General features: G+C 42.7%; 7 protein-coding genes across 14 annotated transcripts in view; 5 read left to right on the top strand and 2 right to left on the bottom strand.

Annotated features, from left to right (window-relative positions):
- LOC308479543 (vitellogenin-2-like) overlaps positions 1-1,931 on the top strand; it is a gene marked incomplete at its 5' end in the record, with an annotated part of 26,469 nt that extends 24,538 nt beyond the window's left edge. The window contains 3 exons of the mRNA XM_081010247.1: positions 1-136; positions 734-895; positions 1,667-1,931. The exon at positions 1-136 is cut by the window's left edge and continues 15 nt beyond it. Of these exons, the coding sequence (XP_080866373.1) occupies positions 1-136; positions 734-895; positions 1,667-1,779 (411 nt within the window). The 3' untranslated portion in view covers positions 1,780-1,931. The remainder of the gene's footprint in view (positions 137-733; positions 896-1,666) is intronic.
- Positions 1,932-24,680: 22,749 nt separating this feature from the next.
- On the top strand, positions 24,681-58,975 carry LOC308479542 (vitellogenin-2-like; the record flags this gene model as incomplete). The annotated part of the gene is made up of 31 exons (XM_081010246.1): positions 24,681-24,774; positions 29,140-29,160; positions 29,797-29,948; positions 31,363-31,614; positions 34,122-34,283; positions 34,403-34,551; positions 35,551-35,701; positions 35,807-35,964; positions 36,315-36,480; positions 37,795-37,920; positions 38,276-38,494; positions 39,496-39,713; positions 40,729-40,826; positions 42,417-42,538; positions 43,748-43,849; positions 45,522-45,641; positions 45,852-46,023; positions 46,635-46,728; positions 47,349-47,534; positions 48,124-48,256; positions 48,655-48,883; positions 50,119-50,327; positions 50,934-51,146; positions 52,297-52,439; positions 52,701-52,839; positions 54,720-54,855; positions 55,125-55,311; positions 55,904-56,001; positions 56,563-56,657; positions 56,752-56,911; positions 58,432-58,975. The coding sequence occupies 31 exons, from the start codon at positions 24,681-24,683 to the stop codon at positions 58,470-58,472; spliced, it is 4,545 nt and encodes a 1,514-aa protein (XP_080866372.1). The 3' UTR covers positions 58,473-58,975.
- A 1,147-nt stretch (positions 58,976-60,122) lies between these two features.
- LOC308478715 (di-N-acetylchitobiase-like) lies at positions 60,123-68,664 on the top strand. Of its 2 annotated transcripts, none has more exons than XM_081008762.1 (7): positions 60,123-60,365; positions 62,742-62,880; positions 64,694-64,902; positions 65,586-65,757; positions 65,991-66,088; positions 66,559-66,720; positions 68,282-68,664. In XM_081008762.1, exons 1-7 carry the CDS (start codon positions 60,213-60,215, stop codon positions 68,468-68,470), a joined length of 1,122 nt encoding a protein of 373 aa, XP_080864888.1. In that variant the 5' UTR covers positions 60,123-60,212; the 3' UTR covers positions 68,471-68,664. The 2 variants fall into 2 exon arrangements, with proteins under 2 accessions (XP_080864888.1, XP_080864889.1); XM_081008763.1 differs by lacking the exon at positions 60,123-60,365 and adding an exon at positions 60,410-60,479.
- A 4,334-nt stretch (positions 68,665-72,998) lies between these two features.
- LOC308478712 (di-N-acetylchitobiase-like) lies at positions 72,999-82,430 on the top strand. Of its 5 annotated transcripts, none has more exons than XM_081008758.1 (7): positions 73,003-73,204; positions 74,635-74,773; positions 77,018-77,226; positions 79,294-79,354; positions 79,845-79,942; positions 80,289-80,453; positions 81,952-82,430. In XM_081008758.1, the coding sequence occupies exons 1-7, from the start codon at positions 73,031-73,033 to the stop codon at positions 82,138-82,140; spliced, it is 1,035 nt and encodes a 344-aa protein (XP_080864884.1). In that variant the 5' UTR covers positions 73,003-73,030; the 3' UTR covers positions 82,141-82,430. The 5 variants fall into 5 exon arrangements, with proteins under 5 accessions (XP_080864885.1, XP_080864884.1, XP_080864882.1 ...); XM_081008756.1 differs by having other exon boundaries at positions 73,007-73,180; positions 79,183-79,354; XM_081008755.1 differs by having other exon boundaries at positions 73,007-73,204; positions 79,183-79,354.
- A 746-nt stretch (positions 82,431-83,176) lies between these two features.
- SPATA1 (spermatogenesis associated 1) lies at positions 83,177-113,529 on the bottom strand. Of its 3 annotated transcripts, XM_081008670.1 has the most exons (15): positions 112,923-113,529; positions 111,620-111,755; positions 109,585-109,815; positions 106,869-106,975; positions 105,077-105,194; positions 99,539-99,592; positions 99,082-99,424; positions 97,875-98,144; positions 96,345-96,489; positions 95,257-95,317; positions 94,060-94,183; positions 91,719-91,844; positions 90,651-90,829; positions 88,174-88,272; positions 83,177-86,830 (listed from the first exon to the last, which is right to left on the bottom strand). In XM_081008670.1, the coding sequence occupies exons 3-15, from the start codon at positions 109,618-109,620 to the stop codon at positions 86,726-86,728; spliced, it is 1,767 nt and encodes a 588-aa protein (XP_080864796.1). In that variant the 5' UTR covers positions 109,621-109,815; positions 111,620-111,755; positions 112,923-113,529; the 3' UTR covers positions 83,177-86,725. The 3 variants fall into 3 exon arrangements, with proteins under 3 accessions (XP_080864796.1, XP_080864798.1, XP_080864797.1); XM_081008672.1 differs by lacking the exon at positions 112,923-113,529 and having other exon boundaries at positions 97,875-98,084; XM_081008671.1 differs by lacking the exons at positions 111,620-111,755; positions 112,923-113,529 and adding an exon at positions 111,069-111,598.
- Positions 113,530-114,865: 1,336 nt separating this feature from the next.
- On the top strand, positions 114,866-126,190 carry GNG5 (G protein subunit gamma 5). Its single transcript, XM_081008886.1, has 3 exons — positions 114,866-115,530; positions 124,218-124,373; positions 125,968-126,190. Exons 1-2 carry the CDS (start codon positions 115,450-115,452, stop codon positions 124,341-124,343), a joined length of 207 nt encoding a protein of 68 aa, XP_080865012.1. The 5' UTR covers positions 114,866-115,449; the 3' UTR covers positions 124,344-124,373; positions 125,968-126,190.
- Positions 126,191-126,713: 523 nt separating this feature from the next.
- On the bottom strand, positions 126,714-134,136 carry RPF1 (ribosome production factor 1 homolog). Its single transcript, XM_081008785.1, has 9 exons — positions 133,854-134,136; positions 133,172-133,228; positions 131,157-131,237; positions 130,352-130,447; positions 129,579-129,732; positions 129,147-129,229; positions 128,887-129,068; positions 128,679-128,805; positions 126,714-127,512 (listed from the first exon to the last, which is right to left on the bottom strand). The coding sequence occupies exons 1-9, from the start codon at positions 134,061-134,063 to the stop codon at positions 127,471-127,473; spliced, it is 1,032 nt and encodes a 343-aa protein (XP_080864911.1). The 5' UTR covers positions 134,064-134,136; the 3' UTR covers positions 126,714-127,470.
- Positions 134,137-142,993: the final 8,857 nt, after the last annotated feature.

Genomic DNA, 142,993 nt, shown 5'->3' with positions numbered 1-142,993 from the left:
ACTATCGGATATACCTGTGGTCTTTGTGAAGTATATGGTGGAAATGCAGAAAAATTACGAACACCAAGTGGCTACTCAGCTAAAGATCCAGAGAGCTTTGCTCAGTCCTGGCTGGTCCCCGATGAATGTGGTGGAGGTAGGTAGAGTCTGATAGTTTGTTGTAATTATGACTAAGGTAGCTAGGTCTGGGTTTGAAGGGATCATGCAGAATTTAGCCCTTCCTCCATCAGTAAGCTTTGGTGGACTTAACCTGGCTGCAGCAGTGGAGGGCAGCAACAGGCAGTTGGGTCTAGCTGCCATTTTAATTTCCCATAATGCCCCAGAGCAATGCCAGATCCGAGACAATGTGGAAAATGTAAACGTGGCTAAAACCAGCTGCACATCATTGCTCAAAGCAATAGGATAACAACAACAGCAACAATAAATGAGGTAGGCAACTGTGGTGGGGTGTCCACAGCTGCCCAAGGTTGCCAGTCAGATAGTCATCGAAAAGGAATAGAAACTTTCAACCTTTGAATTAAATTGTTCGAATCCCATATACCTGCTAAGCGACAAGCATCAAGATGGTGACTCTATAAATGTTGCTTTTCTTGTTGGGTTATGAAGCCCAGTTCATTGTTTTGTTGGACTTTATCACTGTTAAATATGGAATTATGCTGTAGAACCTCTGGCTTTTTTAGTTGTTTTTTAAAAAAACCAATGTCTTAAAAGGTTTGTGCTTAATCTGTTGCAGCCTGCAAACTGAAACACTCAACTAGGAGACTTGAGAAACCAATCCGGATTGGAGAAGAAGATATGCAATGTATTTCTACTCTGCCCGTGTTGAGCTGTAAGGACAAGTGCAGACCCACCACAACGACTCAGGTGTCTTCCAGCTTCCACTGTCTCTCAGCTGGTAAGTCCATGTAACGTCTACTGGTTTGGACTACACACTAAAATTACACTAGTCATGCTTTAATTTTGCAGAATGGCATTTTGCTACCTTTCTGCATGTCCCCGGGGTTTAAAACATCTTTCCTTTAGAGAAAGAAAGGAGCAGCAAGGAGCCTGATTTTATTGGAGTTCAGAATGCTATAACAGCAAGCCTAGGCTCATAGTTTTTTGCTTCTATGAAAGATTAGGCTTTCGCTTGTAGCGTATTTAAAGCACCTGAAACTCTCTGGCATCAGTAAGCACTGTAAATAAATTTTCTTTTTCTACTTTCATAGATTGCCAGATTGGTGTATAACATATGCTTTTATATTAATAATTGGTTAAACACGGGCTTGCATTAATAAAAGTTTATTCACTATAGTCATAATAATGAAAATTGCTCATCAACGGCATCTCTAAGGAAGTTTACTCAGATATAAGTCCCACGGAGTATATCTAGCATTGTAGCCTGTACTGGAAACATGATTTGAAATGAATTTGCCCCATATGAAGCACATTAGTGAGTGAAACTATACATGGGAGATGCAGGGGAACAATAATGCTCTCTTCCCTCCCAAGAGTTCATTGGCAGTGCCTTTTGAAAATAGCAATGCTAGAGCAAAGGTTTTTTCTTTTGAAAGTTGTGGCTGGGAGACTCCAGCTAAGCCTTCAGGTGTAGGTATAAGAAGCACCATTCGTTTTGCAAAAGTTTAATCCTTTTCACGTTTTTTTACTTCTTTCCTTTTGTTTCTAGGGGCAACCTTGCCAACTGATCTGGTTTCCCTCGCTGCAAAATCAGAAGACCTGGTTTCCTCTGTTGAAGCCCACGTAACATGCAGTTGTGCTGAAGAACAATGTGAAGCATAACTTTCCTACTGAACAGATTAGAAGCCCGTAATACCGTTTACTGTGGGAGGCCAGTATGTTAATTCTAGGCAGCCACACAGACGTTAATTGAAAAAGCACTGCTGAGCCATCTGAAGCCAAGTCATAACCCTGCAGAAGCAAAGGCAATTATGAATGAAATGGATGAGTTTCTAATAAACACTTGCATTCAGAAAAATAAAGTGGTGGTTTCTTCCTTTCGTTAGTTATGCAAAAAGGTGACATGATATGTTTGTAAGCATGAATGAATGATTGGAAATTTGGGTACTGTGACTGTGTTTTAATTTTTTAATAGTAAAGAGGCAGGAGGAAATATTCTTTTCCAATTAATTTTTATTGAATTTCATTTTTTTTTAAAAAAACCAAATTAACATCAAGTTTAATATCAAATTGAATACATAATTTAAAAGTTGACTTCCCACCCTTCTTCCATGGTAGGAAAAGTGTTAAATACATCAAAATAAAAGGATCAATTTCTGTCCCATCAGGAAGCATGGTACAGGACTATACCTTTTTATAAACATTATATGCAACCAAGAATGAAAAATTATCTTATCAGAATTCCTGGGTGTTTGTTTGCTGGAAGTAAGATTAGCACCCAAAACTGTGTGCCAAAATTATCTGTGGGCCTGTAAGCATGTGTAATGATGCAATTACATGTTTTGTATATTTATTCACATAAGAAATATAAATCAAAATTCCCACGACACTTCACAGGTAAACACAGACCATGCTCAAAGCATGGAAAACAGAAATAGTCAAACTATCCCCAACCCCATCCCCACTAATTCCCCTGGAGTACCCCCCATTATTCCACCATGCAACACAAAACCTCCAGATAAAAACCTGGCAAACCAAAAGCTTATATCGCTTAAAAGACTTTTATAAAAATAACAAACCTTTGTCAACACAAGAAATACAAGACAAACTAGAAGACACCCAAATGCCCTGGTTAACACAACACCAACTACATGCCCTCTTAAACAACCCAACAGTAAAATCAGCAGCAACTAGGCCCCTGACAACCTTCGAAAACCTCCTCCTAACAACAAAGGGAAACGGTAAAGGGATGGTTTCTGCAATATACAAAACACTACTGCAAAATCCCACAACCCCCCTAGATGCAATCAAAAAACAATGGGAGAATGACATAGGCCATGAGATTAACCCCACTCAATGGACCAGAATGTGGTCTAAATCCCCCTTTAAATCCATATCAATGAAAAGAAAAGAACTCACTCTGAAACTCACCTACAGGTGGTACCTAACACCCAGGAACCTCACCAAAATGCTGGAGAGGGTGCACCTCCACAGGCACATACCTCCGTGTGTGGTGGGAGTGCCCCCAAATCCAACTATTCTGGACAACAGCCATACGAGAAATATGTAAAATAACTAAGCAAGTATTAGACATCACCCCAGAATTGGCCCTACTAAACATCTTCCAAGACAACAATGCCCATTTACACCACAAAGCACTCATAACCCACCTACTTTCTGCAGCCAGAAACATCATAACCAGACACTGGAGAGACCTGTCAGGAGTAAGCATGGACCAATGGTACCAAATAGCATGGGAAACAGCCCTACTAGAAAAATTAACCAATAAACTGAAACTGACATGGGGACAAACAGAAGAAGACGCCTTTACCCCAGTATGGCTCACATACACAGCCCAACAAGACAATGACAATAATCCACCAACAGCATATAAATCAATATGGCTAACCTGATCCAAAACACACACCCCCACCCTACTCACACACAAAAACAAACAAACAACCACACCCTAGGCCAACCCCAACCTCTTTCACCACCAAAGGAACACAAGTGAACAGCAGAGAACCGGCACGAGTAACGCTGACACCAAACCCTACATACATTAAGCAAATTAGAAACATTGCCACCCAACCCCACCCATCTTCCTCCCCTCCACCCCTTTTCTTCCAAAAGAAAAAAGAAAAAAAGAAATATAAATCAATGCCAACCCTGCCAACCCTACCCTAGAAGCATTCTTATGTTTTTAAGACCACACAATGAACAATAAAAGATGTTCTCCTAATTCCACCAAAATTAAAGCACAGCATTGACATGCTACCCTGAACCAGCTAAAATGAAAAAGTAAAAAAAAAAAAAAAGACTTCTGCTGAGTTCAGTAATATTTACTCATCCCTTCTGAGTGTGGAAAACCTCTTAAATATGAGAAATCAGGTGATACTACTGCAATTATTAAACCAAGCCTCATCACTTGGCACCACATTTACAAAGCACAGGTGTAAGCTTCAAAGCATCTCTAGATGCTGAATGCTGCAATCCTATCCTGACATGGTTTGGACTCAGGTTCCCTTCCAACTCTACAATTCTATGATTCCATGAGTGGAATATGTTCCATTGACCTCAATGAGAATGGAATGGAATGAATGGAATATGTTCCATTGACCTCAATGAGAATGGAATGGAAGGAATGGAATATGTTCCATTGACCTCAATGAGAATGGAATGGAATGAATGGAATATGTTCCATTGACCTCAATGAGACTTACACACACATCTATAAGAACTGTGCTGCATGACACCCATTTGATGGTTTAGAAACCGAGTCAACAAGTTGTTGGCTTGATTGAAGTCAGTGCAGAAAACCACAGTGAAGTCTGCATTCTAGATTTTTAACAGATGACTCTGTTTTTTTTATATATATAATTTTTTATTAATTTTCCAATACAATTGTACATTTCTATCCAAATTTTAACAAATTATTACTTTTTGGACTTCCTTCAGCTTCTCTGACAATCATCCATATTTATCTCATCAATATGCATTCCCTTCATTTGTATTGCCATTTGTCTTCCCTCCCCCTTCTATTTCTCATTAACAATACATCTCCATTTCTTACAGTGCCTCTTGAAACCCCACTAGCATTGTTTGTATATCACATACATTTTTCATTTTTTAAAAAAAAATAACATTTATTACTTTTAAACCTTACAAAAAGGAGAAAAGAAAAGAAAAGAAAAGAAAAGAAAAGCAAAAGCAAAAAAAACAAAAAAATACAGTGCAATATATAATCAATACACAACACAACATTAACATTAACACATTAAACAAAACAAGAGCAAAAACAATTCAAAAAACACACATCATACCATCTCAATATCCTCTTTCATTCCCTTGTTTCATCGACCTCCTCTCACCTCCCTTTTTGTATTTCATTTCTATTAATTATTTCAGCAAATCCTTTCCATCTTTCTCTATTTTCTGTCATGTGATTATCTTAACATATTTTAACCTTATTTTCCATTAATACTATAATACTTATTTATGCTTAATTCCTTAAAACATTTCTACTAAAGCCATATAATTCCCTCCCAACATTTTTCTAACACTCATTAATTTTACATTATTTCCATATATAGATTTTAAACTTTTTCCAATATTCTTCCACCGTCTCTTCTCCCTGGTCTCGGATTCTGCCAGTCATTTCCGTCAATTCCATATAGTCCATCAACCTGGTGATCTTCTGTCCGAGGCTCTTAACTCTTTTCCAAGTCCCTTCTGCAAGTCTTCTTCATATTTATACATGCACTTTACTTTGTCTTCTCCTGATCTTGTTCTTATTTTCCTTCCTTTGATGCTAAAAAGTAGATCTCGGGGAAATTCCCATCTAGCAATGTTTTTATTCCTTCTCGACAAGTCAGCCAAATCTCCATAGTTAAAACTGAAATTCAAAAGATATTTCCAGTCGTATTTCAAAGTTCCTCCAAGTCTGGCGGTCCCCACAACTCCAGTCTCCTCCTGACCCAAGTCCAGGTCCCAAATGTCAATAAATCCCTGCATGAAGGGATCTATCCAACTTTCCTTCTTCAGTCCAAGCGGGGCTCCAATCCTCAAAGTCTGACTTTCTCTAAATTCAGTCTTAAAAGGCATCAACTTATAGTCATCAAATTGCATCTGTAAGGCTGGGGCTCTCTCCCTCTCCACTTGTGCAGCTTTAAGTTCCACAACAACCACTTTCTCCCCCGCCTTCTCCTCAATTTGCCATGTCAAAATAGATCCCTGTATCGATTCCTGAGTAATTTCTGTATTAATATTCACTTTTTGTCCCAAATTAGTCACTTTTTGTTCCAAGTTATCAATTTTTATAGTCCTCGCATCCATCTTCTTATGGAGCTGTTCCAGTGAATCATTAATCTTACATAATGCAACCACTAAGGCTTCTTCTGTCAACATTCTTAACGGTCCAAGGTCAATCCCAGATTCTCACAGTTTTATCTTGCAGGTGGAAATTTCCCCAGCTCAGCTCATGTAACAATTTCAAAAGCTTCCTCTAGGGGGAAACAATTTCTATTTGTATCAAACCTTTTAAGCACAGTTCAAACAATAAAGTTAGTTTCAATTTTCAATTACTTTTACTCCTTTTTAAACGCAGAAGGAGACAATGGAAACAATGTATTTCTCTTTAACTTACTGCCAACAAACGATCTATTCACAGTCAATGAGCATATCCAAAACTTCAGTCTTACTGGCAGCCCGTTTCCAGGTTCAGAGCGGTGGTAATTTAACTTTCTTCACTCTCTCCTGCAGGCTTATGCGATCTAAAATTTTCCCCCTCTTCTCCTGCTTCCAAGGGGGGTTTGATGATTTAGCCGCTGGAAGTTTAATCCTTTATGAAAGGCTTTCCAAGACTTTAGCTTGCGACCTCTTTGCTTCAGTATATATAAGTATATTTTAGTATATTTTAAAGTATATTTTAACATCTTTTTCAATTCATTATAAATCATTTCCCAGAAGTTTTTCACTTTCTTACATTCCCACCACATATGATAAAACGTTCCTTCTTTTTCTTTACATTTCCAACACTTATTACACGTCTTATACATGTTTGCTAGTTTTACCGGTGTAATGTACCATCTATAAAACATTTTCATAACATTTTCCTTCAACACCATACATGCAGTAAATTTTAAATTTTCTTTCCATAATTTTTCCCAATCATCAAATTGAATGTTATACCCAAAATCTTTGGCCCATTGTATCATTACCGATTTAACCTCTTCATCTTTCGTATTCCATTCCAACTGTGCTGGTCCCAGGGGGAGGTTACCGTGGGGCGAGGTCCAAGACCTGAGTCGAGGGTCGGCAGACAGTCCCCCCACGGGCGAAGCAGGGTACAGGGCGAGGAGCAGGGCAAGGACAGGAACTCTTGAGGAACAGGACAGGGTGCTGGCCGAAACAGCTCTTCAACGACGTTGCTCCCGCAACCTGGGACCGGGCTGACTTGCCTTTATCTTCTCTGAGGCCAGGGGCGGTCCCAGCCCCCAGGAGACCCACCTCTCCTGGCCTTAAGGCGAGCACTCCTCCTGGGAGAAACCAGTTCCCTCCGCCTCTCTGCCCTGAGCCTCTGCAGCTCAGGAGAGGCTGGAGGGTTAATGGACCCAGGGGGAGACTCACCTTCCCCTGACAGGGCTGGGAGAGGCGTACCTGTAGGCACTGTGTCTTCAATCACCTCCGGAGCCAGAGAGGATTCACCTGGTGCCTGCTCCTGAGGGTCCGGCACAGGTGCAGGTGCTTCAGATCCAAGGCCCTGCCCCAGTTCAGCCGGCCCTGAAGGCGAGGACTCCTGTGCAGGCTGGGGTTCCTCCGGTTCAGCCTCTGAATCGGATTCCCAGGCCATCACACCAACAATATTTTATACATTTTTGACAAAATTTTACATTCATTATTTATTATATCTGTTTGAAACTTTGAATCTTTTTCTCCATAACCACTTTCTTTTAAATCTTTTTTAAACATTTCATTAACCTGGAAATAATGCAACCAATCATATACATATTCTTTAACTTGTTCGTATGGTTTTAACTTCCATTTCCCCCCTTCTTTGATTACCATTTCACCATACATAATCCAATTACCTCTCATATTTATTTTCTTTACACTCATAATTTCCAACGGAGATAGCCAGTGTGGAACTCTTGGTTCCAAAAGATTTTTATACCTATCCCATATTTGTATTAACGAACTCCTGAAGATGTGGTTCCCAAAACCTTTGTGAATTTTCTTCTTATCACACCATAAATATGTGTGCCACCCAAATCTGTTATCAAAACCTTCAAGATCTAATAATTCCTTATTTTCTAATTTTATCCATTCCTTTAACCAACAAAGGCATGCTGCTTCATAGTATAATTTAAAACTGGCAGGGCGAAGCTTCCTCTTTCTTTCGAATCTGTTAATAGCTTATATTTTATTCTTGGCTTCTTGCCCTGCCAAATATACCTTGAAATTACTCTTTGCCACTCTTTAAAAATCTCAACCCCCTTTTAACAGGTGACTCTGGTTCCCACCAAGATCACATATTTAATTCAGAGATACTCAGCTGCCCCCAAGATACTATTCTCCAGTCTGTGGTCTGGAAGAGGGAGCAGAGTTGTATTTTTCTTCTTCTTTGCCACACAAGCTAACCCATACCCATAGTCAGTCTCCACAATCCATAGACTCCTTCTACAGATAGCGGCATAGTTGTGGAACCCATTTACTCAGGCATAGTTAAGTCATGGTACTGCCCGAAGCTGTAGTCCCAGATTTCCAGGCTTGGGGGTGGGGATTTGACTGACACGTTCTACATTGAAGATCATTATTTCCTAAGACTTGATTAGAGAATGGATAAGGAGAAGAGGACTTGACTCCAAAAAGAGGAAAGGGGGAGGACTACAAGGAATCAGCTAAGAAATACTGCTGCAGCAGGGGGTAGAACTAATCACTTGTGGTTTGTACAGATGCTCAGTGAAAACATGAATAAGAACCTCAGAAGAAACGTGCTGGATCAGACCAGAGGCCTGTCCAACCCAGCATCTTGTTCTGATGGTGGACAAACAGATGCCTATGGGAAACTCATATTTGTAGGAATAGTTCCCTAAGATCAAAATGATCTATAATAGCACAATATCTAGTCCCTATATCATGAAAGTGGAAGTGTGATGTCCTTCCAATGAGGTGAGCAAGCCGTACTGATGCTTATTGCTCTTTGTTTAATGAGAGAACAGATGCAGATGCATCCTAATTTTTTACATCTATCATCTATCAATCTCTCTCTCTCTCATCTATCTATCATCTTTCTCTATATCATCTATCTATCTATCTATCTATCTATCTATCTATCTATCTATCATCTATCTATCTATCTATCTATCTATCTATCTATCATCTATCTATCTATCTATCATCTATCTATCTATCTATCTATCTATCTATCTATCTATCTAGGAGAGTTCAGTTTTAATAGATTTCCATTTTAGCCATTAAAGTAGAAATGGGGGACCTGTTGCCCTCCATGTATTGCTGGTCTCCAGCTCCCAGCAGCCCCATCCAGAACGGTCAACGATGTGGGATGATGGCAGTTGCAAATCAGCAACATCTGGATGGCCACAGGTCCCCATTGCTGCATCACTGGATAGTCTCACTAGGCCAAATTAAAGTGCCAAACCTATTCATCGTGTGTAAAAGATGGAAAGACAAGCTTATTGTTAATAAACAATGTAAATAAAGACCATACAGAGTCAAAACCACCTTTCTTTGTTATTCCTCTTATCAGCCTCTGATGTTGAGATAAGCTCTCCATATGTGCTATACCTGAAAGGTACCCGCATCATTCAGCCTGGACACTGAAGTCCAGCTCCAAGGGCCTTCTGGCAGTTCCCTCACTGTGAGAAGTGAAGTTCCAGGGAACCAGGCAGAGGGCCTTCTTGGTAGTGGCGCTCTCCCTGCGGAACGCCCTCCCAGCAGATGTCAAGGAGATAAATAACTATACAACTTTAAAGGACGTTTGAAGGCAGCCCTGTATAGGGAAGTGTGGCGTTCGTACAGAGCCCCCGGTCATCTCACGGACTATTGACCTGTACACCACTCATCTGCTGCCACCAACCAGGTCCTCCCTGGTAAACACTTAGTCTCAGTCAGGTTCTCAAATTAACAAAGAAGAGTGTAGTTTATTGCAGACACAAACAAACTTTAACTGCATTCCAAACGTTGTTACTCTTCACCTTCTTAGTCTTAGATTATCCTGTCTCTCTCTCTGTCTCTTCTACCTCCCCTCACACAAGAACCCACTGCACTAACTGTCTCTCTATTTCCAACTGCCTGCCAACTGCTTTTCCAACTGCCTTTCCCAACCAATCAACCCACTAAAACCAACCAACTACCCACCAACAACTAACTCAAACCTTGGGCTAAGCCCTTAGGTAGGCTCTGCCTCCGGCTTTCCTACTGGTATACATTTTAACCCTTTCTCTCCCCCTGCACAAACATTTTCAAATGAACGGGCAAACGCCACATCCCTCCCCCCTTAAAGAAGTTTGATCAGGAGAGATAACTGAACAGAGTTACACTCCTGATCAAACTGCATTAAACATTTAAAGCAACTCAGTTATCTACAGGAAAAATTATTAACTGTCCATGGTTAACCTTCATCACCGGGTCTTCTTGATAAAGCATCGGCCACAATGTTCAGGAACCCTTTCACGCTTCTTATGGTGAAACTGAAGTCCTGCAGCAACAGGGCCCACCTCAGCAGTTTGCTATTAGTTCTCATTGTCCTTAGCTAAAGCAAGGGTGAATGATCGGTGCATAGTATAAATTTCCAGCCCCAGATGTATGGTTTTAACTTCTGTAGGGACCAGATGATAGCAAAACATTATTTTTCTATCATGGAAAGGTGTTTCTCTCTGGGTAGCAATTTCTTGCTGACATACGTGATCGGATGCAGGTTGTCTTCCTCTCCTGGTTGACACAGCATGGCTCCGATCCCCGCATTCGACGCATCTGTAAAGATGCTGAACTCTAGGTCGTAGTTTGGTGTGATGAGGACTGGTCCGGTGATCAAGGCATTCTTTAGCGCATCAAATGACTACTGACATGCTGATGTCCACTCCACACTGCTGGGAAGTTTTTGCCTCTGCGCATGAGTCTGAGAATGTTCTGATCAGTTCACATTGAGTTCAGTACCCTGACCTGTTCTTAACGCATTGTTGACCACATCTAAGGAAAGCAATAGTTATGTTCTTTCATGTCATGCAATATCAATCATTAGTAATAGTTTAAGTCTTGATACTCAATCACTAGTTAATAGTTTAATAAGGAGGTTTCACGCCTGTCCAATTCTGTGTTCCCTTTCCCAACCTTTAATCTATTGATGATTAATACCTATATTCAACCTTTGCCTTGTATTCATGTTAACCAATCAGCAACAAGCACATATGTGGTAATGCTGTAATATTCAGTAAAAGGGACTCTCTGAGACATGCTCGGTAGATGCCTCCCATATGACACTTGCCATTCGTCTGTCGTTTATTTCAACCCAACACCACACGCTCTGGTTCTTTCTTACGAGTCAAGTCAGTCAGTGGTGCAGCTAGTTCACTGAACTTAGGGATAAATCGTCAATAATACCCTGCCAAACCTAAAAATGCTCTCACTTTCTTTTTTGATGTAGGAGTAGGCTAGTTCGTAACTGCCTTCACCTTGGTCTCTAAAGTCTTTATTATTCCTCCACCCACCATATGTCCAAAGTACAGTCATACCTCGGGTTAAATGTGCTTCAGGTTGAGCGTTTTCAAGTTATGCTCCACAGCAACCCAGAAGTAACGGAGCATGTTACTTTCGGGTTTCACCGCTTGCGCATGCGCAGACGCTCAAAATGACGTCACGCGCATGCGCAGAAGCGGCAAAACGTGACCCGCGCATGCGCAGACGCATCTTACATTCTACTCAGGATGCGAACGGGGGTCCGGTATGGATCCCATTCGCATCCAGAGGTACCACTGTATTTGATTTCTGAGTCACCAATCTGACATTTAGTAGCCTTAATGGTCAAGCCCGCCTCTTTAATTCTTTGTAGCACTAACTCTAGGTGCTCTTTGTGTTCGGACCAGGTTTGACTAAAATTGCAATATCATCCAGGTAAGCTACTGTAAATTCCCTTAATCCATGCAGGATCTTATCCACTAGCCTTTGAAAGGTCGCTGGTGCATTTTTTTAGCCCGAAGGCCATCACTTTAAACTCATATAATCCTAGGGGACTTCTAAAGGCAGTCTTTTCCTGGTCCCCAGGATACATTTTTACTTGATAATAGCCTTTTGTCAAGTCTAGACAGGTAATGAAATGGCACCTGCCTATGGTTTCAATTAGGTCATCTAAGTGGGGCATTGGATAGGCATCTGCCTTAGTGACATGATTTAACTTTCGATAGTCAACACAAAATCTTATAGAGCCATCAGGTTTGTCTACCAGCACTACCAGTGCTGCCCAGGGACCCTCTGAGAGGGTTATGATCCCTGCCTTCAGCATCTCCTGCACCTCGTTGCAGACTTTATCCATGTATGTCCCAGTTATCTGATAAGGGGTCATTGCAATGGGTTTAGCATCCCCAGTGTCCATGCGATGGACCACTCCCTTTGCTATTCCTGGAACATTACTAAAGACGGCTTTGTATTTTTGTAGGATAGTAGGATACTTCCTACCTCCTCCCACTGTGATTGGGTTAATGAAGGGGCTAGATTCACTTCTTTCTGATTACAACGTTGCTCCCCTCTTCCTTCCTATTGGTATACATTTTAACCCTTTCTCTCCCCTATACAAACATTTTCAAATGAACGGGCAAATGCCACATCAAGTTTTTAATGTCTGATGTTTTTATTATGCTTTTATGTTTTTTGGAAGCCACCCAAAGTGGCTAGGGCAACCCAGTCAGATGAGTGGGGTACAAATAATAAATATTATTATTATCATTATATTTTTAAAGTCCATACATATTGGACCTATGTTTCTGTGGTGGGAGGGCTTTCCCCCCAATTGGAAGCAACTATTTGTCTCACTACTGTCATAAGAAAGAAGACCAATTTTTGATGCTTGACATTTGGATTGATATTGTTTTCCATTGACAGTAGGAGAAAAGGACTTACATGGAATCAGGTACAAGACATTGTCCCATTATGGCAGATGACAGTCAGTGGGGGGAAAAATCAGGTCCAGATATATTTAAGCAATCGATACACCACACATGGAGGATTGTGCCTTTAAGCTTACATCCTCTCCAGCATAAAGGCTAGAGAGTATAGTTAACTTTTTTTTTTTAATGATATTTATTGAAAATTTTAAAATTACAAAAAAAAACAAAGAGAAAAAGAAGGAAAAAACAAGGAAAGAACAAATAGCAATTAAACAATACAAATCGATAAAAGTCAAAGTCAAAAGACAAAAACAAAACACATAACACATCAAAGTCAAAAAGCAAAAATAAGCCAAAAAAAAATTTAAAAACAGATTGTGATGGCCTGGGATTCCGATTCGGAGGATGAAACAGAGGAATCCCAGCCTGCACAGGAGTCCCCGCCTCCAGGGCCGGCTGAACTGGGGCAAGGCCTAGATGCTGAAGAGCCTGCACCTGTGGCAGTGCATCAGGAGCTGGCCCCAGGTGAAGCCCTTCTGGCCCCAGAGGGGCTTGATGACTCAGTGGCCACAGGTGAGCCTCCTCCAGGGCCCAGTAACCCTTCGGCCTCTCCTGATCTGCAGAGGCTTAGGGCAGAGAGGCGAAGGGAACTGGTTGCCCCCAGGAGGAGTGCTCGCCTTAAGGCCAGAGGAGGCGGGGCTCCTGGGGACCGGGACCGCCCCTGGCCTTAGAAGAGGATAAAAGCCCAGTCAGCCCGGCCCCAGGTTGCGGGAGCAACGTCGTTGTTGGCTTCGGACCTTCCTGTGTTCCTGATCCCTGCTCGGCCTCCTGTTCCTGACTATCCGGTACTCCTGTTCCCTGCTCGGCTTCCTGTTCCTGACTATCCGGTACTCCTGTTCCCTGCTCGGCCTCCTGTTCCCGACCATCCGGTGTTCCTGTTCCCTGCACAGCCTCCTGTTCCAGCGTTCCTGTTCCCCGCCCGGCTCTCTGCCTCGGACCTTGCCCCTCTTCGTGTGGACTCTGCTACACCCAAGGTACCTTACCCCCGGGACCAGCACAGTTTGCTCCCGCCACACCCGCACTTCCCCTTCGTAGGGGTGCGTTCGGGAAGAGCCAGAGGCCATGGCTGAACAGGCGGCTGCACTGGTGGCTTTGGCCCAGGAGAACCAGGCCTTGACTCACACCGTGCAGCAGCTCAGCGACGCGGTTGTGGCACTTCAGCAACGCTTGGAAGCCCTACCGGCTCCTGGGGCCGACGCCCCGGCTCCGGGCAAGTACCCAGTGGCTTTGCCTGAGAAATTTGATGGAGCCCCGGCCAGCTTTCCCATGTTCCTGGCCCAGGCCAAGCTGTATATTCAGGGGCGAGCCCGGAACTTTCCTGACGACCGCACCAAGGTGCACTTTTTGATTAGTTTGTTAAAGGACCAGGCGGCCAAGTGGGCGTTGCCGCTACTCAGGCAAGACTCCCCCTTGCTGGCAGACTATACGGGGTTTTGCAATCGTTTGGAGGCCGCGTTCGGCAACCCCCAGAAAGAGAGTCAAGCCAACCGGGCGATTCGGCGTTTGAAACAGGGCAAGTCCACGGTGGCCACATATACCACGGAGTTTCGGCTGTTGGCACAGGACTTGACCTGGAATGACTCGGCACTGCGGGACCAGTATCTCGAAGGGCTTTCGGACGAGGTACTGGACCAGTTGGCCACAATGGAACGCCCCACCATGCTGGACACTCTCATTCAACGGAGTCTACAAATAGACGACCGGTTGGAGGATCGTCGTCAGGCCCGGGGTCGCCGACACTTCCAGTTCACGGCACCAGCTTTTTCCGGCAGCCCCACGGTCACAACTGATTTAACGGAGGAGCCTATGCAGCTCGGGGCAGTGCGGCCACGCCTTTCCCCCGCAGAGAAGGCGCGGCGTCGGGAGGGAAATCTCTGTCTTTACTGTGGCGGAAGTGGACACTTCGCTCTGTCCTGCCCTGAGAAACGCCAGCCGCAGGGAAACCGCCAACCCCAGTAGCTGATGGCCCTAGCTACCGGGGGTCCCAAACCGTACAGAATGGGCCCGCACCAATGGACTTGCAACATCTTATGGTTTCGGTACGTTTATACCCTCCAGGTGGGCCCTGGATCCTCACCCATGCTTTGGTAGATTCAGGGGCAACCCGCTCCTATATGGACGCTGCTTTTGCCGCCCATCATCAGGTGCCACTTCAGAACAAGCCAGTACCGGTCCAGGTGGAAGCGATTGACGGACGACTTCTGCGTTCAGGTGCCGTTACTCAGGAGACCCAGCCCCTGGTCCTGTGTCTCCAGCAGCACCGGGAGTTGCGAACTTTGGACATTGCCTCTATGCCCCGCTTCCCCCTGGTGCTCGGGATGGACTGGCTGGAAGCCCACAACGTTCAGATTGACTGGGTCAAACGGACCGTGCACTTCCCAGACCCATGTTCCCATGCTCAATCCGGAACGCTGGCGGCCGCGCCCTCAGAGGAGGCAGCACCCACGCTCCCAGCCGTGTACCAGGACTACCAGGACGTGTTCGAGGAACGGGGGGCAGACCAGCTGCCGCCACATCGGCCTTTTGACTGCGGCATAGACCTCCAACCCGGAGCGCCTTTACCAGTGAGTCGCTTATATTCCCTAACAGAGCCAGAGCGCGAGGCTTTGCAGGACTTCTTGCGCAAGAACCTGGAGCGTGGGTTCATTAGGCCTTCCACCTCGCCTACCGCGGCACCAGTGCTTTTCGTTAAGAAGAAATGTGGGGAACTCCGCCCTTGCCATGATTACCGAGCCCTGAACAAAGTTACCGTCCCAGACCGGTACCCCTTGCCCCTTATCTCGGAGCTGCTGGAGCGGGTGCAAGGGGCACAGGTGTTCACCAAGCTGGACCTCCGGGGGGCCTACAACTTGATTCGGATCCGAGCCGGGGATGAGTGGAAGACAGCGTTTGGGACCCGGTACGGGCAGTTCGAATATTTGGTTATGCCTTTCGGTTTGTGCAACGCGCCTGCTGTGTTTCAACGCTACATCAACCACGTGTTTCAGGACTTGTTAGACAAGTACGTGGTGGTGTATTTGGATGACATACTGATTTACTCCCGTGACCCGGCTTGCCATGAGGGACATGTCCGGACCGTGCTGCAGCGCTTGCGTGAGCACCGTTTGTACGCAAAGCTCAGCAAGTGCGAGTTCCATCAGCGGACTGTGGACTTCCTTGGTCACCGGCTCTCTCCAGATGGGGTGCAAATGGACCCGGGGAAGGTGACAGCGGTTCAAGAATGGGCGGCACCCCGGAACCGCAAGGACCTGCAGCGTTTCCTGGGGTTCGCCAATTACTACCGGACCTTCATCGCTGATTATGCTCATCGCACCACCCCGTTGACCCGGCTACTGCGCCCAAAGACGCCGTTTTCCTGGGACAAGGAGGCAGAGGAGGCGTTTCAGGGGTTGAAGGCCTGTTTCCAGAGGGCACCAATCTTACAACATCCCGACCCCTCTCGACCCTTTGTGGTGGAGACCGACGCTTCCAGTACGGCTCTCGGTGCCGTCTTGTCTCAACAGATTGGTCCTGAAGCGCCACTCTTACCCTGTGCCTTCTATTCTCGCCAGCTCCTACCAGCGGAGCGTAACTATACTGTGTGGGAGCGGGAACTACTGGCCATCAAGGTAGCCTTTGAGGTCTGGCGCCACCATCTTGAGGGGGCACGACATCCGGTGGAGGTGAGAACCGACCACCGGAACCTGGAGTACCTCCAGACCACCCGCAAGCTGAACCAAAGACAGATCCGGTGGGCGTTGTTCTTTTCCCGGTTCCAGTTCCGGATCCGCTACATCCCTAGCTCTCAGAATCAGAAGGCGGATGCCCTGTCCCGGAAACCTGAAGACAACACAGACACGGTACAGCAAGCAGAACCCACCACGATCCTACCTCCGGCTGCATTCCTGGCCACCCAGGAGGCGCAGCCACTGCAGGTTCGGGTGCGGGAACAGCAGCGGGTCGACGCTTGGGCCCAGGAACGACTCCGGGAGCTGGCTGAAGGGTCCAGCCCACAGTATCCGGGGCTGGTCCTGCATCAGGGCCTTCTGCTGCACCACGGTCGTCTGTACATCCCGCCAGGGCCACTACGGCTGGAGGTTCTCCGGATGGCCCATGATGCCCCAGCAGCGGGGCACTTTGGACGGTATCGGACCACCCATCTGGTCAGTCGAGAGTTTTGGTGGCCCCGCCTGAAGGCTGACGTGGCTCGCTACGTTGCTGGTTGTGATGTCTGCCGGCGCGCCAAGGGACCTACCGGGCGACCCCCCGGCCTACTTCAGCCATTGCCAGTTCCACCGCGCCCTTGGCACACGGTTTCGTTGGACTTTGTAGTGGACTTACCCTCGTCTCGTGGCTGTACCTGCCTTCTGGTTTTCTCCGACCATTTCACCAAGATGGTGCACTGCGCTCCCTGTCCATCTGTACCCACAGCCAAGGAAACTGCTCAGCTGTACCTTCAGCATGTCTTCCGCCTGCATGGCCTACCTGAGCGCGTGGTGTCCGACCGGGGCGTTCAGTTCACATCCCGGTTCTGGCGAGCACTACACCAGACCCTCGGGACGGAGGTCTGCCTCTCGTCAGCCTACCACCCACAGACCGATGGCCAGACGGAACGGGCGAACGCGGTGCTGGAGCAGTACCTCCGGTGTTACTGCACCTACCAGCAGGATGACTGGGTCGACCACCTGGCATTGGCGGAGTTCGCCTACAATAACGCGGTGAATGCGTCCACCCAGCAGACCCCGTTCCAGGCCAGTTATGGTTATCATCCACGGCTGTTTCCAGAGGTGCTGCCGGCATCCGCGGTCCCGGCGGTGACGGAGTGGCTTCAAGAGCTCCAGTCCCAGCAACAGCTTTTGGTGGAGCAACTGCACCAGGCCAAGGAAGCGTACAAAGCCCAGGCCGACCGCCACCGCCAGGTGGGGCCGGAACTTCGCGTCGGTGACCTGGTTTGGCTCTCCACTCGCCATCTCCACCCCTCTCGACCTTCGCGGAAGTTGGACGCCCGCTTCACCGGCCCGTTCCCTATCGTAGACCAAATCTCTCCTGTGGCATTCCGTCTCCGGTTACCCGCAACCCTGAAGGTTCACCCGGTCTTCCACAGGTCCCTTTTGAGTCCGGTGGCCCCACCCGACGAGTTCCACCCGAACCGTCCCTGACCGCAGCCAGTGTTGGTTCGGGGAGAGCCTGAGTACGAGGTGGAACGCATCCTGGACTCCCGATACCGCAGGGGAAAGCTGCAGTATCTCATTGACTGGAAGGGGTACGGACCGGAGGACCGTTCCTGGGAACCAGCGGCCAATGTCCACGCACCTGCCTGCCTCCGAGAGTTCCATGCGACGTACCCCGGCAAGCCGGGTCCGGACCCTCGGTTGAGGGGGGGGCTGGGAGGGGGGATGGTGTGATGGCCTGGGATTCCGATTCGGAGGATGAAACAGAGGAATCCCAGCCTGCACAGGAGTCCCCGCCTCCAGGGCCGGCTGAACTGGGGCAAGGCCTAGATGCTGAAGAGCCTGCACCTGTGGCAGTGCATCAGGAGCTGGCCCCAGGTGAAGCCCTTCTGGCCCCAGAGGGGCTTGATGACTCAGTGGCCACAGGTGAGCCTCCTCCAGGGCCCAGTAACCCTTCGGCCTCTCCTGATCTGCAGAGGCTTAGGGCAGAGAGGCGAAGGGAACTGGTTGCCCCCAGGAGGAGTGCTCGCCTTAAGGCCAGAGGAGGCGGGGCTCCTGGGGACCGGGACCGCCCCTGGCCTTAGAAGAGGATAAAAGCCCAGTCAGCCCGGCCCCAGGTTGCGGGAGCAACGTCGTTGTTGGCTTCGGACCTTCCTGTGTTCCTGATCCCTGCTCGGCCTCCTGTTCCTGACTATCCGGTACTCCTGTTCCCTGCTCGGCTTCCTGTTCCTGACTATCCGGTACTCCTGTTCCCTGCTCGGCCTCCTGTTCCCGACCATCCGGTGTTCCTGTTCCCTGCACAGCCTCCTGTTCCAGCGTTCCTGTTCCCCGCCCGGCTCTCTGCCTCGGACCTTGCCCCTCTTCGTGTGGACTCTGCTACACCCAAGGTACCTTACCCCCGGGACCAGCACACAGATCCAGTATTCCCAAATCCTTAACTGTCATTACCTTATTTCATCGACCTCCTCACACCTCCCTTTTTTGTATTCTAGTTGTTGATTATCACAGCAAATCCTTTCCATTTTTCATAATATTCTGTCATTAAATTACCTTAATCTATTTTAACCTTATCTTACCATAAAAACCCTAAAACTTAAAACTTAAATCTTATTTATACCAATTTCTCATAACCATAGCATATTCTTACATAATTCTTTTTAACATTTCTGCTAAAGCCAAATAATTTCATTCCAACATTTTTCTAATACTCATTAATTTTACAAAACATTCCTAAGTAAAATTTTTAAAACTTTCTTCCAATCTTCATCCAACGTCTCTTCCTCCTGGTCTCGGGTTTTGTCAGTCCTTTCTATCCCATCCATCTAGTTCATTAACCTGGTAACCTTATGTCCGAGGCCCTTAAGTCTCTTCCATGTCCCTTCCGCAGATCTTCTTCATATTTATACCTGTACTTTACTTTGTCTTCTGCTCCTTTCACTCGTGGAGACTCCAGCTTGACAATATTTTTGTCCCTTCTCGACAGATCAGCCCCTTTTCCATAGTCAACACTGAACTCCATGTGGTATTTAAAAGCATGTTTCAAAGTCCCTCCAAAGTTGAGGATCCCCACAACTCCAAACTCCTCCCGGCCCAAAGCCAGACTTGAAAAGTCAAAACATCCCTGGATAGGGGGGTCTATCCAGCCCCCCATCTCCAAGCCAAGCAAGACTCTATCTCTCCAAATCTGGCTTTTTCCAGGTTCATTCGTCAGATCCAACAACTCATGTTCCTGCTGGGCCACAGTTCCCTCCATCTCTGCCTCCCGAGGTCCAGCCACAACCTCCTCCCTCATCTGATCTGTCAGAGCACACTCCTGGATTAATTCCTGAGTGGGTTCTATATAGATACCCACTACCTGTTCAAAATTTCTGATCGCAACAGTCATCAAATCCATCTTCTCATGTAACTGTTCCAATAAAGCACTTGTCTTGCAGAAAGCACGCACCAGAGCCTCTGAGTACATTCTTGTGCATGGTCAAAGTCTAATCCCACGATCTTAATCTATTGCAGCTGCAAAGCTCCCCAGTTCAGATTTAATAACAGTTTCACAAGCTCCCTCTAGGGGAAAAGCTTCTATTTGTATCCATCTCTCTCTCTTTTTTTTTTATAGCAGATCTAACAACAAAGTTTCCTTTTTCAGATATTTTGTCAATATTTTGTTCCTTTTAGATGCGAAGGGGAACAATGGAGTCACTATGTTTCTCTTCTTTTAACTGTCTGTCAAAAACGTTTGTCTATAGTCAATGAACTTCCCGAGGACGTCTGTCCTGACACCCCGCTCCCAGGTTCAAGACGGTGGAAAATTACTTTTCTTTACACTCTCTTCTGCAGGTTTAAACAGTCCAGAAAAAAATCCCCCCTCTTCTCCTGCTTCCAAGGGGGTTCAGTAATTTTAGATGATGAAAATTGATCCTTTACAGACGATTTTCTTAACTCTAGCTTGCCGTGTCTTTGCTTTAATCTATCTACAAAAAGCAGAAGGCTGACTTCCTGTTTAGACCTTCCCGCTTCAGTGCCAAATTAGAAGAAATTTCTTAATCCAATTTTCCGTTCTACTCACGGGTCGTTGTTTAGAGTCCAATTGTCCACAGGAAAAAGTCAGCGCTCTCCGGCAACAGCCATGTGGCTTCACTCCGTGAAAGAAGCAGTCGATTCAAGGCACCGCGCCGCTCACCCCACGTCGCTCCGGATCCCCGAAACCGGGTCTCCCTGCGAGTGGGGGGGGCGCAAAAGGTGCCAGCCGAATCCCACGTCCACAGGCTTCTCCCGCCTGTGGTTTTTAATGGGTCTCCGCCTCGCCGTGGCTGTTCAGACCCTTTTTTCCACGGAGCGGATTCCTCCCGATCGGAGGAAATCCGCCATTGCCAGAGGCGCCAACCCGGAAGTCCCGAGAGTATAGTTAACTCTTGAGGAAGTTGTGGAAACTGAGGATCGCCACTTTCCCACAGTTCCCTAAGTCTCCTCCTCTGGTTTCTTCCCAAGCAATCTGAGGCTCCATCATTTTGCCTGTCATTGCTCTGCCCTTTTCATACCTCTTCTGGTTCTGGGAGACTGGAGGAGAGGGGAGCTGGCTGCAGCAGGGACATCTTGGCTATCTCTGCAGCCTGCTTAATCCCTGCCTCTTAGCTCCTCTCCAGCCTCTACTTCTGCCTCTTCCTGCTCACTAAAGTCCTATCACCACTTCAGCTTCCAACACCTCCTCCTCCCAGTCTGCTCCCTCTTCTCCCTCTGACCACTCATTGTCATCCCACCCTAGTTCTGAACAGGGGCGAAGGAAGGCGCCGTGACACCTGGGGCGGGCGTCACTACATAAGGTGCATGTGTGGCGTTGCTACATACGACGCATGCGCCATACGTAGTGACGCCGCACATGCGCTGTATAGCGGTTTGCCGCAGGTGCCGCTCCAGCACCATACAGACGGTGCCAGGATCCCTCCAGAGCTGCTACAGCCGCAAATGGAGGATCCTCCAAAGGCGGGTTCGGCGGCGCGATGGCTGCCCGTGCCCCTGTGAGCCCCTGCGGGGTGACTTCTTGTCACCCCTGCAGACATGGAACCCGGGGCATACAGCTCCCCACACCCCTGGCTCTGAGTCTTCTTCACTTGGGGGTTCCCCAGCTGGTACCTCCCAACACTACTCTGTCAGACCATGACAGTTAAGTAGCAAACGTCCTGCTGTCATGGATGAGCCAATGATAAGGCAGGGTGTTGGGCTTCCTCAGCAGCACAAGTAGCATCTTGATAGCAGCAGTCTAGTAAAACATCTCTCCCCCCTTCATTGGTAACTTTAAAAAAATATTATGAAGTGCTTTGAGCACAATTTCCTTTTGGGTGGAAAAGCAGGATACAAATTAAATGACCAGCCCCTGAACACGTGAACCGACTGCTGGAACAGCAGTGTGTTTGATGTGACATGAACATACAGCTGGGATAGCTCAGTCAGTAGAGCATGAGACTTTTAATCTCAGGGTTATGAGTTCAAGTCCCATGTTGGGCAAAGGATTCCTGCATCGCAGGGAGTTGGACTAGATGATGCTCGTGGTCCCTTCCAGCTCTACAGTTCTATTATTTCTGTTGATCTGTGGTGGTCATTCAAAGCAGCAAGACACCACATAAAACTGCCAGCATGAAGGAATAAGCAAGGCAGCCCCAGTACATGACGGAATCCTGGGAAGTGGCCAAAGTAAACAGATTGAAGGCTAAACTGAAAGTTCTTTGTGGAGAACTTTGGGTCCAAATTGTGTGTATGTGTGTGTCAAAAAAACACACATCAAAGTTGTTGCCTCAGCGCACCTCCATCCCAACTGCTGCTTGTTTCACATTAGGAAGCATTCTTCTGCCACCAGTGGTGCTCCCCCTGGTGGATGACAGACACAGTTTGTGTTTCGCATGGAAAGCTGCTGTGTACCAAGTCAGACCATGGGTCCATCTACTGTAGCTTACTATTGTCTACACTGGTTTCTAATGTTGCATTATTTTGGGAGGTCATAAAGCTACCAAAAGGGATGCGGGTGGCACTGTGGGTTAAACCACAGAGCCTAGGACCTGCCGATCAGAAGGTTGGCAGTTCGAATCCCCGCGACAGGGTGAGCTCCCGTTGCTCAGTCCCTGCTCTTGCCAACCTAGCAGTTCGAAAGCACGTCAAAGTGCAAGTAGATAAATAGGTACCGCTCCAGCGGGAAGGTAAACGGTGTTTCCGTGTGCTACTCTGGTTTGCCAGAAGCAGCTTAGTCATGCTGGCCACATGACCCAGAAACTGTACGCCGGCTCCCTCGGCCAGTAAAGCGAGATGAGCGCCGCAACCCCAGTTGGCCACAACTGGACCTAATGGTCAGGGGTCCCTTTACCTTTACCTAAAGCTACCAATACTTCTGTGAAATATCAGAATGGGGGTATAAAATCAACACACCAAATAAGGATGCGTGCAGACAAGGATGCGTACAGATACATCGTTGACGTATCAGAATATTCAATCCAGTTCACACTGAAAGGCGAACCTGCCTAATTTGCACTTTCCATAACAATACAAGGACCGAAACACTGTTGGATGAAATGGACAAGAAGGAAGAGGTTAATTTCCTTCATAAGTGTAAATCATCCCATGTATGAGATAAGTCAACAGGCCAAAGGTCAGCCAAGACAGCTGCTATGGCGATGGCACAGTGCCATCTATCTAAGTGACTGAGAGAGACCAGCTCATTAGTCAGTCAGTGAGTCTGTCTGTGTGCCAGGGTCAGTCTTGAGAAGTGAGTCGGAGTCTGTGTAACATCTAGTAAAAGATGCATAGTAAAAGATCCATCGCATCCTGGTCACTGTCTCTTCGAGCTCTTGCCGTCGGGACGGAGATACAGGACGATGAACACAAGAACGAGCCGTCTTAAGAACAGCTTCTTCTCCAGAGCGATCTCGGCCCTGAATGGGAAGCCCGGACTTTGAAAGTCATCTAATCTCCCTTGCTGTATTATACTGTATTGATTAATTAGAGTTTTTATGGAGCAGTCAAGTAATTTCGTTGTCCCCGAAGGGGGCAATGACAATAAAGATATTATTATTATTATTATTATTATTATTATTATTATTATTATTATCTAGAATTGCTGGAACAACAAAGATACTTTTTGTTTGTATATATCTGTATCTATATCTGCAAAGTCTACCAGCTGTATGTATATATCAGCATCCGGAACTGTATTACTGAAGCCTAATATTCTACAGCAGTAAACTATTTTGGATCTTAAGCTGCCTCTGTGTGGTGACTGGAACTAGAGACAATTCCACTGCGTGGGTATCTCACCTCAGATCCCCAATGAACGCACCCACCCTTTGATGTCTGCAATTCTCTGAATTTTGCATTGCTGCTTTTTCAGCCAAGTCATGTTAACAAAAACACATATATTAGGGTAGTGTGTGCATAAAAATGCATATATAATGAAAAATTGCATACAAATTTGCATTATATAAGGGGAAACTGCTCTGCAAAAAAAGGGAGACGTATTTAAGGCAAAATCTCATAAAAACATGTGTAGAAATGCTGGTGAACTTTGATGATGCTTTTACAAAATCACCAACTGGTGTGGAAATGTGGAGAACTGAATTTAAGATTGGGAAAATGAGAAATCGAGGAAAACTAAAACTGACAGGGGAATGTGGAATTTCAAAGGATAGTTGTGTTTTAGTTTGCATATTGTTTTGCAGAGTGTGAACTAGGTAATCCACCTTTCCGTGGGGATGGAATTGGCTATCTGACGTTTAGAAGACATCTGAAGGCAGCCCTGTTTAGGGAAGTTTTTAATGACTGATGTTTTAATGTACTCCTAATCTTTTGTTGGAAGCTGTCCAGAGTGGCTGGGGAAACCCAGCCAGATGGGCGAGGTATGTATGTATGTATGTATGCATGCATGTATAAATAAATAAATCTCCCTCATCCCTAACTGAATTGCAGGTGTGGGCTCCACAAGTGATCTTCACATATGTTTTAGGCTGCAGTCCACACATTCACCATGAGTGAAGGGACTTTACAGAGCACTACATTATCTGCAGTCCTGCTAGGACAGAAGGAGAGTTTGTAAGAACACTGCTGGGCCAGATCAGGCACCCAACGACAGTACGACGAGTTAAACTAAAAAGGAGCGCACTTCGGCTGTGAGACCAAATTGTCCCAGGACAGCCGCGTCTCAATATGCAGCTTTCCCACCCCTACTGTTCACTCCGTTGCTCTGTCTCGAGAAAGGGCAATGTGTGTTGTGTACATCCTGGGTGGGAAACCTGCAAACCTCCAGGTGGTCTTGGACACTCATTCCTTACCTGTGGCTGTGATGGCTGCGGTTGGTAGGAACTAAAGTTCAATGACATTGGTTGAGCCATAGATGCACAACCCCCGCTTGAGTATGTTCACAAACAGGCCTTTAAAAAACAGTATTTTATTTAGAACTATCGGAAGGCATGGCTATATGATAGGTTATGACATACCCCTCAACTGTCCTGATTTGAGCTGGAATTACAAAAGCTATCCCAGCTTCTGATTGGCTCCTGGGATGTTGGCCCATTTTGGCTCCCGCAAGAGTATGGCCCCAAAAGATGCCCCTTTTGGGGGCACACACTCTCACAAGTCACCTGGTTTGCTCAAGAGTGCGGCCCCCAAACCATGCACCCCAACTTTCCTCTGAGGCATGTTGAGGGGTATGTTGTGAACATCAGAATAAAAATGAATGTATTGCCTAGAATGTTGTTTCTGTTTCAAACATTGCAAATTTTGGACAAAATGGACTGTTTCAAGAAGTGGCAGAGAGATATCTCTAGATTTGTCTGGCAGGGCAAGAAGCCTAGAATAAAATTTAAAATACTAACAGATGTAAAGGAAAGAGGTGGATTTGCCCTGCCAGACCTTAAACTTTATTATGAATCAGCAGCTTTTTGCTGGTTGAAAGAATGGCTACTTCTGGAAAACGCAGACATTTTGGATTTAGAAGGTTTTAATAATGTATTTGGATGGCATGCATACTTGTGGTATGATAAGGTCAAAGCACATAAAGCATTTAAAAACCATATTGTCAGGAAAGCATTGTTTAATGTTTGGATAAGATATAAGGACCTACTGGAAAATAAAACCCCAAGGTGGCTGTCACCGATGGAAGCGAAGGCTCAGAAAAAGCTCAATATGGAGGTCAAATGGCCGAAATATTGGGAAATTTTGGAACAAGAGGGAGATAGACTGAAATTGCAGAGTTTTGAGAAATTAAAAAACAAAGTGCGAGACTGGCTTCATTATTATCAGATAATGGAGGCATACAATTTGGACAAGAAAATTGGCTTCCAGGTGGAAAAATCAAAATTAGAAACAGAACTGTTAGAACCCAAAACTAAGATTTTGTCAAAGATGTATAACTTGCTGTTGAAATGGAATACACAGGATGAAACGGTGAAATCTGCTATGATTAAATGGGCACAAGATGTTGGACATAACATAATGATGGCTGACTGGGAACAGTTATGGACCACAGGTATGAAGTTCACGGCATGTAATGCCTTAAGAGAGAATATTATGAAAATGATATACAGGTGGTACATGACACCAGTCAAGCTTGCAAAAATCTATCATTTGCCCGACAATAAATGTTGGAAATGTAAAGAAACTGAAGGTACATTCTTTCACCTTTGGTGGACGTGCCCAAGGATTAAGGCTTTCTGGGAGATGATTTATAATGAAATGAAAAGGGTATTTAAATATATCTTTCTGAAGAAACCAGAGGCCTTTCTCCTGGGCATGGTCGGCCAAATGGTGCCAAAGAAGGACAGAACTTTCTTTATGTATGCTACAACAGCAGCAAGAATACTTATTGCAAAGTATTGGAAGACACAAGATCTACCCACTCTGGAAGAATGGCAGATGAAGGTGATGGACTACATGGAATTGGCAGAAATGACTGGCAGAATCCGAGACCAGGGTGAAGAGTCGGTGGAAGAAGATTGGAAGAAATTTAAAGACTACTTACAGAAATATTGTAAAATTAATGAATGTTAGAATGATGTCAGAATGAAATTAAGTGGTTCTAGCAGCAATGTCATAAAGGTGTATGAAAAAATGGCTGGTTAATAGGTGAGAATCTAAAGCTATAATATATTAAGTTAAAGGACTAAGACAAAAACAAAGAGGGAAAGGAATTGCTGAATTAACCAATTGAACTGGAATTAAAAAAGGGAGGTGAGAGGAGGTCAGGGAAGCAAGGAAATGAAATGTAAGCTACGGAAGGATTAATTTGTTTTTAAGTGTTTTTTCTAAAAAAAATTCCTATACTTTGTATTTTGTATGTTTTTTCTCTCCCCCCCCTATATTTTCCCTTGTCAACCACACCTGCAGTGGCAACGCAACAGAATCTTGGGGCACTTTTCAACAAGACTCCAACAGCTGTACCAGGGCTGGGGGACCTCAGGTCTGGTGGCCAACAGCAGTCCTCCTGGCCACTCAGCCCAACCCATGGGATTCCCCTCAAGCCACATTCATTTCCCCAGACAAAACCTTCACAGTTCCAGCTCTGCACCTACCTTGAGTTCTTTTACTTGGCTGGAATGTGTTCGTGAAGTATAATAATTCCTCTTGCATGCCTAACAAGAGAGAGGAAGAGAAGGGTGTGTGGTGTGAGAAACTTTGAACTTTTGCATGGCTGGAATGTAGATAAGAGGCATATCAGCTACTCTGCCTACTTTTGCCCCTGACCATGCCCACTATGGGCAGTAGTGGCCCCTGGAAGGATTGCCTCTGAGATCCCCTATTTCCAAAGAAGCTACAGGAATGGATGGGAAAAAAGACCCTCCAAGCTTAGCTGTTGCTGATGTTGCTGCTGCAACGTAGCAGGACGTGAAGGATCTTGACAAGCTGGAACATGTGCAGAGGAGGGTGACCAAGATTATCAAGGGTCTGGAAACCACGACCTATGAGGAACAGTTGAGGGAGTTAGGTATTTTTAGCCTGGAGAAAAGGAGACTGAGAGGAGATATGACAGCCATCTTCAAATATCTAAAAGGCTGTCACATGGAGGATGGAGCAAGTTTGTTTACTCCTGCTCTGGAGGCTAGGACCCAAACCAATGGATTCAAGTTACAAGAATGTTGATTCCAACTAAACATCAGAAAGAACTTTCTGACGGTAAGAGCAGTTCCACAGTGGAGGCTGTAGATTCTCCTTCATTAGAGGTTTTTAAGCAGAGCTTGGATGGCTGTAGTTGAGATTCCTACATTGCAAGGCACTGGAAAAGATGACACTCAGGGTCCCTTCCAACTCTTTAATTTTATGAGGCAGTATACCAATGAAGCCATGCACGTAAGCCGGGCTGTCTTTCAGATAGTTTTATATGATTGCTGATGTCTCTGTCCTGCAGTTGAAAGAACACAGATAAGAGCTTGGGCCATGTGTGTCAGGTCAAAATGACCTTGCCAACCTTATGTCTAAATACAAATGTTTCAAAACCTTCCAGCTCATCATGGCCATCCACGATTCTCCTTCTGGAGTAAACATTTCTATATATATATTCTTAAATAATCATGTATCCTAAGTTTGCCATTTTTTTAAAAAAGAAATTAAATCTCCATCATATATAATCTTAGCAAATTCAGGAAGCTGAGCCATGACAGCGATGCAGCTAAAATTGAGAAATAAGAGAAGGTATCAACGTGTGGGCGGAAGGGTTGGTCCCAAAGTTTGCAGAAGTACAGATAAAAACATATTTAGGAAAGACAGAAAAGGCCTAAGGGGAAAGGAGGAGGAAACATCCCAAAATAGCCCAGTAAGAATTCTCCAAATTTTGCACTGCACTTCACCAACCCAGTAATGAGTACAAAAATTCATATACTGGGGGAATGTGAGCATAAAAATCTATATATTAGTGAGATTTTACACACACACACACACACACACACACACACACACACACACATCATGAAGGGGATCTGCTTGCAATAAATGGGTACAAAAATGTTTACTATGAGAAATTTGCACAAAAATGCTGATTTTTCATGAAGATAGAAAATGCTGCAGAAATATGGAGGACTGAATTTAAGTTTGGAAAAACGAGAAACCGACAGCACCAAAATTGAAAGATCTGCCCTGCCTTACTGGTGGAATGAATGGGAGAACAACCTTTAGTATGCCAAAAGTAACCATAGCTGGCCGGCTGGCTCAGATCATGAGCAGCTGCACTTCACAATTCCATTGAAGTTGCCCCTGTTTCCTGCCCTCCTCCACCCTGCGCTTGCATCGCAGCAGTGAATAGTTTGAGGGGCCGCATCAATATTTTTCATTCTCTTTATAAAGCAAAAAAAGCCAATATGGTTGCCAACAGAATGTTTGAGCAACTTGAGTAACCAAGTTGATAACTCAATAACTCCTCCCCCAGCACCAGATGCCTGTTAATCATTCTTTGTGTATAAAAGCTGGTGTTGTTCCCTGACATTTTCATTCACCTTGAACATGAGGGGGGTCGTTTTTGTGCTGCTCATCACTCTTGTGGGTAAGCTCCCTACTCCCTCTGCCACTAGGTAGGGATGGGGATCTCTAGGGGGGGCAAGGTGGAATTGGAAGTCGCACTTCTCCCTATCCCAAGTGAAATCTCTTTCTATCATCTATCTACCATAGATTATCTATCCATCATATTAAATTACAATTCTTTCCACTTACAAATGTATTTATTCTCCACACAGGGAGCCAGAAAAATGATATCGGTAAGTCAAGTTCTCATTATTAACATGCTATCTTTTTGGTAGTTATTGGCTAAAGCGTAGAGAGGTTCTCTGTGGATTTGTGTTACAGTACTTTACATTTTGCCATTTCCCCCCCTCAAATGGCACAAGACAGCACAAGGGACCATGTAAGGGTTGTTTTCATTTTTGTGGCATGGAGGGGGAGCGAGAAGGATAAATTTCTGGGAGGGTCAAGATTCACAGCACTAGTTATAGGCCTGCTCTTAGATACTGTATGTCCAAGCTGTATAGCCTATTAGTTACTAGTGTGTAAGCCTATTGAACTCAGAAGGACAGACTTCCAGGTAAACATGTATAGGACTGAATTGTGCAAGGATTTTTTTGCATTCAGCTGTATTTAGGAATCACAGAAATTGTTATTTACATGTAAATCTGCTTTTGAGAGACAATTAACCTTTTGGTTTCAAGCTGAATTCAGCATCCTGACATATACTAGAAATATTATAATTCATTCACATATTTTGCATAGTTTATTTTGTATAATTTATAGTACTTTGGGAATGTGCTCAATTCCCAAGCATCACAGATATTACTGTTACTGTTGTGTTCTTATTTGTGTAGGTACTCAGAATTATCTCTCCCCCTCCTTTTTAACAGAACCTGGTTTTAGCAATCTCAAATCCTACCTTTACAACTATACTGGACTCATTCAGATTGGATTGGAAGATGGGGATTTAGAAAAATCTGTCTTAAAACTGTCTTGCCAAGTAAAGATCAGCAGAGTATCCCAGGAAGACCACATTCTTAAGGTAGATTATGATAACAATTTTTAATTTTAGTGACTAAACTTACCTCTCAAGCTCTTTCTTTCTTCACCTGGAATCGTGTGGCTTTGGTTGGCTGGCATCCATCTGTCTCAGGGAGTGTGCTTTCAGGGGTGAAGTTACACCATACCATTGGAGAGTTACAGAGCCTGCTGTGGCTGTAGAAACTGATACAGGAGAGACTGGTTTTTTAGATAGCTGGTTTGATAGGAGACCATTTGATAGGAGACCATTTGATAGGAGTGGAGAAGGGGTGGGCAGCTTAAGCATGGAAGCAAGTGTCTAGAATCTCATGAGAGGCAGGCGGAAACAGGTTGAAGGGCCCCACCCAAAGCTCTTTTCTTAGAACAAAAATGCCATTGATGCTTTTGTTATGCGTATTGGTATGCAAGGTGATATCAACACTTAAGGCTATTGATTTCAGTGGTTCCACTCTGAAGATGACTAACATTAGATATCACCCAATACTTTTTGGTTAACTTTTTCAGCCAAAATATACAGATGTTATCAATACATTTTCATCCGTGAGGGAACTGAAGGAGAATGGCTTATTACAACTCGCACAGAAACAAAACATGGCTGGACTAATGAGGTCCATTTATTCAGAATAGCTCAGAAAGACATAAGCATCAGTGTAGCTACGTGGGATCTTCTAGGAGATTTCTGCTAAGCTAGTGAAAAAGATGTGGACCAGCCAACCAATGTCGGCACCTCCTAAAGAATTAGATGGCAAACTTGAAGACAAATACAGAAGTTTGGTAGCTTAACACAATTTTTTATACTGGGGTGGACAGTTGAGTTGTACATCTGGGAAACTGATAAAAGGGGGGGAAAGTGGACATGACAGTAACCTCATCAAATGCTTTAGAAATGTAGGAGCTGTTTGTCATTCTGATAGGCCTTGTAAAATTGAACAGAGCTTGTGAGGGTAAGCCTCCATTAAGAGAGGGGGTGGAATGAGCAACCAGAAACAGATAAGGGGGACGGTGTATGAAAGGCAGCAGAAGAGAATAAGTTGCAAGGTTAACCAAAATGGAGGACTCTTGTACCAGAGCACAATGAAGTGTTTGCCAGCATACAACAATTTCCAGCATTGTGTCATAACACAAGGAACAGCGCTGAGGTCATGATGAACCCTACTCAGCATACTATTCTGGTCCCAACTAGAAGGAAGAAATAAGGTTACTTATTACATAGTTAATATGTAATATGTAATAACTACTTAATACATAGTTACTTGAGAGTAAGGGCCCACTCAGGAGATACATGTTCTCAGTTTTGGTGCCACATTCAAATTTAGGTAAATCTTTCTCTCCTCCTTATATGACTCTTCTGTTGCTTGCATGTAAATATTTTAATTTGGCTCAAATCTTCACTCTTCTGCTGCTTTTGCCCCTAGGTCCTTTCTCCACAGGTGGAAGAATACAATGGAATATGGCCCAGAGATCCAACCTTCAAAACACCCACTCTCACTCAGAAGCTGGATCTATGTTTTCCTGAACCATTTAAGTTTGAATACAGAAGAGGTTGCATCGGAAATATTTATGCCCTTAAAAATGTCTCAATCGAGTGCATAAATATAATAAGGGGCATCCTGAACTTGCTGCAGATATCTGTAAATGAGATGGAGAGTGTGTACGAGTTGCAAGAGGTATGGGATTTATTTTTTGGTCTTTTCAGATTCTAAAATGACTCATTTTAAGAACAAACATTAGCGTATTAGAATCATGTGTTGTTGTTTTTACATGGGAACTTTCTGAAAGTGTCCCCCAGGGCTTATTCCTGTGAACCACTTAATTGCTTTCTAATCACTTGATTACTTAGCAATTAATGACTTGCATCTGAACAAAAGTGAGCTAACTCCATTATGAGCATTGTGTCCAAAATTATGAGTGGTGCTTCAAAAGTTCTTTCTGTCGTGTTTGATTTATCGTGCCTTATTAATACATTAAATGTGATGCTGTAATGATCTAGTGATGAACATGAATCAGAATGCAGAACTATAGGGTTGGAAGAGATGTAAAGGACATCCTGCCAAACTTCCTAGGCCAGCCTTCCTTTGTCTGGTATAATTCAGGTGTTTTGGAGAACTGCCGTTAGCTGCAACCAGCATGGCCAGTGATCAGGGATGATGGGAGTTGTAGTCCAAAATATCTGGAGGGCACCAGGTTAGGGAAGACTGTCCCAGACAATGTCCTTAACCAACATCCCTTTTGCAATGACCGCTCTCCGCTTAAAACGGGGGGCGTCCTTTGCGTGGACGCGCGCAGCCCCTAGATCTGGAGCGGCTCCAACAGCATAGGCTTGGTTTGCCTTCCCTCAGGTGGAATACCTGGAGGTCTCCGCCTACCTCAGTCAGTTGTCCAATCCCACCTGGGGGAAGCGTTGCCAAGGAGACCAGGCCAGGTAGGGGAGGGATTACCTGCCCACACAATAGAGGGAGGATCTTACCTGGGAATCCTCACTTGGCTCCAGAGCTTCTCCCACCCTACCCACCCTCAGTAAATGTCTTATTTACAGGTTAACTTTTCTTCACAGGTTTTGCAGGTTAACTTTTCTTCACAGGTATGCGGGTGCTGCTACGTTAAGGTCACTGTTAAAGGGCCTGAAAGGAATTTCCCTGCATTGGCAGGTTTCGCATTTCCCGTAGCAAAACGTCACAACTTTGGCGGTATCAGGCCTTGGGCGGAATCCTTTAGTCCATCTTCCTCTTTGCGGCGGCGATACCAGGGTTCCCCGTTAAAAGGGTTTATGAAGGGAGGCTTTGACCGTAGGCCGAAAGGTCGTTATTGCTCTCCCCTGCGGCGGCGGCGTAACGGGGGCGGCTATCTCTGCTTGAACATATGTTCTCCAGAGCCGGCCCATTCCCCCCCACACACACTGGATAACCCTGATGCTCCCTAGGTCCCCGGCTGGGGACTGGGGAGGGAGAACGCCCAATGCCTGAGCCAAGGTCTACCCACATTTGAAATTTAATAAAGTTGTGGCCAATTTAATCCCATAGCACGTTGTCATGAGTCGTTATTCCACATGACGGGGGGACCGCGCGGGATCTGGGGACTCCGCCTGTCCACGCAATCTGCCGTGCCAACTAAATTAGAGAGTGCCAAAAGTAATGTGCTACTCCACACATTTTCTAAATCAAGGAACTTCATTGTCTGAGTAGTGCAAAAATATCTGTGTAGCTTATGATGTGAGATTATTGCATTACATGCAAGTTTGATCAAGAAGCTACTACACACCTCAGGTTTCTAGCTATATGTTGTTTAGTTGTCTTAGTCGTGTTCGACTCTCCATGACCTCATGAACCAGAGTGTGCCTTGGAAACTCTCACTTCTCAAAGCTTCTCCTTTTTCATGTCCATGGAGTTTTCTTGGCAAAATACTGGAGTGGTTTGCCAGTTCCTTCTCCAGGTGGATCACATTTAGTCTACACTCTTGGCTATGACCTGTCCGTCTTGGGTGGCTCTGCACAGTATAGCTCATAGCTTCTTGGAGATATTCAAGCCCCTTCACCATGACAAGGCAGTGATCCATGAAGGGATTCCAGCTATATAGAAGCAGTGAAATAAACATATATGTAGTGATCACATATGATGAGTGGCTTTCACATTGACCAATGAACTTTCAGACCTTGAAAATGAAAGCAAAATCTTCCTAGTGAGTTACATCTGGGGGTGGGGGAGAATTCAACATACTGGTAGGTTTGTCGCATAAATTATGCCTTGTCCACAATGATCTCATTGCAGATAAATTGATTTCAAATGAAAACTTTCTCCAGATTAGGATCAATATCACTTTCCCCAAGTTGCACCCATCTCTGGTACCTCAAGAGAACCAAGGGTGAAGAAGAACATCAAAAATGAAATAAATTCCTTCCCACTCAGCCTATCTAAATATCTATTGCCCTGCATTGCCCATGCTTACCTATTCCCATCCTGAAAGCATATGACTTTACTCACTTCACTCTGATGAGCTTAGTGTGCCTTGTTCATTCCTAATTTCTCCTTTTAACAAACTGTAACCTGAATTATGTGGGTTAATAGGAAGTGAGGGAGACGGTTATGTAGGGCACTGCATTGCTATGGTGCACAAGACTTTCCGATCTTCCTAGGACCTAAGATTTTGTGATTTCATTGTTGTCCATTGCTCTTTGCAGGATGGAGTTGGAGGAACTTGCCTCACCAAGTACATTGTCCAGGAGGACAAGGCCAATAATGTAAGCACCATTTCCCGAACCAAAGACCTCAGCAACTGCACAAACAAAGTTGTGAAGAACATTGGAATGGCCTATGTCCGGCCTTGTCCTACATGTCCTTTGGTAAGGAGCCTTAACAGCAGCCATTGATGAAAATATTCACAACGGAGGTTGCTTCAAATAGTATAAACCAAGTTAATTTTAAAAGAACTTGATATAAGCAGTTTATTTGTCCTTCTTAGAACATCACAAACACAAGAGGGGCTGTGGCCTTCAACTACCGACTAAAATACATGGATACCGGAGCCCTGATCACACACGTTGACTCCTGGCAGGTGTATACTATCTCCCCATTCAATGAAGTTGGTAGTACTGCTGTTATGGACACAAGGTATGTCTGACATGGCGGTACAATCAGAGCAAGGGACAAGCATGTCACCAGAATTGTGGATTGGTTTGCACATGCATGCACATCACTCTATTGGCACATGATTAGGCTGTGTTTGCTGACTGGTAGCTGAGAATGGGAAACCCTTCAAAAGCGTTGTGTCTAAGGTGATGTCAGGGAAGATGCAAGTGTTTGGAGTGTTTGATCTGTGATGGCTGCAGCATCACATGAAAATATCACTTCATTCTGTGGTCAACAAGTGACGACAACATTAAAGATATGGCAGCTCTCCAAATGGTTAGCTGATTTTCTCTTGAAGTGAGAGAACTCTCAAGGTCAAGGACAGCCTATCTCCGTATAAACCGTCCCAGACTCTGAGTTTATCATTCCTTTCTGCGTGTGGCTCCTCCATGTGAGGTCCAGAGGGTGATACCATGAGAATGGGCCTTTTCTGCAGTGGCTCCCCATTTGTGGCCTGCTCACCATCATTATATATTTTTAGGTGCCAGGCAAAAACATTCCTCTTCAACCAGGCCTTGGGCTGATTAATATTTATATCCTTTTAATTGTGTTTGTGGAAAAGAGGGATTATTGTTTTGCTGTTTTGGTTAAATTATTTACTTGTGTTTTACCTTGTATTTTATTCTGTGAACCGTCCTGAGATCTTTTGATGAAGGGCAGTAATATATATAATCAGTGTTTGATGCAATGCTGGATGAAGAATGCTGCCTTGAAGCAGCTCTTATAGGGTTTGAAACAAGAGTCTGAACCCAGGACTTTCTTCATGTGAAGCATGAGATCTACCATTGAGCTGCATGTACAGGTTGTAGAATCCTAAACTGACCAATGCTTTGAGCCCTCAGACTGGGCACCATGGTGATGCTGAACACGGGCTTCTCTCAGTCAAAGTGAATGCATTTCCTGTCTGTCAGAATCTATAGACTTCAACCTTAATCCTTCTTCTCAGCGTTAATACATTAATTTATTTCTTACCCCATCCAGACAAAACTTGACTTTGATCGAAACGACAACCAACCAAGACAAAATGCCAGGGAACTTGCTGCAAAACTACGGAAATATTCATTATCAGTTTCCAGAAGACCTTCCCCAGATGGCTCTGCACCTAATAAAGACCGATAACCCTGAGCCACGGGTGAGACGTTTCGCAACAGAAAATGAACGGAAGGCCTAGAAAATTATTCTAAATAGTCAAGAAGGGAATATAACCAGTGCCTTTCGCCCTCTGTTTACCTTATAGATGGTGAAAATGCTGGAGTGGCTAATTCAGGAGAGCCAGCTACAACTCCATCCAGAAACGCCAGCCAAGTTCTTAGAACTTATTGAACTTTCCCGAGCAGCCACCTCTGAAGATCTTGAATCTCTCTGGAAACAATTTGCAGATAGACAGCTATATAGGTATTTGATGCTGTTAATGTGCAACCCGTGTTTTTAGTTGGCACGGCCAGCTCTAGGTGTGAGTGGGGCCTCAGTGTAGTGCCCTCTAGTGGGTCCCTTCCTCTGTGCACTGGTAGTTCTTACTTGACTCGAATGGGTGGTTGGAGGTCATCATGGGTGCTCTCTGCAATTTTAAGCAACTGAAATGGTGGCTTACTAGTCAGCAGAGTGCTGAAAAAAGAGGGGACCAAGGCAGCCATCAAAAGTGGGCTCCGTGGGGCACTGGACGTTGTCCAAGGATGCCAGGTGATTATGCTGATCCTACCAGTCAGGGGAAACAGAAGATGACGATCTCTCACCTTGCTTTACAGGCGCTGGCTCTTGAGTGCAGTTGCTGTAGCAGGAACCACCAATACGTTTACGTTCCTGAAGCAAAGAATTCAAGAAGAGTCTCTCAATTCCTTGGAGTCTGCTCTCAGTCTTACTTTGGCCTTCCATTTAACAAAAACCAGTAGCCTTACCTTAAAAGCGGCAGCAGTAAGTATACTGTTTAATGTTACCCACTTCCCTAAGCAGTAGGGAGCTTCAGAGCAGCATTTTAGTCTCAGTTTTTCTTCTGCCTTCAGTGAAAAAGATCACAAGAGTACAAAGCTTCCTTTTCTTTTGAATAAATGATATGCAATCAGTTTTAATCAGTTTGTAATCTCTCCACTTTTTCGAGGTGGTTAAAGCGTTTGAATAATCTTGAGCCTCAGATATTGAGATTTACCTCAGAATTAATATGCTCAGCAGCCCTAAACAAATTACTGAAAATAATGACATTGTTTCAATGCTGTGTGTAATCCTTTTGTTCCCATATAGCTAGTGTTTCTTCACAGTATCATTTTCTAGCTTGCTTTTTGCACTTGCTGTCCTTATTTGCTGGCACTACCATTTGATACAATTGGTAGTGGCGTTGACCCAGATGATTTTGTTTATGGGGTCCATGATGTCATCATGGTGGTGTGACGTCATTGGTTGTTATGCCCCATGTGATCTTGCTTCAAGTTGCATAGGGAAACAAGAGCAAATCAGTGAAGGCAAGCAGAAGATGTAAAGTGGTGCTGAAATGGACAGCGTCAAAGCAATATATGTTTTCGTTGGGTGTCAGAATAGGGTGTGCTTTTGACATTCTCAGGAATAAATATGTAATGGGACCAGAAGTTGAGATTTAAACTATTGCACAAGGCCCGTCTGTGTAGTAAGGCTTATAGATAGCAAGATGATTGGTTTTATCATCATCATCATCATCATTACCTGTCCTTCATCCTTCAGTCAAAGTTACAACAATTAAAAAAACTAAATTAAAAATTATTTTAGAAGCTTACAATTACAAAAAAAAAAAAAGCAATCAGAAGAAATAAGGTGGTTCTGAAAACACACATCTCAGGTGTCAATGGCCAGGGTAAAGGAGGTGTGTCTTCAGCATTTGCCCAAAACATTTCCTGGTTGCACCTCTATGGAGAGAGAATTTCAAAACTTAGGAGCTGCCACAGAAAATGTCCTCTCCCAGGTCACCACTATCTAAGCTACTGAGGGCTGTAGAACTACTTACAGCAGGGCATCTGTAGGGAAGGAGGTGGTGCTTCAGGTGATTTGGGGGTCTGAGAAAATTGTAGGAAGGGCTGAAAAATCTTTATAGTGGGTCATTATTTTTGGTTTCAAGCTGTAGTTCTCTGTACCGGAGTTATTAGTGTAATAATTTATGTAAGCCTCCTTGAGCTCTGGGGAAAGTGGCTCAGATATATTTCAAACAAACCAATGGTTCCAGCAAATATCCACATTACATTGTCTTTGTTTTGGCTTCTGCAGGATCTGATTACCTCTCCTGGAGTTCAGAAATCCTCAGCGCTTCGCATCGTCGTTGACTTAGGATATGGTGCCATGGTAAACAGGCACTGCACTGACTTCCACCCCTGCCCTGCTGAAATTCTTCAGGTAACAAAGCAGTGTTTACATTTCCTAAAAGTGTGCAAAAACCTGCCTGCAGATTGGTGCCTTGGGTTGTGGGAATTTGATTGGGACTCAGTTATTCCCTGACTTTCGCACATCCTAAACGTCCCAAAGCAGCTCTCATCTACAAATGCACATGTGCATTCTGAGAGAAAATGTGTTTAAAAATATATATATTTTCTAATAGGGATTCAAGTTGTGAGTTTTGTGTGGATGAACTGCTAGTTGTTTTGCTGTTCTTGAGTTCCTGTGCATTCCACATAGGCAAACATCACCCCTGAGCTTCCTAGGAAAGATCAGCAACTGAACGATTAACACGAGACCCTTGTTCTGTTTCCAGCCTCTCCATGATCTTGCAGCTGGTGCAATCAGCGAAGGACACGAGGAAGACATGGTGCTGGCCTTGAAGGCCATGGGCAACGCAGGAGAACCAGCCAGCATTAATTACATCAAGAAGTTCTTGCCAGGGTTTTCATCAACTGCTGATGCTTTGCCAGAGAATGTCCAGACCGAGGCAGTACTAGCCTTGAGGAAAATAGCAAGGAAGCAAGCCCCAGAAGTAAGCAAAGTCATTCTTAACCAAATAAATGGGACGCAGAGCAAATGTCAGGTGTAATCTAAGATAGGGGCCAGGAAGCATGCACATTAACGTAGGGCACTGAACCGGGGTTATCAGCAAATGGATGCCGTGCAGTGCAAATTATTTTGCTAAAAGTGTATTTGCTTAGCAAAGGATCCTCCCAAGGGCACATGAGAGGCGTTCACTGGGATGGTTATGTGGCCTTCTGAGAGACCCTTTCCTACCCTCTCTCACAGAAAGGTAACATGGCGGCAAGCAGGAAGTGCAGTGCCTTGCAAAAAGGCATTTAACTGCTTGTGTCACAGGTGAACTTTTAATCTCTGAATTGCATCCGAAGTGTCAAATCATGGGCTGCTACAACAGTACCAATTTCTGCAAAACACTGCAGCTCAGATGTAGGAGGGTCCTATAACTGACTATTATAGATATATGCAGTGTTCTTTTCTTTTAAAAATGTTTAGGGATACTCTCATTTTGACTCAAGAAAAGCATTGTTTTATAGTTCAAATCAGGGGGGGGGGGAATACAGTAAATGGACAAAAGTACAAAGATTCACAAAATGTTTAGGGGTATGCGTCCCCCTGTGTCCCCCCAAGAAGAAACCCGCTAGATATATGTGTGTCTATTCTCCAAAGTTTGCAAAGCAGTTCTCCAGCCAAGTCATGTGTACAAAAATGTTTATTCTGGGGATAAAGTGTGCATAAAAATGCATAAATTCATGAAAATCACATGCAAAAATGCATTCTTTTAGGGAAAATTGCTCTGCAAAACTTGTATATTAGGCAAAATGCCACACAAACATGCATATTAGGAGAAATTTGCACTAAAATGCTGGTGGATTTTCACAACATGATGTGGAAATTGTGGAGATTGGAAAAACATGAAATTGACAAATTCGCCCATTTCTAGTCATAAGGCAGCTTTCTATATTGGTACATAAATTATCGTTTAACTTGTGGCATTGTCCTTTTTCTCTCCAGGTGCGGGAAATTCTCTTTCAGATCTTTGCAAACAACTCTCTTCCTTCTAAAGTCCGGATGGTGGCCTGTGTTGTTTTCTTTGAAACCAAACCAGCTGTCCCTCTAGTGACAGCTTTGGCCAATGTCGTGCAAAGGGAGAGAAATCTGCAGGTTGCCAGCTTTGCCTATTCACACATGAAGGTCTTGGCCATGGGCAAGATTCCACAGCTCTATGACCTGTAAGTAGAAGGAGAACTACAAACAAGGGAGCCTAGTAAACCAGCACAGCACCAAGAGTTTACTGGAGCTCCATTGGCGTGGTTGCAAAAGCCCCGTGCAAGCAATTGGTTCACACCTCTGGCTGTTTGGAAGGGAAGGGTCTTTCAGAAAGAGAGAGAGAAATAGGGTCGGAGAGAGACGATTGGTGGTCATTCACTTTTTTTTTTACTCTGGTCCCACCACCAGCATGCAGCCCCCCAAATGTTACCCCCCAAGGGAAAGCGGCCTTCAACAGAAATAAGGTTCTATATCCTTAACCGACACAGTCAGCCCACCCTATGTGGTTGGATCCTGAATTGATTTCCCACCTGCACAGCATCCGCTCACGAAAAAGTAGGCCAGGGAGTCGCACTGGACGCATAGCCAAGAAAGGCACCTTCTCAAAGTCTGGTGAGCACTTGCCCAGCTTTGGGAAGGAGGCATGGGGGTTCAGACAGGGCCCTAGAGCCCTCCTTCCTCCTTCCCAAAGATGGGCAAGCACTTACTGGCCTTTGGGAAAGAAGTGAGAGTGCTCTAGGACCCTGCCAGAACCTCACACGTCCTTCCCAAAGCCTGGCTTAGGCCAGCGCCACAAGGTCTGGGGGGAGGGAGTCATGTGGCTTTGCACAGGGCAGCATGTGACCAAGGTCCGCCCCTGAGCAGGCCCCATGTGAGTGGGAGAACCTTTAAACTCCACTGGGGTCTTTAAAAACAAACAAAAAACAACAACGTGAAAGATTTTGATTTCCCTCTTGATAATAAGTAAACATCTTCCTGAAAGTTGCTAAGTCTATTGAAGTGTCTTAAATACAGTGCTTTTTTCTGGAGGGACGCAGGGGTATGCGTACCCCTAGACATTTTGTGAATCTAAGTTTGGCTTCATTGAAGGGCAATATTTCAATATGAGTAGGAAAATGAGAGTACCCCTAAACATTTTTCAAGAAAAAAAGCACTGCTTAAATAGGATGATGATATTGTTCCACTGCTGTCCCTTAGGTCTGCAGCTTGCAGAGTTGCCATCATGCTGCTCTCTCCCAGACTAGAGAAGCTGAGCATTCGCTACAGCAGCGTCATCCACATCGATGGCTTCTACCGTAAGTAACTGGTTCAGCTGCATGATTTCTTTTTTTCCTTTTTTCCTTTTAAACTTGTCCTGCGAGATGTTGCTGCTGTACGAAGCTCCACCGTTATATTTCAAGAGATTATGGCTGAATCATCCCATGCTGTGGTTTGGTAATATATTAAACGAGGAACCTATGATGAAGGGAGACTAATGTTCCAAGTTCCCATGTCAATGTCACAGACTTTAGATGGTAAAGTGTGAGGGATCTTTTGACTTCACACCAGCACTCATTCCTCAAACAGGTTTCCTTCCCATCGTATAATCCAGCACAAACTCCTTATCTTTACCTACAAAACCCTTCTGTAAAGCCGCTCCCCTTCCCAGGGGGGGCGGGGATGCAGGCGGGCCACATGCACTCCCTGCGTCAGGGGTGTGTGGCCTAGCCTCCCGCGTCACTGGAGGACCCAGCTGCGTCACAGTCCCTGTCCAACCTATCTGGTCAACCAGGGGGCATGGCTTACGCTATTTAAACTGCCGCGTGGCTGGGGGGCTCTTCCTTCTTGCCTCCTCCTGTGTTGGATCTCCCACCCTCCCACCCTAGTTTCATGCGTTTGCCTTTGGCCTTGCTATGGACCACGGTTGGTTGCCTGTTTAGGGGGCCAGGTAGGAATTTTCCCATTTGGCAAATTGGCACCAGCCATGTGTTTTTCACCTGCCTCGTAGCAATCGTCACAACTTTGTAAGATTTGGCGGTTAGGCATTGGTAAAAAGTGGTTTATGGGAGGGGAGGTAGTGTCCTTCATCTGCCCCTCCTCTTGAAGGGTATTCCGTTAAAGGGATCCAGGGGTGTGGATCCTGTCCAAAGCCCGGGTATGGGCTAGGGCCATGCCATGACCCCATCAGTGACCCTAGAGGAGCTCGCAGTTGATGTACATCAACAGGGCACCCCCTACTGGTGGTTAACCCTTATGAGACTACCTGCATGGTGGGCAGGAGTCAGATATAGTCAGTTCAGTTCCAATGCCTAAGCCAATACTGCTCACATCTGTAACCAATAAAATTGTGGCCTTAATTATCCCATTAACCCAAAATATTGGTGTCCGTGTGTTTTATTTTCCAAGAGGTGGGGGAGGGCCCAGGGCCTTGCCATGCAATATATCTCCCCGTACCAGGGGCGCCATCTATGTGGGGCCATGGGGGCCATTTTCAAGAAGGGGGCTAAGCCCCCACAAAATTCTGTAGCTATCCTCAAAAGGGACGAGTATGCTTGGGATGCGGCAGGGCAAAACGTCTTCACATCTAAAGCCCTAAACAACTTGGGAGCAGGATGTATAAGGGATCACTTGATTCCCTATATCCCTGCCTGGGAACTGCACTCCTTGGATGAGGCACTGCTGAGAGCACCATACGTACTGGGAGAGACCCCTACCTAAAACCCTGGAGAGCTGCTGCCAATCAGTGTAGACAGAACTGAGCGAAATGGACCAATAGTCTGTCTCGCTATGATTCCACTTGCTGTGTAATTTGCAAGTGAGTATATCGAATTGCATCCGTCTGTGTGAAACAAATCCTACAACTAGCAGCAAACAGTTTTTATTTATTTTGTAAATTCCTATCATAGGAAATTACAGAGCTGGTGCAATTGGAAGAGTCTACCTAATGAATAGTCCGAAGACACTGTTTCCATCAGTCCTTGCAAAGATGAGAGGCTACTACGCCACTTCAGCAATGGATATTGCAGAGGTAAGTACATACCAATGGAAAATGGTATGTAATTCCTTCTTCTAAAGCTATGGTTTTAGAGGAAAATGTTAGCTTTTTCATTAGATCCAACATTATTATTATTATTATTTGAAGGCATGCAGCTTAAAATTAAGGGCTCTGTTTTGTCAATGGTGCTGGGAATTGGAGCTCTCCAAGGCATTTTCCAACCACACACAGCACCCTTAACAAACTACAGTTCCCAGGCTAGGGGGAGGGGAGCCATGACTGCCAAAGTGGTGTAAGAGTACTTTAAATGTATGGTACAGATGTGATGGTAGTCCAGCTACATCAGGAGTGATCTAAGCTATAATGCTCAGGGCCAAATATGCTTTGTTTCTGTTGCATGCTAATATTCCTCTTGTCCCTAGCAACCTGCCATGTTGCTTGCCAGGGGCAAGAATGGTAGTTTATCATAAACAAAGGAACACTGCCGAGGAAAATACTGTGTGTGAAGTAGGGAGGGAAGGATTTATCAATTCCAGTTCTCTCAGTATCTGATTTTTTAAAATCTTATATTCAGTTTTCCACATTTAGCAGCAATTTGCAGATTATTGTTTTTTTTTAAAAAAAAACCTCATGGAAATTCACCAGCATTTTAGTGTGAATTTCTCCTAACAAACAGCTTTTTGTATGCAGTGTACACATTTTTGGAACGATTTCCCCTAATACAATGCATTTTTGTGTTATGCTCACTGATATCTCATTTTTTATTCATACTTTCCGCTAACATGTGCATTTCTGTAAGCATTGTTAGGTTGGAAAACTGCGCTGCAAAATTCATATCTGCACGAATTTCCAAAGATAGCTGTGTTTCGGTTCTCATTTGTTTTGAAAAGTGCAACTTTGATAGATTCAGCTTTAAATATGAACTGGATTGAATTTTTCCTCCACCCCTTGTTTGAAGGTTCCAACATCACTGGTTTCTTCCTATCTGGACTTCCTCTTATTCCAAATAGTCATTTCAGTTGGTGTTTCAATGCTTCAGTGTAGGGAAGGTATTGAAAAGAAGTTACCTGAGATGAAATCGTACTGTCAGTGGAATTCCTCCAATATCTTCTCTGCTCTGTTTAGTTTCCTCCAGGCCTTTTCTTTACAAAGATTTACTAAACAACCTTTCTTCATTTTCTGTTCTTCAGTGATTCCGTGATTCATATTTTTGCGCATATAAAGCTTATTTACTTTACATAGGTTCGTTTAGACCTGGAAGGCCTTGCCGATATCTTCAAAACACAAGATATTCCATTTGCTGAGTCTTCAATGTACAAAAAAATTAGGGCGCTTGGGAAACTGGTACGTGTGTGCCTTTTTGTTGTTGTTAGTTTGAATCGCAGTACATTTTTAATTGGAAGTGTGGCCTGCCACTTCATTTGCTTTTTTAGCCTAACTTCATCCCCACTGAAGGGGGTTACTACTGCCCTGATGGATCAAGCCAATGGTCCATCCATTCCAGCATCCTGTTGTCACAGTTGTCATCCAGATGCCAGTGGGAAACCTGTAAACTGGACCTGAGCACAACAACACCCTGTCCACTTGCATTTCCCCAGCAACTGATAGAGCCATACTGCCTTTGGCAGTGGCCATAGAACATAGCCATTGAGGCTAGTAGCCGCTGCATTTTGCATGCATGGATATACATGTTTCTGGATGGTGCCGCAAACCACTCTTCCTCCGACCAAACCTGATAAGTAGCTGAAAGGACAACAATCCCCCATCTAGCCTGAACCCTCCTAAGAGAAGTCAAAAGCTTATTCCCAGAGCCAAACACTGCATACCATGTGTATCTTGGCTTGATCTCCACTACCCCATGTTCTCACCATTTGTTGCCAAAATATCCCATTTATCATCCTTTTCAGTTGTTTGTTTCAAGAAGTTTCAGAGAACATTTGTAGCAAATAATAGGTGTTTAGCTAGCATAGGAACACAAAAAGAGCACTGCTGGGTCAGCCCAAAGTTCCACCAAGTCCTGCATTCTGTTATCACAGTGGCCAACCAAATGCCTATGTCAAACTTGTGAGCAGGACCTGAGTACACAACATCCCCCCACAACATTCTCCCCAGCAAATGGTATATATAGAGGCATGCCGCCTCAGCCAGTGAAAACAGAACATAGTCATCGTGACTAGTAGCCATGGACAACTTTTTCCTCTGTGAATTCGTCTAATCCTCTTGTAAAGCCGTCCAAGTTGATGGCCATCGCTACTGCTTCTGGGAGTGAATCCCACCATTTAACTATACCTCCTGTGAAGAGTACAATTCAAGTCTCCCATTTTAGAGGAGTTGCAAACAACACATTTTCAGACTTTCCCATGGTGGGTTGACAGTACGTCTTAACAATGAGAGTCAGTTAATCAATCAATCAATCAATCAATCAATCAATCGGTGACAACCATGTGCATGCACACACAATCTGTAGATCTCCTCCTATATAAATAAAATGCAAGGGTGTCGTCACGCTGTGATTCGTGCGACCATCTATTGGAGACTACGCCAACTTTGGTGTGATAGCAGACAGGGAGATGAGCGAGCAGCATGGGTGGCAGGTGGCTAGGCAAGCTGTTTAATGGAGGGGGACAGGTGCTTCACAGAGTGGTATGGTTCAGTCACCCCAAAGTTGGAGGTGTCTATAAATACATTGTTGCATCCAGGCACGCAGAAGGCATTATAGGTCAATGATAAACTCCTGCCAGGCAAAATAAATAAAGGAGGGTGTGGAGCAGGGGCAGTGAGGGGTATGGATCAAAGAAGGGTTATGGCCTGGAGAGAGTCCCAAAGACCATATATAGAGAGGCCCAGAGGTCCCTAGGCTTGCAGTTGTCTACCCCTTGTCCAAAGAAAACCAAATGAGTATGTTTCAATTAGCAACTATATAATTTCTGCAATAATTAAAGGTAAACTGACACTATGTGAAACCCGACATGACTATAAGCAACCTCAAAAAAACCAATTATTTCTCTCTTGCCAGCTAAAGGGATGGAAGGAACTCCCTTCAGAAAAGCCTCAGTTGTTCAGCTCTCTGAAATTATTTAGTCATGATATTGCCTTTGTTCTGGTTGACAAAGAACTCATTGGAAAGGCTGTGAAGGTACGTCAAGTATAGTGTATTTTAAAATGGGGTTTCAGAGTTTTTAGGGGTTTTTGAATGTTTTATGTAGTTTTTCAATTTCATTGTTCTGTATGTGACAATGACAATAAAGATATCGTATATATCAACTTTTGTCAGTCTGGAAGGGTGTGGAAATACTCTCCATCTCCAATTGCTGATTAACACACTTACATCTTTAATTTTGCTTAGCTTGTGACCCAACCAGCAGAGATGCTGACCACCCTGTTCCAAAATGGCATAACAGGCAGATGGACCCAGCCCATACTGGCAGGAGAACTTCGACACATTGTACCTACCTGTGTAGGCCTCCCACTGGAACTTGGCTTATATAGCGCCAGCATGGCAGATGTTTCAGCAAAGGGTGAGCACTGGTACAGCCCCATACCACCTTAGCTTTGTTAGTGATCATTGGGGATGGTGGAGAGATTCAGTTCAGCTTGCATGAACCTATCTAATTTTCACTCTCAGAAACAGTATGTGAAGCGGAAAACAGCTATCCTTCAAAAAATTGCACTTCTCCTGATTTTGCGGTGTACTTCCCCATCCAGAAAATGTGTACACAGATGTGCATATTAGAGGAAAGTGTGCCTAAAAATGCACATATTCATGAAAATAACATGCAAAATGCTATGTTAGCAAAATATGTATATGGGAATTTGCTTGCAGAAAAGCACATCCTGGGAAAATATGCACTAAAATGCCAACAACTTTTTGTGATTACACACACACACACACACACACACACACACTCATACTCATGCAAACTGATGCAGTAACATAGTGAGCTGCTGGAAAATTAGAAACTTCAGAGAAACCAATATTGACAGATTCACCCATCCCTAGAACTTAGTGAATTGCTTATACATTTGTGAAAATGAAAATATGCTAGCTGATAACAGTAAATCCATGTCTTAAGTTCCTTTTTCACTTCATGCTTTTGACATTTAATCACTCTTTTTTTACTTCCTGCAGTCGATGGGAAGATATTTCCTTCATTGACTAATGACTCTGGAGCAGAACAGTTGCTTAAAGCCAGCCTGCTTCTTAGTGCTGATGTTAACTCAAGGTAGGCATGATTGCTGATATGAAATTCGGATTGCTTAATTTTCTGATGAATGGTGAAATTAGGAAGGAATTGTTTACATAGTCCAAACTGGGGTTTGGTAGTCCCTTGGCTTTCTATCTTCTGTTCCAAAGATGGGAGATATGAGTCACACTATTGCAAGTTTTTCAAGTGGAGCCACCTGGCACCTGGGAATGTCAGATTGCAGGTGTAGCGGACAGCACTATACCTTTATCAAAGAAGAATATTGCTTTGTGCTTCCATTACCTCAGTCTGTGAGAAATTACAGAGGCAGTGCTTAACCAGGTTTGGCTTCCATTCAAAGGAAAGGTGACAAAAGACTTTAAAAAAATTCTTTAATATCTGAGTTTATTTGTAACTATACAAGTCCACTCCACCAAGAAAGAAAGTCCCCTACCACTAAAATTCATAATCTGCATGATCTAACAAAAATATTGACACGGCTCCTATGTTTGAATCACTAATAGTCCCTTGTGGTTATATTTACTGACAGATTCTCATTCTGTATGTTGCATATTAAATGAGATTCTAAATGTGTGTACAGTGAGTGTGAGGGAATAGTTTACATTATTATCTAAGTTGGTATTTCCATCTTTTTTCAGCGTATCAACGCATCTGGTAGGAGTGATGGCAATCAACACACCACATTTCCAATCTGGTCTTGAATTCCACGCTAAATTCCATGCAAACATGCCGGTTAAATTTGATGCCAAGATAGACATGAAAGAGGAAATATTTAAGTTTGAAATGACCCCAGTCCAGACGCAGACAGAATTATTGGCTGTGAGGTACAGTAGCTATAACTTAATTGTGGCAAATAGCAGTGAATTGTGCTGTTGCAAAAATTATAAATATATGTTGGTTTCTTAATGCAGTAATACTTCTGGACATATACAGGGTTGCTTTTTCTTTTTAATTTGTCATGTTTGCAGTGGTTTCTAAACATGTATTTACCTTTACAGGCAATTTCTATTACCGGTATTTGGTGGCCCTGATCTTGCAGTCCTTACCAAGGCAATAAAGTAGATGAGAATTTTGCCTAAGTAAGGACTTCAGGGTCAGCCTCAATAGACACTAAAGTGGCTACTACAGATCAAAATGCAATTCTCACTACAGTGGAATTCCAAGAGCAACAAAGGATGTGCAACACAACGATGTCTGGAGTGTGCTTTGGAAAGGTTGGCCAACTCTCTCCACCAGCAGATTCCTGAATCACACGCCTCATTTGTGTCTCAGTTGTTCTCAGTATCACCTCTGCCATTCATTCAAGTCATGACAAACATGAGAATGGCTGGACTGAGAATTACAGCGACCTTATATTATGTATATTTGGTTTATTTCACTTACATATTGAGTGTTTTACACCTGTGCTTTCAGGACTAAATTTTATGCTGTGTCAAGGAATGCGGATGAACCAAATTCACCTTTGATGACCCCGGTTCCACCAGAGCTGATTGGATTTGATGTTCTAGAACAATGCTTTGGATCATCAAAAGTTAGGACCAAAAGGGTAATGGATAGTACATTGCAAATATACACACAGCAGATGATCCAGGTCCTGCTGCTGATTCCAGTTTATTTATAAATTTCCATACTTATCCAATATGCTCAATTAAAGAATCAAAATATTTGTTTATCCACTGAAATATTGTGAAGTAAATATATACCGTTTCAGTAATTCACAATTGTAGCCTATCTATATAATAAAACTTCACCGGATCTACTTTGTGGAAACGCGTTGGGGCACCCAGTTTACCTATCTATGCATATCCAGGCATTAAGCTTTAACTAATCTGGTGAAGTAAATACAGTTTCATATAAGGGGGGGCGGGGGGAATTGCCTCAGAATTTATTTACTACTTTTTTCCCTGTCCAATATTTTATCGGTTGTTGCTCTTTTTAACGCAGCAAAGAAGTGTCTTTGATATTGCATCACGGGCATTCATTTATGGCTTGAAAGAAGAGTTTCACCACAGTCAAAGAAATGCAATGTGTTCACCCAGCTCATATATCAAACTATCTAGCTTAGGATATCAAACATGTCTCACCATGAAAGAGTGCAGCACTGCGTTCTTCAAAGATGCATACCTACACAAGTATTTTGGGCAATGCGAAGTCAGACTAGCTGTGAAACCAGGTACAGTTTCTATTAGAAATTTATCATTACTAATCAAACTTGAATACGCACACTAATTTTGTGGTTCTCAACCCTTATACTGAATTGTAAACAATTCCTATACAATAATACTTTGCCTTTCTTGGGGGTCTCCCTCCATACTCTGCAGAAGCCCCATCCCATCACCTCATGGCAGTCAATTCTTTGCAAAAAGGAGAGCACCAAACATTTGATTAGAAAAATACTTTCATAAATGCAGTTTCTCCTTATCATTGATGAATAAAGTGCTGAGGAATTATCTGTCATCTTAAAAGTGAACAAGAAGCCCCACTAAAAGGGGGAAATCTCGCCAGCTTTGATTTGTTTGGGCAGTGTGCACCCTATGAATCAATGGGAAATATTTCCAGGCAAATGTGTTTAGGTCTGGAGAAAGGTTCCATTGCAGTTTCCATGCGGTAGGTCAATGGGTTCATTAACAGTAATCTACACCCACAATAGGACGCGGGTGGCGCTGTGGGTAAAACGTCAGTGCCTAGGACTTGCCGGTCGTATGGTCGGCGGTTCGAATCCCTGCGGCGGGGTGAGCTCCCGTTGTTCGGTCCCAGCTCCTGCCCACCTAGCAGTTCGAAAGCACCCCTAAGTGCAAGTAGATAAATAGGTACCGCTTTATAGCGGGAAGGCAAACGGCGTTTCCGTGCGCTGCGCTGGTGCAGGCTCGCCAGAGCAGCTTCGTCACGCTGGCCACGTGACCCGGAAGTGTCTTCGGACAGCGCTGGCTCCCGGCCTCTTAAGCGAGATGAGCACGCAACCCCAGAGTCGGTCACGACTGGCCTGTACAGGCAGGGGTACCTTTACCTTTACCTTACACACACAATGCTCACTAGTGTCAACTTTGAAGAGCCCTTGGGCAAGATGCTCTCCATTGGTCCTTCTCTCCACGAATGGACCCATCTCCATCACTGCTATCCATTTGCTTGCCCTCCTTCTCTGGGCCCAGTGCAGTTATTCAGAAGAAGGGGAGAATCTATTGACTCTGGTCATTCTTTGCATGTCTGGAGGGAGGAACAAGCAGCAGCTGCATGTTAGGAGGAGGAGTAAGGCCTGGAAGCTCTGGAGGGCAGCAGTCGTCCGGCACCCTGCACAGTTGTGGGCCAGTAATGTCAGCGCTTGACACCCTACCTGATGCTCCCCACAACTGATGGTTGTCTACCTTTCAATAGTTATTGTTCTAACTCATGCACGGGTTTTTTCGACAGAAGCGGCTAGAACCAAAATACAGCTGGAGGTTCAAGCAGACTCTAAATCGCATTCAAACACAATCCACCTGAGGCACGCCGAGGAAGATGAAGATAATGCAGATAATGAATCCTCTTCTTATGAAGACCAAAAGGCTAAGAGAAAGAAGTGGAAGACTAAAGTGAAGAAAGAGGACGCTAAAACCAAGAAGAGTAAAGGAACCGAACTGGTTTGTATGGCTTGAAATGAAAATGAAACAAAGGTGTGTGGAGGAGGGAGGGAATGAATGGAAAGAGGTGGTTGGGTGAGACTCGCAGAGGGAAAGCACCCAGTCTTACAACTAAGTGCTGGGCCGCTCATCCATATTCATAACTTGCATGTGAAAATGGGCTATCACAATGAATGGGGAAACTTTCAGCACCTATTCTGTAGTCTGCTCAGTTGTAGCTAGGCTATATAGTTCATATATGTGAAAGTTAAAATCGCTGCATTATTAAATACACTTACTAGTTAGTGTACTAAAGCTTTCATAGATTATGAACCTATTTCAAAATGTTTTTGGCTTATTAACTAATATTCAGCCTACTGCTTAATACTGCTTTGTTTTTCAGCCCTTGTGCTGATAAAATTAGGACCTTTTAAATGATATAACCTCATTAAATATCTGATCTTGCACAATAGAATTTCATTGGAAATGTTTTGTAAAACAGCATATTATACCAGGAAGATGTATTTAAATTCCAGTGTGCTGTTCAGTTTTGCTTGAACTGTGCAATAATGTTTGTGGTAATGTTTCTGAAGTAATCCCCCCCCCCCCATTTACTTCTGACTTTAGCCCAAATTCTTGAGACACAATAAAGCATCGGTGCTGGTTGCTGATCTCCGTGCTATCCAGAATGAGAAGAAGGTCACCATATTTCACCTTGAGCTCCACGATGAGTTACACACTTCCAGGCCTACAGTACAAGTCTTTGTGTCAGACTTAAAAGAATCCAAAAGACCCAAGCTCTGTGCTGGTATTTCCATTCTTGATCCTCAGAAGGCTGAGGTAAGAAACAACTATATAACCAAAAATACTGTATTTCCCCAACCAAGTCGTTCAGCAACAATTACAATATTTATCAGTAGTAGTGGGGCAGAGCTGCAGAACCACCTTACTCCTGGCACCAGTGTATCTGCTGTTTATGTGGACAGGGCTGGGGAGAGGTGGTGGCAAAGTCAGGGCCATGGAGTGTAGTAGTAGTAGTAGTAATAATTATTAATAATTTATCATTTATACCCCACCCATCTGGCTGGGTTTCCCCAGCCACTCTGGGCGGCTCCCAGCAGAATATTAATAATAATAATAATAATAATAATAATAATGAGATAAAAGATGAAACATTAAAAACTTCCCTAAACAGGTGTCAAAGGTTGATTGGTGGGTGCTAGAAGAGATAAGAGTCAGATTTATAGGATTTATTAGTTTCATTCTCCTATTTACACAGAGCTCTCAGAGCACATCTGCATCATTCGGTGTCACTTGCAGAGACTGCCTGTTCCTTTCATTTTCTCCAGCATAACCACTTCCGGAGCCCTCTCCCTTTCCTTCCTCTGTGACGTGAAGAGCTAGGCCCCGGAAATTGCTCCCCCCTCCCTGATTCATTGCTTTCTGACAACCCTTCGTCACCCTCCACCTCCGAGGAAGTGCAACTACTAACGATCGGAGGCTTATCTCTATATTTCCCCATCCTTTCCCCCTTCTCACCCCCCCCCCATTCCCTGACAACAGGGCTGCCACAGGCGTAAAGGAGTCAAAGCAAGAAAGAAGTTTATTTCAGTTGTGGCCTGCTTCTTAACAGATTTTCTTGGGTTGCCATTTTGCTGGTCGCTTTTATTTCAGGCAGTTGTTTGGAAGTTCTGCCTGAAAAGATTCATTGCAAATGGTGGCAGAAATGCCATCTCAGTTGTTGCCTTGAGCTGCAATGGATGGAAAGTGTTACCTGACTTTCAGAGGCCACTATGGTATTTGGTTAAAAAATGCTTTTTTAAAAAAAAAGAAAGAAAAAAAAGACTGTAACCTAGAACTGCATTTCCCAGTAATGGTTAAGGAAACAGAAGAGTGCAGTGATATGAAAAATCAGTGTAGTAACTGCAGCGATGTAGCTACTTTAATTTTTATATCAGAGGCATAAAATCCACTACCTATTTCTTCCCAGGGTTATCTAAAATGGGGCTGGGATTGCCGAGACTACAATATTGCAACAAAGGTTGAATATGGATGGTTTGCTGGTTATCCAGCTGTGCAAATCAAGGTGGATTGGTTCAGAGTTCCTCCAAGACTAGAAGCTGCTGCAAGTGGGTGAGAATTAAGTAATTCAGAACTTCAAATATATGTTTAAATCTATATGTGGAAATCAATCTGAGCTACATCTGCAGAGAACTACCAGCAAGGGATGCCATTATGTGTGTGTTTCTTGCCCCAACAAAATGAGTTAGATTAAAAACATTAGTACTCTTCCTCTTCTCCTTCCAGTGAAGGTTGTTTCTAGTCTGAAACGGACAGAATTTTAAGGCATTCTACCAAATGTGGATTTAATCCTTTCACTCCTTTTCCCTTTAGGCTATCCACATTTGTTCCTGATATGGCCTGTAGGCTTGGATTGTCCCAAAGAGAACAGAAGAATCCTTCACAGCAGACTTCTGTAGTCGTGGCTCTCACATCTCCGAGAAGCTGTGCTTTTGTTCTGAAGCTACATAATGTAAATTATTTGCTTTGGGGTTTTCACATTCCTTAATAATCTTAACGCAGCAATCCAAAGTGTACGTGTGGGGATGGGGGGCGGGGAGTGAAGATCTGTCGTGGAACTGCCATGGCATCCGGAACCCTGTGAGCTCACAATGGCCAGGGCAGGAGGTGAGGGGTGGCTTTTGTATGGTTGTTCCTGGCAAATCTTTGCCGTTCTGAATCCCACCACCCTAAAACAATTGTTTAAATAGTCATTTATATCGCTCCAATTAATAAATGACAGATCAGCAAATAAAGCCAAGCTTCCCACAGAGGGAGTCATGGAATCATGCTGCTCTCAAGATAAATTCCTCCACAAATCTGCAGATGGAAAGAAGGCTGCATGTGCCAACCGCTCATATTGTACCATAGGAAAGAAGGAACTAATGCGATAAGACTGTGCAAATGAAGCAAATGTGTTTATTTTCCGTTAATCTGTTCCATTTTCCAAAGAGCGTGTAAGGCTTTGTCAAGAACTAAGCAAATGAAAAGAGGAAATCAAATACAGATGAAGGCTAAAATCCTATACTCGCTTACTTGGGAGAAAGTCCCCTTGAACCGAATAAGACATACTTCTGAGTCAGCATGCCTAGGATTGGGCTATATGCTTGGCACTAGGGCTGAGCCAAAACCAAGCAGGAGGTGACTTTCATTAGCCAGTGTCTCAATGGTAGAGCATCTGCTTTGCATTCAGAAGGCCCCAATTTCAATCTCTGGCACCTCCAGGCAGGGTGAAAAGTATCATCTTTCACCACCCAAATGTCATTTTTGTTCAGCCCTAGTTCTCTAACAGATATATATATAAAGATATATAGATATATATGTATAAAGGTAAAGGGGACCCTGACCATTAGGTCCAGTCGTGACCAACTCTGGGGTTGCATGCTCATCTCGCCTTGTAGGCCGACGGAGCCAGCGTTTGTCCGCAGACAGCTTCCGGGTCATGTGGCCAGCATGACTAAGCCACTTCTGGCGAACCAGAGCAGCACACAGAAACGCCGTTTACCTTCCCGCCAGAGTGATACCTATTTGTCTACTTGCACATGACATGCTTTTGAACTGCTAGGTTGGCAGGAGCAGGGACCGAGCAATGGGAGCTCACCCCGTCACGGGGATTCGAACCGCCGACCTTCTGATTGGCAAGTCCCAGGCTCTGTGGTTTAACCCACAGTGCCACCCGCGTCCCAATATATATATAGGATGTGGGAATTTAGCAGGTGAAACATTCGCCATTGCTGCACCTGGTCTTAGTGTCTGGTGTTTTTGGGCAGCTGCTGAGGACCCAACACACTGACACAACTCACCATGGACATCTGCCTTGGAGCCCTTAAGAAACAAAACCCATTTCCAGATGGGCACTTTAGCCACCACCAGGCAGCTGGGTCTAGCTGCTATTTAAATTTCTTACCATGCCCTGGAGTGTTGTGGCATTCTGGGAAATTTAAATGGTGGCTGGATCCAACTGCTCAGAGTGCTGCTGCCGACCCCTGTCACCAGATAGAGCCACCATGAAGCACCAGCAGAGGAGAGGACCTTTCAGAGAGCAGTTAGCCCAGAGGTCTCTCAAACCTGGAACAGACACTGCCCATTAACTGAGTGCAATTGTTTTACTTAACATATTTCCAGTATGACTTTCTAACCATTTCTACCACCTGTGTTGCTTCCCCTTGCAATAGAAATATTATGCAGGGCCTTTCTTTCAGCCAGAACTCACTGGAACTCTGTTGCGGCACCTCTCAGGTGGGCGCCATTGCCATTATAAGACAACAAGGGAGGCGTTGGTGGTGAATTCCGGCACATCATTTTCTCGAAAAATAGCACTGATATTATGTATACATCTTACCTTTTTTTTAGGTCACACTTTATGACCCAAACATCTGGCTACCACTTCCACTCCCTGTAGCCCAACATGCAGAAGATTTAGCAAAGCAGTCCCACGCCTGGAGTTTCATCTCTAATCTGCCATCCTCATTTGTGGAAAATCTGAAAGGTTAGTAGGTTAGCCAGCGTCGTTTTGCTCTCCTGGTTCCAGCAAAAGTTGGTTTACACCAGGGCTACAAACCACAAATCCTGGAAGCATCTTATCAGGTGGTTGAGAGATCTGATTTGGTCCTCAGCACACCTTCCAAACTCCATGCCAGTTACTGAATCACTTTCTGGGTTGAAAACTCAGTAATAAAATATGCCAGAAGAATATCTCTTATCAGAATATTATTTCTAACCATTTGAAGATGCTTACTGATAGTGTTTGCTTTTTAGGTCGTTGTTCAGTATCACAAGATACTATCACAACTTTCAACAATGTTAGCTTTCGCTATATAATGCCTGCAAACTGCTACCATGTCTTGGTCCATGACTGTAGCCCGGAACTGAAATTCCTGGTGAGGACAATGAAAGCAGAACAGTCAACTGATCTGATAATGGCCCGTATCGACTTTGTCAATCTGTAAGTAAAGCATTATAAGTTAGGGTTGCCATATTTCAGAAAGTGAAAATCTGGACAAAAAAATTGTTGACCTATTTATTTATTTTAGGGGGAAAGGTTGTTTAGCTTTTTTGCAAAACCACCAGAAATTTTTTGTCCCCCGTCTACTTATAAGAAAATAGGCAAGAAGACCCACTTACGACATGGGTTGCCATACATCCAGGTTTCCCTAGACATTTAGAATGGACATAACAAATTCCGCCCGGACACCAATTTAGGGATCAAAATCCTGGCAATGTCCAGTATTTTCCAGACATATGGCTGCCCTACAAAAGTCAACCTGATCAAACTATGAGAAGCCAAATAGTTAATGAATATTGGTAATATGACTAGTAGAAAGACTAGTTATACTGGTAATCACACTAGATTGATACACTTTCCCCAACAAATATTTGAATTTGTCATACAAAATATTCTTAACCACCAGTGATTGATAACAAAGTAGAATGTTCATTGGTCCAATGTGAACAAGTTGTCAAACAAGGTATGCACTTGGTATGTATGAGATAAATGCATCATTGCCTTAATTAAACCAGATTTTTTCTGTTTAAAGGGAGGTTGACATGTATTCTTCAAATGGACTTGCAAAGCTGAGGATTAACGGTACTGAATTTCCACCAGAGAATCTCCCATTCACTTTCAATTTTAAAGGTAGCATACCTTTTCTGACTTCTCCTGAATTGCCTGACTCACTTGAACTATCTATAGCAAATTGTAAAGGGGCTTATGTATGCCAGTGGTTAGCAACTGAAAGGATGACCTTAGAGTCATGTACTAGGGCTTACCACTACCACAGCTAAACTATCACATGCCCACACAATCTGGCACCAATTTTTCATCTGTCCCTCCCATTGGCAACTTGGAGGAGAGCAGATGGTTTCTCTCAAGGAGCCAGACTGGGCCCCTACTTTGGCAGGTGTTGATCTCCAATATCTATGGTCTGGTATATATCTGGTTTTTCCTTTGGGACCAGTTGATCGTGGAATTAGGCCTAAACATTATTTTATTTATTCCGGTAACCTTTTATATTGCAAACACAGTATAGAGTAATTCTTACTTGCTGGGTAGCTTTCACATAAGCAGCAGCAAGATTTTAGCTCCACATATCTGATGCTTTAATTGAAACAGAGAGAAATCAGTAATGGTGACAATTTGTACTGAGATGTTACACCAGAGTTTTTAGGGGGAAGTAATTCTGTTTTCTGGTTACAGGTGATATCCTTATCACTCGTGAGAAGAATGGCTTATCACTAAAAGCTCCAGAAGTTGGCATTGAAAATCTCTTCTATGATGGACGCACGCTTATGGTATACTTTTATTTGCTATCCTACCAATGTCTTGGATTTTTACAAACACATATGCAGCCAGAAGTGCATTGACTTTTACCATGTTCCTATGCAGATTCAAGTACCTTTATCAATGATTGGGAAAACCTGTGGAATGTGTGGAAGATACGATGCTGAATATGAACAGGAATATAAGATGCCCAGTGGATATGAAGCCAAAAATGCTGTGAGCTTTGCTCAGTCTTGGATTCTTCCATCAGAATCCTGTACCAAAGGTTAGGCAATTATCTATTAATATGTGAATATCTTGGCACTGATGCACATATTTTCTTCTTCACAACCTTTTAACAGAATACAGTTCGGGGGGGGGGCACCAAAAAGGGAACCAGAAATTTCCATGACTGTAACTAATTTCCAAATCATGGTTCCATCCACCCCTTCACAACATTTTTGGGAACTCAGGATGACCACTTTACTAATCACCAAAGCCAACATGTGCTTTTAAAGATATATAGCAGCAGCAGAAAAATATGAACAACCTTCAACTCTGGGAAGTATGTGTCTTCTAAAACACAATTGCATACTTCACACATTATGGCTTTCTCTCATGCATTGCATTGATGTAGTCAGGTAGTTGGGCTTCCCATTGCAGAACACTGGTTGAGTCCCACTCTTTAGTATAGCTCATAATCCCTGCTCAATTTAAGCAGACACCTTTCCCCATTCTGTCTTCATGTCAGGCTGCAACACATTTTGCACAAACAAAACAGAATAACCCACCCACACAGGCAAGTTATCAATTTCCCATGTTTTCATAATTTATTTTGTAATGCGAGATTTCCAGCTGCAGTTTGGAAGCTTTAGCAAAGGTTTCTGAAAACAGTCCAGGCTATAATTTAGATATAGTTTAAACTCCATGTATTTTCTCAGTGCGGCTTGCCTAAATGTTCACATACAAATGTTTCAAGATATGAGAAAGCAACTTGCAGCTGAACATGACATCTTGACATAGCATAAGTATGTGAAGCAGTATTTTAATCCTTATTCCATGCGGAGGGAGAAATAGTATCCATCAATATTACCCAGAATATGTCGCCTTTAAGATACAGTTTGCTTGGGCTTTAGTTTGACTACCTTATTTCATGAGCCTGTGAGGACTGACATGATTCTATTCCTGGGAGTCTCAGTAATATACTTGTAACAGGTTGCACCCTTTCCTGTTCCAGATGTTTGGAGGGGATAGGTAAAAGTCTGTAGCTACTGTTGATTAGTCCTGGGCAGGTAAGCTCCTCATTCCCCTTACATGAGAGGACTAAGGAAATAGGAAGAGGCACCTGGGTCAGGACTAAGGATGAGAGGATAGATTTCTTCAAGAACCATTTTTTTCTTCCCAGTTAAATGAATATATATATATATATATGGGTTTGAAAGTGGAAATAAATAAGTAAATAAAAACCACCCTCTCACACTAAAGCATATTAAAACAGAGAGCTATGTATTACAGTACAGAATGCAGTCCACTGGAGTTGATCAAGTGAAGTCTCACTGAAGTTATTTTGCTCTTGAAATGATGCCCAGAAATTTATCGTTCATTACTTTGGCTGCAAGCTATGTCCATTGTACTCCAGTTTGTTGTCGATCCAGTGATAAATCTTTGAGAGAAATCTTTATCAGTGTTCTGCTCAATAAGTAGAGTTCTAAATGCATAGTCTTTTTAAAGAGTCACACGGTGAAACTGAATTAACAGGAAAAGTTTCAAATAGCAAAACTGTATCACATCCCATTTTTGTTCCAGAATCTGCTACCATTCCACGGGGAAGAGCAAATAGGTATTGACCGGAAGCTCAAGGATATCAAAATTGTAACTGAGATTCAGGCAGCATGTTCCTGTGAATACCTGCAATGCACAGCTTGATGTTATTTGGCAGAAGATTAGAGCTTCAAATGGTTTCCATTCCAAGGCCAATATATTTAATGGACAGAGCAATGGAATTATTTCAAACAGGAAAAGTAGCATCGCTTTCTCCTTTCTACCATAATACTATCAGTATTTCTACCATAATACTATCAGTAATTTTCAATAATAATTTTTTAAAAATCTATTTGTGTTAAATCATTTAATAAAACATCATGATTCCAAGAGCATAGCTGCACTTGTTCTGTGTCTTTTGAAATACCATGTTGCATCGAGTCCAGATTCCATGACACACATTCACAAAACACACCCTCAGTATTGGCTCTTGCAACCGATACCAGAAATAAGTAGCCAGGCGTTACTGCAGAGCAATTTCAGAATTGGGAGCAAGGTGACTTGGCTTTTAGGCATCCGAATGATGCTTTTTTAAAAATAAAAAAAAAACAAAGTCTGGGATCTCTATGACAGTGGTTCCCAAAGTGGGTGGTACCACCTCCTGGGGGCCGGTGGGATTCCCTAGGGGGCTGCTGGAGGTGTAAATAGCAACCAAACTTTGAAAAGCCGCTATCACTGGATCATGCTCAGCAATTTCAATTATTCAAACTGAACAGTTTAAAACAAATTCTCAATAAACGTAGGCAATCGTTACTGCCTCAAATTTTATGGTGCTGCTATCTTCCTTAGCTGGTTGTGCAACCTGCCATTCCGAGTAACAGTTTTTATAGGGTTGGTGGGTACCAGGGATGAGTCTATGTTTGACGTTTTATGTTTTTATATGGGCTGGAAGCCACCCCAATTGGCTGGGGAAACCCAGAGGGTGGCATCACGAGAACGGACCTCCTCTGCAGTGGCTCCCCGTCTGTGGAATGCTCTCCCCAGGGAAGTTCACCTGGCACCTTCATTGTGCACCTTTGGGTGCCAGGCAAAAACGTTCCTTTTTAACCAGACCATTGGTTGATCTGATTTACATCCTATGCTCTTTTAAAATGTGTTTTTTTTCTGTGGAGGGGGGGGGGGCTATTGGGTTGCTGTTTTTATTTTTTATTAGGCATCTTTGTGGCTTTGCATCTTGATTTTATTCTGTGAACCACCCTGAGGCCCCCGGGTATAAGATAGTATATAAATTCAATCCATCGATAAATTGTGGTTTTGTTTATTTATTTTGTTCTGTGAACCGCCCATGAGACCTCTGGGTATAGGTCGGTATATAAATGCAATAAATAATTATTATTTTTATGGAGCCAAGGAGTTGTGGTGCGACCACCCCCCTCAAAGTTTGGGAAAGTTTACACAGTGAATACAGAGCGCAGAGGATCAGGTACTGCTGTCTTTAAAGTGTCCAAATTAGGCAGCTCCTGAGGGATTTATTATTTTATTATTTGTATTATAATTCCACTTGAGTTTTGTCTCTGAACTGTTAAGGCACAGCCAATCCCTGAGGGTGAAACATGGCGGCTGACGCTAAGGGGCGCTCATCGAACCGTTCCCTCAGCGTCTCCCCCTCCATTTATGGGCGGAGTCAGCTTCCCACCTTGCCCCACGCCAGCCCTCAACCAGGGATTATATATTCTCGAAGAGGCAGAGGCGAAAAGGAGCAGCAGCCGCGGCGCGCACGCACTCACGCACGCAGCACGCCCAGCTTAAGCACCTGATACGAAGACATGCAGGGGTTGCTAAACGGCGCCTGCGCGCGCCTCCCGGCCGCGCTCCTCCTCCTCCTCCTCCTCATCTCCCACCTGCGGCTGAGCTCCGGCGCGTGCCCGTGCGAGGACCCCGCGCTCTGCAACCCCATCTCCGGAGCCAGGGACTTCGAGGTGCGCAGGCGCCAAACAACCTCTTAGGCGTGGGGAGGGGGAGAGAGGAGAGGAGGGCGCGGTTGCTTGGTGAGAGCACGTGACGCTCCTCTCAGCCAATCCTCGACGGTGTTGGTGAGGGTGGGGAGAGAGATCGGGAGGTGGTGGTAACTTGGAAGGTTGTTCCTGTCAGGGGGGGTGAGGAAGCCTCGCCAGACGTTGCTGAACTACAAACTCCCGTCCCATCCCCAGCAAGCATAGCCAATGGCTAGGGACGACGGGAGGTGGTTGTTCAGCAACACCTGGACCACGGTTTCCCCGAACTTGGGTCCCCAGCTGGTTTTGGACTACAGTTCCCATCATCCCTCACCAATGGTCCTGCTAGCTAGGGTTGATGGGAGTTGTAGTCCAAAAAAAACCCAAACAGCTGGAGATGCAACTTCAAGAAACACTGATCTGGAAGGCTGAAGCTTCCATACATATCCTGCAGTGCTTGCTAAGTCCGCCATGCCCTCTCCATAGGCAGAGATTCAGCAACTGCAAGTTTTCTGCACCACATAGAAAGCTTCACCTGTTGGGTTTCTGCTTTTCATGCAGTTGCTAAAGGCACTGGTGTCCTCTCAAGGAAGGCACAAAACCTGAATATTCTTTGGGGGCTTATATGTAACTCTGGGCTTCCCCTTGTTGAAAGCTGATTGGCACTGCCCTCTGTGGCCAAAACACTAGGAGAATGAGTTAAAACGGAGGCTATGTAGTGGGGAAAAGAGAATCGAAGGAAACAACAGTTTCCTGTTGTGGCTCTAGCCATGTGAAAGTCAAGAGTTTCCTACACACAATTTCTTTATGTAGGTAAGCAGGAGGCATTATCAGAGCTCAAGGACACATCCCACCTACGCAAAAGCAGCAGTGGAAGGCATGAAGTAGGTCTAGCGAGGAGAGAATATATATCCTAGAGAGAAAGCCTGGCTTGGGCAAAGGACTGAGGGCCAGATAGAAAGATATTGAGGGTCACATTTAGCTCCTGGGCCTAAGGTTCGTTATCTCTGCTGTGCATAATATATAGCCATCATGGCTGGTGGCAATGGATAGCCTTATCCTTCATGAATTTGTCTCATCTCCCATTTTAAGCTGTCCAAGGTGCAATCTACTCACATATTTTTAAAATGCTGTGAAAATGCTTTTTAAAAAAACGTTTTGAAAAATACATTGAATTTGGCATAGCTCACTGTCACCACCTAGTGTCACATCTTTATATTGCACTTTACAACACATTTAAAACATTTTATTTTCAGCTGTATAAGCTGAGTCCCAAGTTGCAATGCAGAGATTGCAATCTTGTGCATAATTAAACCTGTTTGGATCCATAGATTTCAAGGGGCTTAGGTGTATCTTGTCCTCCGCTGAACTGTATACAGGACTGTTTTATTTATTTTTCATTTGAACATCCTCTGTTTTTACCACAACACTGCTGAACCGTAATAGTCCCTTTTACTGAGAAAATTTGTCTGAGGCAGATATGTATCTGAGGAAATGAAACCAATGTGCCCTGCCCCTTCAGGCTTGCTTCTAATTGTTAAAATGCTCAAATTAGATGGGAAGTGCATCTCACCTACTTATCTGAAAGTTAACTCCCAAATGTATTGTCTCCTGCTTCCCAGGGATAATTGGTTGAGCCCTGGAAAATCCTCACCAACTTATATTACAAGATATTCTGTGGGTTGCTGCCTAGAAGTGGTTTAATTAATGATACCCATCTTTGTGCTTCACATTAGTCAGTAAACCTTGAATTTTAGCTAATCTCTTTAAAGATAATACTTATTTGAAAGGATAAATGTTTATCATGAGATCCCATAATTTAGCGAACTATCTTATTTGATCCATACAAAGATTGTCTCTTTAGAGCCATCGTTTTTTGACAATCTACTTCATGAATTAGGAACACTACTAGCATTTGACTATGAGAGCCTATTGTGGGAGCTACACTGATGACCTATGAGGGCTTTCGTGTTTTTTTCTGGTCCTTATCTCTTTGTGTTGCACCTGCCTTTAGAGTTTTAAGGCACTGGGTGCAAACTATTTTATTTACCTGTACATTTAATGGTGTTCAGTAGGTTTAGCTGAGTTGTGTCGCTGCTGTTGCCACTGGCTTTTAATTTTTGATTATCACGTAACTTAAGTGTTGGTGGGCTTAAATACAGACGATTTTTGTGCTTATAGTGTTGTAAGCCACCTTGAGGATTTCTGTTGAACAATTGATAGAACTATACTGAATAAGTAATAACCAATTGAACAAATAAATGATTTAAATGCCACCAATAACAACAGCACATCTGGCTGTTGTAGGGGGAGAGAGAGATTTTTACTATTTTTCTTTTTCTTTTTGCTATGCCTCTGCAGGTCTTTATATTTGACATTGGTGGGCAGGCCTGGAAATTTTATGACTGGTCACATATTACTACAGTGGCGATTTTCGGAAAATACGACCCTGAGCTTATGTGTTACGCCCATTCAAGAGGAGCCAGAGTTGTTTTAAAAGGTACGTTCTGCAGAGAACATTTTGGTGTATCGTCAGCATCTTGTATGCGTTTTCTCATACGTAATCTTCACTGAGTTACTCCTGTTAAGTGTGCACAGGAGCGCAACCTTAATAATTATATGAGAATATTGTGATTGTGTGAAAGTAAGCTTGCACTGTCAACTTGCACCACCAGTCTCAGGACACACTAGCAATCTCCATTATGTTAAGCTGCTTCAAGCACAAAGGGATGATGGACCGATCAGTTTGTCTTTGGGGGAACTCTCTTTTGAAATTTGCTGGCTTTAGATTCATGCATACTAAGAAGTGTAAAGCATGCATGATTCTCCTCCCATCATCCCTAGTTCTAGACTCATTTACACAGAAGATAAAGTACCGATTGTTTCAGGAGAACTTCTATGTAAGCTCTGTTAAATGGTTGTGTAATTGATCATGAGACTTCATGTAATATCCTGTACTGTTGTCATACTGTGGACAGCCAAGGATAAAAGGGGATGTAACTGCTTGAGCACATGCTGCCAGGCAAGAACACAAATGTGTCGCTCCAGAAAACCATGGTCTGGATGTAAAGTCTGGAAGCTATGGTGTTTCTATTTACATTTAACGTGCTTTTTTTAAACACACACCCACACACCAAAGAACAGTGTTGCATTTATTTTGAGAAAGAAGCACACTTGCATATCTTCAAACTGGTAGCATACTCCCAATCTAGATCAGGGTCCCATACAGATCTCCTGCCACGAAATCTCCTGTGGCTGCTATTTGTCGCCAGCACCAGAGGTGCTGTTTACTGCAAATAGCATCTTCAGAGGCACATGCCAGCCAGGAGACTAGGGACCCATACAACTGCTTTTCCTTCAAAATAAAAGTGGTAGCATTAAGCGCACTTAAAAAAAAAAAAATGTGCTGGATGTAACATGTAGTTTATGTAACATGTAGCTTACTCCTTGGGCCCCACTACATAGTGTAAATTGTTAGTGTAAGCTCTGGCACACATTGGGGTTAACTAGATCAAGTAATTGGGAACAGGCCAGGATCACAAAAGATGGAGGATACAACTCAGTTTTATTCAGCAGTAAATCAACAAGCCAATCCAGTGGTGTCAGCAACAGTATACAGTGGTACCTCGGGTTAAGAACTTAATTCGTTCTGGAGGTCCGTTCTTAACCTGAAACTGTTCTTAACCTGAGGTACCACTTTAGCTAACGGGGCCTCCCACTGCCGCCACGCGATGTCCGTTCTCATCCTGAAGCAAAGTTCTTAACCCGAGGTAATATTTCTGGGTTAACGGAGTCTGTAACCTGAAGCGTGTGTAACCCAAGGTACCACTGTAATAAGTTTAGCACAACAATATACATGCGTTCACAAAAGTTCAGCAATATATCTTGTGACTAGATTTAGTTCTTAAGCAACTTCTGAAGAAGTTTCTAAATGCTTTTTTAATTTCTTGTTTCGCTTTCTCCTTTCCTTTATGAACATTGGTGTTCAGGCCCTCTCTTCTTGCTAATATCCATAGCCCACTGCTAATCACATAATCCACTTCAGCAGATGTTCACACAATCCCTGATCTGCTGATGAAGGCTTTTTGCCCCAGGATGTGTACAAAGAGCTCTGGGTGGATAGATTGGGATAGTTATGAAGTAAGGGATTAGGGCTCCAATCCTAAACATAGCCTATCACAAAGTAAGCCCCCTTGAGTTAAGTGGAATATACTGCTATATATTGAGTGATATTTAATATCACGGTAGTCTAAAAAGTTTCTTGTCCCTTCTAGCAATTCAAGCCTGGCACTTAATCACATTTTCTTATTTAGGAGACATATCTGTGAAGTCAATTGTTGACCCTGCTGTCAGAGCAGCCTGGATAAAACAAAAAGTGGATCTGGCCAAAAGACAGCATCTGGATGGAATCAATATAGACATTGAACAGGAGGTTGCAAAGTCTTCACCTGAATACTATGCGTTAACAGATTTGGTTAAAGAAACAACAGAAGCTTTTCACAGAGAAATTCCAGGATCACAGGTAAAAAAATAAAGCAGAGATTACTCTTACACAAATATGAATTCAATTCCGCATCAGCCAAATTCCATTGATTCATCTCAGTGCATGACATTAAACACTCTTTTTTTTGACACCATTTACTGTTGTGAGCACAAATTTTGGTATTGGATATTGATAGCAGGCACAGCTATTCCATTAAGTGTCAGCCCAGCAACAAAAAAATAGTAATAGGCCAGGAATAATAATAATAATAATAATAATAATAATAATAAAAATAATAAAAATAAAATAAATTAAATTAAATAAATTAAATAAATAATTTTATTATTTATATCCCACCCATCTGGCTGGTTTGCCCCAGCCACTCTGGACAGTTTCCAACACATATAAAAACATAATAAAATATCAAACATTAATGATAACAATCTGATCCAATATAAAACGTCACAATAACTTTTAAATAAACAAATTTAGGATCTTATACCTTGTTGCTAAGTATACACAGATGATGCTGTGGTTGTGTCTCCAAACATTCCAAGAAATTAACATGAGTCAGTTAGGGCCTTAATTTTGATAGGTTCACCCTGAGTAAAGCGAAGTTGAAGAACACACTATATGCAGTCTTGAAATGAATTGCAAATTGTGTATAATGTACTAAGAATATCCATTCAGAGATAGATGTGTGTTTTTATTTCCCCCCACAGGTGACTTTTGATGTAGCCTGGTCTCCAGATTGCATAGACAAACGATGTTACAACTACACCGGGATTGCAGAGTCTTGTGATTTCGTATTTGTTATGTCTTACGATGAACAGAGTCAGGTGTGGTCAGAATGCATAGCTAGAGCCAATGCTCCATATAACCACACCATAATGGGTAAGAACCAAATATATAATATTTCCAAAAATGTTGAAGCCATGGAAATTTGTTCCCACTGCCCGCCCCCCTGGGAAGAAAACAAGTAAAAAAAAAAATGGGGGAGAGGGGGTTGAAAAACGGAGATCTGAGGCAGGCGAGAGGATTTAAGAATTGTAACATTTGATATATGATTGTCCTAGTTGAATTTCAGATGGTTGGATATAATATAATTTTTTTTGTTATTTAATTAGAATATGAAAAATACATTCACATGGGCATTAATCCAAAGAAGATTGTGATGGGTGTTCCATGGTACGGGTATGATTATACCTGTCTAGGCTTAATTAAGGTAAGAGAAAGATAGCTGATTTATTATATTTATTATTTAAAACAACTGCTATTTATTATTTAAAATGATTACAGAGATACATAATATATAACATTATAACTTTCATATTACAATAACATAAATAAATTATACGGATATATGTTTTCCTTAGAATCATTATTCAAAACGATAGCAATGCCAAATGTTCTTTATAAAAACCTGCTTATTTGCATGTTATTTTCTCATCTAATACAAGTTCTGATAATGTTACAATGTCCCAAATATTTTCAAACCCATTTTGAGACTGGAGATGCAGTGCTCTCTGTCTAAGCTTTTGCAATACTTATTTTTTACAGTAAAGTAGCCAATAAGGTAATAGCTAACATCTATGTTTTGTTCACTGTTGTCTCTGAAGTTTAATTCAGGGGCATGGATTATAGACTGTTCCCTTTTTTTAACACATCTGTGTAACAGAAGTTGCTTTTGTTTAGGCCCATGTTTGTTCAATCGCAAAAGTTCCTTTCCGAGGGGCTCCATGCAGTGACGCAGCAGGACGTCAGCGCCCATATAAAGTAATCATGGATCTGGTAAACAGTTCTATTTCTGGGATCCTGTGGGATGAGGAACAGGAAGCCCCATATTTAGAATACAAGGTGAGTTGTTAAAAGACTTGCTTCCTGAAATGTATTTCTTTTATAAGAATATAAATTGTACAAGTACACCAGAATCAGATAGTAGGTGTGTTGATCCATTAAGGAAAAAAACCCCAGTGTCACAAAGTGATGAACATGCTTTTGAGTTTGCCGGAACTCTTCAGGGAGCAACGTGCTGAACAAATTAAAAGCTGGGGTGGGAGTGAGTTGGAGAAAGAGAAAAAGTAGGTGATGGTTGTTTTGTCCCTCATATCTATGATTAAGATAGAGAGAGTAGCAGGCATCATGAAGACATAGCTGGAATAGCCACATTTGAATGCAAGACAGATTACAAGATGCATTTTAAAAAATTCCTCTCCCTGGCCACTTCACCCCACAAACTCTCCACTTGGATGTGCATGGATATACAAAACGAAACTTGGGCGAACTTGTTATGTATTGAAGTTCTCACCCTGGCCACCAGGAGTATTGTGTAGATAGTTTTCACTCAGGTCCACGTCAGTTGTTTTAGGCGGGAAACCCTGGGTTGTTGTTGCTACAATGTTGATAGCCGGCTGCCTATAAAAGCAGGCTGGCTGAGCTGTTTGCTGTTCAGTTCAGTTCTGTTCTGGCCTGTGAATAAACAAGAGCTGTTTGAAGAAATCGCTGCGTCGTCTGCTATGTCTACCCACTATTTAACAGAAGTTATCATGGTTTTCATCTTCTAAAGATGGGGGCGGAGCCCATATAGTAAAAAAAATAAAACAACAGGACATATGTTGCCTAGAAAACGAAATATAACAGGGGAGGCACCAAGCGGATCTCTGTTGGAAGGAGTTTTATAATTGAGGCATAACTGGAGAAATGTTCCTCTAATTGCTCACCACCCATCTAAAGTGAAAGCAGTTGCCTCTAATGATGATTTCAGCTGCTGGGCAAACACTGCTGGAAAGATGCAGTCTTTCAGGGACCCTGATCTCAGACCATTTATGACTTTTTAAAATTGTGCCCAGAAGCAAACTTGGATCTAGTGAAGCTCTTTAAGTATAGGGGTGAAAATGCTAATACCAACCAGCATCTCTCAACAACCTAGTTGCTGTATTCTGCACCAACTGGTTTCTGATTTTTTTCTAAAAGCAGAAGCTATAACGTGTTGCGTTAATCAAGCATGGATATTCCTGATGAAATGGGTACCTGTCATGTCTTGGCTGAAGGCTTCATATATGGGAAAAGTAGACTTGCAGACTTTGCAAATAATTATTGGAAACATAAACAGTAAGCAGACATATTATTAACCAGTACTCTGTGTAACATGTTGTCAATAACCAATCATTTTATATAGCGTTTAAAATTTACAACGGGCTTCCTCTTGCTTTGCCTCACGGTAACACTTTGAGGCATGTGCCCATTAGCTCCATTTTTCAAAGGCCGAGAGAAGTTGTTTTGTCTGAGTATATGCAAAGGAGCATTTGGCAGAGACTTGAGTTTGGCTCTCTTGTAGCCAAGTGCAAAAACCTCTCATCATCAAGCTTACTTTGCAGGAGGCATATTAACACATTCTCTTTGTTTCACTGTTTTGTAGGATGAACATGGCGTTTTTCATCAAGTGTGGTTTGACAATCCCAGGAGCATTTCTCTGAAGGCAGCCTATGTGAAAAAACTTGGCTTAAGGGGTATTGGCATGTGGAACGCGGATTGCCTTAACTACTCAGGTGGCTCCTTAGCACAAGAGCAAACAGCAGCAATGTGGGCAGCCTTGATACCAAAGTGACTAAAGCAGAGTGTTTAGTTTGCCTGTTAGGTGTCATTATTTTCAATTTTAATGCATTTTTACATACAGATATAATTAGTTTTAATTATCTGGTTTTTATTTTTTCAATTCTAATACATCTTTATCAACAAATAAAATTAAATACCTGCTTTATATTTTGTTCAGCATTAATAAATAATGTTTTAAGTACCTTATATCACATGTGTTTCTTTTATCCTATAACTGATTGATTATTTAGCAAAACCTTTCGATAGTACCATGGGCGCTAGGAAGAGCCCATAGAATGGGGGAAGAAGCAAAAAGCGAGGGGAATATCCCTAACATTTCTAACCTCCCTTCCCCTGTAAAGGCCCATCCTTTTCAACCCATCATGTGTTCCTCTGTTCTCCACCCTCAGGACAGCATTTCTCATTCTCAAGACACCTCTGGTCTATGCAAACACATAATCTAATTCCAATGTACCCATCACTTTCTGACTAAAACAGGGGACCAGCAGTGCCCTATAACAAGAGCCAACCTGAGCCCATGGCAGGAAAAAAAAATCAATACAGCAAGAAAAACAAATATCACACAAATTTCCTTTGCTCACCAACACTCCAACTGCCTGGCCTGATTTCACCACTAAGAGATGACCCAGACAAGGTCAAAAGGCAGAGCACCCTCACTCTTGTGACACAATACACAAGCTGGCCTCAGGACAACCTCTCCCTGACCAGCCACTTCAGAAAGCACCCTGGGGGGTGCAGTTTCTACATGGGCTCAACATGCCACCACCAGCTCCTCCTTCCAACAGCCGTCTCAAGAAGTAGGATAGCATGACATTAAAGTCACTCTTCAAGGAGATGTGCTGTCGCTGCTCTACTTTCTTTTTCAGTTAGATCTCGAAAACTTCGCTCCCCAAAGCAAAGATGGTAGTCCAAAGACTCCTATAATCCTGGCGATCATTCGGCAGCTCGTGCATTCATTCTATGCGTATGCCGCTTTCCCACAAAAACAAGGCTGCTCAAAGCGGCTAAGGGCAAAGAGAAACGATACATTTCAACACCAAACAATACAAAAAGCATTTCCTAGTAACGGCAGCAAAGCAACACAATAGCAAATATAATAAAAAAGCAGCATTCCAGAACTCTACGTATAACAAGATTACATAAACAATTATTCCAGCATCCAATAACAAAAATAAAGGCGCTTTATAATTTCACATTGGTCCTAGAAACATCCTTCACATGAAGTTGCTCATGGTCCTGCAAGGCTTCCAAGGACAAGTGGGGGACAGTTGGAAACACCACTCCTATGGGCTTAAGTTACCCATTTTATTTATAGGCATACACAGAACTAACTCAATGCACAAACATATTGGGACGTAACAAAGTACACTGTGCCCTTTTCTCAATGTACCATTTTTACTCAAGAGAATATACTGTGCACAATCAACTCTGACTAAAGTATTCTGACTAGTGTTCCTTTTCATAGCTGCAGGAAGAACTTCTCTCTTTTGAAAATACGTACCCTAAGAAAGCAAAGGACAGAAAACTGTTGGTCAGTGTAAATAAAATGCAAGGGGAAGATGCACATAAAACCATGAGCCATATCCTGAGCTGCCAACATTGAGAGAACTGCCAGATCAATGATTTGACATGGGAGAGGGGCAAGAGACAGTTCTGGTTAATAATCGACTACCCATGTTCACAGCTTAGGTCAAGGTGCATAGCTGATAACGTTGATAATGCTTAGCTTTATTCATCACACGGGGACTGGCCTTATAGATGTAAGGCCTTTACCTATACAAATTATATTAACTCTGGAAAACCAGCCGAGTTTTATTTGACCTTTTGTGTAACATTTCAGTTTCTTTTTATCAGCTAAGCTGAAGAACAAATCAAGGAATTGCTTAGGAAGATAAGGTGGTGTATTCAGGGCCGGATTTAGGTTTGATGAGGCCCTAAGCTACTGAAGGTAATGGGGCCCTTTATATGTCCAGCTGTCCTTTGTCAACAACAAATTGTCGCTGTTTTTTGTGTTGAATATATGCTATACAGTATGGTCATTTATGGACCTATGAGGTATCAAAAGCCATTTGCACATAACAAAATATGTATTTTATTAAAGTAATTGATATAGAAATGAGCAAGCAGGGCCCATTACTTACATCATAGGAGCAGGCAGGGCCCATTACTTACATCATAGGAGCCTACACAACACAAAACACTGTTGCTGTTTGTAGGTTTTATTTTTATTTTTTTATCTTATATTTTGGAAATGTACATCCAGGTTTTTTCCTTTAATTTTTTTGGGGGGCCCCCAAGAGAGTGGGGCCCTAAGCTATAGCTTGTTTAGCTTATACGTAAATCCGGCACTGGGGGTATTACACCGAGCCACTTGGACCATTGCTCCATCTAGCAATAGCCCTCCAGATGTTTAGAGAGAAGCATTTCCCAATCCTGGAGATAGGATCGGATCTGGGACCCTTTGACGCAGGGCCAGTGTACTACAGAATGAACAGCCCTTCCCCAAGGATATTTACATCTTACCAGAGGGGGTAGTCTACTGCAGCAAAAACAATGAAAAGTCTTACGACACCTTAAAGCAGCGGTGAGGGGACCTCTGGCCCAGGGTCAAAATACAGCCCTCCAGGCTTATCTAGTTCCCCTTGGGGCTTCATAATATGGACAGACGGGATGTCAGTCCCTATCTACATGTAACTTTATAACTTGTTGATAAGGTAGATATATATCTCAGCTTTGCTATCATCAACAGTGGAAATGGCCATCTGTCCAGAGGGAAAAAATGTTTGAGAGTAAGATACTCTACTGAACGGAACAAAATATGGGCCACGGGTCTTAAAAACCATGAAACAAGTTACCTGAGCCCAAGGGGGCTTTTGTCACACAGTTCTCCTTAATAACAATAATTTTCTACCCGTTGCGACATTTAATAAAACACTATATTTCAAGAACAGATTGACTGCAACATAGCCACACCTTATTTTGTATTTTGTTTTATGAAATAGTATATTACATTTCCACAGTGGAGGCAGATACGTTTTTTAAAATAATTTTTTTGGCTAGCGCTGGCTCTTCAAACTTGCACGCCAAGGAGCAGGCAGAATCGATGCTTTGCGGCTGCAAAATTAAGGACTTGAGTCTCACTTTCAATCTTAGATGTCAAATGCTTCCTTAACGAAAGGTAAAAAGGAAATGGATGAGGGGTGGGGTTTCTGTTGGTTGATGTATTTAGGGATACCAAATACAGAGGGCTAGGAGGTGCAGCTCTCTCAAACCTTGCGAAATTAGGCTGCTTCCTCTTTGTTGAAAAAGTCCCCCCTTCACTAATACTGTAAAATTCTGCCTTCCTCCTTCTGCCAAAATCCCCCTCAGTCTGCAGACACTGGCAGGGGCAGCTGACTGAGGGAAATGGTGACCAACTCCATCTACAAACCCAGTCTGAGGCACTGACTGGCACTAGGGGGAGCCCACAGACTTAAGGTGGCCATCACTGAGTAACCCCAGGTTGCACACCCCTTTTTCTGGACACCCCCTGGCCTAGAACTTCCTTCCCTGTTCAGAATCAGCCAAGGAAGTGTTCCCACAGCGACAGATCCGATAGCCATGTGCAAGGCCTAGTCCCCAGTTGGACCAGGAATTTTGATCTGAGGGCTCAAGGGCAACAGCACATAGTGTCTCGATTCGATAGGGCTGGGCTTTGGGTTAGAAAAGGAACCAGCGGAGCAATGTTACTAAATTTACTGTTGCTGAAAATTTAGGCTGCAATCCTGGGCCCGCTTAACTCACGGAACATAGTACTGTTTGCTAGGACCGAGCCACACAGCGTGTTTTCTGTGGGGTGATTTTTTTTGCTGAAATCCCATTCAAACCAGCTGCAGACTGAAAGTGACCAGTTGGTGCATTTCCAAGCAGCGTTTACCAGTCCTGAATATTGTGCAAAAGGATGGCTAGTCTAGGGTCGCCACCTTTCCCTTATAATAAAGGGACCTGCTGACCAGGGAAGCGGTGGGTACTAGGCGGCCGTGTGGGTCCTTGTTGGTTTTACGTGCTTCCTTGACCCTGTTCCTTTATAGAGGGGTTGAATGGGTATTGCAGGCATAGTCTATAGATACCAATGAAACCCCCTCCCCTCCCCCCCCAAAACACTTCATGACTATATAAGTGTTTTAAAAGTGTGCTGCAGATGAAAACTCAAACTCCCTTGCAAGAAACGGTCAACAGCCCCAAATTCTCTTTCAGCCTGATCCTTTGAAAATAGAAATAAGTCCCGACTAGTTCAGCTGAATATAGTATGCAGAGGATCGGAGCCTTAAAATGGTGGCTGTTTTTAAATTATTTAAATAAATCTGATGGAAAATATTGTCTAAAGGACTATGGAATTATCACTCTTATCCTTTGGAAGTCTACGTTGACTTTCTGGCACCTGAGACAGAATGATTTGACTTGTCCCACTTCCCGTAGGATGAAAATGAGGAGGGGGGAGGGGAGTTCTGTACACACCAACAAAGAATCTTGATTCCGGTGGGGGGAGGGGTTGTGGAAGTGAGATTGTGGCATGGGGAGGTTGCTAGGCGGTAGAGACACACACCTGCTGGCCGCCCTTCTCCTCCGCCTGTGGTTGGGCTCAGGCACGTGCCCCTGCGAAAACCCGGTGCTCTGCAATCCCATCTCTGAAAGCAGAGAGTTCGAGGTGCGCAGGAACAAGGTCCCTTATGGGAACCATGTGGGGGTAAAATTTATTATTGTTGTTATTTTGCAATGAATAGGATTAAAGGGCACATCGGCCAATACCTAACAACAAAATGGATAAATCTAACAGACGGTTGCAAAGTCACCTCCTGCCCTAGCCACCTGTTTTAAGGCTCCCCTACTACTCGGCCTGCTGTGTTTTCTTCCTCAAAGGGTAGCTCTGATTTTATTGAGCAGGGGAGGAAGGAGCTCTGGCAGAGGGGCTTCCAGGGAATATAGGACACTCTCCTCTCTGAAGGCAGCCAGCTCAAAGAGTGCCTTAAGGTCTCACCACCACTCCATTCTCGATTTCCAGGCCTGCACCCACTCCCTCCATCCAGTGGTGTATCGTGGGTTGCCAGTGCATGGGGCCCGCATGGGAGGGAGGGAAACGGTTGGAATACGCATGCATACATTCAACAGCCTAACGGTATCCACGTCATCCAGGAGATTGCAGCCACAGAGAAAGAGGAGTCATTCTGTTGTCTGGAGAGGTTACACCCTGGTTCGCATGGAGAAGCCATTTTCAAAAGAGCCCAGCGACAGAAGCATGCAGCTGTATTGAGACAGCACCGGATGTTGAAATTTTGCGTCCCCTAACAATTTTGTGCCCGGGGCAACTCCCATACCACACCAATACCTCCATCTGTTCAGAAAGGAAGGAAGGCAAGCTTTCCTCAGATGAGGTGGAAGGGGAAGAGGAGAAGGGAGACATTGTGAGATCTCTTGAGTTACTTTCCCTTAACAAGTTATGTTTTTCCCTTCCTGTTCTGTTGTTTATTTTTTGACTTACTTGCTTAAGCACGAATTGAACTGGTGAGGGGCGTGCCCTGCCCACCAGATGTACCCTCTAAAATTTTTCATTCCCTGCCATTGGGGGGGGGGGAGGTAACATTCCACACAGACTCCCCTTCCTCCCTACAGAGAAGGAACTTATCGTGGTAAATACCAACTTTTGCACCTCCATATCAGGAGAAGCATCCTCTGTTATCCCCCCCCCCCGACACGTAACAAAGACACAGAAGCACAAACATAGAAATCCTTTCCTGGGATGTCGAGTGACGATGCCTCTAGGACTCAGGAGGGCTTATGTGTAAGTTGGTGTTTCCCCTTGTACAAAACTGGGTGACAGTGCATTCTGTATCAAAACACTAGAAAAAGAGTTGCCTATTAGTAGGAGACGTGGGTGCAGAGTAGCTACCAAAGGAGACAAATTGAACATATATTTTTGGGCGGCAGTGTACTGCTGGATCCACGATTTGTTGGGCACCCTACTTTTTATGAATTCACAACACAACACTTTATTGGTCAACTGCGAGAGTGTGCTTGGCATTTGAGACATTAAACAAATAGAGCTGGTGAAGAGAGTTAACATCTCCAGCTGTTAAGGGGGAGAAAGAGAGAGCTATCTACTTTGCTATGCTTCTGCAGGTCTTTGTATTTGATGTCGGCGGGAAAACTTGGAAGCTCTATGACTGGTCGCAAATTACGACAGTGGCGACTTTTGGAAAATATGACCCTGAGCTCATGTGCTATGCTCATTCGAAAGGATCCAGAGTAGTTTTAAAAGGTATCTTCTGAGCAGGGTAATAAGAACATTTTTGCGCAGACTTGGAATGGATGCTTTCTGAAGTATATGTCTCTTGTCGGTCAATGAAGTTTACTTCCATTAAGTGCACGTGTGACGGCAAACCTTAATATGACCCTATATGAGAATCACATAACAACTGTGATTCTCATCACAGTTTCTCTGTAGTGTGTGAAAGTGAGTTGTTCCACCAGCTGGTACTACCCGAGAGGCCTAGAACTGGCTAATAATCTCCAGTCTACGTTAAGATGCCTCTGCTATAAAAGAAAGAAAATAGTCTGCATTGCATTGCTTTTGGGGAATCTCTCTTTTGAAGGTTCACAGCTTTAGATGCATGTAGAATCTGCTGCGTTCTTTGCTCACCCACCTAAACAAGTTCCACTGATTTCATAGACGTTCTTCAGGTAGCCTTTCCCAGGAATGCTGTTCAACTGCCGCCACCCATCTTGGTGTGGAAATCCCCAAAGGCATATGGCAAAACATCCTCTCCCTGATTCAACAAAATCAGCTTGTGTATTCAGCCACTGTAGCAGCAGATACACATCTGGCATTAGCTTTGCCCAAGGCATGATGGAGAGCAGCAATGGCTTGAAAAAGATAGACATAACCAGTGGCGTAGCGTGGGGGGTGCAGGGGGGGCCGGCCGCACCGGGCGCAACATCTGGGGGGGGTGAGCTCGCACTCGCAGCTCTCTGCCCCTACCTGGCTCACGGGTTAGGGGACGCAAATTACTTGCCTTGCTGACAACCCACGCTACGCCACTGGACATAACATTTTACAAGGACAGGAAGGAACACCACAGACAGAATAATTGTCACACACAGGAGGAATAAGGATGTAGTTTGAATGCTTCACCTTTAGTTTTATAAACTCTTTAAATGTGTGAAGACGAATGGATATAATTAATATTGCAGTTGTTGTATAAGGGATTTTTTTTGACTGAAAGGTAATTGAGATGAATAAGATTTTGGAACACAGAAACAAAGCAAGTCATCAAACCATCAATTCTAGCATGCGGGAGGCCACCTAAATTATATAAATTATATAATGATTGGGATTAGTAATTGCAGTGGCGTAGCGTGGGGGGTGCCAGGGGTGCCGGCCGCACCGGGCGCAACATTTGGGGGGGGGCGCGTTTGGCCGGCCCTCCTGGAGGAAGCAGGAACCCCACTGTCCTCGGACCTCCTCCGAAGGCTGGCGGTGGGGCGGAGAGACCTCCTCCCCGCGCCAGCCTTCGGAAGGCTGCTCCGAAGCCTGGCGGTCGGGCGGAGAGACCTTCTCCCCGCGCCAGCCTTCGGATGGCTGTCCTGAAGACTTGTGGTGGGAGCAGTGGCGTAGCGTGGGGGGTGCAGGGGGGCCTGCTGCACCTGGCGCAACATCTGGAGGGGGTGCGGAAGAGACTCGAGTGCTAAAATCCACGGGTTAGGGGGCGCAAATTACTTGCCTTGCCCCGGGTTAGGGGGCGCAAATTACTTGCCTTGCCCCGGGTGCTGAGAACCCACGCTACGCCACTGAGTAATTGTATTATAATTTGGCATTGTTATAATGAGACTATCATTGGATAGCTGTAATTGAAAACTAATAAAAATTATTGTAAAAAAAAATACACACCTAGCAATCCATCTGCATCTGTATCACAAATTGACTTTATTGAGTTGGTTGTATGCAGCTGTGGCCTGTGCACCCCCATCTGGGGCCACTAACTATTGCGATTGACTAATTGCCCTTCATTAGAGCTATAACAAGACGAATGTGTTTACTTTATTTCCAACCATTTTAAAAAACTTATCTCCCCCCCTCCCCGCCGCCGCCAAAAGGAGATTCAAAGTCTATAGGTATAGACAGTAATGAAATAAGTGGTTCAAACTCTAATCCTAAAGTCATGGGGTAGACTTCTGAGTAAACATATTTAAGAGGTTGGTGGTATTTTTATATACAGGGAACAACCATTTTACACATGTTCAAAGCTCATGCAACCATGCGCCATTTTCAGAGCTGGAAGAGGGTGTGATGGGAGTTCATGTCCCGCTGATGTGTGCAATGACCCAGAATGCAGCTGTTTATATAAACATCTCATCTAGTGAAATTTGTATTTACATTTGTATTAATTTGGTGAAAAATTGTTTTTTTAAAAAAATTGGAAAATCAATAAAAACAATAGGCCAAATATATATATATCATCTAGTGATGCAAAACTTTGACAACTAATTGCCATTTGTTCTTTAGGAGACATATCTCTGAAGAAAATTGTTAACCCTGCTGCCAGGACAGCCTGGATAAACCATCAGGTGGCCCTGGCCAAAAGGCAGTACATGGATGGAATCAATATAGACATTGAGCAACAGGTTAAAAAGTATTCGGCCAAATATTATGCATTGACAGCTTTGGTTGAAGAAATGACAGAAGCATTTCACAAAGAAATTCCAGGATCACAGGTAAAAATAAAGCAGATTCCTCTTACAGGTTGTTTACATATCACATGATGAAGTGTGTCACTCCAATGGATGGGATTCAAGGCTCCTGCGCATTTCCCATTGTGAGCAAAAATATAAGTGTAGAACTCTAAAACTATGAAGAACTGCAAAATTCTACAGTACAAATTCTACAAACACCTTCCATATCTCCTCAAAGTCATTTCTCCTGCATATTCCCCATCTTACATGTTAATTTATCATTAATAGCTATATCCCACACCTCTTTATACCATTCTTCCATTTTATATTCTGCTTACCCCTTCCACTTCCTAGCTATAATAATTCATGCAGCTGCCAATAAATTTGTGAGCAAGTCCTTCATATTCTCTTCTTATGTTCCTATAGTAGCAGATGATGATGATGGTTAGCATTTCAATTTATTACTCTCTCTTCTTCACTATAAGGTATTTTAAATTGTTGTAACCCATCCTGGGATCTTAATAATAGTAAAAACAATTTAAAACTAATTACAGTCCCAAGAATAGTCTGGGTCTTAAAAATACGTTTCCCCCCACAGGTTCACTGTTTGTAAAAAACAAATACAGTGGTACCTAAGGTTACAGACGCTTCAGGTTACAGATGCTTCAGGTTGCAGACTCTGCTAACCCAGAAATAGTACCTCGGGTTAAGAACTTTGCTTAGGATAAGAACAGAAATCGCGCATCGGCGGTGTGGTGGCAGCAGCGGGAGGCCCCATTAGCTAAAGTGGTACCTCAGGTTAAGAACAGTTTCAGGTTAAGAACGGACCTCCAGAATGAATTAAGTTCTTAACCTGAGGTACTACTATAACCTAAAACCAACTAACCAACTCTTTATCAACTTAAGCCACAATCCCATCTGAGAGCACTGTTGCGTTCTTTTAGTGTATCTGTGCCAGCTTTTTGGCCTTCTGTGAACACCTATTCTGTAACGGATAGCCAGAGCTTTTTTTCCTTTTAAAAAAAATGTTTAGGGGTACTCTCATTTTCCTACTCATATTGAAATACTGCCCCTCAGTGAGGCCAAACTTAGATTCACAAAATGTTTAGGGGTATGCATACCCCTGCGTACCCCCCAGAAAGAAGCACTGAATTCACAACATATATGTGTTCAGCTAGGCTGTGGGAAAACCCAAATATATGCAAAGTGTGAAGAGCTGGCTGCTCAAATTGTGGGTGGCTGCACTAATGGAGAAAATTGGCAAGCTAGTCTTGAAATTTAGGCTGGAATCCCACACTTATCTGGGTGTGTGCCCCATTGAATACAGTAGGACATACACCTGAGGAAACATGTATAGAATTCAGCTCTAATGACACTCCCTTGTTATAATTTGGAAAAAATAATGGGCATATATATATATATATATATATGGTTCTGATAATGCTGCAGTTGAGGTGGAAACATTTTTTCGATTGTAATTTTTAATGCAATGTTATTGGACAGGGGTCAACAAACTTTTTGAGCAGGGGGCCGGTCCACTGTCCCTCAGACCTTGTGGGGGGCCAGACTATATTTGGCGGAGGGATGAACGGATTCCTATGCCCCACAACTAACCCAGTGATGCATTTTAAATAAAAGCACACATTCTACTCATGTAAAAACACCAGGCAGGCCCCACAAATAACCCAGAGATGCATTTTAAATAAAAGCATACATTCTACTCATGTAAAAACACCAGGTAGGCCCCACAAATAACCCAGAGATGCATTTTAAATAAAAGGACACATTCTACTCATGTAAAAACACACTGATTCCCGGACTGTCTGCAGGCCAGATTTAGAAGGTGATTGGGCTGGATCTGGCCCCCGGGCCTTAGTTTGCCTACCCATATTATAGGGTATGCTTGTGTGTGTGTGTTGTTACTGCAATAACATTGACAATTGTTTCTACAAATAATGCCTGTTTAGTGACAAATGTGCAGTTCTCTTTCCTCCCCAGGTAACTTTTGATGTACCCTGGTGTCCAGAATGCATATACAAAAGAGTATACAACTATACTGGGATAGCTAATTCCTGTGATTTCGTGTTTGTGATGTCTTATGATGAACAGAGTCAGATGTGGTCACGTTGCATACTAGGAGCTAACGCTCCATACAACCAAACCTTAGCTGGTAAGAGTTAGCCTCAGTTTATGGACTATGAAAATCCACTGGACATTGGCAGTAGGCTTAGCAACCCTAAGAACCTTAATTAGAATAAATTATGTAAATTGTGGAACTTCGAATAAATCTGTATATTGCTTGGAAGCGATACATTAAAACCATGTTTGAGAGAGTTGCGATGCTCATCTTTAAGCAGCTACAGTAGTAGAAATCCCAGTTGTGGATCTTGGTTCTAAAGGAAATGTAGCCACCTTAAAATCTGTCAACATCTGTTCTCATATTAAGGTGCCTTCTTGATAAGAGTAAGACATAAATCACATGGAAAATGGAATCACACAGCACTCTTCAAAGGCTGCATGTGAAAAAGACTTGGAGGGCTAGTCGTATCTTGAATGTTTCTCAACAGCTTTTGATTTGTTAATGCTACAAACGTAGCTGCAGGCGTGGAAGTAAGAATAAAAAAGCAGGCAGGTAAATGTTAAATTTTATATTAAATTAGGCTATGACAATTATATTCGCATCGGCATTAATCCCAAAAAGCTTGTGATGGGTGTTCCATGGTATGGCTATGATTATACCTGCCAAGGTTTATCTAAGGTAAGAGAAAGACTGCTAATTTCTAACTATGTTTTGCTCACTGTGGTTTATAAAGTTTGTTTTTGTGGGCACGGATTCTACACTGCTTCAAAACTGTTGTAACAGCCTGCGTTTTACCTCCGCCCAATTTTATAAATTTGCACACCGTGGTTGGTGCGTGGTGTACTTAAGCAGAATTTTGTTAAGAAAATGGAGAGCTTGTTAAACAGGAGATATCTTATTTCTGAGAGATTTTAATGGGGTAGTAGACTCTTGTGTGGAGGATGAATTAAAATATATGCACATGATCTACATAGCGCTTTTTGTGCTTTAGTACATTTGCATGACACAAGTTGTGTTTCTTCAGGACCATGTTTGTTCCGTTGCAAAAATCCCCTTCCGAGGGGCTCCATGCAGTGATCCTGTGGGACACCAAGTGCCCTACAAAGCAATAATGAAGCAGATAGTTCCCAGATCACTGTCTGGGATCCTGTGGGATAAGGAACAGAAAGCTCCATATGTGGAATACAAGGCAAGTTGTAAAAAAATCCTTTATATGTTTTTTTTTTAAAAAAACCATTTATTTATTATTCTATATATAAAAAAGAAAGTTACAGCAGTGCATCTGTTCATTCAGGATTTAATCCCTCCTGGCAAGAAGCCACCTCGTACATTCCTAGTTCCAACACACAAAATTCTGGTAATCTCATGGTGGTCTATCAGCTTTCTGTAATAATTGGAGAAGAGAGAAAATGATAAATGCACAACAGCAATAATTTAACCAAAGGAGGAGGAAAGGTGGACGGAAAGTAATCTGTTTATTTTTTTATTTAATTTTTATTGGAATTTTATTTACAACATAACACAAACCCCCAATACACAAATCCACCCTTATTAAACATGAACTTAACATACAGTGAGTATAACATTCAACAATACAAACAACCACATAAAAGGCTTCCTTTATCCTGTATCTGGCCTCTTTATTTACTTCTTATAAACTGTTTCCTTTATGAATAATTATTAAGATTTTCCTAATTATATAAATATCCACAAAGTCTCCTGAAGACATTAATAGAAACAAATCCAGGTATGTATTTTAGGGCACTGTTTTGTGAAGTATTCTCTGCATTTCCCCCATGCTTTTTGAAACTCTTGTCTAGTGTGATCTCTAACTGCCTCTGTTAATCTAGCCAGTTCAATATACTCTAACAGTTTAACTTGCCATTCCTTTTTTTGTTGGCACAGTTTCTTTCCCCCCAGTTTTTAGCAATTATTTCTTTAAAATTTCTCTTTTAGCTAGTTGCATCAGTCCCTGTAACCAAGTCTGTATTGAAGGGGCTTAGCTTCCCAGTAGCACCATATTGATTTTACTTTTACTGTCAAGCAAGTTTAATAATAATGATAATGATAGTTCCTATTTATACCTCGCCCGTCTGGCTGGGTTTCCCCAGGCGGATTGCAGCATATCTAAAAAACATAATAAAGAACACATATCAAGCATTTGAAACCTCCCAATACAGGGCTGCCTTCAGATGTCTTCTAAAAGTTGTGTGATACTTTATCTCCTTGACATCTGAAGGAAGGACGTTCCACAGGGCGGGCGCCACTGCTGAGAAGACCTTCTGCCTGGTTCCCTGTAACATCACTTCTCACAGTGAGGGAACCGCCAGAACGACAGAAGAAAACTTGCCTACTCTTTCCCATCAGCTTTCTGCAGAATAATTTGCAGAAGATACCAGATCTATTTAACTGGCCAGTGTGTGTATAGTCCTAGTTCAGGCTTCCTCAACCTCGGCCCTCCAGATGTTTTAAGACTACAATTCCCAGCATCCCTGACCACAGGTTCTGCTAGCTAGGGATCATGGGCATTGTAGGCCAAAAGCATCTGGAGGGCCGAGGCTCAGGAAGCCTGCCCCAGTTCCTTGGATTTTTCCTATGCTCATGAATACCTAAAGCTGTGAGGCTGTGTTTGGAAAGAACACAGGGAAAGCACGTTAACATCTTTTCTTCGTTTGACACATTTGCAGGACCCATGGGGCGCTTTCCACCAAGTGTGGTTTGACGATCCCAGGAGCATTTCTCTGAAGGCAGCCTACGTGAAAAAACGCGGCTTACGAGGCATTGGCATGTGGCATGCGGATTGTCTCAGCTACTCTGGAGACTCGGCAGCACAAGGGCAGACAGCAGCAATGTGGGAGGCCTTGAAACCAAAGTGACTTTATGAAAATGTGGGATAAAATTTGGACAGCTGTGAATGGCTACTTTCCTTTGTGGGCATAGACTGCAAAGAGGGGAGAATCCTTTGAAATGTACCTCACCTTTCCCTCACTACAGTAAAAAGGCATACTGTGTACTATTGTACCAATGGATTCTTACTGTCATTTATTTATTTCTGTATAAGAAGGGGGGAAATGTTACAGCAATGACCCTGTGTATGTTACCTTGAGTTCCCTGGAAGAAAGGCAACATAAAAATGTAATAAATGAGTCACCAATCGAAAACCTTCTATAGCTGCCGTTGGACCTCATTACTTGACTTAAAACATGCATGCTATGAATGTTAGGCAGTATTTGGGAATATGCTGCTGCAGTTAAAACGAGCATCACGCTGCGCAAATGAAAGCCATGCACAATTTCTCATACACAAACTGAAAAATGAACAGTCCATCATTTGGATGGGGAGAAAAAATATTGCATTGCTGAATTATTTGTGGTTTCCATAGCCTAGTTCAATATGAGTAATTCAGTAGGACAGTTTGGTTGTGTCTTCAGGCCTTCACTTTTAAAAACTATATAACAAAACATTGTTAATAGTTGTATCATGTTTAGGCTTGTTTTTATGAGATCAGTTGAAGAGTTTTTTTTTTTAAAAGTTCTAAACTTCTTTCCAAAAAATAATTTAATACATTCATTTAAAATTATCTTTAAAACCATTCATACAATGTAACATTATTTTTGTCATGCACCATTTTAGTATTGAAAGAGGAAGCCTGTTGATGCCTAAATATATGTAACACACACACATGTTGCTATTATCTGCAGTGAAAGATACTATCTATAGTCCTGCGTACAGGACTGTAGCCTGAGTAGCATTTGGGAGTCTGTTCAGAAGTGCCCTGGGTGGGTGAAATGGGAAGCAAAATTTTCCATTGGGCTAGCGCAAGCCTCTTGCACGAGCCTAAATAGCTTGCTCAGTCCTGGCACTAATCTACTTTAATCAATCACCTGGTCAAGGAAGTGAGAAAGTCAGATGGTCGGCACTGAGACTTTTATTCTCTGCCGTCCCTTCGAAGTTGACTGGCTGTCAAGTGACGATGCCACCCATTTATTTAGAATATTTGTGCACAGATCACGACATACACGGGTGTTTAACTTGCATAGTACACACACACACACACAGAGAGAGAGAGAGAGAGAGAGAGAGAGAGAGAGAGAGAGAGAGATTGTAATAAAACTTCGAAGTGGTTTACAAGGAATATTAACTCAGTAAAGAAATAGTTAAAATAATTGAAAATCCTCCAAACTTTGTTCCGCAGATATGTACATTGCTAACAAGCAATGGCATACCTCTTCATCCCATTCTTCGTGTGAAAGCATGGCAGCCATTTTGGGTGCTGCAATCTCACCCGAATAACTCTGGTCTCTTAGGTACATCTCTGATGGCTAGTAACACCTGTGTGCCATTTTTGACGTTTAGCAGCTTTATTTTGCATTGCTCTGCATCACTTTTTTAAAAAATATTTTGTGGGTCCCCCCACTTTGCTAAAAGATTTGAAAACGGTGCATTTCTTTTGCCCAGTGATGGACAACAGATCTCCCCTGTTTAAACAGAGAGGCAAAAAACATGAACCTTTGCCTCCTGCAGGAAGACTGCTCCCTCCATGTAAACAAAGCTGATGTCACCAAGGATTCAAAACACATTTGAACCAGGGCAGAACTCGCTGGAATTCTGTTGTGGCACCTCTCAGGTGGGTGCCATTGCCATTCTAAGAGAACAAGGGAGAGGTTCGTGGTGAGTTCCGGCACCTTTTTTTCTAGAAAAATAGCACTGATTTGAACCAGGAATGAATTGGCAACTTCTGTTTTCTTAATTAAAAGCAAACAAATCTGGCATCTAAAATTAAGCACGAAGTGAAATAGAGTGAGTCCCTATCCATCCTAAAAAGGATTTAAAGCAGGCATGTCCAAAGTCTGTTTCAGGGGCCCCCATGGCAGTACATGTCCTTGGGTAAAAGGCCCCCAAAAAGCTCAGCAACTTCAATCCCAAAAAAAGCTCAACAATTTTGGTCGGTCCTCATGTATGTTCAGTTCATCAAATCTGGCCCTCTTTGAAAAAAGTTTGTGCACCCCGATAAAGGTTTTTCTGAATAATACTAGTGCTAGGGATTGCTCAATCTATGCAGAGTTCCTCTTTCCAAAAGCGTTGCAGGATTTTAATATCCTCTTTCATATATCATATCGTCTATTACTCATAGTAATTAGCACTTCCTTGTCAGCTTTCCAGCTGTTACCATGTTAATGCCTCCTATTTGGCTCCTTGACTAGACGTATGACACGGTTTTCAGGCAGGAAGAGCTCACGGGCAGGGCTTGCCGAAATTTACCACAGATGAGGCATTTACATTCCAGAAACTCATTCTCTGAGGATGATAACAGGTCTAAGATCTGATCGGAATATGGTGGCTGATGGATTTACTTTGATGCGTTTACCTTTTTTAACCAAATCAATTTTTGTTAAAAGTAAATCCATCAGCTGTCATTATTTAGATGCATTGTGATCTTGTGAAGGGCAAGTTGTTTCTCAACTTCTACAGAAAGAACGGAAGCTTGTTTACAAGATGAACCAACACCAGTGTGGGGCCTAAGGCGTAAGGTTTAGATAGATCTCCATTATCTGCTTCGTGCATCGTTCACCCATCTAAGCTCCCCACTAAGCCACCAAGAGACTTCAACTAGACACGAGCAAATGTAAACCCAATAGCAGTCTTCTACTACATTGTTGATCTTGCTAAGAATGAAAACCTTGGGGCTTGATAGTGGAAAGCAAGAAGGTATGTAACAGCTTACTCAGAAGCAGATACCTTTCTTTTACACCAAAATTGCAACTGCGTAGGAGGAAAAAGGAGTCAAAAGTGGTTTCCATAAATGAGAATGAATATAGTAATAATACTAGATACTGGTTACTTCCTCCTATCTCACTCTACATGGAAGCAAGACTAGGGCTGTGTAATTGCTATATATTTGAAGCCCGTTCCTTCCTTTGAAGAATTCTGGACACTAGTTTTACCCCTCACAGTTTCAACCTGCCCCCCCCAAAAAAAAACCATTAACAAACTACAGTACTCAGAATTCTTTGGAAAAAAAGGATGTGGCTTAAAGTGTAGCGTGTCTACAGCCCTATTTAGATGCAACTTGCAACTTACAAGTGTGTTTAAGGTTGTGTTTAAGTTTATAACCAGTTTTTGATTTTCAAAACACTTAGATCTGAAATAAATACAAAAAGTGGAGAAGTTTACTCATAGGGTTTTTTTGGTCTTTTGTGTTTAGATTTCTTATAAATGTTGGTTTCCCCCAATCCGTAGCAGATAACTGTCCACACACACTGTGGCACATGCAGAACCAGCTCTACTTAACAGGCAACGTGCAGAGTCTGGCCAAAGCTTCAGACAGCATCCTAATCACCAGAGGATGGTGGGAAAAGCTCAGGAGTCAACCCAGGTGGCTCTTTGCCATTAAGAAGAAGGCAACTACCAGAGGGGCAATGGTTTTGGAGTCAGGCTTCCTCTGTCTCTGAAGGGTGCCATTGCAATACACACTAGAAGGATTTTCCACCTCCCCCTATGAGGAAAGGTTCCTGCATTGGGGACTTTTCAGTTTAGAGTAAAAGCAAGTAAGAGGTGACATGGCAGACGTTTATAAAATTATGTGTGGAATGGAGAAAATGGATAGAGGAAAGCTTCCCCCCCCCCCCACTTTCTCATAACACAAGAATTCATGGACATCAATGAAGCTGGATGTGGGAAGATTCAGGTGATATGGAGGTACTTCTTCAAGCAACTGCATGTTTGAACTATGGAGCTTGCTCCCACAGAAGACAGTGCTGGCCACCTACTCGGATGGCTTTAAAAGAGGATGAGATAAACTCATGGCTCAACAAATCAACAGCTACTAGCCGTGATGGCTATGGGCCAATTCCTGACTGAACTTCCTGCTTGCGATGCAGCCAGCTTTTATGCCTTGGAAGTGGACCCGACTGAACACTGGCTCTGTCAGGTCCGTCGCTGAAACAACCCCCGGCCAACTAGAGCCATGACTGACCTGTTTAAATGTCCATTTCCGGCAGGTAATCCCATTAGCTCCCGCGGCCGGCTGAGGCCGACTGTGGCATCAGCTGGTTGTGAGGGCAGGTCCACCTCACCCACCTACCCCAGCTATCTAGTGACCAGGCTGCTATTGCTACCATCACCTGGAAAATAGGTATGTGGTCTTTCTGTTGTGAAGACAGGATGTTAGATGGGTCATATCCCTGATCCAGTGGGCTCTTCCTATGTTCCTCCTTCCAACTGACATTTTGTCCCTGCACATGGATATCCGTCACTGGAATGAGGTGATAATGCCATTTTAACGCCAGCAGTAGAATTATTACAGATCAGTGTCATGATGAATTACTGTTGTTCAACATTCATTTTCAACACATACAACATCTCTCCTATAGCTCCTATAACAAATTTAAAGCTGGAAGAAATAGGTTCTGGGAGTAGCTATACAAATATGCAGAGAAGAATCTCACGAACAGGAGCCAGCTAATAGACTTGTCCTTCAGGGTGGAGTCTTAAAGAAGACTGAACTTTCTTGTGGGCCAGTTCTGCCTTCAGTGCTCGCAAATCAGAAGCTGCCTGCTTCCTCATCTAGAAAAAAATATTCCAAGATTGCAAAAAGAAGAATTAAATTAGAACCTTCGTATTATTTTATAGATACAGTTCAACCTTTATGTGGATTAATAACCATTTCCTTGTTCTTTCATCTTTCAAGCCCAATAAGTTAAAGGATGAACCATTTTGGTTTGTTTCTGGCATATTAAGGTCACTAGTAATGGCAAACCCTCGTGTATAAATTACATCATATTTCCATTAATGAGAGTGGGAAATGAGGTGAAGAAATACCGCAGATTGTACTGCAGATCTCAAAGTGGTGTGTTTTTGTTCCTGTGATTTTTCTGACACACGCCATCTTGGTACTCCATGTTGGCAGGTACAATGTTTAAAGCATAGATGCTAAACATGTTTGGATCCCAGTCACATTTTGAATTTTGAAAAAGTGGTACAGGCACAGCGGATGTGAGAAAACATCATGTTCTGTCCCACCCTGTGTCAGTTGCATGCAGAACTGTTTTCTGTTCCACTGCAATTCATCTTCTGCCGAAATCTACGCTATTTGTCTTGCTGTCCGCTGCAGCAAATTTATTTGTGTATCCTATCGCAATTATGCTGCCCGTATGCTATTCCACCCATCATTTCAGTGCAAATGAAAGGCAAGACGAGTGGTTTGTTCATCAGTTACATGCCCTTTGCCAACTGAAAACAGCAACCACCACAGTGGACACCAGTTGTATTTGCTGGTTCCAGACATGGAACGAACAAGTAAAAAGCTATATTGCTTTTCTATGTGGTGTAGGACATTCCCTGGTGCAGCATCACAGACTTTCAGGTCCCTATTCAAAGAACAAGGGTTGCATATTTGCTTTTTGAAAAATAGCCTCTCCTTCCTCCTTAGTGGAGTAGTGGCTGCTTACAGAAACACCACTGCTATGGAAGCAAAGTTAAAGTTCAATGTTTTGGTGAACCAGATCTCAAATATGACCATGTGCTTAACTCCGGGGTGAACACCCTTTAGTCCTCAGCTCCATAGTGCAATGAACTCAGAATACGCCTACGGAACAAAAGCAACTGAAAAGCAAGAGAAGTTATTTCCTTTGACCTCCAGCTCTCCAGTCTTAAGCTACTGAAGAGCCAAGTGTGGTGTAGTGGGTGATGTGTTTGACTATGACTGGGGAGGTCCAGGTTTGATTCCTCACTTAACTATGAAGCTCTCAAGAAGCTATGAAGCTTCTGAAAGCAAAAGTGTGACTTAAATGATTTTTTTTAAAAAAAAAGAAAAACACTAAAGAGTATGCTTGAGATAAAAATCTAAATATAATGTTTACATTCTTCACTTGGATATAAAACGAACTAGGCAAGTTAGTGTGTAATACCTTAATTTCTATGACAAGCTTCATTTTTGCATTATCAACCTTTCTCCTTAGTTGTTCAATTTCGTGCTGCAAAGTGGTGATCTGGATTATTGTATTATTCTAGAAGAAACAAAGAAAGGTTTCATACAGATCAGAGTTAACATACATCCTGCACTTATTAATATCACTGTCTGTGCAAATCGTCCAAATCTGCATCTCTCCTTAAAATTATATGATTTAGTCCCTAAGCTCCTGTTGTATCACCTTCCTCCCAGAAACATACATAGTGCAGAACATCAGGGCTATGTCTCATACAGTTACTCAAATGGTGAACTGATTGGTCACATGGCAGGTGAAGCCATGGCCTCACTGTATTAACATAAAATAATGCAATTCTGCATGTGAATTTACTTCCATGCTTAGTTGGTACACACCTGGTAGACCTTGCTATAGCTGCCCTAGACTGACCCAAGCCCAAAATAAATTTGTCCTTCCCTTCTCCCCATGAGACTTCTATCTATTAAAAGGCACAGGTGAATTTCAAAGAGAGAGTGAGTTCATGTGCAGATATGGGTGCTTCCAACGTGAGTTATCTTCCTGTCTCGCCACACCTCTTTACTGTGAGAGGGCGTGTGCTGGACTCCATTTTGGGGATTGGGGTAGACAAGAGGCTATGTTCTGGAATCAAGGGATCCAGTTTTGTCTAATATTTCTCCGGCAAATGAAGGAAAATGGGCAAGGAATCTTGTGGTTTGTATTTTGATTGTACTGCCAGTTTTAGACCCTCCCATCTCCCCTTTTGATATCACATAGTTTTGAGTTTGAATGTGTGACTATATAATAAAATTGAGTATTAATTTCTCCTTACAGCTATTATTTCAGGCAATTATTGCATCTATCTATCTATTGGATGGCTTTCCCTCACCCAAATAGAAGAGACAATTGTCATAGATGTCACCTGGCCTCACAGCTTTGTAAAGGAAAATGGCAGCACCATCGCCACAAAGGAAAACTAACACAACAAGTGGTAGCTGAAATGGTTGAAAATGAAGATAGAATGCTGTGAGAAACTAAATGAGGAAGTTCCCGGTGCTACAATCCGAGCAGTAGTGAAAATGGTCAAGAATGTGTTTCCTTTACCCACTCAGAGTGTGCTCAAATAATCACATCTTTCTCTACCAGAACGAGCAGGAAAGAACACCAGCTCCTTGACTAACATTCTAGAAAGTTCCAGAGTTGCTCCGTGCAAATGCAGAACTCAGTTGTGGGAATGAACAGAGCTGGCAAAGATGTTGTCTTAACGCATGATCGAAACCAGGAATGGAGAACCTGTGGCATTCCAGATGTTGTATTCCGATTCCCATCATCCCTGACCACTGGCAATGATGGCCGAGGCTGGTAGGAGTCCAACAGCATCTGGCAGATCACAGGCACACTGTCACTGCTGTAAACAGAAGCTGATCTGAAGTGGGGGGGAATCATTCATGCCTTATAACTGGGATATATAACTGGAATAAATCTTGGTTAAAAGGAAGATAACTTGAAAGATGTAAACAGGAGGAAGTTTGCTACATGAGAAAAGGCTGAGACACAAGCAAATCCTTTGGTTCTCAGAGTAATTAGCAGAACTGTGTTGATATCTCAAGGGCATGATTCATATGGGAAGGATTTAATTAACTTAAAACTGTATTCTCATGAGTTTCATTGTCGAGCCAGCGAGAAAGCTATTTTACACACACAAAACAATTTAATTACATATCGGAGTTGAATCAGGCAAGCAGTGTGTTATGCCAATTCAAATTGAGGGGGAAAGAGCCTGCAGAGAAATTTCCATCTTTCCTGTTTGTAAGCTATGATTTTTGGCAAGGCCACATTGTTACAATGCTATGTATTAATTTACATTTCATCTAGTTTGAGGGACTTCTCTCTCTCTCTCTCTCTATTGCCATTATAGTATTTGTCTTCTAGTGCAGGTCACTATCAATTTCCATTATTTTCACATTCTAAACACAATGCCTTGATACAGAAAAGCTTGCATGGGCAACCTGTGGTCCTTCTGAAGTTGTTGGACTTCCATCAACCCCAGCTGGCATGGTCAATGGTCAAGGATGAAGGCAGAGAGCTGTAGTATGACAACATCTGAAAATCCACAGCTTGCCCATCCCTGTAGCAAAGGACTGACTACCCAGGTAAGTGTATGTTTAGGATCATGGCTTGAAAGTTAATCTGCATGGATATAATTTTCCTGTGCAAAAGAAAAACAGTCTGATACAAATATTCCTGATGAGCGTGTTCCGTTAAGGAATTGAGCCTTTGAGATATAAAAAGTAGCTCAAATTAAATTATAGAGGCAGGGATTATGTCAGATTAGTGAAGGAAATTATTAAACTCTCTTCTAGGGTTATTATAAAATCTGAAGAATACTTATCTGTCTAAATGGCATGAAGGAGCTTAGATTTTATGGAAAGGGGAGCTAAAGACTGAACAAACAGCATTACCTTTGAATTAGCAACTTGTGTCAAATTATTTCGTTTTTTCCTTATATCCCTAGCTTCTAGCTGCATCAACAATTTCTGGTAGTGAAGCTCTAAATCTTCCCGCAGTTTATTTGAAACTTCCTCCAAGGAAGCTGTGACTTTTTTAGCTTCAAAATATTTCTTTTTCCAGGAATCACGAGCTGTACAGGGAAACCAGAGCACAGATCAAAATGATATTCTCAATGGCGCAAGTCTATTCAGGTTTTCAGACCCTGTTCAGTTCAGTGAGGCTTAGTCCTAGGAGAATACAGGATTGTAACTTAAGAATCAGAATAGTAAGCAATATTGTCTGTTCAAACATAAACCAAAAATATTAAGAGTTGAAAACATTGTATAAATTTTAACATGCTAGGTCAAGTGCCACGGCTTTCATACAGTACTTAAAAGAGAATAGCTGGACTCTAGCATGTGGAAACCCAAACTCTTGAATGTGTGGTTTGCAGGAAGGTATGAGGCTTTGCTTTAACAAAGGTAAAGAAGGGGTATAAACTGAGAGACATCTAAGAAATGGTCCAATTCTGATGGAAACCAGGCTGCTAGATGACACACTGCCATGGAGGGGGGAGTAAAAGCAAACCCACCTCCAACAAAGATGCTATCTTCTAGATTTTCTAGCTCCTCAGTCCTCCACCACCTCCACTCAAGCAGAAATAAAGTTATTCTTCCTTCACCTTCTTTATTCCCTTGATCTGTCAAAACCCACTAAACCGCACCCGCGACCAGCCAAAAGCTACCTTGGTTTTTATATACATAAAGCAGCTACCCTTTGTCAGTGTATCTCTGGGGGTTCCCTTTTTCCAAGACACTGCTTTTGTGACTCCCAAGACAATGGAGGCCAACGCAAAAGCTGCTTGTTCAACTAAGTACAACTTTTAAAAAGCAGAAGGTGGGGTGGAGGGGGGAGACTTCGCCGTTCGTTTTTTTTCTGGCAACTGGCCTAAAACGAAACAAAACAAAAACTAAGGAGAGAGGTGGGTGTGGGTGTGTCGATAACAACCTCACCAGATATCTCAGCCTAATAACACATACCCTGGTATCTCCTGAGTTTGTTCTGTTCCAGTAAGCTCCTCGCTTTTTTAACCAGCTCTTCTCTAGCCCTCTCCAGGTGCTTTCGTTCTGCCTTGATGTGTTGCAGCTGGCTGATCAACTCACTACCTGAGGAAAAGAAACCTCAAGATTAGTATACTTGTGCTGGTTAAAAAATGCGGAAAGCCCAGGATAAATAAATCTGACACAGGAGTGCCTCCGAGAAGAAAAGAAGCCCAGGTCTACAGAAAGATCTGCAGTATTTTAGGGGTCTTTGGTGTGGCAAATTGGAGCATCAGATCCCCGCCTGCCTCCCAAGATCCAGGCACACAGCCCACACTAACATTCTGCCTGTATCTGGCTGTACGAGATGCTAGTGCACAAAACTCCACACCGTATGAAACAAATCTTTCTCTGTGACTTTTCCCTTCACGTACCTCAGACATACCATCTGAAGGTGTCACTGCAACAATTCCTCTTGAGGGGTGGGAAGGGAATTTTAAAACTTGCTAACACATATTGTGTTGCCCAGGCTTTCCCCGATCAATATATTTCCGCCAGGACGGTAATGTTTTAATGCTTGTAGTTTTGCATAGAGATTTTGAATATTCAGCATTTTAGAAATGCTTTTAAATAAACAAAACAATGCCTAAACGCCTAGAGATTAATGAGACCAGGCATGTCTACTGGGAACCTGCCACTGCATAGCTCCTATCAAAAGCAGAAACCGTGCAACATATGGGCAATTACAAAAAGTCTGCACTACTACAGAGAGGTGTTGTGGCTGGAGTTGGACTAGGACCAAGGAAACCAGGGTTCAAATCACCTCTCAGCCACAAAGTTTACTGGGTGGCCTTAGGCCAATCATGACCTCTCAGGGTAACCTACCTACATCAGAGGATTGTTGTGAGGTTGAAATGAGGAAGGGGAGAACCATGTATTTACATGGCTGAGCTCCTTGGACAAATGGTGCTCTATATACCATATTTTTCCGTGTATAACACCCCCCCCCCATGTATAAGACGTCCCCTGTTTTGGGGGACTCCAACTTGAAAAAATGGGGGAGCGGGGAGATTGTATCCGTGTATAAGATGACCCACAATCCTGAACATAATTTTTAAATAAAAAACCCTAGTCTTATACATGGAAAAGTACGGTACATATACTGTATGTGAAATAACAAATATAAGTTCTATGGGGATTGTGCTAATTGTATAACAAAACACTTAGTCTGTGATGTGACACAGGCGGCTGGATTAATTTTAATGATGTAAAAACTGAATTAAGCCAAATTATCCTCCCTCAGGGGCACTCGGTCAAAGGAAAGGCAAGCACCGGGGTTGGGATTAGTGTCTTTGGAACATGCCAGCAATGACAAGTGACTCCTTAGAGGCTCCCCGACAACGGTGTTTGCTTAGACAATGCATGCACTGGGGTCACTTACGTTTAAGCAAACTCTGCCTCCTACTTTGTAAGAGAGCCAGGAAAAGCCTGCTGCTGTTAAGTTATGCCATTTTTAACTACCGAGTTGTTGCACACCCTCAAAAATGAGAGTGGTGAGAGGGGTCCTAGCACATACTTTGTACTTGGTTTCCTTGGAATGAAGGTCCCTAGAGAATTGTCGTTTTTGTGTATGTGTTATAAGGTTTATCTACACACACGTACAAGCAGAGCATGAGATTCAAGGCTTTTCCTGCTTTTCCCATTTGGTTTCCAGAGGCTTTGATTTCTGTCAAGTCATATTAACACTATACGTTTAAAGAACATGGCTTCCCCCCAAAGAATGCTGGGACACATAGTTTACCCCTCACAGAGCTTCAGTTCCCAGCACTCTTAACTATGAATGTAAGACAGTGATTTCAGTCCTGACCTAGCTTTGTCGCAATCCGTTTCCATTCTGCTGCAGTTTGGCTTCTGCTAAAACAGACATTTGTTCATCTCACTATCCACTATGACTGAAACTAATTACATAATTAATTCCAGTACGTTTCAGTGCAAGAGAAACAGCAAAAACAATGCGGAAAACAGTGTATCTTTTATGTGACGCTTATGGACTGAAAAGCAGCAGCAAAAACTGCTCGCATTCGCTTGTGAGATTTCCGTGCCTGATCTCAGATGAACCTGTGAATTAGGAGTGACTTCTGCTGTTGTTTCCATTTCCAGCAGAATTCTTTGACATCCCTACCATTAACTATGGTGCCCAGGAACCTTCGGGGAAAGGTGTGCTTTCAATGTACAGTGTGGATGTGTAGGTCTCTTGCTGTCAATCTTTGTTCCCTTTCACAGTCAGGCATTGTGGGGGAAGACTTTAACCCCATAAGATCTCTTAGAACAATTTGCTCACCCTCTGTTGGAAAGATTCTGCTGGGAGCTTCAGCTCTGTTTACAGACAGAGCCAGAAGAGGTGGAGTAGGAGGCGAAATATACTGGCTCAGATGTGCAAAGTCATTTAGGTTATTTTCATCAGTCTAGGGACCAAATGAAAAAGCATGTCAGCGTTTGCTGCTTTCCCTACAGTACATGAAACTGGAGATTCTATTTGTATCAGTCTTAAAAGGAAGGCTAACTCAAGTGCCCTTTTAGTAGAAAACAATAGTTACCTTCAGGGAACCCTGTCCGCAACCTGTCTGTCTAGGAATCCATATACCTCTGCCACCGACCTCTGAACATTGCAGAGTATCGAGGGAATATTTCATGGCACACATCTGGCCCATGTGTTCAGATAGACAAGCAAGCTGAACTTCAGCACTGCCCCAGATAGTGGGGTAGGAGAGCTGAAAATAATGCCAATATATTTCACATCTGCCAATCCATGAGCTGCTTTGGTTTCAGATAGCACATGCGTACACGAGTCTAAAAGCCAGGGCCACAAAGTTTCATATCCCTCTAGCAGCTATGGTGGCTCGGTCACCAGGAGTAATGTATTTAGTGTCACCTTTACCTGGAAGTGTATACTAACCAAACTAAACCTCCTAGGATTATTTTTTAAAATACAACCCAAAAATGCATTATATTGGGGTAGATTATTTGCAAAAATATGTACATTAGCCAAAACAGGATATTTCACCCTCAAATGTTTAAGGATTTTCATGAGGATTTATGTCCCCAAAAATGTGAATTGCTGCAGAAACGTGGAGAAGTGAATTTAAGATTTAAAAAATGAAAAACTGAGAGAACCAAAATTTACATAGCCTTCCGTTCCTATTTCCAACTAAATATGCATAGACTTGGTCTACTTCTTGGTACTTTGGTACTGAATATATCTCTGTGTATGTGTACATATACATACATATACAAACATTATAAACCCACATGCAGCTCCAATTGCTTGTAGCGTATGTGCTACTTCAAATGTATGGCAAAAGCACTTGTTTCATGAGCATTTGTCCAAGAGTGGGTAAAAGTTATTCTGCTTCAACAACGAAATCTTATTGCAATCAACAATCCAAAAGAAAAGAAAAACGACCTCAAGTTACTGAAACGACTGCAACCAATTTCAACTACCTTATTTATTTATTTTGCTAGACATTTGGAAACATACCTGGCTATCTTGCACGCTACCGGTGTCAGCAACAGACTTGGCAATTCCAGGATGCTGCTGGCTAAAAATGAAATTAAAGCACAGTGCAATTACATTAGAAACAATAAATAATTCCAGGGTGCTGTTGGCTAAAGATGAGATCCAAGTGCTGTGTAGTAATTACATTAGAAACAAACCACCTTAATTAAATTTGTTTAAAAGGCTGGTGGGATCTAGCAAATATAGAGTGCTGGGGTGGCAGATTACCAATCTGAAAACGGGGTGCTGAAATTAGGGTGCGGCAGCTTGCTGGTAGCCAACTGGACCGGTAGCAAACATTCCATGGAAGCGATAACCTCACACACAGGAAATGAGTTGAAGAGAACAGGTTCACAGGTTTAATTATATTTGTCTGAAAACTAATTAAAGTGTTTGCTTTTTTCCCCATTATCCAACATGTTGGGAGCCCTTAATGCAACTTTAATGAAGAGCAGCTAATACTGTCAACATGACAGCTTGTTTATTTCAAGTGTTTTTAGCCTTTATCACAAAGATACCATATTTTTCACTCCATAAGGCGCACCAGACCATAAGGCGCACCTAGTTTTTAGAGGGGAAAATCAAGAAAAAAATATGATTTTCCCCCTCCAGCCCCAAAGAGCAGCGGACAGGCTGTGCGCAGCCCGTCCACTTCTCCCACAGCTTCTTGGGGCTGCCAGGGAAGTCCGGGTCCCATCCCCCCCGCAGCCCCAAAGAGCAAAGAAGCCAAGGCAGCGAGCAGGTTGCGCGCGGCTATGGCAGAAGCCTCATCTCCCGCAAAAGCCCACAGGAGCCGCGCACCCTTTAAGGAGCGTGCGGCTCCTGCAGGCTTTTCTACGAGGAGGAAGAAGGGACTGACTGGCCGTGTCAGTCCCTTCTCCCTCCTGCGGAAAAGCCCGCAAGAGCCTTGCGGAGCTTGTGTGCAGCTCTTTGGGGCTTTTCCTGCCTGCCTCCCCCCTGCATTCGCTCCATAAGATGCACACACATTTCCCCTGACTTTTTAGGAGGGAAAGATTGTGCCTTACGGAGCGAAAAATACGGTATATTAAGAAATTTCTCTGTTTCGTTACCTCCTCATTCTGTGTGAATAGTCCATGTCTCTCTCCTCCAAAGATTCTGGGATTCCAGAATCCCCTGTGGTGTGTCTTCCCATTCCAATACCTGTCAGGTTGCCTTCATTTTCTGTATTTGCATCCAGCGCAATAGGAGCTCCTTCTACATCAGAGGTCGGGGGGGAAATTGTTTAGCTGTCTTTAATGGTGTGTTTTAATGTTGTAACCTGCCCTGGGATGTTAGGGTGTAGGGCGGGTAATAAATAATACCCTATATTAAATAATATTTCTGTTTCTATATACGTGTTTTTACTTCTGCCATCCAGCACCAGAAGCAATGGCTTGGCGAAAAAATGAGTGTGTACAGATTCTGGGCATATCCGCCTGAAGCAAAAATGGAAATTATCAATGCAAAGTCAAGAACGCCAGTTGGCTCACAGGAAGGATATAGAAGGAAGACCCTGAGATGAAAGAAAATCTAAGGGCAACTGCCAGTGTGTTTTAATAAAAACGTGTCCAGCCCTATTACACGGGAGATTGTAAAATGTAGAAATGGGAGGCAATCTGGACAAAAGTGCGTATTAGCCAACGGGCACAATACATTTCCCCTTTCTTAAACTGCTGTAGTTTGCAATGTCCAACCATTTCAAGTTTCTATTTTTTTCATCAAGGTTAGGATTGGTGTCACTCCTGGCTTCTAATTAGGCCTGATGCAAGCAAGCGGATCTTATCACCTAAAGAACCACCAATGTTTACTACCGAAAAGCTGTCCTCGTGTGGCTTCTGGACCAGTTCCACAGATCACTGAGCTTCATTAAATAGTTTAATGCAAATTACTGTATTTTTCCGTGTATAACACAAACCTGTGTATAAGACGCCCCTGTTTTGGGGACTCCAAATTCAGAAAATGGGGGAAGATTGCCAAGAGTTGTTAAGGGTTTTTTTGGGGGGGGGTGCCAAATATTGCTCAGCTGCCTGATTGACACTACCAATCCCACGCGTCGCCAGAGCCACCAATCATCTATCCACTCGCCACTAATCACCTGCCCAATTGCCACAGCAACAGCCAATCAATAACAGCCCTTGCCGCAGCCACCAATCACACGCCCAATCGCCGCTGACAATCTCCTGCTCGCGGCTGCTACCAATTGCCCGTCCCCCCTCTGCACTATCCGTGTATAAGATGACCCCAAATGTTTAACATTATTTTCTAATAAAAAAAACCTCGTTTTATACATGGAAAAATACGGTTAAGTGCATTATTATTAAATGCTTTCATGCAAACCAAAGAGTTGGGATTCAGATTGGCTATTCCGTAAATGGAAGGCCTCCTTCTGTTGATGGAAAGCTCTCAGATCCCGGGGAAGCTCCCCAAGTAGAGGAAGGTGGGAGGCAATCTTTACTTATGCCTCTGCCTCTGCCCCTTGGAATCCTCCCCTCCCCGAATCTCCAGAGCAGCTTTTTCAGATAGATTTATTTTTAAAAAAACAATGCTAATGCAAAATACAAATAAACTTTAAACGTAGTGCTTAGTGGAGGAATGTATACCTTTTATCTTCTGTGTGATGTGATTGACTTGAGTCTGGTTGTTTCCCTCTTGCTCTCGGTTCTGATTGATACGCAAAGGTGCAACAGAATCTTTGTATTTCTTGACCTTTCTAGGAGTATTTTGCTGTCGAGCTTGGCTGAAAGGCTTTCGCTGAGGAATTTTCACTGATGTGGATTTTCTTACAGAGTTTTGTCTTGCAGAAATTTTATCTTGGAATGTATAGGGAGATTTAATGGATTCCTTTAGCTCTCTGTTAAAACTAATTTCTCCTGGAGGCGGTACATAATTATATATTAGGCTATATATACTTATGAGAGTTGTGTTAAGTTGTAGATTTATCATATATTATTATAAATAATCATATTTAACTATAATAGTCATGTTAACGTAAGTAACATGAACTGCTTTATGCACATTTTGAACTTTTTTTCCGTAAGCCACTTTAAGTTTATTTTATTTCTAAGAAGGCTGGGTATAAATTTTTAAAGAAATATATACCCAAGTAAATAAAAGGGGTTTTTTTTGGTAACAAGTGATATTGTTGGAACCTTTGTTAAATTAAAAAAGCAAATGTTACATATGCCACAGTCTAGGTAGGACCAAAATACAATTAAAGATCAGGAACTCATATTGCAAACAAGTCATTCTGATTTGATTTCCTCCCCACCCCTGAAACCTTAATTTTGAACGAAACCAGTCCGGACATATGATTAATTGAACAAGGGAATGGCAGTGTGACAAATGAAGTTTCAGGGAAGAAACACCTGATGGGACCCAAACTCTAGCTAAACTGTTAACACCAAAAAGGCACAAAACCAAATTAGTAGATGGGAATCCTACTGCTAGCATCATCAATACAGACAATGAAATAATGGCCAGGTTAAAGATGCTTAATCTCCCTCTCAAATAAGGTATGGTGGGGCAGGGGGAGAGATCATTTGCCCTCTCCTGACACAACAGGCTCCAAGCCTCGATTGTGGAGAAAGAAATTAAAACCATGCTTTCCTCCTCATGTTGAAAACTCCTCATGGATTCAAACAAGGTATAACTTGTCTGATCGTAATATGAAGTACAGCTCTTGCTGGAGGTGAAATAATTGAAAACTATTTTTTAAAAAAATCAGAGGAAAAGAAATATTTCTGCTGTCCTTGCAATTTGACCTGCACTTGGTTGTTATAGCAATTAAGCAGCCTTGATATATCTCACCTTCCCTTCTTTGTGAATTATATTTCTCTTTAATCCTTTCGTTCTGTTCTTGCTTAGAGATCTGTGTTGCAGGGAGATCTTGAGCACTTCCTTTTTCAGTTTCGTCCCATCCTATTAAATTATTTTTATCCTGAGTTGGGCTGAGATGATGTTTCAAGGAAGTCTCCAAAACGTTGGGGTTCTGACCAGCTTCATGATCTGGAGCTGATACGTCAGGTGGTCTATGATATGATGTATATGCACGTATATAGTCTGCATTACTGTGATGTCTTTCTGGAGTTGACGATGAAGATGAATAAATACTTTCTACTCCAGGCAACAAATAAAGTTCTGGATGAAATGCCTGAAATATACAGCAAGTTAATCTGAAATAAATAATATATTTTTAAAGTATAATATATTTTTAAAGCAAAGTAGCTTTGCTTTTACACGAAAAGTGATGTAACAATATACATACATAGGGAGGAGCAAACGATTTGAGCTTCAGTTCTGTTTCTTGCTTTGCTTTTACCTTGGAAGGTAACAACAGAAACGACGTTATCAAAACAGGATAGTGCCATATCATTCAATTTGTATAGCATCTTACATTCCTGAAAGCCAGAATATAACATTTTTTTTAAAATGCTATACTCAAACTTTTGTGAATAATGGAAAACACAGAATATTTATCTTGGGAATTCTAGTAGATTATAAAAGAATTTATAAGCCTCTGTAAATAAAAAATGGCATAACTATTTTTTATTTACAAAGGCTTATAAATTCTTTTTCACTTCAACAGTTTTATTTTTATTGTTTTATTGCATCCATCTGTTTTTAGCTAATTTCTAATAATTTTTTTATAAGTGTTAGATTCAGAGATGCCGTTCTGCAATCGGCTTGTTCCATTTCTGGAAGGGAATGCGATTCAGGGGAAGTGTATGAACCATCTTAGATCACTGCTCCCTTAGGATTACTCCATTAATCAACCTATAAATCAATTAATTAAATCTCATTAATCACTTAAGGTTTCTTCAGTTGTGTGAATGCCTTAGAAGTAACATAGAAAATGCTGCTATAAATTTCGCTGCCTTTGTTATTATTCTGAATTTATATGATCAGAGGTTTATCAAAAGTATAATGGTTCCAGTCTTCAGAAAGTCACACTCATCAGTGTTAATGGGGAGGCACAAAAAGAGTTTTAGAAGCAAGTTTTGGCACTTTTGAATCTGGATTTAAAAAAGGGAAAGAGCGCCAAGAGCACTTGGAGTTTATAGATAAGCTGACTAAAACAGAAATATATTTAGGGTGCAATTTTTCTTTTGAGAGCTAATAGAGAATTGGTGGTTTTGCTTTAGAAGTCTGTCTTTATTACTTTCTCCTTATAAATAATAAACTGTTATAAAATCTCTCATTCTTGTGCTACCTCTGGACTTCTCACAGGGGAGTTGGAAGTACATAACAATGTAAAAAGATGCTTGTTTAAAACCACACCAGATTTTTACCGTGAGGGGTTGCGGTTCATTAAAATAAAAGCATGTTGCTTAATTTGAATGTCATTTAACTTTAATGGCTACAAAAAACAAGGCTGCTGATTCCCCTAAAATAAAAGCAACATGTCTTTACAGAGTTCAAGTATCTCTTCTCTTATTAGAAAGAAGTATCTCTGGGAAGAGATTAAGGCGCTGTTGGGCAACGGTAGAACTGGGAAATTCAGCAAATGTTTGTTCACATGCGTATAATTACATATAATTGCTCTGACCGCTCAAATATTATAAAACAACTTCAACCTTTCCTATCAAGTAAATCAAAAGGGTGTTTTATACCATTTGTACAAGGGCTTTTTGAAACGTACAAAAAAGTGGGGAAAGACCAAAACAATATACATGGTGATTTGCGTGGACAGGCGGAGTCCCCAGATCCCGAGCGGTCCCCCCCGTCATGTGTAATAATGACTCAAGACAACGTGCTATGGGATTAAATTGGCCACAACTTTATTAAATTTCAAATGTGGGTAGACCTTGGCTCAGGCATTGGGCGTTCTCCCTCCCCAGTCCCCAGCCGGGGACCTAGGGAGCTTCAGGGTTATCCAGTGTGTGTGGGGGGGATGGGCCGGCTCTGGAGAACATATGTTCAAGCAGAGATAGCCGCCCCCGTTACGCCACTGCCGCAGGGGAGAGCAATGACGACCTTTCAGCGTACGGTCAAAGCCTCCCTTCAGAAACCCCTTTAACGGGGAACCCTGGTATCGCCGCCGCAAAGAGGAAGATGGACTAAAGGATTCCGCCCAAGGCCTGATACCGCCAAAGTTGTGACGTTTTGCTACGGGAAAGGCGAAACCTGCCAATGCAGGGAAATTCCTTCCCGGCCCTTTAACAGCGACCTTAACGTAGCAGCGCCCACATACCTGTGAAGAAAAGTTAACCTGCAAAACCTATGAAGAAAATTTAACCTGCAAAGGAAGACATTAACTGAGGGTGGGTAGGGTGGATGAAGCTCTGGAGCCAAGTGAGGATTCCCAGGTAAGATCCTCCCTCTATTGTGTGGGCAGGTAATCCCTCCCCCTACCTGGCCTGGTCTCCTTGGCAACGCTTCCCCCAGGTGGGATTGGACAACTGACTGAGGTAGGCGGGGACCTCCAGGTATCCCACCTGAGGGAAGGCAAAGCCAAGCCTATGCTGATGGGGCCGCTCCAGATCCAGGGCTGCGCGCGTCCGCGCAAAGGGCGCCCCCCGTTTTAAGCGGGGAGCGGTCATTGCTAAAGATATAGCATGGGCTCCTTACAAACTGTAGTTTGTAAATTGGGAGCAGGGCTTGAGAATATGCACTCCCTGCTCCCCACACCTTGCTAGAATCCCTCACTGCATCTTCTTGTTGGTCTTAATCATGGTTTGATTATAATGCCTGCAGTGAAACTAACCAATTCTGATATTGATCTGAATTTGAAACCAAGGGTTGAAGCAGGTTTGGAAATTTTGGTTAAGATGGAACTAGGTTAGTGTTAGCCTTGGTTAACATCACAGCAGATGTAACACTACAATATGAAAAGACGGCTGGCAAGTGAAGGAGGACTTGCACTGAAGGAGTCAGGAGGAAGGGAATGAAGTACATGTTCCTGAGGCCGGCTCCCAGTCAGCAAACCATAGTTTTCAGAAACACAGTGACCCGTATCCAAAGAAAATGGTTCATATTTCTTACAGAAATCAATGGGACAAGTAGGTCATGACTAGCTTATATTCCAGCTATTTCACTTGGACAACGTATGAATCGCTTTCTCTTGATAAAACCTAGTGCCTTCATCACGTTTGTTGGGAATACAATGGTACCTCGGGTTACATACACTTCAGGTTACATACACTTCAGGTTACACACTCCACTAACCCAGAAATAGTGTTTCAGGTTAAGAACTTTCCTTCAGGATAAGAACAGAAATTGGGCTCCGGCGGCGCGGCAGCAGCAGGAGGCCCCATTAGCTAAAGTGGTGCTTCAGGTTAAGAACAGTTTCAGGTTAAGAACGGACCTCCGGAACAAATTAAGTACTTAACCCGAGGTACCACTGTACCAAAGACTGGGGGAGGGGTAACTTTTGTAGTTATTTAAATATTATGACACTAAGCTTTTCTTTGTCCTTAGCAGAGCAGTTAAAACTTGATTTGATTCTGTAAATACAACAGAGAGATTTGCAGTAAAGAGAAATATGTTTGGACAAGACAAGAGCTTGTCAGCTCTTCCCAGGGAGTCTGTGACAACCATCTAGAGTAGGCTTTCCAAGCTACGCACTCTGCACACAGGCAGATTGTGCACTTGAAAGAACCATCTCATTTTCTTCATGGTTGCGTCTTTTATTAGTCTTGGCTTGGAAAAGAATTGGGGCAGTAAAAAAAAAGGGAAAGGAAAACAAATTCCAAACCTCTTTGTCAGAAAGGCTTCCAGCAGCTCAAAGGGAAATAAATGATTAAAACTTGCAATTAGACCATTAATTTTCCTTGGAATTACTACTCTCCGCTATGTCAGCTATTAAGATCAAAACATTAAGAGTGCTTTTAAAATTGCCGAGCGTTTTTACATGGGAGGTCTATCTCATTGCATTCGTGGGAATTTACGTTGTTAAAGGTGAAATGAAAGTGAAAGCGAGAGGCATTTCTGCAGAGAACAAAGATGGTGGACAATGTAGGTTCAAAGTTTGCTTTGTAGGCCGGTTAACAGCAGGACTCTCTTAAAGAACCTAACACCCGTAAGGTTCCACTCAAGTAAGTTACACTCAGGGTGCTGCAATACAACCTATTTAATAAGCAGTCATTAGGATTTGATTGCAGATGTCGCCAGCTACTTTTTGAGTGTTCGTCCTGATTTGCTCTTGGGGAGATTACGCAGGTGTTGCATCAACCAAGCATTATCTCACACTTTCCAGTGCATTTTCCTATTATTTCCTTATCACAAAAAGAAACAATGTTTTGGCAAAGCAGGTTTGCTTTGCAAGAGCTCCAAATTGGCTCTAACTGCATAACCTGATGTCTAGGGGGCTTAGTTTGGTCAGAATCGAGTACTCACTTTCAGGGTTAACGCTAAATACATTACTTCTGCTAAATGAGCCACCATCGCTGCTAGAAGGCCATGAAAATTTGTGTCCCAGGCTTTTGGGATTCATCTACCAATGCATTATCTGAAACCAAAGGGGTGCATTGGTTGCCAGGTGTGTGTTTTTTTTTAAAGCTCTCCTACCCCACTAGATCAAACCTCTCCATTCTGAAGGAAATCAGCCCTGAGTGCTCACTGGAAGGACAGATCCTGAAGCTGAGGCTCCAATACTTTGGCCACATCATGAGAAGAGAAGACTCCCTGGAAAAGACCCTGATGTTGGGAAAGATTGAGGGCACAAGGAGAAGGGGACAACAGAGGACGAGATTGGTTGGACAGTGTTCTCGAAGCTACCAGCATAAGTTTGACCAAACTGCGGGAGGCAGTGGAAGACAGGAGTGCCTGCGTGCTCTGGTCCATGGGGTCACGAAGAGTCGGACACGAATGAACGACTAAACAACAACAACCCCACTATTGTTATATTTAAGGTTGTAGGTTCAAGCCCCATGTTTGGCAAAAGATTTCTGCATTGGTTGGACTAGTATCAGAGGTAGGCAACCTTATCCAAGGATGGGCTGGTAGACGCTCTGTCCGTCAGAGGATGGGCTGGAGCGTGTGCACACACAAGCTCTTCCGGGTTGGAGGAGCGTCTGTGCACATGCGCACACGCTATTTCCGGCGCTCCTTCAACCTGGAAGTGTGCCGGAAATAGCGTGTGTGCATGCGCATGGGCGCTTCTCCATCCCGCACACATGCACACGTGCTATTTCCAGCGCACATCCGGGTCAGAGAAGCGCCTGTGCGCAGGTGCCATCAACCCAGAAGTCGGTCCCTGCACCAGGCCGGTAAGAGCAGGCAGCGGGGGGCAGCAGGGGTCACCATGGGCCGGTTAGACAAGCCTCGTGGGCTGCTACCGGCCCATAGGCCTTAGGTTGCCGATCCCTGGACTAGATGTTCCTCATGGTCCCATCCAACTCTATGGTTCATATTCTCACAAGCTCCCTGCTTGTAAGTGGCAGTTATGGCAGTTACAGAATTTTAGAAATGTAAGCCATGATCAAAATTGCACGTGACAGGAGAGACCCATATAATGTGGATTTCCCCAAATATTCACCTCCTCACGACTTCAAATTAAACTTGTGGCGTATAGTGTAAGGGCAGCCATGCAGAAAGATAAAGCCAAAACCCCTTTTGGCATCTTCAGCCCATGAGCAAGGAAGCCTACTGGACTGTGACCAAAAAATGCATAATTAAAAAAATAATAATCTTGGTTTTATAACTCTTTATTTTGAAACGGTAGCTGCCAGGGAGGGGAAAAAAATAAATCACATTTTCCCCCTGACTGCCACTACATGAACATGAAATGTTAAATGGGAACATTTGAAAATAAGCATACAGCTCTTCTCGATAACCCACTCACAGAAACACAGAAGAAACTTACCACTGCAAGTTTCTTCCCTATACATTTTAGGAAGATATACTTATCTACAACTGCATCTTCACCCAGGTAGTCTCCAAGCTGCTCTCTTAATGTTCTCAATGTCATATAAGGTGGCACCCTAGAATACCAGATTACATTACTGCAGAGACATGATTGATATATTTGTTTTGGAAGCGGGTGTATAAAGGAAATGTACATTAATTACATGCCACAAAGATCTAATTTTACCTCCCAAAGCTCACACTGATGACTTAATCCTTGAACATTAACTTTTAGAGCCCTCTGGTACCAAGGTGGGTTTTCTTGTGCACAAACAATGAAACATTTATTTTGTGATAACAAATAGAATCTCCAAGGTGCCAGAAATCTCTTTATTCACATGATTCATCCATGTCAAGCTCTGTTAAAACCGTAGCCGAAACTTCTAATTTCATGCGTAAGATCTTAGTTAGCAAGACCGACGTTCTAAGCAGTTTCTCAGATAATTAAGGCAGGGATTTTCTTCATTATAAGATAGCATTGTATTGTAATTCATAATGCTAGGAATGAATAACACTAATAGGACATTAATAGTTTCTGTGATCTATAGATAAGTAACTATTAAAATTCCCTATGATCTTGGAAATGTAACTAGGTGGGTACAAGTTTCTGAACTTAGTAAGGCGATTAACCTGAAGATAATAAGACTCTTGCCTAATTTAGAGTTGTCGACATTTTCTACAGTGATTGCCAACATCCTTTCCCACCAATATGTCTGGTATTGAAGGAGTGCACTTTACACAGAAGAACACTAAACACTTCTGCACAATAGACCTGAACAACCATTACTTATTTCCAGTAAAATCTAGGAATTGTAGTCAGGGATGGAAGAGAAATCTGACTCGGTACTCATTTAAAGCCAAATCTATCAAATTGGCTCTTTCTGAAACAATGCAAACCAAAATGCAGCTGTCCTTCAAAATTCATACTTATCTGAATATTGCAATCCAGTTCTTCACTCAGTGTTTACAAAAATGTATAGGAGAGTTGCTTGTCTTGTTTGAACTTGAACTCTAGTTTCTAAAACCTTAATGATAAAACTTTCCAATACGATGAATATAACACACATTTTATCATAATATCCTATGTGGCATGCTGAAATCAGGAGCAAAGGACCAGGCTGAAGGGACTCTGTCCCTTCCTGTTACTTGTCCAGCCCAAACCCCGTCTTCCCAGAAGCTCATTTCTCATTAATGAGAGATAAGATACAAGATACCCAAATCTTTTCCCCTCAGGGAGAAAAGCAGCTTGAGGGTGGTTTTCAGAGGACAAATGATTGAAAAACCCCTCCCCTCCCCTTGAGTAATTTGGCTGCTTTCCATTTTACTAAAGAATTGATGGAAGAATCATGGAAGCTTCCCAACATACGACATTTGGCTTGTAGAAAACAAGAAGAAGAAGAAGAAGAAGAAGAAGAAGAAGAAGAAGAAGAAGAAGAGTTTGGATTTGATATCCCGCCTTTCACTCCCCTTCAGGAGTCTCAAAGCGGCTAACAATCTCCTTTCCCTTTCTCCCCCACAACAAACACTCTGTGAGGTGAGTGGGGCTGAGAGACTTCAAAGAAGTGTGACTAGCCCAAGGTCACCCAGCAGCTGCATGTGGAGGAGCGGAGACATGAACCTGGTTCCCCAGATTACGTGACTACCGCTCTTAACCACTACACCACACTGGCTATACAGCTTATATAATGGATAAATTGCTACTAGAACTGCTACACTCAAAGGCAGACCCAGCGTTTATTATTCCAACTCACCTTATAAATCCCGCCGAAAAAAATTTGCTGGCAACATCTACTGGAACTGTATTCAACTTGAAATTCCACACATCTTCCGGAACGTAAAAAACGTGAAGCTCTAAAAGCTAAATGCATTAAAATAAATATTATTATTTTTTAAAAAATCTTATAAGCGATTAGTATGGACAAACTAAATATGAAAAGGGGCAACCCAAACCCACAATCCACAATTCTCGAGGGGCTTTAGATGGGGTGGAGGTTTGGACTGACATGAGATATCTTTGATTTCTTATACACACAAGTCCTGTAACAGGAGGGAACTATTAATGGTGTTTGTTTGTTTGTTTGTTTGTTTGTTTAGTCAAACACTATGTCTGCTGGGATGATAGAAACTCTGACATGGTAACAAGACACAATGAAATTGAATACTACTGTTAAAGGTTTGGCTATCAGATTTCTGCAACTGGCCTGCTTGGCACTTAATGCTAATCTAAGGTTGTTGGGGCAGTGGAATGTACTGTTGGAATGTTTAAGCTGCATGCTTCCACATGTATGCTGAACGCTTCCACACTGCTCAGGGAATTGGGGCAAGCTTAACACATTGTGGTGATCAAAAGTGGCTTCAGGTAGGATGAAGCTGTGCTAGTTTCACTCTTGAACTGAGACAAGAGCTTCCCCTTCCCCAATATCTAGCACTGTTATCCATGTTTGACTGACTACTAAGTAAAGGTAAAGGTAAAGGGACCCCTGACCATTAGGTCCAGTTGCCGACGACTCTGGGGTTGCGGCGCTCATCTCGCTTTATTGGCCGAGGGAGCCAGCGTACAGCTTCCGGGTCATGTGGCCAGCATGACTAAGCCGCTTCTGGCAAACCAGAGCAGCACACGGAAACGCCGTTTACCTTCCCGCTAGAGTGGTACCTATTTATCTACTTGCACTTTGTGCTTTCGAACTGCTAGGTTGGCAGGAGCAGGGACCGAGCAACGGGAGCTCACCCCGTCGTGGGGATTCGAACCGCCAACCTTCTGATCGGCAAGCCCTTGGCTCTGTGGTTTAGACCACAATGCCACCCACGTCCCTTGACTACTAAGTAACAGCACTCAAAAAAGAAAAGTAATGTCATCTCGGAACCAGTGTTGGAAACTCCCGTTGTTCTAGGCACATTTTGCGACAGGGAATTTCATTGGAGTGAGTAGTTTCTGAGATCTGGGCGCAGCCTAAGATTTCAGATTAAAACTGCAGAGTAGAAGTAGGATGTTTTTCTGCCTCCCCACTTCAAGCTACTCTTCAAAGACTGGAGCAGAGACCCTCTTAATAATATTAGGGGGGGAGGGGGAGCATGGAAAGGACTAGACCTTGTGGAAAATGAACATAATGTTTTAGCCACAGTTCATTTATTTTCAGCTTTGTATTCTTGTTATAAAAAAGTCTGCCTAGAGACATTCAGTTGTTGCACCCATAACCTAGGTTTAAGGTGCCGTTTAGCTCCTAGCTTTCACATCTCTGTTTCTAACACAGCTCAGAACATAAAAGAGCTGTGTCACATCATTGGGTAAAAATGGCAACACAGTCATTTAAATTTATGGAAGCTGAATGGAGAGCTATGCCTCATATAATCTAAAAGTGCCAAGGGATAATTACATTACCAGTTTAAAATACTGTTTGAGCATTCTGGAATATATGGGTTGTGGAGACATTTTTATAAAAGGAGTTAAGGCAATATATATTGATCAATCAGCAAAATTGCAAGTAAATACTGACTGAGAATTGTAAAATAACTAAAGGAACCAGACAAGGCTGCCCACTGTCACATTTATTGTTTATAACAGTTTTAGAAGTGCAAATAAAAAGATGTAATCAAGAAATTAAAGGAATAAGGATGGTGCAGAGACAATATTAAAAGACAATAAATTAAAAGCTTTTGCAGGTGCAATCCTTTCAAAATGTGTCATTTCTTTTCTAGGTTAAACCGATTAGGCCAGAATCTGCTTTCGATCTGGTCAGTCTAGATTTTATTTTCACAACTCAGTGGATTTGCGGGGAGGTTTGTTTTAATTAGAAATTAGGAAAGCAGAGTAATTAGCGAAACAGGGCTTTGTTAGCCCTGCTCCTCCCTCCATTAGATCTGTACAGTTAAGCTATTAGCGACATGATAGCAGGGAGGAGGTGCTCCCTTTGCTGTATTAAGGTAGCCTAACACTCCTTTGCTTTGAACTTCTTATTTTAAAAAGTATCAACTGTTGCTAATAGCATTTCAGGTCTATTAGTCACAGAACATGAACACTGAGCACTCATGTATGTAACTAGCAGCTGTCGCAACCTTCTAAACTGAAGCACCACGTAGGGTAATATGACCCCGAGCTTAAATATAAAAAGTGTAGCAGACAAGAGAGAATGCTGAGGAGACTTCAGTTACCACCGGCGCTGTTCCTGATGGAGATGAACTCCCACTGGCAACAAAGGAAAACCTTTACTAAATCACACCCAATGCCTATATGTATTTAATCCCCATAAAGCAAATTTAAAACATTATTTGGGTAATGTTTAAAACCAACCCACTTGTAAACACCTTTCACAGGTGGTGAGATTTGATCACACAAAAATGAAGATAATAAAGGGCTTTGTTTATAGGAAAAAGCAATTTATATACGTTGCTGTTACCTCATCAATCTACAGCAGAAAATGTACACTTAAGATTGGATAGACATGCTTTCTAAGTTCCATTATTTCTCACCTCTGATGTGGGAGGTCTGATATGGCTGGATGGCATAGTTCCTGTTTAGCCTCGTTCACAGCGAATTCCGGATCATTTTTTTTAAAAATTGCACAAACATAATTTAACAGAGAATATTGGTCTCTCGGAGGTAACATTCCACTCATTTCGTATGTATTTCCATGTCAAAAACATTGCTGCATTTAAAAATGAGACTACTTAGGAGGACAGAAGACTTTGTTTCTAGCTAATCTGAAAACAAAATGAAAGGATTCAAACGTTGGCTAACATCATGCTTTGATGTGAACACTCCTTCTATACAAGTAAATATCACCTTAGTAACCCAGTGAATTGCACAACCAGGGCCATGTAACTGAGATTTATTTCAGTAATCAAAGGTCTGCTCTACGCACATTGTGTTTACATGGGGATAATTGCCATGTAGAATAAAAACAATAACATGAATGCCATCGGTTGGACAATGCAGTTTATGCTGTAAAAAGGCACTGGCCAGATAATCCTAACTGTAACTACACTCAGAAATATGAAGAATTAGTACCTGAATCTGCTTGCCCCTTTCCTCACTCATAACAACAACACAATTATCCTATACTTGGCAGTAACCAAAATGGAACTTATGTCTAAAAACATGCATAACTAGAAGGAATGAGCAACACTCACACATAAACAGAGCTTGGGAAACACAGTAGGCACCACTGATATTGACTTAGGTGTTTTGTAGATCATATTGTCAAGATGTGTAGTTTTATGATCTTTGGGGAACTAGGGCTGAGCCTGAGGATCATACAAATGATGAGCACTTGAAGCCGGTTGATCTGTAATATTCAGACCCCTTTGGGGAGTTGAAGGATTATGCATGTCAAACAGAGAATGAGGATCATATGAAACACATTGTCGTGGTGCTCAGTGCATGTCCTGCAGGCAGCCCAGTAGACGAAGGCCATCCTCGCAGGGGTCAACCCCTATATTATTATTATTATTAGTAGTAGTAGTAGTAGTAGTAGTACTCAATTTATTATCCACCCTTCACCAGCAGGTCCCAGGGCATCGTCTAACAATTAAAAATTCCACATTAAAAACAATTAAAACAAATGAGCATTGCGGGAATAGGATGGGTTCTGAAAACATTTATCTCAGGTGTTAGGGTAAAGGTTAGAGTAAAGATGTGAGTCTTCAGCATACACCAGAAACTATCTAATGAAGGTGTCCGATGCAACTCTTTGGGAATTCTACAACCTAGGAGCTGCCAGAGAATATCATTGCCCAGGCTACCATCTCCAGAACCTCTGAGGGTGATGGAACTACCAACTACTACTCTGGTCAGTCTTAACACCCAAGAGGCTCTGTAGGGAAGTAGAAAGTTCATAGGGAATACTTGGCAACTAAGTTGTCTAGGGCTTTAAACACTAGTGTGAGCACCTTTGAATCAGGCCTGGAAACAAACCGAAAACAGGAGTTACACAAGATCTAAAAGGAACCACAACCTGTCATCTGGCAGCTGCTTTTTGGACCAGTTGAAGTTTCTGAGTTGTTTTTATTAAGTTTGGTTTCCCGATCCTATCTTGTGAGAGTGAGTCTGTATTTCATTAAAGATATACTAATCTTCCTGTCACCTTTGCTACCTTTGCTACTAGATCACAAAACTTGCGAGTTGTGGTTAGGTCATAAAACAGATATTTTATGATGTCTTCCTCCTGGTTGCTGCCTTGCTGCCTTTGTGGGCATCTTCCCTCAAAAGACAAACAAGTAAACAGATTGGGGAATTTCCACTGTTGCAATTGTACGCCTAGCAACACTCACTAATTTCTGAACCGGGCATTTTTATCATCCTGCCGCACCCGCCCCTCCCTCTCCACGCATTTACTCAGCATACTACATCAAAGGATATTATCTAATGACATGAAGTTCTGTTGAGAAAAATCATGCCAATACTTTCCAGATGTAGGCCATTTGCCACCGGTTGTGTTTTCCTGGACATGCTCCTGTGCGTTTTAACAGCCTTCTCACTTGAAAATATAGAAGACTATAGTTTTACCTGGCAGGGGTAAATGAATGGGATTGCTTGATGCCTGTATTGATTCAGGAATCAATGATTCAGTCTTGATTCAGCCTGCTGTTGGTTTTTGTTTTTGTTTTAAGGGCGGAGGGCAAACGTACGAAAGACAGCAACCCTGTATGTAAGGAAAATGCAAGATGAAGGATGCACACTGCGCTGGAGAGCAAACCTCACTGAAATAAGTGGAATTTTCTTCCAAATAAACACACAGATTTAAACAAACAAAACCAAAACGAAATTAACTGTGGTTGTTTTTTTTAAAAAAAGCCTGGCCCGGGCAATCATCTCACATGCATTTGTTACTTTTCTCCTGGTGTAGCTATAAAATGAGTTCAGAAATTAAACCCGTGAAGAATAACAAAAAGCAAAGGAGAGAGCTCACTAGGCTAGGAAAGGGTGGTTGGGTGTGTTTTACTTTATATATATAAATATAAATAAAACTGCAGGCCGTTTCATTTCTAGGGCAGAGAGTCCTGTTTGCTCTAATGGACCAACCTCCTCTGGTTGGTTGGTACACAAATAGGGCAAAATTCTCATTTCTGCTGTGTCTCCATCGCCCCCTTACTGGCGGCAGAGGGGAGAAAGGGCAGCTAGGCATGAAGGTTTACGGAGGAGAGAGGCCCACGCATGGCATCAGGATTCTCTGTAGGGACTAAACTCTGCCCTCAGAGGCTGGACGGGAGTGTTTCAAAGCGTTCCCGCTCCCTCGGTTCCCCCAGGGCAAAACAGAGAACATTCAGCAGAAAGGCCTAGATCATGGGTAGGCAAACTAAGGCCCAGGGGCCGGATCCAGCCCAATCGCTTTCTAAATCTGGCCTGCGGACAGTCTGGGAATCAGCGTGTTTTGACATGAGTAGAATGTGTGCTTTTATTTAAAATGCATCTCTGGGGTATTTGTGGGGCATAGGAATTTGTTGATTTCCCCTCCAAAAATATAGTCCGGACCACCACAAGGTCTGAGGGACAGTGGACCGGCCCCCTGCTGAAAAGGTTTGCTGACCCCTGGCCTAGATGGTGCCCTGAAGGCTGGGTGCATTGGCAAAGAGAGGCAGAGTGGAGGAAATCCTTGGCACCGATAGGAGGGGGTGGTGCAGGGCTTGATGCCAATCTAAGGGAAACGAGCCGACTTCCCTTCCAGCCTCTGCGTTTGCAGCAGCAATGCCAGGCGGAGGCCTCAATCTGGGCTCAGGCTGGCACCTCGGCCTGAACACAGTGGAGCGGGGAAGGGTAGGCGTGAGCCTAGAGAGGAGAGTTGGTTCTCCTTACCCGTTCCCTTACTCACAGGAAGGCCAGTTGGTGAGGCAGGACCCAGTGACTTCTGCAGGAGGATCCTGAGCAACCTATAGGCTGGAGCCTGCTGGCTGCAGAGGACTTGGCAGTTGCTGAAGGCCTTGCCGGCTGAGCAAAACACGGACTGCAGTACTGGTTGCAGGAGGGCCCTCCAAGGCATTGGGAGACCTACGAAACCTGGGGGGGGTGAGCTAGCCGACCTGACCAGAAGAGTCAGCGATCAGAAGGTGGAGGAGCACCAAGAAGAATGGATGAAATTTAAAGAATATTTAGTTAAATATGCTAAGATAACTTAAATAGAATTATTTGTGAGTACCATAATAGGCCTAGGATCTAAATATGTGATGTTTTGGACATTATGGATAAAAGTCAACATGTTAATAGGACTATGTAAATTTTATGTGAAATTACTTTTGGAAAACTGCTACAATGATTTATATGGAAACTCAGCCAGGGGGATTTGAGGAAGTCACTTAACAATGTTAACAAAAATGGAATTATTATAGTTAAGATAAATGTTTTTGTTTGTTTTTGATGTTCTTGTTTTATTTGTTTGTTATAAATTTGGGAAAGCAATTTTTTAAAAAATAATAATAAAATAAACCTGGGGGGATGAGAGCAGGGGGACAGCATTACAGCCAGCCCTTTTTGGGGGGGGAGGTCTCCTTTGTGGGAAAATCCCCCCAGAGGGATTTAGGCAGTTAGCAGCGGCTGGGGTTAGAATATTGCCCTTGCTGTTGTGAGGCCTGGGCTTGAGCAGTCGTATAGGGAAGGGTGAAGGGAGTTTCTTCTGGATCTTGGTAACTCATTTGCTGTGGTCTTGTTATTTTCTCGGTAGGTAGTGTGGTATAGTGGTTAGCGCACTAAGCCCAAGGAGCTGAGAGAGGTCAGGTTTAAAAATCCCCCTTCAACTGCAAGGTCATGCCGAGTCTCATTTAGTGGTTGGCTCCAGGTGAAGGCAAGGGGAGGCAGGGGAGGCCCTATGAGTAAAGGAACGGCGCCACCTGCACCCCAGAGGAAGCGTGGGCAGTCAACCCCCTCCCCCTCACCTGAGGAGGTGGAAAAGCCAGATTTGGGGGGGGCACTATATTGACATGCCTTGAGGCCTTGGAGGGGCAGAAATCAGCCCCTGCCTCAGCTGCGGCTTCCAATTCAGCAACTGCAGTGGGAAGTGCCTGGCAGCTGGCCGCAGCAACAAAAAGAAAAAGTCTAACCAGGGTGCTGTTGATTTAACTTTAGCACGTTTGGATGCCTTGGGGGACAGATGTCAGTTCTGCTCCACTAGCTGTGGAAGTCACACAGGAAGCAAGTGTGTCTGCTGACACAGCAACGGGTGAGGCATTTTCCTCCCATCAATGGAATTGGTCTGGGTGGCATCCACAATCGCCAAGGGCTTGTCAGGGTTGGCCACATTCTCCCTTTCGGTGGTGGCTAAGGCTTTTTCTGGATCCCCTTCCAGGGAGAATCATGGGTTCGAGCCCCACGTTGGGCAAAATATTCCTTCATTCCAGGTTGGTCTGAGTGACCCTTGCTGTCCCTTCCAACTCAACAATTCTATGATAACGTAACATATTGTAGAAGTTTATACATTTTTAATTATGCTAATGTTTAAATGTGTTTGTTAAATTATTGCCTTCCCACCCAGCTTTGTTTTTATCTGTAAGCTGCCTTGAGTCCCTGTCAGGGAGAAAGGCAGGGTATTAATACATGGATAATAATAATAATAATAGGAACTGCATGTAACTGTAATCAAGTGCCCAGAAGCAAATCCAAGCATTGCCCCTAATCCTTAAAAAAATTACCTTGCAGATCTAGATAACCAAACCATCCTTATTTATTCCCACTACATATTGCAAGTGGATGGTGGGTGGAGGCTGATTACGAACCTTCCACGGCTAAAACTGCGGCTAGTGTAGCCTGATTTCAGCAGTTTTGACGCGGCTATCCTACGTGAACTCAGAACTATTTCCAGGTAAGAGTGACAAACGGCCATCAAATCTTTGCTTTAAAAACTCCTAGGAAGGACTCTCTCATGGGAGTGGAACAGGTCTTACTGTCAAGAATCTTCCTAACGTTTACGATGCAAAATGTGGGTGTCACCTGCGTAGAAAGTAGAGTTGGAAGGGATTCCCCAGGGTCGTGTAGCCAAAACCCCTTGCAATGCAATGCACCGCGCTTCTTAAGTGTTTCTAAACCTCGCCCCGCCACCACACGAGGTTGGGAAGAACCTTAAAATCTCGTTTCTTCCCTTTTAAAACCCTTCCCTTCATTTCCCTCTGGGCAGCTCCCTCTTCCGCCCCTTGGGGCGGTGGGGTGGGGTGAGATCCGGGAGGCAGTCTTTTTTTCCTCTTCCAAAAAGGAGCCCGGCAGCGAGCGCTGCGCGTGAGTCTGCAAGCCGCCGCGAGTCTGCGGGCGGGAGAGTTTGCCGAGCGCCGGAAACTTAGTTGGGAAAGTTGCGAAGGCGCCTCTTCGGCTCGGCTTGCCCCATAAAACGAGCGGGATCCTCGAGCGAGGAGACCATGTCCGGCTCCTCCAACGTGGCGGCCATGAAGAAGGTCGTGCAGCAGCTGCGCCTCGAGGCCAGCGTGAGCCGCGTGAAGGTGAGAGCCGGGGGGAAGCCGCGGGTGGAGAGGGTGCCATTACCACTGCCGCCATTATTGCGCCTCGGGGGAGCGCCTACTCATGGCTGCTCCCTGGGGCGTTAATCTGAGCCCCGGGAGCTATTACTCCCGCTCACACAATTGCTTCATATATTTCGTTTGCACTTCCCTTCGCTAGGCACAGGAAAAGTTGGTACGCAGCGCCTTAGCAATGGCAGAGCGCGCGTAAAAACCCTGTGCGTAAAATCCAACGCACTCGCCAAAAGCGGGACGCAGGAGACACCCCAACCCGACCTTCCCAGGTTAAAACTGGCTTGATCTCTCTCTAGCTTGGCCCGTTAGGCGCTTGTTCCCGGAAAAGCGGCTGGTCTCCGCCGCCCAGTCCCCACCCATACTTGGATCTCGTTATTCCCCCTTTTTTCCCTGGGATCTGTTGTCTTTCCTGGGATCAGTTGGAGGAGGAGGGGTTGGCTTGGGAGCGCTTCAGAAATCGTGAAGCGGGTGCTTTGTCATCTCGGCTTTCTCTCCCTTGGAAGCCTTTTTGTTCCTCGGAGGGAGGGAAGGAAGGAAGGGGAGGCGCAACGAGCGATCTGGCGAGCTGAGCCTGAGTCCGCCCAAGCCGCAAAATGGGGAAGTGTGCGAGGCCCCGGGCAAGCGGAGGAAGAAAGATCGCGGCGGGGCGGGGGAATCCCCGGCTTTAAAAAAAAACACTTTTGAGCCTTTGGCCTCGGGCGTTCCGAGCAATCCAGGCCGACTTAAGAATGGCGAAGTTTGGTCGCTTTTCCGCCTCAAGCGCTCAAAGCACTTCGCGTCGGGAAGCGGAGTTACTATTTGCATACAGAACCCACGAGTAAGATCTTTTGAGAATGCTTGCTTCTTGAAGTGAGGACCTGGCAACCTTATGTTCAGCGTCGCTTCGTTTGGTGACTGATTCGTTAACTGTTAATACACTTGTTGCGTTTTCGCCTTCCGTTCCAGCAAGGGCAATCTGTTGTGCAAGCAAGGATCCCACAAATATATATTTTTTAAAATAATTTTTATTAATTTTCCAACACAAATAAACAATCATATCGAAATTTCCACAAATTTAGTTCCATTTGGACTTCCTTCAGCTTCTCTGACAATCATCCATATATACCTCTCAGTTACGCATTTCTTCTGTTTATACTGCCATTAAGCTTCCCTCCCACTTCTATATATCTCAATATATATCTCTATATATCTCAACTTTCACAGTGCTTCTTGAAACCCCACTAGCGTTGTTTGCACATCACACGTTCTTTTCAGATATTCGACGAATTTCCCCCAGTCCTCGATGAACTTTTGGTCTCGAAGATATCTAATTTTCCCAGTTAGTCTGTCCAGTTCTGCATAGTCCGTCAGCTTCAGTCTCTATTCTTCTACCGTCGGTATTTCCTCTTGTTTCCATTTCTGGGCCAGTAGAATTCTTGCTGCCGTAACTGCATACTGGAAAAGTTTACAGTCCTTTCTTCTTATTTCCTTTCCTGTAATCCCTAAAAGAAAAATCTCAGGTTTCTTTACAAATGTATATTTTAACATCTTTTTCATTTCATTGTATATCATCTCCCAGAATCCCTTCACTTTCTTACACTCCCACCACATGTGATAAAACGTTCCTTCTTTTTCTTTACATTTCCAACACTTATTACACGTCTTATACATTTTTGCTAATTTTACCGGTGTGATATACCATCTGTAAAACATTTTCATAACATTTTCTTTTAGTGCCATACAAGCAGTGAATCTTAAGTTCTCCTTCCACAGTTTTTCCCAATCCTCAAACTGTATATTGTAACCAAAATCTTTGGCCCATTGTACCATTACCGATTTAACTTCCTCGTCTTTCATATTCCATTCCAACAATATTTTATACATTTTTGACAAAATTTTACAATCGTTAGTTATCACTTCTGTCTGGAACTTTGAATCTTTTTCTACATAACCCCTTTCTTTAATTTCTTTTTTAAACATTTCATTAACCTGAAAGTAATGCAACCAATCATAAACATGTTCTCTAACTTGTTCATATGGCTTTAGTTTCCATTTTCCTCCTTCTTTGGTTATCAAGTCACCATATGTAATCCAATTACCTCTCATATTTATTTTCTTTACACTCATAACCTCTAGTGGAGACAACCAGTGTGGAACTCTAGGTTCTAATAGGTTTTTATACCTATCCCATATTTCTATTAGTGGACTCCGAAATATGTGGTTCCCAAAACCTTTATGAATTTTGTTCTTTTCACACCATAGATACGCGTGCCATCCAAATCTGTTATCAAATCCTTCTAAATCTAGTAACTCCTTATTCTCTAGTTTTATCCATTCTTTCAACCAGCAAAGGCATGCTGCTTCGTAGTATAGTTTCAAGTCCGGCAGGGCAAAGCCTCCTCTTTCCTTTGCATCCGTTAATAACTTAAATTTAATTCTCGGCTTCTTGCCCTGCCAGATATACCTTGAAAGCGCTCTTTGCCACTCTTTAAAAATTACTACCCCCTTTATTATGGGGATAGTCTGAAACAAGAATAACATCTTTGGAAGGACACTCATTTTTACCATAGAGATTCTACCCCCAAAAGATAACTTCATTCTTCCCCACATCTCTAAATCTTTCCTTATTCCATTCCAGACCGGTATAGAGTTGTTCTGAAACAAATCAATGTTTTTAGGAGTTAACCAAACTCCTAAATATTTTACCTTTTTCACCACCTCTATCTCTGTTCTTTGTTGCATTATTTCTACCATACTTTGATCCATATTTTTGACAATTATTTTAGTTTTCTTCTTATTTAGTCTGAACCCTGCCACATTTCCAAATTTCTCAATCTCATCCAATACCTCTTTTACACTTTCTAATAGTTCTTCAATCGTAATTACTAGATCATCTGCAAAGGCTTTCACTTTGTACTCATTCTGACCAACTGTTACCCCTTTTATTAATTCATTTTGTCTCATCGACCTTAAAAAAACCTCTAGGACCATTATAAATAGTAGTGGTGAAAGTGGACATCCCTGTCTGGTTCCTTTTGTTATTTTGATATCTTCTGTAGTCACATTATTAACAATTAATTTTGCTTTCTGCTCTGTATAGATTGCCTTTATCCCATTAAAAAACTCTATCCCTACATCCATATACTCCAAATTCTTCAACATAAAATCCCAAGCAATATTGTCAAAGGCCTTTTCCGCATCTACAAACATTAATATAGCTTGTTTCTCATTCCTGACAGTCAGATATTCCAAAATATTGATTACATTTCTTATGTTCTCTTTCATCTGCCTGCCTGGAAGGAAACCCGCTTGATCTTTGTGAATAATTTCTTGCAATATCTTTTTTAGTCTGTTCGCTAAAATCCCTGCAAATATCTTGTAATCTGTATTGAGCAGTGAGATAGGCCTGTAGTTTTTAACTTGTGTTAAGTCTGAGTCCTGTTTAGGGATAAGTGTAATAAATGCTTCTTTCCATGTTTCCGGGATGTCTCTCTTTTAAAATATTATTCATGACTTCTTTCAATGGTGTCATTGAAGCATCTCTCAGTTCTTTATAGTAGCCTGATGTGAATCCATCTGGTCCAGGGGCTTTCCCCCTTTTCAGTTCCTTTATAGCCTCTTTTATCTCCTCATTTCCTATTGGGGCATTCAATTGGTCTCTCTTTTCTGCCGGGATCTTCTGCACCTTTTTTTCTTTCAAAAATCGTTCTATTTTCCTCATATTATTTCTTTCTCTATTTTTATATAGTTGTCTGTAAAAGTCCAAGAATCCTTTTCTAATTCCTTTCGGATTGTCAACCTCTTCTCCGTTTACGATAATTTTATTAATTGTATTTTGCTCCCTTCTCTTTTTGGTTTGCCACGCAAGCCATTTACCAGATTTGTTCGCGAATTCAAAATTTTTCTGTCTTAACCTTTTAATATTCAATTCTATTTATTTATAATCATTGCAAATTGTGTTTGTAGAGTCTTAATCTCTTGTTTTATTTTTGAATTATTTGGTTTCTTATTATTTTTGTTCATTGTCCATTATCTGCTTTAGAATTTCTTTTTTCCCTTTTTCTCTGTTCTTATTCTTCAATGAATTCTGTTGGATAAAAAAAGCCTCTCATCACTGCCTTGCTTGCATCCCATACTACGCTCATCTTCGTTCCTTTATTACTGTTATCCACAAAATACTCAGTTAATTTCTTTTGTGCTTTTTCAATAACCTTTTGATCGTCGAAGAGGTAATCATTAATTCTCCATCTAAAAGTTCTTTCCTCGAATCCTTTCAATTCCATTTTTATTGGATTGTGATCTGAAATTATTCTTGGTTGCATCTCAATTTGAAGAATTCTTGGGGTCAATTCGTTCGAGACCCATATTTGATCTATTCTTAACATTGACTGATTCGGTTCAGAAAAATAAGTGAATTGTTTTTCCAATGGATATCTGAGTCTCCAAATATCGATCAAATTGTAATTCTTGACCATTGAAAAAAAAGTCTTAGGCAGTTTCCCTTCTTTGCTTGATCCATCTCTTAGTCTATCCATTTCCAATGAGACCACTCCATTCATGTCTCCCATTACTATAATTTTCTGGTCCATATACTCAAACAGTTTTTCTTCTAAGGTTTTATGGAAGTCTGTCTTATTTCCATTAGGTGCATAGATCCCGACAATTATCAAGTTCTCACCCTGCCATTTGATCCGTACTGCTATCATCCTTCCTTCTTCATCTTTGAAGATTTGTTGTGATTCAATTTTACTTTTAATATATAGAACTACCCCTCTTTTTTTCTCCTTATCTGAAGATACAAATTCGTTTCCTAATCTTTCGTTAATCAAAATTTTTCTGTGTTTCCTTGCGACGTGTCTCTCTTGTAAACATATAATGTCCAGATTTTTCTTTTTTAAGAATTGTTCAATTTTATTCCGTTTTTTTTCCTCATTCATCCCATTAATATTCCAATTCCATAATTTTAGTGCCATGGTAATTTCCAATTAAATAAATTTAGTTTAGTTTTTTCTCTTTTATAATTTATCTTCTTCCTCTTCTTTTTCTTCTTCTGACTTTTTCCCATTCTCTTCTTCTTCCCCCGATTCTGATTCATCCTTGGCATCTGCTCCTTTTTCTGCTCCTTTGACTTCTCCAATTTCTCCATCTTTTGCTTTTAGTTCCTTATACCTTCTCAGAAACTTCCCTGTTTATTCTGGACTCGTCAATCTGCGCTTTTTAGTTTTGTAAAAAAATGAAATTCCCTCCGGAAATTCCCACCTGAATTCAATGTTGTTTTTCTTAAGGACCTGTACCAATGGTTTGTATGGGTCTCTTCGTTTCAATAATCTTATTGGTATGTCTTTAAAGATGATTATGTAACTTCCATCTATATACAGTCTTTTCTCTCTGTTCTTCTATAGTATCAAATTTCTCATTTCCCTATCCTTAAAAGTGATTAAACAGTCTCCTGGGAATTTTCTTGTTTTAGATGTTCTTACTCTCATTCTGAATGCATTTTGTACTGTTTTAGCTACCTCTTCTATTCGTAATTCCATCCATTGGGCTAATTCCGATATCAATCTCTCTTTGATATTTTCGTTCTGAATTTCCGGAATGGCTCTCATCCTCAGGTTGATTTCCCTCTGTCGCAGTTCATTCATAGCAATCAAATCTTTAATTTCTTCTTGTGATTTATTTAATTCCAACATCTCCACTCTGATCCTCTCTTCTTCTCGCTTCACTTCCTTCATTTCTTGTTTCGTCCTCTTAAATCCCTCCTCCAGCGATTGAGTTCTCTTAGATACCTCTTTTAATTGACCTTTAAGTTCATTAACTGTCTCATCAATTTTTTAATCCATTTTCCCAATCTTATTATCTACTGATTCTAATTTTGATTCTAAATTCTTTTCACTTTGTTTTATTTCAGCAAACATCTTCAAAATTTCTGCTTTAAACTTTGTTTCTTGTTTAGACCCTTTCCTCTCTGCTGGTGTCCCCCCATCTGCCCCCTTCTTTTGCTGGTGTGTCATCTTTATTAAATATTCTAACAGTCTTCAAATATTAATTAAAACCAATTTTTACACTTTATCAATTTTCCAGTTTATAATTATAACATATAATTTAACTGAAATTTGGGGATGATGAGGAGTATGAGATCAAAGCAGAAACCGGAACAAAACAATCTTCTTGCCACCACTTAGGCTATTCCTCCGAAAAAAACAAAAAAAAAACATTGCTTCCCAAATTAATCCAATACCTTGCCCAAAGGAGAAGGAATTTCCAAAAATCTTCCCAAGAGTCTTCCCAAAAATCTTGCCATAAAAAACCCTTTTCAAAATTATATCCAATTGATAACGTTCCAAAAAATTATGTCCAAGTGACAGAATTCCAGAGGCGTAATTCCAAAAAAAATGAAGAAAAGAAAACAGTAAGAAAACAAGCGCAGATTACTTCCCCAAACTAAAGAGGCACAGGTCACTTCTCAGTATTATATCCCTTCACCAGGAAGAAAGAATCGAAGAAAAACAAATTGTAGTATCTTGTTCCTTCCACTAGGATAACAGACACCTCCTTTAGTATACGCAGTTTTAAATTTAGAGGCTCCCAATTCATAAAAAAAAGAGAAAAGAAAAGTAAGGGTTTCCCAGTTGCAAATATTAATGTACTTAAATGACAGAGGCAGCTATAATCCTTTTTGGTATTAAAGATTCCAATAATAAAGTCTAAAAAAAGAAAAACAACCTTTATCCGCTGTTTCCACCTTACCATTGTTCCAACAAAGTTTTAATAATGGAGTCGGAAGCTCCTTTTCCGCTTCGGAGTTCTTTGTTCTTTTAAAAGTGAAAGTAACCAAGCATTTTAGTCCTCTGTGTTTCCCTCTGTTACATCAAAGACCTCAAACTTCTTCAATCTTAACTCTCTGCTCTCCCTTTCTAGCTTTAGCAGCCTTAATACTTTGTAGCTTCTTAAAGAGTTACTTTTAAATAAAGTTCTAGGAGAGAAAGAAAACAGTAACCGCCAGTGGCAACTCACTTTCCCTTTCCAGCTCTGCGCGCTGTCCTGATTCCAAATGACAGCTGAACTCCAACTTTTCTCTTTATGTTTCGAATCCTTCCTTATTTTGTTGCTATAAAATTATAATCCAGTTTGGTCTGAATTTCTTCTATTTGAGAATGGAGCGCTTTTCTTGCAAGCTCGGGGCTTCGCTATTCGGGTGTAGAAAATGGCTTCCCATAGCCCGCAGCCCCGCTCTGCCGTTCTCTTCGCTCCTTTTGGAGTTACCTGACGGCCGGGCGGGCTGCTCCTGGCTTTGCTGGGAACCTGTCACTCCAGATATCCCCCCAGAGATTAAATTTGGGGGCTACTGCGCCCTGTAGCTCCCCTTATCACCCGAAATAGCGCAGGATTCTCCTCACGGAAAAATCCTCGCTTGCGGCAGGATCGCGCTCCACCAGAAGTCTCAGGATCCCACAAATATTATTCCTCTGGTGCCACCATGTCTCCGTAGGGAAACGTGGCTCTTCAGAGCAAGAGACTTAGCCCCCAGGATATCCACATCTAGACAGCTTCTATTTGTGTTTTTCTTGTGAGAATACCTTACAGTTCTGCAGTAGAGGGGGGGCAACCTGTGGCCTTCCAGATCTTGTTGGACTTTCAGCTCCCACCACGGTTGCCAATTGGTTGTACTTGCTGGGACTGATGAGAGGTGGAGGGCAGCATGTGGGGAGCCACAGATCTCCCCCCCCCCCCCAGTTAGAGGTTTAGTGCCAGATTCTTCTGTGACATCTCCCATTAATAAGAGTTCAGATGGCTGGTCTTAAAGGCAGTGGTGCTAAGTAGGACTGATGTGTGGCCTCATGGGGGGCTGATGCAGATCACCGCATCCTTCCTGGTTTTAAAAAGTAGTATAGTCAACTGAGTGTGTACACAAATACAGGTGCTCACTTTACTAATTTTGCTTTACCAAATGTATAGTAAGGTAAAGGTAAAGCGACCCCTGACCATTAGGTCCAGTCGTGACCGACTCAGGTTGCGGTGCTCATCTCGCTTTACTGGCTGAGGGAGCCTGCGTACAGCTTCCAGGTCATGTGGCCAGCATGACTAATGGCGAACCAGAGCAGCACACAGAAACACCGTTTACCTTCCCGCCGGAGCGATACCTATTTATCTACTTGCACTTTGACGTGCTTTCAAACTGCTAGGTTGGCAGGAGCAAGGACTGAGCAACAGGAGCTCACCCCATTGCGGGGATTCGAACCGCCAACCTTCTGATCGGCAAGTCCTAGGCACTGTGGTTTAACCCACAGTGCCACCCGCATCCCTAAATGTACAGTATTTATATACCAAATTATGCTTACTCCCAAGATTGCATGATGGCGGCTCTGATTTGATGTTCTTTGTTAGCTTTTGTTCTAAAGCATGTAGAGTGGGTGAAGAAATACTATGTACTTGATGACTCAAATAATACACCCAGCTGTCAGAACGTTCGTCCATTAAGTCTAGGATCAAAAATTACCTAGCTGTGCTGCTGCTTGGAGATCTGCTGCCAGTGAAGGAAAACAATTAGGCTTGGGCCAGATCAGTCCAACTGGTACCTTGGGGGGTGGGGTGAGGAATCCATTTTGATTTCTGATTAGTATATGCATATTAACATCCTATTAAGTATATTACTGAATCATGTGAATTTGTTCTAGGTTTCACAAGCTGCAGCTGACTTGAAGCAGTTTTGCCTGCAGAATGCACATCATGACCCCCTACTAACAGGAGTTTCTTCAAGTACAAATCCATTTAGGCCGCAGAAAGTGTGTTCATTTCTCTAACTTGTGTGACCTACGTGGACTCTTTTAGTGGTAAGCTTTTAAGTGAATTCTATGGCTTAGGCGTCTTTATAAAAGGGATGGGGAATCTGCAGCCCTCTAGATGCTGTTGGACTTCAGCTCCCATCATCTCCAGCTAGCATGTCCCAAGGGTTAGGGATGCTGGAAGCTGTAGCCCAGGAACATATTCCTCACCCTACCCAAAATAATTATGGTTCCATTCCTTATGCTACAGAGTTATGCTACTAACACCCACTTGAGTTGAATGCTAGATATGCTTTCTAGAAAGTACCGTATTTTTTGCTCTATAAGACTCACTTTTTCCTTCCTAAAAAGTAAGGGGAAATGTGTGTGCGTCTTATGGAGCGAAGGCAGGCTGTGCAGCTATCCCAGAAGCCAGAAGAGCAAGAGGGATTGCCGCTTTCAATGCACAGCGATCCCTCTTGCTCTTCTGGCTTCTGAGATTCAGAATATTTTTTTTCTTGTTTTCCTCCTCCAAAAACTAGGTGCGTCTTGTGGTCTGGTGCGTCTTATAGAGCGAAAAATACGGTAAGTCCCACTGTGTTCTATAGGACTTTCTCCTAGGCAAGTGTATAGTAGTGCAGCTTAAGTTTCACCAGTTTACCGGCTAAGAACTTGTTACAGTGGTGCCTCGCAAGACGAAAAGAATCTGTTCTGTGAGTCTCTTCGTCTAGCGGTTTTTTTGTCTTGCGAAGCAAGCCCATTGACGGATTAGCGGATTAGCGCTATTAGCGGATTATCAGCTTATCGGATAAGCAGATAAGCGGCTTAGAAAAAGGGGGGAAAAGGGAAAAAAACCCGCAGGAACTCGCAAGACATTTTCGTCTTGCGAAGCAAGCCCATAGGAGATTCGTTTTGCGAAGCACCTCCAAAACGGAAAACTCTTTCGTCTAGCGAGTTTTCCGTCTTGCGAGGCATTCGTCTTGCGGGGCACCACTGTATTGTGAATCATAAATGAGAACTAATTGTGCATAGCTACTAACATACTGTAATTTTTAAATAATTAAATTTTGTGAAGATACAGGGCTCCATTTACCGTTTCACATTAAAAACTTCTTAGTGACTTTTGATAGAACTAATGTTAAATCTCTTGGCTGCCTGTGAGCTGGGGCAGTCATCCTTTCCTAACCTTGTGCTGCAGTCCAGCGCCTATTGACCTCAGCCAACGTGATGGGAAATGTAGGCCAAAACAGCTGGAAGGCACCAGGTTGGTGAAGCTGGTCTATGTAGGATATATGAATGAGCAGATAATCCCATGTGCCATATGATCTTTTGGGGGAAAACCTGCTGTATGTTCTCTCAGCGACAGATACACAGATGAGGGCTAGCTAGCCTTCAGCCTTCCTAGAGCACCCATCTCCCTGCAACTCCTAAGTAAAATAAGACTGACTAGCAAACTTCCTTTGTAACTTAAAAAACATTTAGTGGCCACATGGGAGGAAAGCTGCTTTTGTTGTTGTTTTTTTGCATCTTAGCAATTTTGTTTAGCTCTATGTATTTGGAATTGCAGACAGAAGAGCTCAGTTGAAGGAGTTAGTAGTTTTCAGAATTCACACATATCAGCAAATAGTTTTCCTGCAATGAGTTTTTCTTTTGTGTTTTTCAGATCTAATCTGTTGTGGGTTTGGTGAATATGGAAGTGAAAGAGAGTGACCTGGAACCTGTACAGAAACTTTGTGTTAAATGTGCCAACTTAGAACTAGTAATACTGCTACTGTTGTCAAACTTCTTACAATCTACCTCTCTAAACTTGTATGCTAGTTGCAATAACTTCTGTTATCATGATGGAATCAATTTTATATTCAAGCAATAAAGAGTTGATTTAATAACTTTGCTGGCATAATGCTTTACACATTAGATAAAAAACAACAACAGGGCATTGTCAAAATGTAGCTTTCTAAAATGGCACAAGCAAGACAACTTCAAACTGCTTGCAGCAGCAGCAGCCTGCCACTTCTTGTTCTTATTACAATGGTTAGAGCAGGGGTAGTCAACCTGTTGCCCCGCAGATGTTGGGCTCCCAACTTCCCATCACAGCCCGTGCTGGGTGCAGTTAATTGTCAGGTTGATGTGAGTTATACTCAATATTTAGAGGGGACTGCATCAAGTACCTTGGGGTTAAAGGATTCTACGATGGAAGCTGCTTAGGGTTATTACCTCTGTTTTAAAGTTTATGTTGACCAAACAGTTTAAACTCACCAGTTTCCGGCAGTTAAGACTTAACAAGCCACAGCTAGCTTAAAATAACAAATTCCTCTCTCCTTGTGGCAGGCCATACATTTAACAACCATTAAACCAGGACTTAAATGAGCTGCTTTGCATATAAATAATAAATGCAAGGTAATACTCGGATTTAACATTAGCAAGGTTTTTTTATTGTATTTTTATTTAAATCAATATATGAAGAGTGGTTTTTAATGAAACCTGTTTTATATGCCTTTAACCCTTACTGAAGTTTTTCTGTGTGAAGAGGGGAGAAATTTGGGGTGCACAGCCTTCCATGAAGCAGAATGCAGTGCTAGTCACTGTCTCCTGTCTCTTGTATTTTCAGAGTTAAATAGAGACTTGGATCCCCTCCCCCATTACAGATTTATGCAATACTTGACTTGTATTTCCATACCTTAATCAACACTGAATATGTGACCATACAAGTTAAGATACAAGACAACCCTTGCAAATTATTGAAAATGGTGTTTGACAATCTTTACTTTTGACAACTGATCTTGATAAACAACTGAATGAGCATGTGTGCTGTTCTGCAAGTATCAGGATTCTACTCCTAAAACAGAGCCTACTTTAGAAACAAAACGCCCTCTGCAAAGAACAGGATTAAGAGTTCATATCTTAAATACAAGTGATTGGCAGATTATTCATTTTCTTGCTATTGTAACATGAAATCTTCCACTTCAAAGTAGCAGTGATGTGAGGAATGTACTCAAGGCACTGAAGAAGATGGGTAGTTCGACTGATGCTTATGTAAAGTCTGGTGAAAATAGTCATTTGGGGGTTTTCCGTGTAGACCAAGAATAGACTTGAGGCAACTCCTTAGCAACCCGTGTTCCTGAAAACTCAGCAGAAAATGAAACAGCAGTTTTGCATTCTTAGTCTATTACAGGTGGAATTTTCTTCGACTTGTGTCCATTTCACGGCGCTAAAAGATAAAGCGGTCGTGAGTAAGAGACAGATTATTAAATATTAAACAATTTTAATAGGTTTTTTTTTTTCATGTTAGGAATGCTAAATACCAGGCAGATACAAGTTTAGGTAGGGGATTAGGTAGCCACATAAGCACATCAAAAGTTAAGTCAGCCTCACTTTAGGTCATCAAATAATTTGGTTTGTGCTTCCTGGCTGGGCTAGCCCAAGACTTTCGCTGCTCGAGGCAGATGGCAAGATGATGCCACTTGGGCTGGCAGCTAAATCTTACTTTGACACCGGTAGGCAAAAAAAAGGGACTTGTTTTGGCACATGCCCAAATGAGTCCCTGCTCCTGGTTTGGCGCTGGAAAGTGGAAGGGACAATCCCTACAATTGCACTGGGCTTCTGTGACCACCTAATATGAAGTGCAACTGCAGGAACTGCCTGCTTGCCCCTTCAGCTCTAAACATGGAACTGAAGAAAGCAAGCTGGGGTTGTCCCCAACCACAGTAATAGAAAAGGCACAGGACTAGTGACCAACAGCATGAACCTGTGCATGCTTGCTGTGTTCAATGGACCTTACTCCCAGTTAAATTATTTTTGCTCGGCAAATTGCCCTGGTTGCTTTGTTATAGACAAGCCCATTAATACATTAAAATAGGTAGATGTACCTAGGAACAAGCATAATTGAAAACAGGATTGCCTCAAATGGACAAGGTGCTGACAAGTACAGTGAATGATATGGATAAGGCCCTCACAAGCAAACTTCTGGCTTGGTAATGAAAGCCAGCCCAAATCTGTAGATGCTTGACTTTAGGAACTGCACAAAGGAAGATGGAATTCTCTCAACAGCTGATCCAATGCCTTAAAAAAGCAACCTTGAAACTACCCCAAAATATGGTTTTGCCATGGAACAAAGAGTACACATGAACTAGATGTATGGCTCTTTGCGTTCTGGCTGCTGTCCAAGCTAAATATATAAAACTCTGTCACTCCATATTCAGGAAAACCAATATGGGAATGGCAATTTCAAGGCAATTTTTAAATATTTTGTAGAAGAAAGATGTTGCATACCCAATTAAGTGCACTACTATTTGCACCCTGTAAATTGTCTAGCCTCTTGACATTTCTTACATATACAGAATCCTTCATTGCTAAGAGATTGTTGAAATATAATACCTTGTGAATCCATTCATATTCGCCAAATTTAGAATCAAACGTTCCCTTTTGAAGAGATCTTAATTTCAGTGTAAAACGTGGGCCCAGTTCTTGAATTGCCACCCTTTTCTCATTTTTGAAGATGTATCTTTAAAAGATGATGGGAAACATTAGCAAAAATGTCAAGCGCAGCAAGTTCTCATACCTTGCAACACAAGTTTCCACTCACCTATGGAATCTGAAAAATATATAGTCACGCTGATTGTGAAATGTAGCTACTTGTCTACCAACGAACTGGGGATCGTGAGGGAATAAAGAAGCAAACATCCGCCCAATGGAATGGCCCAATCGTGTTGTAAAGTTGTTCAGGATTATTTCAGGCTGATGTTCTGAGGGAGCTTTTCCTTTTCGCTAGAACAAATAGCAGAGTATTACACTGAGCACACAGTCACGCAAGTTGGAAGACTCTGCTTGTGAAAATAAACTCACCTTTATTTCTTTACGCAGACGAACACTACTCATCCTAAAATGAGCAGTTGGACCTTCAGGTAAGTGACTTAACACAAGCCCATCTATTCCAACAGAGTTAAGACAAACATAATTAAATAATTTTCACATAAAAGCACCCGGTGCAAAGGCAGCTTCTGTAGAAGCTTAAAATAGTGACAGACTATCCAGCGCAAGAGTAATAATTATTGCACTTACCATTCTATACTTTATGCAAAACTGCAGTTTCCACATTACATATCATACATGCACATCCTTAAGTACCACTAAAATGCTGTTTTTGCTTATAATCTAATTGTGCTATCTTTATTTATCTATCTTGCCCTCCCACCCTCCAAAGAGCCAAGGACAGCAATTACCAACAGTAACATTATTAACTACTGTATAAAAGAGAGTCTCATATGTGAAGGATACTTGGTACTTTACGATCTTCATTAATAACAATCAGATCTGTGAAGTCCCTTGAGATACACTGTGGAATAATTCTTTTTAGAGCCAGTCCTCTTCGATAGTAAACATGTGAATTTGGAATACAAGTTGATAACTGTTCACAGAATCTCACAGTTCTCTGCAAAAAAAAAAAAAAAAAAGTTTATGCAAAAGACTTGGTTGGGTGAGATAATTCTGGGGAAAATATAGCAGATAACCAATTAATTCTGATATCTTGGCTAAAAAAAAATATGTATCAAGTTATTCTTCCATTATAGCCACCAAATATTTTAAGTTAGTTTTTCTTCAAACATGTGATTTTTGTGAATGGGTCACTGCACTTCAATTTTTAAGGTTATATGAAGATTATTGTGCATCATTCTTTTTTAAAAAGAAGAAACTGGCAGTAGATCATACACATTATAATTTACAAACTGATAAGAAATCTGGAGCAAATAAACAATCCCGCAATGTTATGCCTCCTGACCTTACGTATAAGCTAGGTATAACAAGCTTTTACCATCTTTCTTTTTACAGTGGTACCTCGTGTTAAGAACTTAATTCATTATGGAGGTCTGTTCTTAACCTGAAGCACCACTTTAGCTAATGGGGCCTCCCGCTGCTGCTGCACGATTTCTGTTCTCATCCTGAAGCAAAGTTCTTAACCTGAGGTAATATTTCTGGGTTAGCGGAGTCTGTAACCTGAAGCATATGTAACCCGAGGTACCACTGTATTTTATTTAAAAGTATTTTTTTACCCCACGGGGTCTGTCAGATGTCGTGATAAGAATCTTTGGAACCGTCTGCCTGTTGAAATAGGGTGCAAATTCATCTGTAGCTTCATCCAAAGTAACCTGGAAATATAAAATGATAAATATTGCATGAAATCACACAAGAGTATTTTTGTTGTTGATGATGATGCTAAAAATCGAAACCTTTAGCAGCCAGTAATCACTTCATACCAGAACCATACATATACTTGTAGACATTTGGATAACAATCTTTAAATATTAAGCCACACATATGAGGCCTTTTAAAATAAGACTGTAACATAAGGCTCAGAGGCACTTCTTTTTATCTACCGTCAGGCAGATGCTTCAGGTATATTTTCAAGACAGGACCATAAAAGGCTGCCTTAAGACAGGCCAGACTGTGTGTGCCCATCTAAATCATTATTATCTTATCTAACTTGCAGCAGTGCTCCAATCTTTCACACCTTCTGCTATCTGATCACTTAAGATTTCAGAGATTGAACCTGGGACCTTCTGAGAAAAATCTTAGGGAAACTTGCTTTATCTTGCAAAATAAAAATCCAGTGTTTAATATTTTACTGAGAAATAGGCTCTACCAGCTTGAAAATTTAACATTTGATCAGTAACCTAAGGCTATTAATGACCTATTACAAAACAGAAAAAAGGAATTAAATACTTTTATCCACATCCATCTACTTTGATTATTTATTAAATGCAATCATGCAAAAACTATTCAGAATATACAAAAGGGAAATGTTACTCGACATTGGCACATTTTAAGGGAAACTATAGTTTTCTCAAATAGTGCTACCTCTTCATCGTTTGGATCAACTGTGGTTTCATCATATATACGCTGGTTTTCAATTGTCTTTGGTACCGGCTTTGGTGGTGCCTGTAAGAAATAAAAATAATATAAAATAATAAATATTCATGTCATCTCTTTTTCCAACAACTGCTCCAGTAGTTTTTAAAAGTAAAAATATTATTATTTATTTAATTTATATACTGCCCTATACCCGGAGGTCTCAGGGCGGTTCACAGAACAAAATCAAAATATAAAACCAAAAAATATATAATCAAAATAAAAACCCAATAACCCCCTCCCCAAACCCCCACATTTTAAAAGGACATAGGATGTCAATCAAATCAACCAAAGGCCTGGTTAAAAAGGAACTTCTTTCGCCTAAAGATGTATAATGAAGCTCCCTGGGAAGAGCATTCCACAGACTGTGTTAAGTGTGTTGATTAAGTCTGGCAGTAGGACCTCCTTTAGCCAAAATGTACTCACACCAAAAAGTAACTGTTTTCTAAAACAGTACCGCAAAGTAGCTAAGTTTCTATTAGCTACTCAAAACAATGTGCTCGCATCAAGTGTAATCAATTTTAATAATTTCTGAATGTTTAAAGGTTCGAAACAGAATTATAACTATAGAAATTATCAAAATTCTGCAGTTACTAAAATGTATTACATTTGCATACAAGCAAGCAGTGGTTGTGCTCCAAAACTGTTTTTCTTACAACAGAATAAAATTCACTAATACTTCTGTAATGCATGAAAAGGCTACCAAAATGGCAACACCACCTTAGTATTTGGTTATCACATTGCATCTTTTCAAAGGTCTGCAGCTGCAGATCAGTACTCAAACCCACTGTCAGTGCCTTTCACTTTCAGTTGCCAAGGGTCTTACCAGGGTTGAAGGCTCTCGTGCTTTGGGTCTTCGACCCATACCCACATTTTCCCAGTTTTTATCTAGCAGGAGATAACTGCTGTCAACCATTTTCAATTCCCCACAACACCCAGGAGCAATACTATGCCAGGGCTTTGTGGTCAAATTGTGGGTGCTTACAGTCACATATTGCAAATAATGGAACTTCTGCTACCCTTCACCATTCATAAACATACCAAGGAGCTCCCATTCAGCAATTTTTCATTGGAGGTTCCCTCAAGCCTGGAAGATGTTCTTATTTGCAATAATATCCACGTAAGGCAGAATAGTATTATCACCTCTCTGTTACAGATGGTGTGATTCCATAATGTGAAAACATTGTGTGTGTGTGTGTGTTACAGGGGGGTAAAGTTTGGTTAACTGGGTAGAGGGCAGTTTGATGATGAAATCAGTTATCTAGAGCAGTACTGGGCTCTCCACTTTCAAGCTGAGACAGGGCAGCCATCTGTTGGGGATGCTCTAGTTCTAATTTCCTGCACTGAGTAGGAGGTTGGACTACATAGGCTATGAAGGCCCCTGCAGGTCTAGTATTTTATTGAGTCCCCACAGTCACATAACCTATCTATCCAATGGTATTGCACCCAATGGCAAGAATGTTTTCTAAGACCACTTGCTACAACAAATGTACACATATCAGGAATTCACTGTACAAGAGAAAATAAACTCTACAAAGTCAGTTGCAAGTCAATGAACGTTTACTTTTATTAATAAAAAAGTACATATTAAGACAGGACACAGGTGGCGCTGTGGTCTAAACCACAGAGCTTAGGGCTTGCCGATCAGAAGGTCAGCAGTTCGAATCCCCTTGACGGAGTTAACTCCCGTTGCTCGGTCCCAGCTCCTGCCCACCTAGCAGTTCGAAAGCACGCGAAAAGTGCAAGTAGATAAATAGGTACCGCTCTGGCGGGAAGGTAAACGGTGTTTCCGTGCTCTGCTCTGGTTCGCCAGAAGCGGCTTAGTCATGCTGGCCACATGACCCGGAAGCTGTATGCCGGCTCCCTCGGCCAATAAAGCGAGATGAGCGCCACAACCACAGAGTCATCCGTGAATGGCCCTTTACATATTAAGACACATTAAATTCCTACTTCTTCCCCTTTACCTTGTCTCCAAGTGCTTCTCGCTCCTTTTTTCTCTTTTTCTTAATGGCTAATTTCTCCTGGACCATACAGGGGGGAAAGAAAGAAAACAAAACGTTTTGATAAACTTGGCCACTAAGAATGAACGAACAGGCACATCCTTCTCACGAACGATAGCAAAGCTAGTATATACAGAAATTCAGGTACTGATCACATAGATGAGATAAAAACTCAATACAATGCTCTCAACAATAAGTTTTAAAGGCAGAAAAACTTGCCACATTTCTTCCCTACCTTTCTTCCAGGATGTGCACAGTAGTGTTATCCCATTTTCTCCCCCCCCCCCCCCCAGTCACCCTGTGGCTCAATCTGAGAGAACTGACTTGCCCAGCCCATCGATTTGAGTTTTTGCCTCTGAGTGGGCACTTGAAATCGGGCCTGATCAGCCGAAATCAAACGAAAAGACGTACAGTACCTCCCGATCCCTCTCACGACGAAGCGTCTCCCTGCCCCAGTCTCGGTATTTTGTTAATACTTCATCGCCCTCCCCCCAACCACGTGTGCGCCTTTAAACGCCCCAACAGCTTCCAACCATCCCTCTCCCTCTTCCTCATTTCAGGCTCCCCAAGTTCCGGACAGCTGCGACGTATCATCTGCCAGCGGCCCCTCTTCCCAACCTCCCTCCCTCCCTCTCACAACTCGCACCTTCCTTTGCTGCTGCTTCCAGCGCAGAAACATGAAATGGCGCCGCTGCTTGTTCTTGATTTCCGAGACGCTGAAAGACGGCGGGAACAGGACCTGGCCCTGCTCGGGGGCGCTGCCTTGTCCCCCCTCAGGGACAAGCCCTTCGCTCGTTTTCTCAGCATCGTGCTGCTCCTTCTGCCGCTTCTTCCCTTTCCCCGGGATGCCGGCCATGCTGTCTCCCTCAGCCACTGACCTTTCACCCCGCTCTTCCACTTCCTCTTCCGGGCTCACCCCGCGACAGGCTCGCGTGAGTGCGCATGCGCAAGCGGGCAACCGCCGTATCTGTTTTCGAATTTTTAACGTACCTGAGGCACAGCGTTCTGTGCGCGCGACTCCCCTCATCTCTGCTATAGCAGGAGGACGAGACGGGGGCGTATTCTGCGCCTTTTACGCGAAGGCTGAGGCAAAGTTGTTTTTCGTGGGGGAGCGTGACGAAAATGGAAGATTATCAGGAGGACTGTGTGTGCTTTTACCGCAACGTACCGAAATCGTTACATTTAAAACTTTCAGGGCTGTGGGGAAGTAAAAGGATAGGGTCGAGGTCACTAGGCGCATGCTCAGAGCCGTCAAGCCTCGCCCGTCGGCCGACGAGTTATGCGTGGAAGACACTTTGCGCATGCGCGAAATGACGCCGAGGTGAAGCCTTAGAGATAGAAAAGATGTAGAATGTATCTTGAGGATGTATGGTTTATTTTCACATTTATACAACCTGAGCTTACAATGGGAGGGCCTCACACCATGAACACCCCAAGAAGGTCTTGCTTCTTTCATAGGCACAGCCTTAGATTCCAGCAGTAATCATGGATGTTTTAAGTTGAAATTTCTGCATTCTGCATTCGACTAGATGACCCTTGGTGTCCCTTCCAACTCAACAATTCTATGATTCTATGTCCATCAGAGGCTTCAGCCCTCTTCTCACATACACAACTCACTGATTTTTGTCCTTCTAGCTACCAACCAGTTGAGGGAGCCCTTTGGCACGGAGCCACTACCTTTTGTTCCCTTAAGGACCCAAGCTTATGCTGTTACCAAGAAGCTGGCCTGGTTTTTCCAATAATTCAGGCTTCCTCAGCCTCGGCCCTCCAGAGGTTTTTGGCCTACAACTCCCATGATCCCTAGCTAGCAGGACCAGTGGTCAGGGATGATGGGAATTGTAGTCTCAAAACATCTGGAGGGCTGAAGTTAAGGAAGCCTGCAATAATTGAAATCCTTGCCGGATCTGGGAATGAGAAGGGACTCAGGCAAACAACCTATCCCCCCCTCCAAAAAACCCTCACAACATTTAAAATATGTTGTTAGATTAAAGTGGCAATTACTGTGAAATTCCATTATTCCTGTTGGGACAAAATCCTAGCATGTGGACATTTTACCCAACAATTGATGATAATATATTTAGAAGTAGGCAGCAACCCTAATGTATATGTGCACAGTTCCACACATACAAGTCTTATTAAAATCAATGAAGACCACAGTTTTCTACCCATTCATCCTCGAGTGCACCAGGGACCCGTCAAGTTGCTATCTGGCCCACCCCACCTCATGAAACTTGCAACAATGTGCACTTAAGAAATAAATAAAAAATACACTCCTAGGGTGCCATACAATACACGTTATTTAACAATTCAGTAATTAATTAGTATTGTTACCTGATACAAGTACCCCTCAACAAACTTCAAGCAATTTTGGGTTAGTGATGAGACACAGGCTGAACAGAGATCAACACCAGAATATGTGCTCTGAACTTTACAGAAGACAGCCCTTTATTTGAAAGTGCTATCGATTTGAAGAGCTGTCCAGCCCAAGGCCAATTTAATGACAAGGAACCATAAGAAGGAAGAGCAGGGGGTTTGATGTTTTCCATAAACAGAATCAGAATAGTAGATTGAACCGGTTATGTGGTCACATACTTCCCCAATAAAGTGAGTTGTGTTGTGTTTCTGTTTAAATGACAGTAATGGGTTTCTGAATTTGCATCTACACATATAAATTAGCACATGCTAACGTGTCCTTTTTTGGGGGGGGAATCATTTCCTCTTTTTTGGCAGTGTTTAGACAGAACACTGGACTGTAGGACTAAAAGTGTTCCTTACTACACTTTTGCATGGGCTCTTCAGACTGGAAGTAAAGGAGTGTGTAGAGCTAAATCTACACTGCCAGAACTCAACCTGCATTTACCAGTAATTATAGACATGTTTAGTTCAGTGGATACGCAAAGCATGGAGACACATCCCCCCCACCCAAATCTATAAAAGCAGGGGAACAATTGGTCTGTCTAGGGTCCCAGCAGACTACAAGGACACTTGAGTTACCTTACCTTTAATTAAAAGTTACTGGGCTGTCTAGAAAAGTGTACTTACAGAGAAAAGACAGAAGAGTCAGTAATTGCAGGCAACAAATGATCAGTGTCCTTTCCTGTAATCTGCTGCTGCAGTTGAATTTACTGCTGGTTTTATTGCAAGTATCTTCATAAAAGAGAAAATGTATAATATTTTCATTTTCAGCTATTTCCCTTTTATACTTATGTACTGTAGTTGTAAGGTTCTTTCCTCACAGTAGTTTTGCATTTTGGTGGATTACAAAAGTTGATGAACTTGAAAAACCTGAGCATAGATTTGGGCAAGTAGGAGCGCAAGACCTGTTTTTTATTTGCCATACAGCACCGTCACACTGCCTGAATCTTAAAAGTGCTACTGGTGCTACTTAGCACTAGGGCAGGTGTCTACGTATTATGTAGTTTATGAAGCTTATCATCCCCCAGACATGATAGGCTCTAAATTCGTGCTAAGTATTTAATTAAAAATATTAAACGGTCAATTCCTTGAGGTGTCTACATTTCCTTCTGTGTATGTAAAGCAGCTCTCTCACACATACTAATATTTATAAGAATTACACATAGAACTTGTGTGATTTAAAGCAACAGATTTCAAAATTCAAAACTCCCGATTTCAAAATTCAAAACTGATAAAAATGTAAGTGGTATATACATAAGTTGTCTGAATAAATAAAAACAAATGCTAAAGAATGAATTAACTACCACAGGAGGTACCTTTCCCTCCTGAGCTCCTCAACACACACACCCCTTTTGTATTGGGCACACAGCCTCTCCTGGGACTCACAACCTGGCTTTCTACCACAGGTGTAGCAAAACAGCCCATCACCAATCCGTACTACATGAAACGAGGAGAAGCGGCACATTATTTTTTGCTGCAGCCAGGAAAACATGGCCCCGATGACTAAACAACAGCAAAATCCTCTGACTAAATTTGCATCAGTCCAGCAGCATTCGTCTTGCCTGCCCCTTATCCTCCTGTGGCAGCGCCGGCCATTTTGCCCAAGGCTTGCTCAAATCTGGAGCTAGCAGTGAGGGATCACGTGCACATCCTCCAACATTTCTCCGGTGAAAATAGGGGCGTCCTAAGGAAAAGCAGGACATTCTGGTATCGAATCGGAAACCAGGACGGCTTCTGTAAATCCAGGACTGTCCCTGGAAAATAGGGAAACTTGGAGGGTCTGCTCTTACTACATCACATTCACACACATGTAATCACATCATTGTTCTCCTTGTTCCTATTCTTTGAACCTGCATTACCTGAAATATTGGCTTATAATACTTATACTGTTGAAATTCACATTGCCACTATGACAGATTGATTGTCTTTATACCCCAGGTGAACTGCTACTGTTTTCCCTAGGCTGATTTCCAAGAAAATCTAGGGAATACAAACACACATACACACACACACAACTTCCTGGAGCCAAGGAGTGACAAGTGAAATGCATTGTAAACACAGGAAAATTAGACTCATTGACCTGAAAAGAATGTGATACTATCATTAATGAAGTTGTGATTTAAATAACACTTCAATAAAAAGGTATAACTACTGAATTAAATCCTAACTTAAACTGTGGGAAGCATAGAGTATTTCTTAATAGAGACAGGATGTCTCCTTCAGGATGTTGTACTGATTATATATATATATATATATATATATATATGCACCAAGCATGCAAATAGCAAATAGCTACTTATACTAAAAAAGCTTTACAGATGCAATGCCCCAAATCTGCATCTGGTTGTTTACTAAGCAAAAGTTACATTCAAAAGGTGCCGTGTGTAGATTTTGACTGCAATCCTATTTGACGGAGATTTCAGTGGGATTCCTGAGTAAATGCAGAAACGGTCTGGCAGCATCAAGCTTCTAGCATATTTAGAAGTGACTTTAGAGCACAAGCACTTTTTTGAAGAGAAAATAATACAATGGGGATTTTTTAAAAAAGTCTACTATACTCACAAAAATAGCATTCTTGCACACACCCCAAGTGTCCTTGGTGACTGGCCAGAAATGAGACCTTGGGGTCATAGTGGATAGGTAAATGCACTTGTGGCAGCTGTGAAAAAGGTGAATTCTATGGAAGGAATCATCAGGAGAGGGATTGAAAATGCAGACCCTCCAAGCATCCCTGTGTTCCAGGGACAGTCCTAGATTTACAGAAGCTTCTGATTTGATTCCGGGATGTCCCACTTTTCATCGGATAAATGTTGGAGGGTATGAAGTTATGAGACCTTGAGCTAAGAAAATAAGTAACTATACAACCTTTAGAAGACATCTAAAGCTTTTTAATGTTTAATGTTTTATTATGTTTTTTATATACGTTGGAAGCCACCCAGAGTGGCTAGTGCAACCCAGTCAGATGAGCAGGGAATTATTATTATTATTATTATTATTATTATATAGGACATCCTTATTCTCATCGAAGAAATGTTGAAGGGTATGAAATAAAAGGGCCGGGGTCATAATACTGTTACACAAATCCATGGTTCAACTGCACTTGGAATACCGTGTAAAGTTCTGGCAGCCTCACCTCAAAAAGGATAGTATAGAGTTGGAAAAGGTTCAGAAAAAGGCAACAAAAATGATCAAGGGGATGGGGCAACACCCTGTGAGGAATGGTTGCAGCATCTGGAGCTCAGATATGATTTCTAACTGGTCCAGTTTATGCAGGCAAATTAGCTGAGATGATTCAAAGTTTCTAGTCATTTAGGGCAAGTGCAAATAACTGAAAATACACAAAGGGTTATTCTGTGCAGAACCCTTTCTCAGCTAGAGTTGAGGGTTCCCCTTTATGGCCTTTGCAAAAGAAAAGAAAAATTACTTAAATATGCAAGATTCAGTGATTTCATACCACCTCTTTATATAAGGATGTTGTCATTTGCAACTATAACACTAAACCATCTCTCTCAGATCCTTATAGTGATGTTCCTAAGGTGACGATCTTACTGTTCATTGTCTGCTTCTTTGAGCTGAGTGCTTTGTGCCTTTCCTATATGCATGAACTTCATGCCAGAAAAGATGGGTGGATTTGGGCTGGATTTCCTCCCCTGGGCCTGGTTCTTAATCTTCCCAGGATCTGCTTGTTACATTTGGATCACACACACCCACTACTAGAGAAAATTTAAAACAATTAGTGCTGACATGCTTTGCAAATAAAAAAGCTACGTGCAGGGCTGGCCCTATTATGTGAGCAGTTCCCTGAAGGTAGATTTGGGGAAGCAAATTATTTTTTATTAATTTATGAAGGTTTTCTTTTTCTTTTTAATGTACCAGCCCTATTCTATGCAGAGTTAGGAGTGAGAAACCTGACAGGTGTCAATGTTCTTACAGATGCCTGTCTCGGAAAAAGGAATGGGTTGATTGTGTGATAAATAATATTGTGTGTGTGATATATTAATATTGGTTTAGGAAACATGGATTTGTAGGCATTACTATTGCTCTGGAAGGTCAGGTGGTCTTTTCTTTTGCCAGAGGCCGAGATTTTCTCCATCAGGTGCCAAAATGTTTTTAGCCACTTCTGGCCAAGTACAGCTATGGTTGAAGAAGCTCTTCTATGCAAAAGATGTGTTCTTCTATATTGGGGGCGGGGGGGGGCGGAGCTCTGCATTTGGTCCTCAAGCCAAATGGATTTCATTTTGTCCCATGAAGCCGTTTTCCCCAAGCCATGTCCACCTGTCCCAAACCTGATATAGAATCATAGAGTTGTAGAGTTGGAAGGGACCCCAAGAGTCATCTAGTCCAACCCCCTGCAATGCAGGAATCTCGGCTAACGCATCCCTGGCAGATGGCCATCCAAGCTCTGCTTAAAAACCTCCAAGGAAGAAGAGTCCACAACCTCCAGAGGGAGTCCAATCCTCTGTCGAACAGCTCTTACTAACAGAAATTTCTTCCTGATGTTCAGTCGGAATGTCCTTTATTGTAACTTGAAGCCATTGGTTTGAGTCCTACCCTCCAGAGCAAGAGAAAACAAGCTTGCTCCATCTTCCATGTTCTATCTTCCATCATACATAACACTTTAGTTATGCATACAAATCTGGTCACAAGCAAAGGCCTACTTGTGAAGAAGGCAGATATCACAGCTCAATGCATGTACGTAGAAGTCTTGAGATTCAACCCTTAGCATCTCTAAGAGAGAAAAAAGCGACGGGAAAGGCAATGGAATCAGAAAGGTACATAGTAAGTTTATTGTCCCAAACCCTTGCCCCAACCTCCCACTTCACATAATGCAGTTAGGTTTAGGGTTTAGCAGTTGGCAAGTAAGTCCTACTGAAACTCTTGCACATCTGTGGGACATGGTAGATTGTGCTCTTGGTAGCTGTATGTCCATCAGTCCCAACAGGCTTCAGTGAGATTCGATTTCATTAAGGGCCGGCCCACCCATGAGGCAAGCTGAGGCAATTGCCTCAGGAGGCAGGATCCACAAGGGCAGCAGATCCGGCCTCCAATAAATGCATTGCCTGCTGCTGCCACTGCCATGGTGGCAGCAATGGCTGCAGTGCACACATCTTGGAGGCCAGACCTCCCTCTTGCTTCTACAGTGGCCTCCCAGCGAACAGGACACCTTGAAAGCAAACCACGCCTTGAAAGCACATTCAGAGCACATTCGTTTTCCTCAGAGAATCCTGGGCACTGTAGTTTACCCTTCAGAGATACAATTCCTAGCAGCCCTTCACAAACTACAGTGCCCAGAATTCTTTGAGGGGGGAAATATACTTCAGATGTGGTGTAAAGCTATAGTGTGTACACAGCCATAAAATTCACAGTGAAAGTCTGTTGCAATAATCTTGCCATGGAAGATCAATGATTGGATAGAGCCAGGCACTCTAACCTTTCAGAAGCAACCAAAGTTACAATATAAAATATGAACTTTTTTAAAAAAATGTAAATTTCTCATATGTTTATTCATGGAGGAAGAAGCCTTGCGAGACAAGATGTAAATTATTTCAATCACGCAGGAGAGGTTACATGACTCTGATGCATTAAAACAAATCTCTTTAAAAACCTGCAGGCAGGGCAAGATGCTTTGTAAGAAGCTAACAATAAAAAAATAAATAAATGTTGAGCACGTACTGGGGAATGTTTCTGGAGTGGCCGCTTTGCATATTCAAAGAACTTCCTTCTAATCTTGAATAGGTCCTGTGGACTCTTTCAGGCAGCACACTCTAAATATTGTAAAGGTAAATTAATATGCAGAGCATGTCTGTGAGTCCAAGTAGGCAGGGCAGCTTCAGTATTAATAACGATACTTTGCGCTCGTTAAAAGCCTTTGATCGTGATGATCTCATGTTATTTACAAGGTGCACAGTGTTAATATCCCCATTTTACAGGTGAGCCTACTGAGGCACTGGGACGTAAGCGCATTGCCTATGGCCACACAGAGAACTAGCAGCTTTTGGAGTCCTGGCTTGAAGTCTCTAATTACCCCTATTAGACAACACTTGTTTTCATAATAATGAAACTCATTGTTTGTCTATTACAGGATACTGAGAAGCAGGTCTTAGGCACGAGGCTTGTCCTATACAGACTAGGGAGAGCTCCGTGGTAGTGACCGGGGTTCCCCTCTATGAAGCGAGTTTGCCAATATAAAAAAAATCCCAGAGAAAGAGCCACATTGCAGCAAAAACAACAAAGTGTCTTGCAGTACTGTACTTGAAACAATTTTTTTATGGCAGATTGTTTATGCCAGGCTAAATGTGCTGGCTAAGGTGATTGTTGCTGTTAATATAAAGCTAAACGCCCGTTGGATGAAAACACACACACACATTTTGATCTCCAAAGAGCACATTCAATTATAATTTAGCATAATAATGTTACACACACCCAAATCTGTAAGAGAACTTGCAGAGGTTCGTGCACGTATCCCAGGCTTGGTTTCCTTTGAATAGGGTCACTTGAGACTTGCAGCATTTGTGTGATGTACAGTTTTATTTATACATATATACCAGCTGAATGTAAGATGGGGGTTCTCAGAATCAACTCCAGCAGATATTGCTCCATGTCACATTTTTAGAGGAGCTTTCTTAACAGAGAGCAAGTCAGGCTTCTGGGTCTCTTTCAGATAGAGCATCTACACCATACATTTAGAGCACAAGACTTCCCCCAAAGGATGCTGGGAGCTGTAGTTTACCCCTCACAGAGATACGATTCTCAGCATCCTTAACAGAGTACAGTTCCCAGGATTTAAGTGTGTTAAATACACGTTAAATGTATGGCGTGGATATGTGATTGGTTTCACACAGAGACATGTCTGTGTACAAATGATACATTTAAAACACCCCATCCAACCCCCCCCCCCAAGATTCCTGGGAATTGTAGTTTACAACTCACAAGCAATAATTCTCAGCACTCTTAACAATCTGCAGTTCCTAGGATTCTTGGGGGAAGGGTGTGCTTTAAAGGGAAACCATACCCTTCAGCAGATTCCCGATGAAAATAAGGATGCCCTAAGGAAAAGTGTCAAACCTCTCCATTCTTAAGGAAATCAGCCCTGAGTGCTCACTGGAAGAACAGATCCTGAAGCTGAGACTCCAATACTTTGGCCACCTCATGAGAAGAGAAGACTCCCTGGAAAAGACCCTGATGTTGGGAAAGATGGAGGGCACAAGGAGAAGGGGACGACAGAGGACAAGATGGTTGGACAGTGTTCTCGAAGCTACCAGCATGAGTTTGACTAAACTGCGGGAGGCAGTGGAAGACAGGAGTGCCTGGCGTGCTCTGGTCCATGGAGTCACGAAAAGTCGGACACGACTAAACGACTAAACAACAAGA

Source organism: Podarcis pityusensis, assembly GCF_964106645.2.
Source record: "Podarcis pityusensis genome assembly, chromosome: 6".
NCBI lineage: Eukaryota > Metazoa > Chordata > Lepidosauria > Squamata > Lacertidae > Podarcis > Podarcis pityusensis.
Note: the sequence above shows the minus strand (reverse complement) of the source record. Positions and strands in the feature narration are given on the sequence as shown.

Bases quoted from the DNA above. Each gene is read 5' to 3' on its own strand.
- GNG5 (XM_081008886.1), top strand. From the start codon at position 115,450: ATGTCCGGCTCCTCCAACGTGGCGGCCATGAAGAAGGTCGTGCAGCAG. The intron at 115,531-124,217 runs GTGAGAGCCGGG...AATTTGTTCTAG, and splicing joins CCAGCGTGAGCCGCGTGAAG to GTTTCACAAGCTGCAGCTGA.
- RPF1 (XM_081008785.1), bottom strand. From the start codon at position 134,063: ATGGCCGGCATCCCGGGGAAAGGGAAGAAGCGGCAGAAGGAGCAGCAC. The intron at 129,733-130,351 runs GTAAAAAAATAC...TTTTTTTTGCAG, and splicing joins CATCTGACAGACCCCGTGGG to AGAACTGTGAGATTCTGTGA. The intron at 129,230-129,578 runs GTATCCTTCACA...CTGTTGGAATAG, and splicing joins TGAAGATCGTAAAGTACCAA to ATGGGCTTGTGTTAAGTCAC.
- LOC308478712 (XM_081008755.1), top strand. From the start codon at position 73,031: ATGGGGAGGTTGCTAGGCGGTAGAGACACACACCTGCTGGCCGCCCTT. The intron at 73,205-74,634 runs GTAAAATTTATT...ATGCTTCTGCAG, and splicing joins CTTATGGGAACCATGTGGGG to GTCTTTGTATTTGATGTCGG. The intron at 79,355-79,844 runs GTAAGAGTTAGC...ATATTAAATTAG, and splicing joins ATACAACCAAACCTTAGCTG to GCTATGACAATTATATTCGC.
- SPATA1 (XM_081008670.1), bottom strand. From the start codon at position 109,620: ATGCCATCCAGCCATATCAGACCTCCCACATCAGAG. The intron at 88,273-90,650 runs GTAATGCTGTTT...TGTTTCTTCTAG, and splicing joins CACAAGTTGCTAATTCAAAG to AATAATACAATAATCCAGAT. The intron at 86,831-88,173 runs GTATTACACACT...ATTTTTTTCTAG, and splicing joins AGCTTGTCATAGAAATTAAG to ATGAGGAAGCAGGCAGCTTC.
- LOC308478715 (XM_081008762.1), top strand. From the start codon at position 60,213: ATGCAGGGGTTGCTAAACGGCGCCTGCGCGCGCCTCCCGGCCGCGCTC. The intron at 65,758-65,990 runs GTAAGAACCAAA...TTATTTAATTAG, and splicing joins ATATAACCACACCATAATGG to AATATGAAAAATACATTCAC. The intron at 66,089-66,558 runs GTAAGAGAAAGA...GCTTTTGTTTAG, and splicing joins CCTGTCTAGGCTTAATTAAG to GCCCATGTTTGTTCAATCGC.